This window comes from Nuphar pumila, chromosome 7, assembly GCF_984573655.1.
Source record: "Nuphar pumila chromosome 7, dmNupPumi1.hap1.1, whole genome shotgun sequence".
Taxonomy (NCBI): Eukaryota; Viridiplantae; Streptophyta; class Magnoliopsida; order Nymphaeales; family Nymphaeaceae; genus Nuphar; species Nuphar pumila.
The window spans coordinates 96263467-96384574 of NC_143255.1; the positions used below are offsets into that span (position 1 = coordinate 96263467).

General features: G+C 37.2%; 4 protein-coding genes across 4 annotated transcripts in view; 2 read left to right on the plus strand and 2 right to left on the minus strand.

Annotated features, from left to right (window-relative positions):
• Positions 1–8495: 8495 nt before the first annotated feature.
• LOC149832545 (bZIP transcription factor 29-like) lies at positions 8496–13921 on the minus strand. The gene is made up of 4 exons (XM_090014557.1): positions 11892–13921; positions 11431–11563; positions 11250–11334; positions 8496–8847 (listed from the first exon to the last, which is right to left on the minus strand). The coding sequence occupies exons 1-4, from the start codon at positions 13166–13168 to the stop codon at positions 8627–8629; spliced, it is 1716 nt and encodes a 571-aa protein (XP_089870683.1). The 5' UTR covers positions 13169–13921; the 3' UTR covers positions 8496–8626.
• Positions 13922–25756: 11835 nt separating this feature from the next.
• LOC149832546 (barley B recombinant-like protein D) lies at positions 25757–53191 on the minus strand. Its single transcript, XM_090014560.1, has 4 exons — positions 53054–53191; positions 27530–27582; positions 27269–27405; positions 25757–27180 (listed from the first exon to the last, which is right to left on the minus strand). Exons 3-4 carry the CDS (start codon positions 27335–27337, stop codon positions 26335–26337), a joined length of 915 nt encoding a protein of 304 aa, XP_089870686.1. The 5' UTR covers positions 27338–27405; positions 27530–27582; positions 53054–53191; the 3' UTR covers positions 25757–26334.
• An 11759-nt stretch (positions 53192–64950) lies between these two features.
• LOC149832547 (histone H1-like) lies at positions 64951–66401 on the plus strand. The gene is made up of 2 exons (XM_090012500.1): positions 64951–65223; positions 65832–66401. The coding sequence occupies exons 1-2, from the start codon at positions 65029–65031 to the stop codon at positions 66237–66239; spliced, it is 603 nt and encodes a 200-aa protein (XP_089868626.1). The 5' UTR covers positions 64951–65028; the 3' UTR covers positions 66240–66401.
• Positions 66402–114019: 47618 nt separating this feature from the next.
• Positions 114020–121108, plus strand: part of LOC149832548 (NAC domain-containing protein 37-like) — a 9167-nt gene continuing 2078 nt past the window's right edge. Inside the window, exon 1 of the mRNA XM_090012501.1 lies at positions 114020–114030. Within this exon, the coding sequence (XP_089868627.1) occupies positions 114020–114030 (11 nt within the window). The remainder of the gene's footprint in view (positions 114031–121108) is intronic.

A 121108-nucleotide genomic window follows, 5' to 3' on the forward strand; every position in this document is an offset into this window, starting at 1 on the left:
CAAGAACAAAAAACTTGAAATGAAATCTGATATCGAAATCCTAGAGGCAGCATACATTATTGGATGGTTGCTCCTCAAATTGGCACGCTCTGCTTGGTTCGTGTGTAGGGTGCCAATTTAGCCTCAGTGATCTGGTGAGAACAAACTATGGCCTTTGTATCAACAAGTTCCTGCCAAGAGACAGTCACTGTTGCATGCATAAGGAATATGTTGATGAGGTGAATATTAGAGCAATAAAATTTGGGGACACTCTTAGGTTTGTTAATCCACATTCACAAGGGAAATGGGAGCACAACTTTACAAACAGAATTGGGTTTGAAAAAGAAAGCACACTTGTTTATGAATGACAAAATTAGGGATGTAGATCCAGCCGACAGAATCCTTGACTTGGTGACGGGGAAATGCAGAGATTCCCAGACTGCAAAGATGTCAGAATATGATTTCAGTGGTTGGAGACAAGAAACTAAAGCACTGTTCAAAGCAGTGCAATTAGAGCCACATGACATAATGCTAGTTTTCTTGATACCTGTCGGTAGCCATTGGGTTGAAGAGTATTATCTGGCTTTCAAACTGTTTTTGTTTCCCGGCAACCATCGTCACCATCTTTGCGACCACATTGGTGGTAACATGTGCGCAAATGAGGATTGTGAAGCCAAGATATTCATGTGTTTTGGAGATTCTCGCCTTGGGACAAGGCACATTTGAAGGGGTCAGAATTGAGAGAGGAAGACATGCAGCTATGGGAATGAGTGGGATCCATATATGTAAAGAAAAGGGGTCCATAGTGGGTCTTTGGATCGATATTGGGTTTGGATATGGATAGCAATAGCTTGGGTCCATTGACTAGATTTTCTTGTAAGACTCTAAAGGCTATATAATATAAGTCATGAGTCTCTTATAATTCACTCATCCATCTAATAAGAAATTCTCTCTTGACCCCTTTTGGGAATTGGCCCTAGTGATAGGGATTTGGAGGCCCTCTCCTTCCTATGATTGGGAGAAAGTCGATAAGAGGATGGGAGTGGCACCCGGACTCGTATCAATTGCATTCAAATGTGATTTGGAATCTCATGCAAATGAGAGAATGAGTCGCATTTGCAGAGCCAACCAAACATGTAATTTGGAATCTCATGCAAATGAGAAACGGAATGTGATTTGCAATCACATTTAAAGTGAATCTCATGTGATTCCAAATCACATGGTGGAATATGTGATTTGTAATCATCTGACTTCAAGTCACGTTTGATTCCATCTCATGTGATTTACTACACATCCTCTGCCTATGCACTTGAAATCATTTTAATAGCTCAGGAAATTGAGATCTTTTTTCAGACTATATAAGATCTTATATCAGTTTTTTACGAAAATGGAGTTCTTTATACCAAAGCCACCCGTTGACGCTTTTAGTTTTGCAACCTAAGAGTTCCAAGGAAATCTTATTGAACTTTTACCAAAAAAATTATATGAAGCAAGTTCCAGGGACCCATGCACATATGGCTTAAAATATTGCATGTGAATCAGGATTTTACATATTGATGACATATATTAAAAGAAACCGAGTTTGGCAATTAGTGATAAGTGATAACAAAATGATAAAAAGATTTACTGTCCCATAGTTAACCACTTCCTGGAATATGCAGTTAAAATTCATAAAAGGATCAAGTTAAAGTATAACACTTTTACGAAATATCCCCAAATTTTTGGAGATATCTCCATGTGAAGGAAGCTTACAAATTAAGCAGACCTGGATCTGGTTTCACTTCACCACAAAATGCAACCATTTGGATATGAATCCCAAATTCCTATCCCACATTGAAAGAAGTTATTCTGTTGGGCCAGATTTATTTTGGTGACTAGAAACTGAAAAGGCTCAGCTTAGTAAATTGTTGGTCCATATTTATCAAGTTTAAAAATACAATACATCAAGGCCCACAGGCTACTCACTGAACTACAAGGCAGGGTAATCAGGTTTGGTTGGCAAAGACCCCCTTTTTTTTCCTTTTTTCTGTTGAGCCAGAACCGAAAACAATAATCTTTTAAAAATGAAAGCCAAGATGTGTTTTTTCTTGAACTTTTGGACCAAGTACCAGCCAGCCCATGAAGCTATCAAGTTGTCCCAAACATAGTAAACATTGGGTCATAGGCCAGGGTCAGGCCCAACACTTATCAGGTGTGAGCCAAAAGTCTTTGTTCAAAACCAGCCCAAGCACTAGTTTGGCCCAGGTGGTCCAACAGGCTACCTAGCATCCATCCCCAACTAGATCTGATTAACTAAAACAACTTTAAGCACATGACTTTACTAACTCAAAATATTATCATCATAAATTAGCTAAAAACTGGCAATGTCTAAATTAGGCTTCAATCAAACCATTTCCCTGATTTTAGGCATTGGTGTTTGCAGGTTTCTAGCAACCAAGTTCTTTGCACTCACCAAATTATGTGATGATGACACAAAAACAATAAATATGAATTACATATACATGTTATCTTGTGGCTTGAAGTTAGGGATGAGCATTGGGACAGGCAGACCATGATCATATAGGCCAGGCTTGGGCCACTGTTTAAGCTCTAGCTCTGTCTGAACCAGGCTTAGGCCCTGCTCATGCCTTGTCAATGGGCTAGTCAGACGTGCCTACAAAAAGCATCGACGTGGGTGAGAGGGCTCTTTTGCCGAGTCCCTGTGACATAGGTCACTAGGCTAAAATGTGTGATCCATGATACTACCCCGTTTTAAATGTGCCAACATGGAAGGCTGAAGAATACACAATGCACTGAGATGGCTAATGAGTCAGTCCACACACAATATCTACTAAAGAGTCAATGTTCATGCTTAAGGTAGACTTGAAGAGCTTTTGATCTATGGTATTCGGGCACTCCATTTTGCATACCCATGTCGACACCCAGACATGCCATTTATGTGATTTTTGTATTTATGTGATTATATATATATATATATATATATATATATATATATATATATATATATATATATATATATATATATATATATATATATATATATCCACATTTTTGGAATGGTAGTGTCGTACCCTCCCCACACCCGTACCCAGGTGACATAGCTTTTGATTCAATTAAATGGGTGTTCTTGTTTGATTGCCCATGGAATGTGTTTTAGTGCCAAATGGATGTTGTGGATCAAAGAGCTTGTTATTACAACTTCAACCTCAATCAGATTTAGGAATGCAAACATATGGACGAGGCATTCCATAAAATTCAAGAAGAATATGCAAAGTTTGTCACTTGTTGAAAGTAAGAGTGGTCTACAAATGGTATGAAATATCATATTTTAATCAACTTTAACACATGAAAAAGTAAATATAACATGATCTAAAGGTTAGATTTTGCATTTGGAGCTTAAATTTATGTAAATAAGTATATACCTCCATAAACCATAGTGATAAAAGTTTAAAACCGCAAAATATCAACAGTCAAAAACTCGGGAGATTTTGAAAATTTTTATAAATCTTGCATTTTTCGGCAAAATCTCAACAATAAAAAATAAATTTTAAAATATATAAAATTATTTTTTATAAGAAAATATAAATAAAATATATTTAAAAATAAAAATCTCAGGGGGTTTCACGATAAATATCTACTAAAAATGTAAATATTGTGATATTTGTCACGGTTTGAAAATCTTGCAAGAAATTACCATTTTAAACTTTCAGGCAATTTCTCACAAATATTATCACAAGATTTTTTATAAATATCACCATATTTGTCGCAGAGCCATAAACTATGGCGATATGGTACCAACATAGAAGCACACAAACACACACACTTATATATATATATATATATATATATATATATATATATATATATATATATATATATATATATATATATATATATATATATATATATATATATGAAAACCTACAAAATGGGCATAGTGCTAAATGAAACATGATATTGGATTTCCAAAGTTTTTATCAAAATTCTGACCTCGTAAATATAGTCAACATAATTGATTTACTCAAAATCGACACTTAAATCATGCATTTTGGATGAAATTTTGGTATTTAGTGCCTCAAAATTTATAAAAATTGTAAAACCTTATAAAAACCTAACAATGCATCAGAATCAAATGCTTCAAGAACTGATTCTTATAAAAACAAGCATATATATATATATATATATATATATATATATATATATATATATATATATATATATATATATATATATATATATATAATTTGTTCTGTCAGAATTTAAAAAAAAAACACCAAAAATCCAATAACATGTTTTCATTTAGCACTATGCCCATTTTTGTAGGTTTTCATTTCCATATTTATATATCATTGCCAATAGATTAGATACAAGCCTGGTCAATCCAAATTCAAACTTTCCCCAATGACTTTGACGTCTGAATATAGATGCAAATCTGGTGAAGTAGAGTTGAATCCGGATCCAAAACCTGTATGGTGAAACACTGATCCTGTATTCAGTTAAAATGGTTGAAAGTTGAGACCAATGTTGTCAGTATCGGTGCATATCGGCCGATACATATCAAATCGGCAGTCGATAGGCATCACCCCCAAATCTGCTATTTTTAATAAATATAAAAATTACTAAAAACAAAATTTTTAAAAAATTTTAATATTTTTGTAATGGTTTTAACATGTGTCACGTTCTGATTATCAGGTAATGTTTTTTTATTATTTTGTGGCCAATACCGATTCAATGGAGTATCTGTATCTGACCGATACAGCTGAATCGTTGGCCAAACTATTCAGGGCAGATACCGATATTGTCAACATTGGTTGGGACAAGTATTTTACATGTAAAAAATACAAATAGGCCTGGTTTAATTTGAAATTTTTGAATTAGTACATACAGATTGCCATTAAAGTTGTATTATATCAACCAATATGTAGTTGTTGAGCTCGAATGAAATAACTAGATGGTTAGGTGGCACTAACATTATTTACCGAGGGGTCTCTGATTCAAATCCAATGGGGTTATCCCCAGCTTGCCTATCAAAGAGTGAAAAATAAAAGTTGGAGCATGTAGGAGAGAGAGAGAGAGCACGTGCACACACCAATTTGGTTATCAACAAAAAGGGATTACCATTCAGCAGTAAAGAAAATGACCATACCTTGCAGCTAAACACGTTCAATCAACTTTATTTTGAATACCATAGCTGTTCTTCCAAAATCGCCGACAGGTAGCTTTTTAAAAAGCCCTCTTTTGCATGAGTTTTTTCATCTCAAAGCAAGTTTTTGTAAGTAACGTAACCACATAAATGCCCTATTAAAGACGCCTTTTTGAAAGCTTAAAATTTTTCAGGTACGTTTTTTTATTTGAAAAGCACATTGAAATGGTTTGGAAAAACATCTACACGAGTTTTTAATATACATTGATATCGTTTCTAAAAGAATCGGCACTAGTTTTTCAAAAGTTGATACAAAACATATATTTTTTGTAAACATACAGCTTATAAATTAAAATGGTCACACATTATATGTAAATCAATCAATATGTAGAATAGATTTTCACAAATTATAATATTTATTACTCTTACTAAAAACTGTTTTTTATGCAAAAAATTAAAGGCAAGCTGGGTTTAGGCAGACCCCTACAAAACCCTATATGGCAGAGGGATTCAAACCTGAGGCTTGAGCTTGGCACAGGACCCCGCTAACCACATGGGATACCACCTCAGTGGTTATGCAAAATTGTTAATAAAAATGAACTTGATACTCCTTTATAATGCAATAAAAAAGTGTTTCTATATAAGATGGTACGCGTTTCTCAAGTAATTGAGACAAGTTTCTTAAACATTTGGGACTTCAGTGTACGTCTTTCAGAGATGAGTTTTTGTACCCGTATCTGGTACTGGTACGCCTGATACACGATACGCTAGAGTGCATCTGAGTACCAATGTAACTATGCCTAAACCATTCATTTATGCCTTTCTGTGCACTGTTTCACCCTTTTGCAGAAACGAGCACCCCAGCAGAAAGGAAGGGTATGGGGTCCTTAACTTAAATGGGCACCTTCCTCCCTGGGAAACAACTTTAGCCCAAAAAGGGGCTCTCTCATGCGAAAGCCCCTTCCTGCCCCCAGCCGCGTAACATACGCCTCCAAAAACATATGTATTATCCAAACTCATTGATCTAAAGCATGTTACCTCATAAATGAACCAATAAACCCATATCAATGCCCCAAACTACTACAGAACAGTGAAATGACCATGTAAGATTTTACTCATTAGTACCAAATTTGTGGCATTAAGTCTTTCGAAAAAAAAATTGTGGCATGAAGCCTATTGAAAAAAAAATAATTTTGTGGCATGAAACTTCACAGCAAAGCCCTGTCCAAGATACAGACGGGGGACTCGGCTTGGTTGGTAGAAGCTGTCAGTGCACGTCTCATTGTGGTGGGACGTTGCAGGTTCAAAACCCAGTGGTACGTTGAATTATTGAATAATAACTGGTGGGGTCTGCCTAACCCCAGCTTGCCTTTGAAAAAAAACAACAACGTCCAAGATCTACTCATCAGTGTATGCCAGCAATTCAGGCAAACATTCAGCTTGGCATCAAAAGAAGTTACATGACTATCAAAATTCTTGAGCCTTGGCTGCTCATAGATATTCCATATTTCCTGGAATTTGGAAGAATAGTATGGGTCACTCCAGGTTCGTCTCTCACCCCCACAAACTGGTTTAGAGTTAATATCCAGAACCATTAGCCTGTGAATTTCCTCATCTCCTGGAGATATACAAAAAGAGTTCTTGAGTCACACGGCCTCATTGACCATCAAAACCATTTTTATTGTAGGCATACTCGGCGCCCAATATGTTTTTCAATGATTATATATATATATATATATATATATATATATATATATCAGCACCCCTTACAAATACTACTAAGACAGTCTACAGGCACTATACCATTAGGGTTTGAACCTGCAACTTCCCAACACAAGGTGACGTGCACTAGCTGCTCCTACCAGACAAGCTGAGCCCCGTTGGTGAAGATTATCCCTGGTTGTCAATACCAAACTGCTAATTTTCTCAACAATAAATCTAAATTCCTGTCAAAAGGCTGGCTGAAGAGCAGATGCATTGAGCCAAAAAACTGAGGAACTCATGTTATAGGAGCGACACGATCACTATGCAAGATTGCTAGAGAATGAGTTACTGTTCATATCAAGCTCGAAGAGAAGATTGAGGTTCAGAAAAGATCCAGATATGAAGCAGGTGAATCGGTTGGATTCGATGTGGTGATATTTTCATCCACTGTCTTGGTGCAGTCGATTCCAGTGTGATTACACAGAACTGCCAAGGGCCAACCCTGGTGGCCCTTGTATTTTTCAGATTCAGGAACAGAGCTGAAGTGGACCAAGAAACATGGAAGAAACAAGAACGCATGAGCCTAAGCATCATTTGGCCGCGAAGATCATGGAGTAAAGCTCACGTCCACATTGACAACAAAACAATACAATCTGAGGAAAACAAAAATCTAGAAATGATAAAAACAAGGAATGGCACAAAATAATTGATGCAGTACGATTATGCGTTGGGCACGTCTATAAAATTATGAATTTCCCATAGGGTAGGTAAGCCAAACCATGCTAAGACAGCGTACACCCTATGTCAATAGGTTTTACTATTATGGATAGTGAAATGTAATAGAAATTGTCTTGTATCAAGTGCACAAGATCATATAATGGAAGATATATGCTACCAGACAGTTTAAAACTTATCATAATTTATAGTACAAGCAGAAAGCATCTTGCACACAGGAAGATAATGGAATGAATACGTTACTGCCCGACTATATAATCAGATTGAAAAAAAGAATTGCCATAATTTTGTGTTAGCACAAGTATGCGTACATGCATCAAGTTGAATTCTTGCAAACAGGAACACATTAAAAATGTAATATTCCAGTTTCAGAGGCCTTTTATATAATGTTAAACAACAGTTCACAGACTAACAATAATTCAAAATTCATCCAAAGATGTATCATAAATTAGAGTCTGATCATTGAGGAGAGTACAAATCATAAATCCAGTAATTGATCAAAACTATGGAATTGTAATCAGTAGCAAGTCATCTCTTCTCCACAACCCACCAATTCCATTTGCACAGAACTCTCAAGTCTTTCACATATGCGTCATAAACATCACATTTAGACCATACACAAAAATTTATACATATCACTTAAGAAACCGCATACAACCATCTCAATTAAATAGACATACTTCAACGAATATCATTAAATGTCACCTTGGTTTAACAGCATAGCACAGAAGAAATAAAACAGGTGTTACATCATTAGTATACATTGAATCGTCTTCAGAAGAACGAAATTACAAAAAAAAATCTAAGAACAAATTAACACAAAAATAACAAAAGTATATAAATAATCATCTAGGGTCTTCTATAGCCATTGACCACAATGATCGCAAATGCAGACTCAACAAAAAATAGCAACAAGCAAACCATATACAAACCCTTTAAAAAAGGAGACCTTCATTGAAATCAAATGTTAGGAGAGTTCTAAATGACATACTGCTCGTTGCCACAGAATCATTTTTGATAACCTTGGAACAACAGCAGCAGACACACTGCTATATATAAATGAAACTATTGGTTTCCTTCCCTTGGACTTGCATTGTGTTTCTGACCAGCGGTACTTGTGGAATTCTGCTGCTGCTGTTGCATCTGATAAACAGGTACCTGGTTGGTTTGTTGTTGTAACTGGAATAACTGAGGATTAATCTGCAATTGTGCAGCCTGTGCATCCCCCAACTGCGCGGTAGCCAATTTCAGGCGCCGAACCTCCTCAGTTAGTGCTTCGTTCAAAGCTGCATGTTTTCTCGTAAGTAAGATGCACTGAAACCATAATGCAATAACATAGGTGGCTGTGGAAGAGTGAAGATACAAAGGTGTTTTGCAAAACAAGGCTTCATTAGAAACATCAACATGAAGCTGCTGCAGATATTGAAATCAGTGACAATGAAATAGTCAGTTAAAAGCAGTCAAGCAAATTAGCATTTGCATAATTATCGCAAGAAGGCCACTCAGAATTTTAGTGCAACAATTAGTGAAACTCAACTGTTCTATCATAGAAGAAGGATGGACTGACCTCCCTTTCAAGAATGACACAACACACACTGCAAATGATGTTCACAACCAAAAGTATGCCATGCATCCGTGGGATATTATGCCTCAAAGCCAAGGCCAGTTACCTCATCATCATGGTTGTAAGTTATAAAGACAACTTGAAACAAGTCAACCCACCCACAAGTGGCTCAGTCTGAGGTTGATATTTTTGTGAGGTCAACAATATAATCTCAAGCCGGTGTCAGGCTCATTTGAATAGATTTAGCCAGCTAAGCCTGCATGGATTAGATCACCTTGGCACAGTTGTCAAATCAAAAGCACATATATCATTTTTATGCATCATTGAGGACCCCAAAAGTAAAAAAGGAAAAAAGGAGCTGCACCACTGGTATGCCACTCAGTCCCCATTTCTGGAGGTCAAGGATTCAGTTCCCTTCACCTTTGCTAATTTTTCTTTACAAATAAACCTTAACTGAGTCGAGCTTGAACAACCAGGTTTACAAAAAGAGGTCAGAGCGTGCAAGAGGGTGTATCAAGAACAGCCTAGTCATGGTCATTTCATGCGCAGCTGTAGCTATACCAGATGCAGAGGAAAACCAGCAAACTGAAACTGTCTTTTGTAGAAGACAATATGTTACACGGATCCCTTTTGCAGTTAGAACATTACTTTCCCCCTAACATAGCCAACATTGCATAATAACAATAAAGATATTATATATATATATATATATAATTTATTTTTTTATTTGCTACAATCAGTTGTACTTATAATCGAGTTGGAATCTCATGATGCTAGTTGTTTTGACTCAATCTATTCTAACCTCATAGATATGTTCAGCATAATCGATTTAGTAGGAATAGACTCTTGGTTCATTTTTTCGACAAAACAACATGTTTTTGAGTTGGAAAAAAATCAATACATTCATAGCCATTGATTTTTGGATCGCCAGAAAAACCTGTGTACTGGTTGGATTCTGAGGATCCAAAAGCCGGTTCCCACTAAATAAAACATGTAGATCACGTCTATGGTGTTAGATGTGACAAAAATATAAAAAAAAAGTACAGTTTTACTAAGTCGACTGTAGCAAATATATATATTTGATTGGAAACACTGGCCAAAACTTGTCACTCTTAACAGTTTAGTCCTGAAAATTCATGTGAGACATCATAAACTAAGTCACATGTTTCGTTCTCAAGAATTTTCTGGCAAGGAAAATCCTGTAAAGTTTTAGTTTTTTTTTTGGAAAATATCAGAAAATCTTGGTAAATTTAAGGATAAAAAAGCAAAAAAATACAGAAAATATTTAAAAAGAAGAATAAAAACTACAATTCCAATTGCAATGTATTGGAAACAAAGCCCAAATTAAATTTATTGCAAATTTTCAAATGTTGTGAATTTAGTGCAATAAATTCAAATTATCATCAATATTTGTGACTATGTTATGAAGAACATGTAAAATAACATTAATCCCTTTTTTGGATAACAGGGTCTAGCAGCTTCAAAAGACCAAAAACAGTATTCGGTCAGAAAATTCCTGTACACATCAAACAGAGACTTTATGTCCCTTCTATCTCAAAGTCAAAAGTAATAATTACAACAAAAGCATATTTTAATGTGAATTTAGTGCATGTGTTTTTTTAAGTGTATGTGAGTGGAATGTTGGACCACTATCATATTGACATGAATGGTACCCACTGTTGAACATCAGTTATTTGCAAAGAATTCTCAATCGCACTCCCCACATTTCAGAAAATGCGAAAATTTCCAGAGAATCATTCGAAAAGCATTAAAAAATATTTCCAAAACAGGTAAAGCCATTTGTATTGAAACAAGCTTACTGTCTCAGCATTCCTTGATGACTGCTCAAGTGATTTTGCAGTATACTTCTAACTTGAGATGAAAAACTTTGTCTAAGATTAAGAAAATTCTTGTGCTAATAAAGAAACAGCATTAAAATGCCAACCGTCAACCAATGAATATAGCATATGCTTATAAACAGTGTAGTGCTCTTTCCAGTTTCCAAAAGTATACATTGAAAGATAGCTAGATCAAACATCAGCATCATTTCAGTTGCTACATCACATTCTCAGTTGGAAGCATATAAAATCAATGCATATAGAATGCAAAAATTCTCCAAGTTACCATCTCTTAGCTGTGCTTGCTGTTCCATAGCTTGAAGCCGAAACTTTAGCTCATTGTTTTGGCTTGAAAGTCCAGCAGAATCCCTCTGCAAGGAAAAGGAACATTTTGATAACAAACAATTAAGACACAGCTGGTACAAGAGTGACACAATGTTATGTCTGAGCAATATCGAAGCGCTCACCTGCAGCAATGTCAACTGTGCAGATAATGTGGTGGCTTCCGTCTGCAAAGTTTGTACCTTGTGCTCTAATTCTGAAATATAGCGCATTTTCCGTTCCTTTGACCGAGCAGCTGACTGGCGATTAGCCAATATCCTGAAGCACAATTTTACATCAACAAAACAAATATAACATATTACCATAATGTTATTCACAAATACAAGGAAGATATCTTGCAATTTAGAAACACTATCTAAAGTTATAGAAAAACCTAACATAAATCTTTATGCTCAACACTGCGTGGAACTTAAACAGGTCTGGGAACAGATACTGCAGGTTAATGATTCTTTGCCTTAACAGCAGAATCAAACACACTTTCTACAATCTAGCATCAAGTGCGGTGTGCTTAATGAGAAACATCAAAGGGAAAAAATTATCAATGCATAAACATGTATGTGAAACATAAAACACAACTATAAAGCACCTTTTAGCACGTTTGGGATCTGTCATTGCAATCTCTGCAAGTTTTTCACTGGCCATGATCTTCTTTAGTTCATCACCACTAAATTCGCCACTCCCAAACTCCAAGCTGAAAGGAGCTGTTCCATCCATGGAGTTGCTGCGAGAATGTCGAAGTCCACCATTCCCTGGTGATGGAGGCAATTTAGGACTGTCTTCACAGAAATTTGGCATCCTTCCCATGAAGCTATCCATTGAAATACTTCTGCAGTGACGAGAAGTGACGGTATGGGGAGTAGCGTCAGGGTTGCGTTTGTTTCCCTCTCTTTTCTCTTTCTCTAGCAACAGAGAAGGATTTGCACCTTGTAGGTCACTGCTGGTTTCATTAACACTGCTCTCAGCATCATTATCACTGCTGTCAATGATGTCATCTTTCATGTAATTTTCCTTGGTACCACTGGTTCCACTATCCAAATCATCATGATTTTCAGAACCCTGCTTGTCTGAAACTCCACTGCTGTTCAAAGCGTCCATTGTATCCAAGTTCATATAAGCTGAGAACAGATCATCTGCAACCTCTCCTTCAGATTTTCTCTCGCCCATCTCTTCAATATTCCGGTTGGTGGTTTTATCCCAATCAAGTTCTTGCTTGATTTTAGGCCCAAAATTCTCCTTCAAAGAAGCAGATCGGTCAAGGAAGTTTTGCTGAACAAATCTTGGCGAGGGCAGTGATCCTCCAGCGAAAGCAAAAGGAATTTCGCTATGGGACCGCCTGTGGGCTTTACGGGGAGGAAGGGAGTCAGGGGCACGAGCAGGACTGCCACGAGCAAAAGGATGGGGCGACGTGTTCTGCGGTTGACCACCAACATCTCTTTCCTCCATGGAGACATCGACGGAGATCGGGTCTGATAGAGAAGAAGATGAGTCCCGATAGGGTGATGGGCTCAATGGGGGCAACGAGTCCAGGGAGAAGAATGCTGGCTGGGACAACGAGCGTGAATGTGAGGGAGCCGGGCCTGAACCAGAAAAATGGATCTGAGAAAGCTGTGAACTGGGAGGACGGGAAGAGACCGGGACTGGAGATGCCGGGGGGAAATGCGGGTGGGATGGGGGCATGCCGACGCGCTTGTTCTCCGGACTAAGACTCTGGAAATGACGCCCTAGGGCTCGGATTTGGGAATTAGTCGACTGCAGGAGCTCGATTTTGCCTGCCTGCTGTTTCTGGATCGAAGAAGACGAAGTCCCGAATGGAGATTGGAGGCGTTGGATCAGATCCGCACGTGCCTCCCCCATTTCATCCATCAAAATCGACCCCTTCTCTCCCTCTTCTCCCCCAACAGACACCACAGCCAACTATCCTCTAACTCTAACCGAAAACACTCACTCCTCCTCACTCAGATGCTTCAGAAACCCCAAATTCATCTCGTCGAGAGAATGAAACAACAACTATCTACTCAACCCGCGACCCCTCGTTCACACCCATTCAGATTCATCAGAAATCCAATTTCCTCCGAATGCACCCGTCGACAGACAAGCATCATCATCAACAACAACAACAACAACAACAACGATACACTCCACGCAAAGAGGCTCAGATCCTTCAGGAAACCCTGATCTCTCCAGATGCGTCCAAATCACAGAAGAGAAACACGAGCAGACGAAAGAAACAAAACGAAATCCAAACCAAAAGCAGAAATGAGCAACTCAAAAGCAAGATTACAGCAGCAGCAGAAGAAGAAGAAGCAGAAGAAGAAGAAGAAGAAGAAGAAGAAGCTAGTTAGCAGAGAAACACGGCATCCCAGTACGTCCAGAAGCGAAAGCCTAGGCCTAAACCCTAAACCTCCAGAAAGGAGAAGAATGCACCAGAATCAGCGGAGGAATGCCGTAACAAGCGAAGAGAAGGGCCTTGCCTCCACTATTTCCGGCCACAGCCACCGCAATGCCACCGGAGAGTGGCGGAATTTGGCCGGAAAACCACCGACACGGGCGTCTTTCCGACGATCAAGGGTCGAAGCAGCGACTTAAGAGAGAGAGAGAGAGAGAGAGAGAGAGAGAGAATCGCGGAATTCCGATCTCATTTCGCCCTGATTTCATCCGCATTTCATTTGGACCGAATTTGGGTTTCATTCCGACACCTTACTCTTCGTCTTCTTAAATACCGACATTTTATTTTGCGCAATTTTTACTTCTTCCCAACTATTTTTCATAATTCGCTGTTTTGCCCCTCTACCTCCTTAAAAACCTTTTGAACTACCTCAAATTTTTAAAAAAATATTGGAATGGCCCCAACGATTTGTTTCATTATTGGTTTTGAATGTGATGGATAAGTTGTACCTAAGCCTAAGGGCACGTTTGTCACCCGTGGAAGAAAACATTGGACTTTGATTTATGCCATAGCTTAGTAACAAATATAGGTAATATTTTAATAAAATTCCTCAAAAAATATTCTAATGATTCTAAAATATTACAATGTATTTTGTGATATCAACACCTTCATTTTTCATATTTTAACTTTTTCATTTTTTATATATTTATAGTATGTTTTAACATTTATTCAAGATGATATTTCCTCAAGATTCTCAAAAAGCAATTGCATTAATTTATCACAAGGTGGTCCCTCAGTGAGCAATCTTAACACCAAGATGAGCAGCACTTTGTTGTAGCTATCAATAAAGGAGATAATTAATAGAAGAACCATGATATCTTTGTTCTAATCCCGCTAGGGATGTAAAAGGGTCGGACTCCAGTTGTATCTACGCATTACTGAGATCCAATCTAACCCTGATCCATATTTAGATTTGGAATCGAATGGAATGAGCTAAACCTTAATCTTGATCTGACTAGCATGAAATCCAACACTTGTACGTATTCACATTTGGATTTTAGTCAGATTCGGACTTAGATTCATAATAAAAAATGGGTACCAAATCTATATCTGAATCCAACTTTTGCTAACAAATTCGACTTAAAATATTAGGATTTGGGTAGAATATCAGATAACATCAAACCGGTTGACCAAAACAAAGACAAAAGTTTAAAATGATGGTAAAAGAGTTGTGGAGGCATTTGGAATAATGATGAATTCATGAAAAACTAGTAAAAGAGTTATTCAGCATTCTTTAAACCAAAAGGAGAGGGGGGGGTCCCGTAATTACAATGAAGAACAGGCCCATGGGATGTAAAACTTCCTCCCCGCCTTTGGTTTTTTCCTTTCCCTCTCCCCGTCGTGATCTCCGCTCCCTTGTCGGCTAACGCCGTCAGAAGGAAGGCGCCTCGCGACGGCGACGGCGACGCTGACGTTCACGTCCGTCAATCACGCCGTGAAGTCCACGTTTTACCTCCCGCGTTTTTTCCCACCACCTCCTCCTACTCCTCGACCGCCACGGCCCCCCCTTCTCGGGGATCGTGACAAACATCATATGATGAGGTCACCGTTTGACCTGAACGAATGGAGACTCTCCGTAACACGTGGATGCGGGCCCCGCGGTCTACGACGTGGCATGAAATGATTCACTGACTATGTGGGACCGGATTGGCTAATGGGATGTGGACACATGAGGAGGGTACGGCGGGGAGATTGGTGGGCCCCGCCGCTTGTCATGCCGCATAATTGCTCAAGAATGGTGACTTTTGGTTAGAAGGGGGGGTTTGCTTATTGATACATATCATGGTTGCCCACTTTTGAGTTAAAATTGACTCGTGATAGCTCGGACCACTCGTGAAGCTTTGCAACTAGGGAAAATGTGGGCTAGGATCCCATGGGTAGGAAAAAATCTTTGATCATATTTGTTTTTAACGTTAAAAATATGAATTTTTTAAGATTGAAAATTGGGTAGTTGTCGATTTTGAAAAATACTACATACACGCACGATTCAAGAAACAACTTCTAATCAAAACATGTAGATCATATTTGGAAGGTTGGAATTGAACCAAACTAAAAAAAATGAAAGAAAGTTTCACTTGTTGATAGGGATGGGCAGTGGATCTTTTGCCCTGTTTGGGTTGGGGATGGAGGTTAAAATAAAAAACCTTGTGAGGTTGAAGGCAGGGATAGACTTACTCTTGCACCTGCCCCGTCTCCTATCTCCGTTAAGCAAATTATTATTATACTCTTATATATATATATATATATATAACCCTAACTTAAAACTTTTTTTTGGAATCTCTTGTCTCTCCTTCTATTTCTTCTAACGAGACTTGCAAGCTCTCATTTCTCTCCTCTCCTTTCTCAAATGGTAGAAGTCGACAATGATGAAAGGACCGAAGAATTAGGGTTCCGCCCTGCCTCGCATTGTTTGAATCAAGGATGAAGGATATGAAACGAGGATGGAGGTTAACATCAAAACCCGCGTGGGGATAAAAGCAAGGATGGAGGGCAAAATTTTGATCCCCCGCCCAGGTCCAGTGCCTTCCCTACTTGTTTTTTTCTTTGATTGTCGTAATTCTCTTGTCCCCTTAAACCAACATCATCTGCCTCTTCAAAAGATCAATGACGCCAATGCTATTGAATGTATTGGTTCAAAATTAATATTAAAGTATACAGAGAGCGTGAACAAAACCAAATCAAACACAAGGTGGCTAGACTAGCCCATGTCAGGGGAATTGGGATTCATACACAACAATCTGATAAGTAAGATCATCATGTAAGGCGTCATGGGGCCCATGCACTGTTGACATGTGATTGGTTGTTATGATATTTCTTACGACATTGCCTATGATTGAATTGCATCCCTAGTCGATAGGGATGTGTCATTTGGATGAGAAAAGATAAATCTGGTTCTAATCCAAATTAGTGGGATTTGGAGTGAGATGGAAAAAAATGAAAAGTGAATATGGATCCGACTAACTTAAAACCCTATATTTACACTTAATAGGGTTCAGGTTTTAGTCGGATTTGGGTTGGGTTTTAATGAAAAACTCAATGCCGGATTTGGCTACTGACTAATTGGATTCGAATTCAGTCAAATGTCGGTAGGGATGGCAATGGATCGGGGTTGGGGTGGGGGACAAGGTCTCTACCCCTGCTCTGTCTCAAAATCTTGCCCTCCATCCTCACACTAGTTTTAATTTTAACCTCTATCTCTGCCTCTATCCCAGTTTCATGTCCTCCATTCTCGGTCCAAATGAGGTGAAGCGGGCCCGTTTCCCCCGGTCCACTGCCATCCCTAGATGTCTGACCCATTGACATCTCTACTGTTGAAAGACTTAATTAAGAACTTGTTATTTTGGGGGGAACTTAGGCTTGAAAGATGACTGCTTGGCTGCCGCTCACATTACCAATCAATGGAAGAAAAAAAAAAAACTTGGATTTTTTTGTTTTTAAGAAATGATCCTAGAAATTCAGTTATTTATGTTGCCCTCCTTACAGCAAACATTAATTATTAAAATGAGCTTGGCCCAAGCTCATGACAAGTAAGCTTAGGCTTGATCAAATTCGTATTGAGCAAAAAAAAATGTTTGAACTAGGCAAGCTCAGCTCATTTACCAGCATAAGGCATAATTAGCTAAATCGTGGTTTTGTTTTTGTTTTTTTTTAATGGTCCCAACTTGATTAAGGTAAGAGATTCTCAAAATGTATACGGACCTAACCTAAACTTGGCTCCAGCCTAACCAACCTAGCATATGGATCATGATGCATGTTTTAAACAGTACCTTAACAGTAAATGCCTGACTTAGAGGGGTCGAACGAGATAGCTGGATAGCAAGGTCACACTATCATGACGGAGGGGTCTCAAGTTAGAATCCCAAAAAGGTTATCCCCCGGCTTGCCAATAAAAAAAAAATTGTTTTACATAATTCAGCATATTACAATCATGTTGACCCATGGCTGACTGGCTTAGACTGAAGACCAAGGTGCAGTTTTTTCCCAGCGCATCGTTGACTAAATGAGTAGGGCATAGACCTGCAACCCTGTAGTCGGACTGGGCTTAGCAGGCTAGGTCCACATTGTAAGTCGGTTCATACTGTTTTGTAAGGGGCATATTAGTCAGAAATATCACTAAAGAATTTGGATTCATCATAACAAAATTTAAGAATTATAGATCTTGATACTTTCATAATATCACTTAGATCTTGATACTTTCATAATATCACTTATTTCCAATACATATATCAGCCTTATTTAACAATGCAAGTTTTCATGAAATATTATCAAGAGTATTTAAACTATTAAAAATCTGAAAACAAATCCGTACATGTCAGTCTCCATGTCCAGTCATGTCCACACGAACATGCAGCCAAAACGGCGTGCCCCTCCCCTCGACATTTTTTTTGATATTTACATGGAGAAACCGCCCCAAGGATCAAAGACCTAGTCGTGCTCGCTCTGGCTGCCGTACTTACGATCACTATCCTGACAGCGTAAAACTCTGTGGGCTTACTCCTTACCCCTAGAGCCCTTAAAGAGTCACCACACTTTGGCTTGTGCAAGGGGTGATGCCCATGGGATTTAATTCTAGACCGATATGTCAAACCCCTTTGGGCGCAGATCAGGTCATAGTGAACATGAGCGTTTTTGCTCATGCGGACATCGTGGCCGTCTGTTTGCATTTTGGATGAATACCACGTGGTTTTGTTGACTTTTGAGCTTTTTAAAATGCAAATCTGACGGCCATGATGTCAGCATGAGAAAAAATGCTCATGTTCAGCATGACCTGATCCGCTTCCAACCCCTTTGGGGGGCTTCGTGTCCTCTTGACATACATTGTAACTTTAACAAGCTCTTTATCTTTTGATAATTTTTAATAATTTTCTTTATTTTATGTGTTTTTCAATTTTAAATATATCAATATTTTGCTCAAAAAAATGTTTAATCTCTCTAAGAAAACAATCTTGATAACATGATTCTATGGATAATTCTAGAATTTTAGTTGTAGTGGCAAGCATGCACATAGTTGACAGACAATGGGCAATTGAGGGGCACCTCACTATGCAATCAACAATGTAGACGTGCAGACAAGCACCCTACAATTATGGGCACAATTGCCCCCAATGAGGGTGCACGTCTTTGCTTATTGATTCATAGATGACTTGAATGCTTGCCTAGAAACAGATGAATGCGTGTGGGAAGGAGAAAAGTGAAGAAAGTAGGGGAAGGAAAAAAAAAGTGAGAGCATAGGTAAAGAATTTCTATTAAGAGACAAGGAGAGTTTTTTTTTTTTTTTACAGTCTATTTCTTTAAGGCTTTGAGTGTCCAAAGTTCATGAAGAAGTGCAACACGTTTCCCACTGTGCATTTTATAAATGTTCACGGCACAAGAAAGGGAGACGGTTGGTCCTCTCCCAATGATTCCACCTTACTCTTGATTTGCTTTGTGTGATCTTCTGTGGGGTAAATGGTAAAAAAAAAAAGAGGGCAGTGATATATGTTCACCAATCACCATGGTAAATTATATGCAAATAAAGGTCAAGACTAAAAAAAAAAGAGGAGTGATTTGTTCACCATGGTGAATATATGTAAAGGCCAAGACCAAAAGTTGTAGTCAAGCTTGTGTCTGTTCCTCCAGAAATTAACAGAGAACAAGAATTGGGGCGATTTCTAGAAAAAGGTAGACTTGGAGCAACTATTTTCTAGTGTTATCTAAAGATCCCGAGCCCCAAAGGGAGTTGGGTAGTGAGGTGGGTCCTTGCTGCTAAACAATTCTCATGGGCGTCGCCTTTCTCCATTAAGCCAATGCCTAACTTAGGCCCCACGAGGCAGGAGTCGTAGCCTTGGAGTTTTACTCTACCGGCACGACAGCCGTAGGTATAACAGGCTGAGCCAATCAGGTCTTCATACCTAGGGATCGCAGTGGGGCGGGTCTGGGGACAAGGTCTCCACCCCCGCCCCGCCTCAAGATTTTATCCTCCACCCCCGCCTCCATCCCCAGCGGGGAATGGATTTTATCCTCCATCCCTGCCTTCATCCCCGTTTCATGTCCTCCATCCCCGGTTCAAACGGGGATGAGGCGGGGTGGGGTGGGGCGGGGAAAAGTGCACATCCATCCCCCACCTCCACCCCCGGACGGGGATGGATTTTAACCTTCGTCCCCGCCTCCATCCCCGTTTCATACCCTTCATCCCCGGTCCAAATGGGGCGAGGCGGGGCGGGGGCCCGCTTTCCCCCGGTCCACTGCCATCCCTATTCATACCCATGTAGTTTCTTTGGGTTATAAATAAATAAATAAATAAAATTCACACAAACACTCACACGAATGAAGGTTAATATTCATATATTCTAGTGTTTTCCATAATGCAATGACGTCAGCCACGGGAGGATACAGCATCCACCGTAAAGGCTAGACTTTAATATATTCCGCCATAAATAGGGCAGTCAATGGGTCAGGTTGGAGTTAGGTTCTAATCAAACCCATAACCATAATTAAAATTTGTTATCAACATATAAAACCCAAAAAAGGAGAAAAAAGAAAAAAGGGGTCAGCTATGTAAGACACTGCTAAAGCCCAGGTCGCATTTAAATTATCTGCATTAAACATCGGATAAAAGAGGGTCAGATCAGGCTTGACCCGGCACTATACACAAATCTGACTCAAATCTCATACTAATGTTTTGGGTCTGGTTACGATTTGGTTTAGAAAAGCCTCTTACATGTCACAAAGAACGTGATAAAAACCCCGTTCTCCATTAAGCCAACATGCAGAAGATACAAGTAGGGCCAGGTCTTTAAAAAAGATTAAAAAAAAAACTGTTATTTTATAATCAATAGTATGACACCTTCAATAGTACACAATATTTACCCCATATATAATATTTACGAAAAATGATAGTATTGTACGACAAATATGACATGTTTTCCCAAATACCTTGAAATTTTTGAAATTTACCCGCTGCCCAAAACCATAAATAAGAATTTTTTAGGACCTTTTTACACTTCGCACAAGTGAACCTCATGAAGTTCGCGTGATATATTGTTCCTTCTATTGGATAAGGCAAAACTTCACTTAAATTTTATATTCACATGTATTTTTTGTGGTTATCAAGACCTTCTTATGATCATAACTTCACAAATACCTTAGTAAAATCAGATATTTTATACTAAAGTCGTTGGATATTGTATGAACCTCCCTTCTCATTTCTATAACCCTCACTTAAATGTATATTCACAGCTTTTTTTTTGCGGTCCTCAATAAGTACGTAAATATAACTTATGTGAACATCTTTTGATCGTAACTTCACAAATGCCTCAGTAAAATCTCATATATTATAAGAAGATTGCATATCTAAATGTATAGAGAAACACAAATATGTTACTAACTGCGCAAATATTACAACAAAACCACATATCTAAATGTGTGATGTTCTTTCATGTTTGTAATTTTTTTACTAGAATAAATGTGACTCTTCAAGAGTATAAAAAAAGATTGTTTGCACCCAGGGCTATTTTTACATATTCTAGGGTTTCTTTGGGGGTCCCCAACTTTCTTCATCTTCTTCAACAAAATGAGGTAACTTATTCAACAAGTTTTTCATCAACTATTTTCAGTCAATTTTTTTGTGTTATTCATCGGTGACACTTCATTGTTTAGCTTTCCAGATTCATCAACGGTGAGTTTTTCATTTAGCACATTCTTAACAACAAGTTTTTTCGGTAAGTACAATATTTTTGACGAGTTTTTTTTTATAAACATATTCTTAACAACGAGTTTTTATTGTAAGCACAATATTTTTGATGAGTTTTTCGATAAATACATTCTTAACAATGAGTTTGACTGGTAAGCATAATATTTTTGATGAGTTTTTTTTCATTAACCCATTTTCTTAATGTTTATAAAATACCGAGAACACTAAGCCTACATATTTCAGCATATTTTTATATTGTTGCATCTTCTCTCTTGTACCTTTTTTTATCCTTCATACAAAAAATATACCTATAATCAGTATATTAAAAACTATAAGAAACTACTTTTGATGCTTTGGCGATGGCTATGATCACTTTTTTTTTTATGCCTAGAGGCATTGCAATTTTTTTTTCTTATTTGATACAATTAAACATTGTTTGATGTTTTTTAAGCATGTTTTTTGTTAGCTTTTCTGGAATGCTTAATTTACTTTAAGTTGTTTTGTATGCAATGGTATTAGTGCTCATAATGAATAAATTTTGTACTTCATAGTGTTGTATATACTTTAATGTCAAACATATTAATTTTATATATGTTGCAAAATATCTTTTTGCAGAGTTTGACACAATATGGAGACTAAGAAGTTTGTATTTAAGGAGCCCACACTCACATGGTCTACTAGTGATAGAGCATATTAAGAATTGCCAAAAAAAAAACTACGTACTTGTTACGACAATGAAGCCATACATGATACTTCAAGTACAAGGTTTTGATGATGAGCAAGTGGAATCAACTGCATTTCAGCTAAGGCTATGAAGAAATTGAAGAATTCAGTGAAGAATCTTTGAAGACTAGTGTGCATATGTTTAATTCATTAAAATTCTTAGATTCTTGTAAGAGCCTTACTTAGAGTGCATATTTAGGTTGCATTTCACCTTAAAAGTCTTTAGAAAAACTTTTCTAAAAGAAACTCTTTTGAAAATCTTTTTAGAAAACTCTTTTCTTAAATTTTCATGTTTATTAGTCGACCAATAGACTTATCAGTCGACTAATCCTTTCGCGCTATATTTTCTAAAAAGTCATTCTTGTCAAATTAGTCGACCGAAGGTTTTATCAGTCGACTGGACAGAATGTCTGTTTTCTGAAAAATTAGCAGCAGTCGACTAATGGTTTTATCAGTCGACTGAACAGAACATGTGTTTTCTGAAAAAATTTAGCAGCAGTCGACTAATGCTTTTTATCAGTCGACCGAACAGAATGTTTGTTTTTCAGAAGTTTTTAGCAGCAATCGACTAAAAGGTTTTTCAGTCTACTGATGATATTATCAGTCGACTAACTTTTCTCAAGTCGACTAAGTTTCAAAAGTTCAGATTTTCAAACGGCTCGATTAACAGATCAGTCGACCGACGATAACTGTCAGTCTACTAATAACTAACTATTAGTCGACTAACTGATGTTTCAGTCGACTAATTTTGCCGTTTTCCTGAAACTTCAAAAAAGGCGTGTCTTTTCATTTTTCAAACGTTTTGATGGTTCAAAATGGACAGTTTTGACACTCTTTCATACTCTCAACGTATGGAATATTTTAACTATAAATATGAGTGCATTCTACACTCAAAAACATATAAAATTCAATAGAATTATATTGAATTACTTCTTGCTTTTCACTCCTATTCATTCAAGTATTTGTTTTCTCACTCACGTGATATTTTCACTTCAGTTTTTCACTCAAATCACTTTGAGAGATAGTGAATTCGTGAGTAGAGTGTTTCAACAACCTCAAAAGCCAATTGCATCTCATTTGCATTCAAAAGGAAGGCTCATAGGTTGTATTGTAAGTTGTTATTTCTTTTCTGTAAAAAGAAGGACTCCTTGGTGTAAAGGAGTTGTTTGCTTTCAGTGGGATTGTTACTGAAAGTGGGACTGATTATGGTCTGTGTGATCTTGTAGTTTACAAGGTTGATAGTGGAAAATCTCAAGTGGGTTTTGCTTGGGGACTGGATGTAGGTCGGGTTTGACCGAACCAGGATAAAATCTTGTGTTCTTTGTGTGTTTGCTTTGAGATTTGCAAAATCATTCAATATTCCACAGAAATTTTTAAAAGCACTATTCACCCCCCCCCCCCCTCTAGTGCTTGTTGCCTCTATCCTAGTGCACTTTCAGTACTATGTCATTCTATGTATTTTTTGGCGACGATAATAAAGACATCAACTTGTCCTCTATGATATTTTTTGGTGATAACGAGGATGTAGTTTATCAATCCCAACATTTTACAAGAACTCTCACATGAAAGAAGGCCATTGAGGATGAGGAACGTGGGTTGATGAGTCAAAAGCACGAAAGGACTGCAAGTAGAGCATATGTAGAGTTAACTCTTGCACAAGACGAAATCCGCGTACTAAAGGATATGCTTGCTGCAAAGGAGTCCATTATACGTAATATCGATAACTATATTAGGGTCATCGAGGAGTTACGAGCACACATGAGACATTTACAAAATTGAACAATATTTTGTAATCGTAAATCATTATAATTAAATGACCAATGTTTTGTAAATGTCTGTACGTGCAATTGAATTTGTATTTCACAGTTTAACTTCAAATACCTATAACAGTTTAAATGTATGTTGAGAATGAATGTATGTAGTTTTGAATATTATAAATGAACAATATATAGTTTTGAAATATTATATAAATGTTTATTGAATTATAACAAAAAATATTTGCTAAATTGTAAAATGTGTGTTGAATTATAACATGTGAATTATAACAAAAATTATAGATTTGCAATTTTAGGAAACTTCGTTAATAATTGTTGTGTTTTTAGATAACACAAATAATTATTGCGATTTTAAGAAACTTCACAAATAATTGTTGTGATTTTGTAAGGTATTCATGCAATTACGATCAAAGGAGGTTCACATAAGTTATATGTGCATGCTTCGTGAGGACCACAAAAAATAAGGTGTGATTATACATTTAAGTGAGGGTTAGAAAAAAGAGAATGGAGGTTCGCACGGTATCCAATGACTTTGTATAAAATATGTGATTTTACTAAGGTATTTACAAAATTATGATTATAAGGTTCACAAAACTTGTTTTTGTGTGCTTTGTTAAGATTGTACAAAAATAGGTACGAACATACATTTAACTGACAGTTAAGAAAATAAGAAGAGCGGTTCATACGGTTTCTTTTGATTTTGATATAAAATATACAATTTTACTAAAAGTATTTATAATTTTACGATTAACATAAAATACAACATAAATAACATAGTTTTTTGTGTGCTTCTTGATGATCGAAAAAAATGTGCGAATATGAAATTTAAGTGAGGTTTTGCCTTAGTCAACAAGCGAAACGATATATCAGGCGAACTTTGTGAGGTTCGATTGTGCAAAGGGTAAAAGGGTAAAAAGGCCCTAAAAAAATTATTTGTAGTTTTTTGTTCACAAATATTCATTTTTGAACCTTTTTTTATAATTTAATTCATAACAATTTTCACATTGAACTCATAAATGTCCTTATTTTGGGCATGTGACAGATTTTGAAAATTTTAAGGCATTTGAGAAAACATGTTATATTTGTCATATAGTAAGATAATTTTTTGTAACTTTCATAGGTGGGCCACGTAAGGCAAGGTGGTTGTGGAGCCCCACCCGAGGTTTTCCTCGGTGAGGGTTTCTCCTCATCAAAAAAACAAACCCTTTATACTATTACCAACGACATTTTACTGTCAAGGATGACTAAAACACCACCAAAAGTGGTTGCATTCTTGAAAATATGCATTTACCTTTTTTCAGTAAAAAACGTTTTAACTTTTGGAATTAAAATTACTAACATACTTTATTACTTTCATAAGAATTGTGTTTGACTCGACTTTACCTCTTCGTGTGAAATAAAAATAACCTGACTTTAAAAGTAATTAGGCTCTGTATGTAAAATGGCAGCTGGGATGACAGTTATGAATTTGGTAGATACATGGTCAAACTACCTTGGTGGTGTATCTTAGAAAACTGGAAGCTGAGATGGAGGTTTATGCATTTGAGAGAGCAAGCGAGACTCTCATTTATATTTGCGCTAAAGAGTAGATTTGGTGGTAGCTACCAAATCCAGGATTAGGAAGTTACCTCTTTTCCAAACAGAGCTTTACATATTTTCAAAAGTGCCCTTGCCTTTAAGGGTGTTTCTTAATTGTGTTGTTAATGCCAATATAAAGAGCTTAAAGTTAGGTTAATGATCCGCTTTATGCGGGCATGGTGGACGAATCTAAATCATCATGCATGAGTAACACACGATCTGCGTTTTCACAATCTTAGAGTTTTGAGTACATTGGCTAGGTGAATGAGCAATTCAAATCCATCACCAATAAATCACATAAAAAACAGGCAACTGATGACAATTTCACTGGTGGAATAATTGCCAAAATCATGAAAAAGAGACACTGACCGACTCAAGCTTATCACTTCAGAGGGTGACCAACCTCTAGAGACAGTAACCAGTGATTCCATAAGTAGGCCAAGGCTGATTAGGCACAATGGACCCACTCCAATCATGCTTAGCCACAAGGTTACGCAACCACAAAGGCCTGTCTCATGCATCAAAGTACAGACAATAATGCACGAGGACAACAAAAATGTGGCTCATCTTCGAAAGGGAGACCATAGAGAAGTGATCATGCATTTACATACAGTGACTCCATTTCCGTTTCTTTCCTCCCACTTATCTTGATTAGAAGACTATTTGGAGGATGAGGCATACAGCAGCATCCTCCCAAACCTCCGTTCATCAAATACAGGTCCAAACTAAAATTACAAAGGATATGCAGAGTTCCCCGGTAGCCTCAACCCCATCGTGTACACAACGATGCATACAAGTACAAAATCAGCATGTGGGACATTGCATCGTGCAGAACCTACTTAATGGTGATGTAACGATTGGTTCCGTGTTTGGCCCAGTGATCCTTCAGATCCAATGGCATCGACAAGTCGTGGCCCTCGGCAGCCAGCTTGTTGAGCAGCTTGTTGAACACACTTCCGCTCATCTTTCGGCCGCCCATGCGAGCATGTTTCTTGTTAGGCAGGGCGGGGAGCGGGTACATTGATATTGTGGTTGTGCAGCACGCAGACTGCCATCCTCCATTTCCCCACTTATAGCACTGCTGAAACACGCCCGTGCAGGAACAAACAGGGACCGGCATGGTTGAGTCATCGAAAGCCACTTGATTCAATCCCAAGTCTTGATCCTTCCACTCATGCTTAGTTACTGAGAGCTGCTTGTTGAGATCCTCACCAGCTGCTTGCCTCCTTGATTTCCTTGGCTTTGGTGTTTTCGGGGACGCAATCGTCGTCTTCTCTTTCTGTGGTGGCTTCACCCGCCGCGGTTTTACATCAAGAATATGATCCGATGCCGATATAGGGTAGCCTTCAGTCATTGGTGTGTCTCTCGTGTGGTAAGAAACATCTGAGTGCATATGCTTACCACCCACACGTGAGTTGGCGCTGTGAGAATTCGGGGGGCAGGCCATCCCATTCTCCCTTGCATATTCCAAGGCTGCAAGTGCTGCATCACGTTCCAGCCAAGCAGCATTTCTCTCTGCATATGCAGCATCTCTATGAAGGATAGCCATATCCCTCTCGGCAAATGCAGCTTTTTTCTCATTGACCGCTGCATCTCTCTGCTGGATAGCAGCATCCCTCTCTGCCATGACAGCCATCAACTTTAAGGCTGCATGGTCCTTCATCTGTGGAGGTGCAATCCACTGCAACCATAAATTAGAACTATCAGCAAAAGGGTTTCATTACACCCTGTTTTTGTTTCGCATGCACGCACACATGCATGAGACGTACCTGATGAGTAAGCATGGGTTTGTACTGATCTGGTTTGTGTCCATTTTCTCGCTGCCCACCTTTGTCCATGCTCCATCCAATTTCAACCAATCAAAGAAGAGACGTATGACCCACTCTCATGATCCAATCCAACAGTTCTTGACAAAATGAGCATATTTTTATCCAAAACGTTATTACTCTTATGCAGACAAGTATATTAGGTAATATGAAAACAGAATTCTCTTGGCATTTATATTCCAGATATAGAACTAGTCAACTAACCTTTGCGGGAGATGAAGGCAAAAGGTTCCCTTTACTGATAACCAGATATAATCCTGAAGCAAAAGAGAAAATATCAGGAAGGCCTGTAAACACCATGCACTGATGAAAGCCCCAAGAGCATCAATAAGCAAGCAATCATTGACATAGATACAATTTTTTTCCAAAGAAGAAAACGATTGCTTTAAATCAGAAAATAGGGTGGGGATAAGGCATCACCATGCCTCTGAAGCTATATCACATAACAAACATTAACAATTGCCTGATCAGACATATCCAAATCCGGCCATTTGATTTTGATACAATAGGACATTTCAACTTGAAGATGTTGGTGGATTACAAATGGCGGGCTTGAATTGTCCTGAAAGATTCTGTCGTTCCTCTCATGCCAGATGAACCACCACCCAATGATGATCAACCACTTCCAAATCCAGCACCCTTTCTCGAACCTTCTTAATCACCACGGACAGAATAGCAGATCTCGAAGACATGAACTGGCCCTCACCTTAATGTGCAGCCCAGGCCAGGATGGCACAAAGAGCTCTTGAAAAACAAAATAAGTGAATGCTGTTAAATTATGTATATATATATATACATACGTGTATATATATAAGTATATTACATGGTTGCCAGTTGAGGAAGCGGGAGCGGGAAGCGATACGGGAAGCGGGAGCGGGAAGCGAGGCACTTTCAAAATTTTAGGAAGCGGGGAAGCGTGGGACCACTTAGGAGCGATTCGGGAAGCGTCTCGGAAGCGACCTAGGAAGCGTCTCGGAAGCGACCCAGGAAGCGTCTCGGAAGCGAGGGGGAAACGAAAAAAATAAAAATAAAAAATAAAAAATACAAAAAATTTGAAAAAACAGGGGAAGCGAGGGGGAAGCGTGGGGGAAGCGTGGGGGAAGCGTTGGGGAAGCGCGCTTCCCATTAAAGGGAAGCGCGTCCCCCATTAAAGGGAAACGCGTCCCCCATTAAAGGGAAGCGCGCTTCCCAAAAAAGGGGGACGCTTCCCCCCACGCTTCGGAAGCGCGACGTTTCGCGCTTCCGAAGCGCGCTTCGGGGAAGCGCGCTTCCCCTTTTAGCTAGGCGCTTCCGGTAACTCTGGTATATATATACATATATGTATATATATACAGTTTTTCTTTTTTGATTCTCAAAATACCTGATAGGGGTATTTTGGTAAATCCCCATGTAACCCCTTTTTCCTTTTTCTATTTTTCTTTTCTTCCCTTTTTCTTTTTTTCTTTTCTTTTTTTCTTTTTTATTTTTACCTTTTTGTAAGACCACAAGGGCCCCACTCATGTAGTCGTTGGGGCCCCAACGGTCATATTTATGGTCGTTGGGGCCCCAACGGTCATATTTATGACCGTTGGGGCCCCAACGACTACATGGGAGCCCCTTGTGGTCCCTTCTTCATTGCTCCCTCTATAAATAGAGGAGGTTTTCCTCTTGTATTGTAAGGGTTGTTCACCCTCTTTTTTTCCTTCTTCAATAATATCCAACTTATGACTTTTGGTCATTTTTCCCTTTTGTGGGTTTTTGTATACACTTTTAGTGTTTGTGTTCTTGGCTCTTGGAATCACTCTTAAAGAGTGATTTGCTTTATTGGTGCTTCCGCCGCTCCCCCTTTTCATTACATGGTATCAGAGCAAGGTTGGTGATCCGGCTTCTACCTTTTTGGTGCCTTTGGACGCGTGCCTATCAAGCTTTTGAAGAAGGAAAGAAGATCTTTTGGCTCCTATGGAACGTGATTCTAAAGTTGAGCTTTCTTTCAAGCTCAATGGATCCAATTATCTTATGTGGGTCTTCGCTATGGAAAATCATCTAAGAGGTAAGAAACTTTGGGGTTTTGTTACGGAAACTACTCCTGAACCCTCTCTTGTTCTCACTAAAATTGAAAATGATGTTGAAAAAGCTTTAGATGGTGATGAACGCATCAAAGCTATAAATGATCATCAATCCAAAATTGAGGATTGGGAAAGTAATCATGCCAAAATTTTGGCATGGTTTATGAACAATGTGAACCTCAAAAATTGTGCAAATATTGCAAAATTTAGAAGAGCCAATGAGGCATGGTTCTTCCTTAAGGGTATGTATACCCAAAAGGATCTTACTAGACAATTTTTTTGTCAAGAGAAAATTCGTTCCACTAGACAAGCGGATATGAGTGTCCGTGACTACTTTAGCTCTTTAACCCCTCTTTGGGATGAGCTTGTTCTTCTTGAGCCTAAATGGGTGGCTCCGGAAGATATTGAGTTAAGAAGAGAACAAATTGAAAAGGATCACTTTTTCCAATTTCTTCATGGTCTACGACCGGAATATGAACAAGTTAGGGCATCCCTTCTCCATAGAAGTAAAGCTACCCATTGAAGACGCCCTTGCCGAAGTATGCCAAGAAGAAACTCGACTTGACCTAAGTATCAAGAGTGGTGAAGTTTTGGCCGTTTCTAGGCCCGGATCAAATGTAAGGCATATAGACCTCCCCACTTTAACAAAAATAATGGATATAGAAAGGGAGTGATTTGCCACTATTGTAATGAACCGGGTCACATTAAACCGGTTTGCCCAAAGCTTAAAGGAAAAGTGGTCGCGGTTGGAGAAAACTCTCCAAAGAAGGAAGAATAAAGTGTCAAAGAGGGAGATATCAAAGAAACTCTTAATCATATCTCTGAAGTTCTCCAACATCTTCTCAAGACTTCTTCATCTTCAACATCCGGAGCCGCCATCGCCTACTCTTCATCACCTCCAGGTACGTGGATACTAGACTATGGTACTTCTTTTCACATGACATCTCATAAAAACTCACTTTCTAATGTTTTTTCCGAACCCATATCTTATGTTTCAACGGCCGATGGGACATCTTTAAAAATTGAAAGTATTGGAACACTTGATTTTAAAACTTCTCAAACCTTCTTTGTTTCTAAAGTAAGAGTCGTTCCAAAAATTAATCTAAATCTTTTTTCCGTTTCCCAAATCACCAAAAATGGATGCCAAGTCTCTTTCTCACATAAAGATTGCACCGTGCAGGAACTCCAGTCAGGGAAGCTGATTGGGCAAGGCCATAGAAGGGGTGATCTCTATTTTATGAATTTTTTTACTCTTCCATCTAAATCATCTTGCAATCTTCTAAAGGACAAAAGTATTGGAATTTGGCATGAGAGACTTGGTCATCCAAATTTTGTAAAAATGTCCCTTTTTCCTTTTTTGAACAATACTTGTAAAGACAATCACATGACTTGTAAAGATTGCATTTTTGGGAAATCTAAAGCTACTCCATTTCCTCAAACAAAATATTTCACCACTCGGCCTTTTGAACTTGTTCATTCCGATGTATGGGGACCTTCACCTATTTTGTCCAAAGGAGGATTTTCGTACTGTGTGGTCTTTATTGATGACTTCACTCGATTTACATGGATTTACTTCTTAAGTCGCAAATATGAAGTTTTCTCCTTCTTTAAAGAATTTCAAGCGATGGTTAAAAATCAATTTTGGGGAAATCTATCAATTCTTAGGTCCGACTCGGGAGGTGAATACATGTCCAATGAATTTCAAAACTATTTAAAAGAAAACAGAATTTGCCATCAACGTTCTTGTCCAAACACTCCGCAACAAAATGAGCTTGCGGAAAGAAAGCATAGACACATAATAGAAACCACAAGAACCTTATTAATCTAAAAAAAAAATCCAAAATCTTTTTGGGCCGAAGCGGTTCTAACCTCAACGTATCTTATCAATAGAACTCCTTCATCTTCTTTAAAAAATCTTTTTTCATTTGAGAAACTTTACAATATGTCTCCCAATTATAAAAGACTAAGAATTTTCGGATGTAAATGCTTTGTTTTAACTCACAAAAATGATAAACTTTTTTCTAGAGCTATTGAATGCATTTTCTTAAGATATGGCGAAAAAAAAAAAGGTTATCGATGCTTTGACATATCAAATAATAAACTTTATATCTCAATAGATGTCACATTCTTAGAAGAAGAAAATGGTTTTTCGCATAAACCAAATGAAGATATTGATTATTCCTTTTTATTTGACTTATTGCCTCAAGAAAAGGTCATTGATGATAATGTTGAATCTAGTGAATCGCTCATAGACGATTATTTTGAACCTCCAAATGATGACCAAAATTTACAAGAAAATGTACAAAGGCAAATACAAGTCTACTCTAGAAGAAATGAAAGTAATCCGCCTTGTGCCCTTGAAAAATTCTCTCAAAATGAGTCAACTGAAGAAACCTCTCAAAGAAGATCAAATCGAATTTCAAAAATACCAAATAGATTTGTATCTTATGATTCTTTTTCTCCAAATTTTCAGGCATGTTTGTTTGCTCTTCACTCAATTCATGAACCAACTCATTATAATGATGCTAGACAATATGCTCATTGGAATGAAGCAATGGAACTGGAACTTAATGCACTTAAGAGGGCTCAAACTTGAGAAATCGTTGATCCACCCAATGGCAAGAAACCCATTGGATGCCGATGGGTTTTTAAAGTTAAAATTAAGTGTGATGGATCTTTAGAAAGATATAAGGCCAGGTTAGTGGCCAAGGGATATGCCCAAGAGTATGGGATAGATTATGATGAAACCTTTGCCCCTGTTGCTCGAATGACTAGAGTTCGAGCTCTTATTGCAATAGCCTCTGCTAAAAAATGGCCAATTTTTTAACTAATTGTCAAAAATGCATTTTTAAATGGACATTTAAATGAAGAAGTTTACATGGAACCACCTTCGAGTATGAATTTAAATGGTAAAATTTTGAAATTAAAAAATGCCTTATATGGACTTAAGGCTCTTAAAGCTTGGTATGATAAGTTTAGTAATGTATTAATCAATTTAGGATTTACTTCTTGCTACACTGACACTGCTCTTTTTGTTAAGAAAATAGGTAATTTCATTGTTATTCTTCTGTTATATGTTGATGATATGATCATCACTGGGGATGACAAAAAGCGGGTAAATGATGTGAAGTCTATGTTAAAAGAAACTTTTGATATGTCTGACCTTGGATTCTTGAGATATTTTTTAGGAATTGAAGTGACTTACTCCCAGCGAGGATACATTTTATCTCAGATGAAATTGGCAGCAGACATTTGTACCAAATCTGGAATATCTAATGAAAAGAAAGTTGAGACTCCCGAAGTTATCAATGCAAAACTGAGACTTGAGGATGGTGTTCTTCTTGAGGATCCAACTCCCTATCGTCAATTAATTGGATCTCTCACCTACTTATCCATCACCCGTCCAGACATAGCTCATGTGGTTCATGTTGCAAGCCAGTTTCAGCATGCACCTACTACAATTCATATGGCGGCTGTAATGAGAATTCTGCGATACATCAAAAATACCATCTCCAAGGGACTCTTCTTATCCTCTTCCTCATCTCTTGAATTAACTGCTTTTACTGATGCTGACTGGGGAGGAAATCCCAATGATCGTATCTCAACTACTGGTCTTTGCATTTTTTTAGGTGAATCTCTCATATCGTGGAGATGCAAGAAGCAGCAAAAGGTCTCACTATCATCCATTGAAGCTGAATATCGGGCTATGGCAATGACAACAATGGAAATCGTGTGGCTCAGAGGGCTCCTTGGTGACATGGGTGTCCTCATTTCCTCACCCACCAAGCTCTGCTGTGATAACAAAAGTGTGATCTACATTGCAAGCAACCATACGTTTCACGAACGGACCAAGCATATCGAGATGGATTGCCACTACGTTCGAGATGAATACCTCAGAGGAACTATCACATTACCATACGTCACTTTAGAATATCAACTAGCTGACTTCTTCACCAAAGCGCTCCCAACTCCATGATTTATGTTTCTTCTTGGCAAACTTTCGATCTTCTCCTCGTAAAGTTTGAGGGGGCGTGTTAAATTATGTATATATATATATATATATATATATATATATATACATATACTTATATATATACATACGTATATATAAGTATATATATACATATATGTATATATACAGTTTTTCTTTTTTTATTCTCAAAATACCTGATAGGGGTATTTTGGTAAATCCCCATGTAACCCCTTTTTCCTTTTTCTATTTTTCTTTTTTTCTTTTCTTTTTTTCTTTTTTATTTTTACCTTTTTGTAAGACCACAAAGGCCCCACTCATGTAGTCGTTGGGGCCCCAACGGTCATATTTATGACCGTTGGGGCTCCCAACGACTACATGGGAGCCCCTTGTGGTCCCTTCTTCATTGCTCCCTCCTCTATAAATAGAGGAGGTTTTCCTCTTGTATTGTAAGGGTTGTTCCCCCTCTTTTTTTCCTTCTTCAATAATATCCAACTTATGACTTTTGGTCATTTTTCCCTTTTGTGGGTTTTTGTATACACTTTTAGTGTTTGTGTTCTTGGCTCTTGGAATCACTCTTAAAGAGTGATTTGCTTTATTGGTACTTCCACCGCTCCCCCTTTTCATTAGAAATGCTCGACTCTTCCGCCATCAAGCATTAGACAGATTTACTCGCCATATGAAATCCTTTGCCTAAAGCGTTATCTGGGTATTGACTTTATCAAAGGACAATAACCAGGAGAAAAAACTAGCCCTAGGTGAAGGTCCCCAATCCCAAAGGATGTATTTAGGTAAAACAGCCATACCAAGTTCTAAGAGGGCCCTATAAAACAAGTCAACCATGAAGTCCCATCTTTGAACAGCTCCGAGTGGAGGAGTTCGGTGAATCAACAGGTCGAAAGGGGAAAACTAGGTACAAAAGCATCAACCAGCCAGCAAATTCGTCATTTGACAGGTTGCTTCTGAAAGCCACTGACCAACCAGTACCCTCATCCCAGTAATGACTGACAAAGGCATTGGGATCATTGCCAATCTGAAATAAGGAAAAGCTGTCTGACAGGGAGGGTATAGCAGAACAGGAATCCAATTAAAAAGATACAGAATCACCCCTCAAAAGCTTAACATGTAGATGCTGCTTGAAGTCACGAAAAGACTCCAACTGACCCTTGTATATGTCTGACCTCTCATTCACCTAGTAGAAGGTTTCGATTGCCATGGAGAGACCACTAATTTACATTTCAGTTTAATTAGTTGGGACCAATGTTCCTCCTCCACGCGAAGAAACAACCACCATCTACAAGTAGGGGTGCACATCAGGCAAGACTGCTTGGACATGGGGGTGACAAGCTTGGCTTTTTCATAATGCAAAATATTCAAGCTCTGCTTGAGATTGAGCTGCGCTTGAACAGGCCTGTCGAGTACAGCTTGAGCAAGCTGAGCTCGGCTCAGCCCAGGCAAAGCTTTCATCAGATTAAAATTTACTTAAAACTTTTTTTTTTTGGGGGGGGGGGGGGCAGGATTCGAACCCACCACCTCCCACATTAATGCTCAAGGCCTACCCATTAGGGTAAGGTTATCCTTTTTTTTATCTTTATGCACCTTATATTAAATAGTATTTATGCTAAGATTACAAGCTTAATTCGGCCAACCAGGCATAATCAAGGCTGCTTCTCTGTTGAAGCTCAGCTCATTTTCAACGCTGAGCTTGGGCTTGATGCCCTGGCTTGCTCACTTGTTCTATTAAGCAAGCCTGGCACAGGCTTAATTAAGCCGATCCTGGGCTTACCCAGCCCAATGTGCACCCTACCAAGAAGAGCTCTGTTATATTGATCCAGCTGTCTAATTCCCAACCCTCCGGACTGGTTAAGACCGATTATATAAAACTGATCATTTAAACATAGCCTACAAAATGTAAGACTGGTTAAGACCTAAGATTAAAAAATTATGCATCATATTCAACATCAAGAGAATAAATCTCCACCTATGAAGGCTCCATGAAGCACATGCAATAAGTATTATCAATCATCATCAAGCCTTATCCGAACAGCATAGCATCAGCTAGAATATTCACACCTTACCATCAGAGTAAACTCGTACAAGATTTCAAATATGCCCCAGCTTCCCCCTAAATCACATCAAGAATGGTATATAGTTCAATCTTGCAAAGTCCACAGTTGAATGCTTATGAGTCTGATGATCCTCAAGGCTCACTGATCTGGTATTCTTCTTGCTCTCTCACTACTATATGCACTTAGCCAATCGCTTAGTTTGGAAACTGAATCAACGCATGAACATGTCAATACTATGGCTATGATGTAATGTTTAAAACTCCCAGTCCCACAAGATAACAAAATTCTCTCCACTCGGGAAGTCTGAAATACCCTTGCACCATATTGTATTCTTTTTGGTCTCATCAACATTTGTTCATAATATCGATCCTGGTCATGTCCAGAACCTCAAACGCTGAATCAGATTTTTTTTCAACTCAACAATTACCCAAATGTTGCGACTCCATTTAAATCACAACCATTAAATCTAAAAGTTTAAAGAGAATGATCACATTCCTGGAGCTTACCACAAAATTAGATTATTGAATCAATAAAAATGAAAAACAAAAATTGCACCCAAATTTCTGAGAGAAGGGACAAGTCAAATGCAAGCACGGTCCCAAGTAGATATAGCTTTTTTTTTGCAATAATCATGGAAGTCGCATGAAAGAAAAGAAGGCATCCAAGATCTGAATCTACTCTCCCTACATAATACCCTGGCCCTTGCTTGTGAACTTAGCACACCACCTTGCAAGTCCTATGGAGTTTCAAGTATTACAAGGTGCATGTAGGAAAGATGCAGACGGATTACTATAGAAAAATGTGAGCCAGGTATACACGTGAAAATCTCTCAAGGATAGATTATGCATAATGTGGTTCAACCAAACTATTAACAAAACCACAACTAAGTATAGTCATACAATCCAACAAGGAACTCTTGGCAACCCTAACGCAAAAATATCTCCCATCAAATCCATAGTCAGACAAAAACTAATGAAGTTGTCAAGAAAAGATAAACATGAGACATATCACTTCTGTGGTCCCATGAACACCTTTATGAGTTCATCCTTGTCTCAAAATATTTTCATCTATAGCAACAGCTATCGAGAGCACCATAGACCTTTCTCAACGGTCACAAAAGCATGGAAAAGACAGATTGGCAGTGAAATTAAATAACATTCTGCCATGATACAAAATTTGTATTTGAGTAACATTGCATAGTCCTACTATCACCAAATGTGTCAAACTTTACGTACTAAAACCACAAAACAACAAACTAAATGAAAATGCCACAGTAAATTCATTGTGTGATTTTTTGTGAAAATCACAATGAAACATCACACATTCAGCCTAAAAGCCTACACAGAAAACTGTCAAGAAGCATTATTATCTTTTAACCCCAAATTCAAACTCTTTATGCTAAAATTAAAAAGGTATATTTTAAAATAGGAACATTGAAATGTAATCAAGAGTTGTACACTCAACGTATGGTGTATAGATATATACAAAAAATAAAGAAATGATATTTAATAAACTTCCTTTGGTTTTCTTAGGTATTGAACAATAAATACCTCTAGTCTTTTGAATTCCACTTTCCAAAAGAGCCTAGCAATTTTCCATCTAAATTTCAAGGATTTTCCATTACGCATTGATTTCCTTGAGTTTTGGTATAGCTTCTTCCTCTTTCTCTGTCTCTCTCTCTCATGTCATGACAAAATAGTTGCTTAATCTTCTAGAATTGGTGACTTCTCTGTTGTCTTATATCTTTCCTCCATCTCTTCCCCCACATATTTTTTCTCTCCCTTTTCTCCCCATTGGTCCATAAAATGACAGTCAATTTTTTACATTATATACATCATAGTCACAAATATTGGTATCGGCTATATCTCAGTGAGGTATAATATCGGGATATTATCGGTTTTCTAATAAATCTTGGAAAAATCCTATGTCACATGCGTGCGGGTGCGGCACAATTTTAAAAATTTTGGACATGGGGACTCGGCAAAATATATATATATATATATATATATATATATATATATATATATATATATATATATATAATTTTATTTTATTTTTAAAATGCCACAGCACAGTCCACAGCACTGTGACTGTGCACAGTCAATGTCTGTGACTGTGCACACTGCACAGACTGTGCACAGTCTGTGACTGCAGCAGAGTCACAGTTTGTGACTGTCACAGCACTGTGCCTCTTTTTATATATATATTTTTAAATAAAAAATATAAAAAAAATGGTTTTTTAGGGACATTTTTGGACTCGGTCAAAGTTGACCGAGTCCAAAATGTGGACGGACTCGGCCTGGACTCGTTGACCGAGTCCGACTCAGCGTTGACCGAGTCTGGGCCGAGTCCGAAGCCGCACCCGAGTCCGCACCCGTGTCGGGGCATGTCGACTCGGGTGCGGCACCTCCTTAGCCGAGTCCGTGTGACATAGGAAAAATATCATGAAAATCTTGGAATTTAAAAAATAAAATAAGAAAAATAAATGTAAAGTCCCCTTCCCTCTTCCTTCCTCTTTTTTTTTCTTCCCTTCCTTTTCTTTCTTCCTTCCCTTCATCTTTCTTTCCTTCCTTCTTTCCTTTCTTTCCTTCATCTTTCTTTCTTTCCTTTTTTCTTTCTTTCTTCATTTTCTCTTTCTTTCCTTCCTTTTCTTCTTCCTTCCCTCCTCATCTTTCTTTCCTTCCTTCCTTCCCTTTTCTTTATTTTTCTTTTCTTTCTTCCTTCCCTCCCTCTTTTTTTCTTCCTTCCCTCCTTTTTCTTTCCCTGTTACGCTTCTGGGTGGGTTGCAGCAGCATTAATATCATGATATATTTAAGTTGCCGATATTTTGAAAATATCAGAATATTTGGTCTCTAATATCATTTGTTCAATTTCTAGTGTTAATATAGCGATATTTTCAAAACATCGGCGATATTTGTGACTATGATATATATATAAGGGGTACCGTCCAACCAAATGAAGGTCCCAAATCTACAACTGATGATAATCGATGGTGTTTCTTCTCTAACGATCGAGTTTTTTATCAATCAGATTTCACATATTGGATTTTTATCATTTATTTAGTGAGACATGTTTTGGATTATGAATTTTCAATTTTTAAATGTGTTTTTTGAAAACACTAAAAATCAATGGCCCAAAATACTTTGTATTGTAAAGTTTTAAATGCATTGTGAGCGGCTGATTTTTCACGTTTCAAAAAACATGCCTATATGTCGTAAAGTCTGCGTGTTATTTCTTAATCAATTATAAAGAAGAAATATATTAGGTCTGATTGATGACATGCTCAAGCATTGGAGAAGGGGAGTCATCTGATTATTGTTGGTAGTAGATTTTGCACCTTCCTTTGGTTGGACGGTCCCCCTAGTGAAAAAATATAATATTTTCAATTATTTCAGTTTTTTTGCACATTTGACCCTCCAAATGTAATCTACATATCAAGTTTAGTAGAAACCGGCCTTTGGATCATGTTTTTCTTATGCATGTCAGATTTTATAAGGGATGAAAAATCAACAACCTACAATGTACCAAAATTTAAAACCTCAAAAAAAACATGTTTTTATGTCCAAAAAGTATGACCCAAGAGTTGATTCCTACTATTTTGACCATGTTGAACACATCCATGAGGTCAGATTTTGTTAAAACAACCTCTCCTTATGAGTTCTAACAAAGGGGTTCCTTACCCACAAGGGTAGCAAATGCTATCCCATAAATATAAATATATAGGGAAGGGGGACAGTCCAACACAAGGTCCGTCCGATTGTGCCCAATTGGATGGTGCCCCTTTTGTGTTTCTATTAACACCCACTGCCTTCTGCCCCCTTTGTGTTTTTGTCAACACCCACACCCATTGTATGCCCTCGATTGAGTCCTCTCCATTGCCGCCTTCCACCACCTACCCCTCCTTTCCACAACCTACCTTTGCTCAGCAATAGATAGTCCTGACAAGCCAACCGCCGAAGGTGGCCGACTCAGAGAGAGAGAGAGAGAGAGAGAGAGAGAGAGAGTTGGCCACTACCAGCCACCGTCAACACTCGGCTGCCTAGCCACTGGCCAGCAAGTCAATTGCTGACAATGAACGACTGCACGAGAGAGAGAGAGAGAGCTTTCCGATGACTATTTGGTAGCTACTCACCCAAGAATTGACGATGAGGGGCAGCCATCCGACGGGTTTCTGGTGTCTGCTCACCCACAAAATCGACGATGGCTGTCAGACGGACGATGGGGTACAACAGGGGAGAGGGGAAGGTCACGAAGTGGTGGGTATCACCGGGGGGGCATCACTTGAGTGTCCATATATATATAGAGAGAGAGAGAGAAGAAGGGAAGGAGCACCACATCTCAACCATCCAATTGATGAAATCGAATGGTGGGGATTAGCGTGGACAATTTGGACAATCCAAGCACCGGATGTTCTCCCTTCCCTATATATGTGTATATATGTATGTGTTCACATATCTAATGTTTTAAAGTCCAATGTGCCTGACACTAACATTGTATCAATGTCCAGGTATGAACTTAACCAAGGCCTTCCATCCTCCTCACAGATATGGGGTTATTCCCATAGTCATTCCTTCTGCATACGGGAGACATTTATTTTCTTTTATTTCAGAGATTTTCTGTGATATTTTTTCAAGAAAAGCAATTTAAAAATATAAAATCCATGTATCCCCTTGCACAAAATATCCAAAGAACTATATTTGCTACCATGTTACATAGTCTTGGCATGAAAATTTCAAGCAAGAGAAACATAAAACATATTTAAAGCCACCTCCTAGAAATACCCACCATGTATAAAAAGTAGTCCAAGTTAGGTAACTATTTACATCTCATAAAAGCAATCAACATTAATAGAAGCTCCACCAACTGATTGCATTCAAATGCTTTAAGAGAAATCTTTAGAAGAAAACCTACTCTTAACAACTTACAATGGAAAAAGAGTTGAGCCAAGGACTTAATTTTTCCATATTCAACCAAGTAAAAATAATGGTGGTCTTAAATTGGCAAGCAAGGGCACTTTTCATAATGCTCTCTCTGGCAAGAAGCTAACTAACACAAGCTGCACCTACGATATTGGGGTTGTATGACACCTTACTAAAGTTGTATTAATCATAAAAGATTTATAAGGTGCAAGGACAAAAGAAAGTTTTTTGGATTAAACAATACTGTGATAGTAAGATTTATGAATTCAAAGCCTTAAACAGGAGCAGCTTTAAAATCACAAATAATTTGGTGGAATCCAAGCAAGAAATTTATGTGACAACAAAGACCGATTTGTATTCCAAGTTCAAACCAAAGGCATGGTAAAAAATGATTTTGTTCATGAGTAAATTTGTTTGAAGTTGCCACGAATCATGCTCAAATTTCATGGTCAGTATAATCCTTCAGGTAACAAAAAAGAAAATATGTCAATGTAAGTAATATATGTGTTAGTTTTGGATCTTGGATCCGACCCGCACCACATTCCAAGATCCATCTTGAGATGCGTGGGCGGTGGCATGTTTGTAATTTGTTTTTACTTCTTGTGTAAAGTCATACTATGTACAACACTTATAAATATTAAGTGAAAGAGGGAAAATCCGATTGCCGCCGACCTCTCTCTTCTCTCTCTTCTCTCTTTACCTCATCTCTAACCCCTGCAGGTGAATATTTCTGACATGGTATCAAAGCACAGGCACGGAAATCAATCATCTAGAAGGCCTCTAAAGACCAACACGTGCTGCTAAAAAATGTGGGTTCATTTCTGTCCCTTCTCCCTTAATCCTTTTTTTCACGTCATTCCAGTTTTCTTTTTCACGTCATTCCAGTTTTCTTTTTCGTTCTTCTCATTTTAATTTTTTCTGTACGCACGTCTTAACATTCTGTTTTTTAGTCTGCCGAGTTTTTGTTTTCTCCCCAAAATATTTCTGATTCTCTCCTTTTCTCTGGTTCGCACGTTACTATTCTCTGTGTAACGTGTGTGCTGATATTTTTTTCAGCACATAGCGTAACGTGTGTTCTGATATCCTTTTTCAGCACACAGCAGCATTGCTGCTTCCTTTTTCTGTGTGCAACGTGTGTGCTGGTATCATTTTCAGCACACAGCAGCATTGCTGCTTTCCTCTTTCTCTAAATAACGTGTGTGCTGATATTATTTTCAGCACACAGCATTGTTGTCTCCTCTTCAATACACTGTTAGAACAGTTTTGGCTTTTTATTCTTCATATAATCCATGGATTCCAAGTTGAACCCTAGTTTTCTTACTCACCTCATGACCCACAAGTTATCTCATGATAACTACTTACTTTGGAAGTGTCAGATTGTGCCTTTTATTCGCAGTCATGGTCTTTATGGTCATCTAGATGGGCGATCACCCGCCCCACCCACACATATCATGAAAGAAATAACAGGTGAAGATGAGAAGGTGAGTCAACTTCGAATCACCAATCCTGCTTATGACATATGGGTACAACGGGATCAGACATTAGTTGCTTACATAACTTCCACACTTTCTGATCGTGTTTTACAAACCATTTCTGATGATCAATCTGCTGCCGAGTTGTGGAATGGACTAGCTCATTCTTTTTCTCAGGTCTCTGAATCTCGGGCTTTGCAACTCAAGTGGCAATTCCAATCCATGCGAAAAGGAAACAAATTCATTACAGAGTTCATGGGGGATGTCAGGCTTATTACAGATCAGTTAGCTGCCATTGAAAGTCCTGTATCAGATAAAGACATGGTACAACAGGTATTAGGTAGCCTTGGACCTGAATATCGCATGTTTTGCACAGCACTCCAGGTTGTCTCAGTTCTTCCATGTTTTGATGATCTTCAATCTAAGCTTCTGCAATATGAGGTCAGTTTAAATCAGGAACACGCGTCAGATGATACTCACCCTGTGATGATGGCATATACGCCTATTCAAACAGGAGCTTTATTTACTCCTCCTCGTCCAAATGGAACAACTATAAACAAAGGAGGATTACTACCTACACCAACTGGAGGAGGCCTTGGCTCAGGCAGTGTACCACGAGGGGGACGTGTTCCTACTTGTTTTCTATGCAACAAGCGGGGACATGTTAAAGCGAGTCTCTCTCTCTCTCTCTCTCTCTCTCTCTCTCTCTCTCTCTCCAACGACTTTTTTGAGAGAGGAGAGGTTCTTATTTATAAAATTTATGGAGTTACAATAGGGAATAGGGTTCTTGACGTTTCAGTATTTCGATAGGTTGGACTCTAAAGAATGCATACGTTTAGAACACTTTCTCGATTAGTATTCTCGATAATTTTTTGTTGTGAGTCCTTGAAATCATCAAGATCTTTATTAATATGTGAGGACTCCTTGAAGTCCACTAGCTTGGAGTCATTTGGATCTCGATGAATCTTGGAATTCTTGGAGTCTTTCTTGAAATCATGTGGGTGGACGTTCATCTTGTTTATCATGATCTTCAACAAGAGGCTCTACTAACTACTTTTTATATTCTAAACTGACTTTCCAACAGTAAATCTAATAAATCACCTTATGAACTATGGTTTGGTAAGAAGCCTAACACATGTTAAAATTTTAGAAAACAAAAGAAAGAAGGTTGAACCTAAAGCATTCAAATATGCATTTATTGGTTATGTTGAACATAGCAAAGTATATAGATTTTTGAATATCAAAAATTATAATACTCTTGAATCTAGAAATGCATCTTTCATGTTACTTCCTTTTCATCTTCTACCTTGGTAAGTATAAGTTTAGGTTCTCTTTCGGTGTCATCAACCAAACCCCATAAACCTTTTTTTCATATTTTATGTTTTACTATAGATGCCCACATCACACTGTCAGTATCATTGAGTTTCCCAGGAATAGAGACAATCACTTCTCTTTCATCCTTCATTTATACAATAATGAGAGAGACAGAAGAGAAGAAAAAATAAGGTAGCACGAATTTTGTTTAAGAGAACTTTAATGGTGCGCTTCCCAATGCAATGATCTCACGAACCGATGCTCCACCAATCTCACAATCTTCCTCTTGGCCTTTCCGAATAAATCACAACCCAAGAGTACCAATGCTTTGATACCATGTAATGAAACAACAACAAAAGCAAATAAGAGCCTCTAATGGGCTTACAAGAACAAATACAAAAACACAACCAACCCACAAGAACCACTTATGAATCAATCCACACCACCCACACAGAGTCAAGAGAGTAAAAATAAATTCTTTGTATTACAAAGTGCTTGAGAAAGCCTTAAGAATATAAAGGGGAGAACCCATATTTATAACAAGAGAAAAGGGGATTGAGGGGAGCCCAACTAATTGTTGGGCCAGCCCCCAACGATCACATTTGTGACTGTTGGGGAATCTGATTTCTCTTTTTCTTCTTCTTCCTTTTTCTTTTTTTTCTCCTTTTCTTTTTTCCTTTTTATTTTTTCTTCTTCTTCTTCCTAATCTCACCCTTCCACTTTCTTCTTTTTTTCTTCCTTTTCCTCCCTTTTTTATCTTCTTTCTTTCTTTTTTATTTTTGTTCTTTACATGTATGCATGTGTTTTCGACACACACATGAACACTCAGATAATCTAACATTAAACTACTTTGTGTTTAACATTAAATGGATTCAACCCTATTAAAATGACTAAAATACCCTTAAAATGTATTTTAAAAAATACATGATTACTTTTTGAGGTCAAAAAGGTAACTTTGATAGATACATAAAGTTACTTTTTTGGAAAAGATGTTTGACTTTTCAATTCTCTCCAAGTTCAAAAGACCTATAATGCCCATAAAAGTAAGCATGCATTTTCAAAAATACCATTATTTTAATGGTTTATAATGTTAAACACAACTAGTTTAATGTTAGATTAACCCATATATATATATATATATATATATATATATGAGAATGAGGTTCATCCTATCTTCTTTTTCTTTACGTCAATGTTAAGACCCTCCAAGTATCAAAGTTTTAGGTGTTTTATGCCCGATTTGAACCATTAGATGTGTTTATCAATAATTATTTATTGAGAAACAAGTTTTTTTAAAATTGATTTGATGTAAAAATGTGCACATCTTATCATGAAATTTTAGGACGATATCAACCGATGATTTTTTTTACCTCCTTAAAATACACATATGAGCATAAATATGGTTAATCAATTACATGTTCTTCATTCAGCAACAATCATAAACACATTTAATGGTTAAGATAGAGTATAAAACAACTAAAAACTATGATTTTTGGAGGGTCCTAACAGTGACCTAACGAAACAGAGAGAGGTATGTACGTATATAGAGAGAGTAATCGGATGGTGCACCCCAAGTTTTGGTGTATGTTCAATATTATGGAATTTCATGAATTTTGTGAATCCATAGTTACAATCATATGTTTGTTACCGAATTTAACTAGTTATTGTAAAAAAAAATTCTTTATGTTTCATTTTTTTGGCCCAACCTAAGCCTCCACTAGTCCTTTTAAGGGTCTTCCAACTAGTCTCCAACTAGCACTTTTACCAACTAAGGGTACGTATGTAGATATATACAGTAATCAGATGGTGTACCCCAAGTTTTGGTGTACGTTCAATATTATGCAATTTCATGAATTTTGTGACATGTTATCAAGGTTATATGTATTGTATCATAACTCGTATCGTTCGGGCCCAAAATAAGACACGTATTGTAAAAAAACATAAATTTTGAAAAAAAATAAAAATTCTAAAAAAACTTAAAAATCAGAAAAAATTAGCAAAAATTCTAAAAAATCATCACGCACAAAACAATGATGAAATGCACAAAATGCAACCATAAAATCACATGTGAAGCATTTATGTCTCTATAAGCTATATAACACATAATCAATCATCAAATCTCACAAGATGTCAAGAACAATAGTAATATCTTCAATTAAGAACATGCAACAAGATTAATAAAAAAAAAAACAAGTTTATGAATACTTAACAGTTACAAATTACAATACATAACCAAGTTTTTAAGAAGCACACCATCAATCATCATCATCATTATCTTCTTCTTGTTCTTCATCATCTTCTTCTTCTTCGACATTCAAATCATTTCCAATATACGTGGGGTCTTCGTCATCTAGGTCCCGAACTCCCTCCATGTTTATCCATTAAATGTCCTCTGCATTCAGGAGATCTGCTTCTTCTTGAACCAATTCATCCAATATATCGAAGTTCTCTAAATTGATGAGATCAAATTGTTCTTTGTGCTTCCTTGATGATAGCTTTTGTATTTGCCTAAAAAGATAACATGAAATACCAGTATGGCAATAATTGCACTCGATTTTCAACCAGTTTTCACACATTATTTTAGTGTCTCATTGCCATACCGGATCATTTGATGTCATCTTCCCCTCAAAAAGCTCAATAAGAAGCAAAGAATAGGGTTTTTCTACCTTAACTCACTTCCTTAGTGGAAAAATGGTGAAAATGCACTCTTACTTGATGAAACCATAAACGCTCCCTTCCTTGAGCACGAATCGGCCCCCAAATCGCTCTCAAGAGTCCTAGGGTGTTAGATACCTCTCTAATGGCCTCTACACAAATGAGGGAGTCGGCCCTAAAGAGGTCTTTAAAATCAAAAATGAAAAAAATATGATTCGGCACTTTTCAAAGTGCATTGATGTTGTATCGTACGATACACATTATATTGTACGATACAAATATGATACCCACTCGTACCACGATACGAGTGTGTGTCGTATCGATTTTCTTCATAGTAACGATATGTAATGTACCGTATCGTACGATACAAACAACCTTGGTTACAATCATATGTTTGTTACTAAATTTAACTAGTTATTGTAAAAAAATCTTTTCTTTAGCCCCTAAAAATCCCCTATATATATATATATATACCCCACTCCCACTCACTTAACAGATATGCACCCCCTTCACCCCTCACGCTCTCAACTCCCTCTCTCTTTCCTGTGTCCCTCTCTCACCTCACCCACGCTACCTCTCCACCAAACGCCACCACCTTCACTCGGTCTCACCCCCTGCCCCTATCGACCTCCTTCTCCCCTTCTTAACTGTGTGAACACGGTGGCCAGACGCCACACTTGTCGTTACCACCCTCCCTCACACCGAAACACCACCATCTTCATCCTCTTCGTTTTTTTGTTCACCGACAACAGTAGCAATGCCACAGCCGATTGTGCTTTCTTCTTCTTCTGTCGTGACTTTCGCTGAACAAGAGGTCAACCTACCGGTGCCACCTCCTACCCCGACCCCTTCTCCTTCTGAGTGTCGTCGGGAACCGCCACCACCCGAACAACCCCACTTGTGTTTTGTTGAACCGTCTAGGTGTCGCTCGCACCATCGTCGTCATCGGACTCGCGCATTTTCGTACTCACAACACAAAACCCGAGGTGAACACACACGTCCTCACTTTTATTCAGATTGTTGGCAATGCACGGTCCACGTCGCGCCTATCGAGGAAAATCCCCAAGGACATTTTTGGGATTTTTCTATTTCTCGTAAGACCGCATGCATTATGAGGTAGGTTTATGATGACTTAACGTATTTGTGTAGATTTGGGTTACTTGAACAATAGTATTTACATGCTAGGAATTTTCATATTTACGTAGGTAAAAATATATATATATATTAAAAATTTGTTTATGTATATGATAGCAAAGAAGGAAGCTAAAAAAGTTGTTCGAAACGCGAGGGCTAAGGTATATAAGGAGGTTTATGACAAGTTGGATACCAAAGAAGGCGAGAAGGATATTTATAGGCTTGCAAAGATGAGAGATAGGAAATCGAAGGATTTGGGTATGGTTAGATGTATCAAAGATGAAACGCAAAGGGTTTTAGTCAAAGATGAGGAGATTAAGGAGAGATGGAAAGATTATTTTGATAAGCTATTTAATGATAGTCATGCTCAAGATCTTGGAGACTTCTCCATTCCTTTTCATGAGATAAATCGTGACTTCATGCGCAAGATTCAAAAGAAAGAAATTGCAGAGGCTTTGAAGAAAATGAAATCAAGAAGGGCAGTTGGCCCAGATGGTATACCTATCGAGGCTTGGAAATGCTTGGGAGAGAAAGGTTTAGAATGGTTGACAAATCTTTTTAACTTGATTTGGCGAACAAATAAGATGCCTAATGAGTGGAGGAAGAGTACTTTGGTGCCTTTATATAAGAATAAGGGTGATATACAAGATTGCACAAACTATCGTGGTATAAAACTCATGAGTCATACTATGAAACTTTGGGAGAGGGTGATTGAGTCTAGGTTGAGGAAGGTTGTCATGATATCGGAGAATCAATTTGGTTTTATGCCTGGAAGATCAACTATGGAAGCTATACATCTTCTTAGACAACTTATTGAAAGATATAGAGAGAGGAACAAAGATTTGCATATGGTTTTTATTGTTTTAGAGAAGGCATACGATAGAGTACCTAGGGACGTTCTCTGGTGGACAATGATGAAGAAAGGTGTTTCTCTCAAGTACATTAGTATAATTAAAGATATGTATGAAGGAGTAGTAACCAATGTCCGCACTTGTGGAGGGGTGACAACCAATTTTCCGATAACGGTTGGGTTACATCAAGGATCTGCTTTAAGCCCTTTCCTATTTGCGATAGTGATGGATGAGCTTACGAGATCAATTCAAGAAAATGTACCGTGGTGTATGTTGTTTGCTGATGATATTGTTTTGATTGATGAGTCTAGAGCTGGGGTTAATGCTAAGTTAGAATTATGGAGACAGACATTGGAAGCTAGAGGTTTTAAGTTGAGTAAGAGTAAGACTGAATATATGGAATGTCGGTTTAGTAAGCAACGAAGTAGTGATGGGAGTGTAGTGAAACTTGGTGAGCAAGATATACCGGTGAATGATTATTTCAAATATTTGGGATCCATCATTCAAAAGTATGGAGAAATTGATGGAGATGTAAATCATAGGATAAAGGTTGGGTGGATGAAATGGAAAAGTGCTACTGGAGTGCTGTGCGATCGTAGAATGCCATTGCGGTTGAAGGGAAAGTTTTATAGGACGACTATTAGACCCGCTTTACTATATGGTACGGAATGTTGGGCTGCCAAGAGACATCATATTCAAAAAATGAGTGTAGCTGAGATGCGGATGCTTAGATGGATGTGTGGAAATACAATAAAAGATAAGATTCGGAACGAAGAGATACGTAAGAAGGTAGGTGTTGCACCCATTGAAAATAAGATGCGAGAGAATCGTTTACGGTGGTTTGGACATATTCGGCGAAGGCCTAATGATGCTCCAGTTAGAAGGTTGGAGAAATGAGAAAATATATTAGTTAAAAGAGGTCGGGGTAGGCCTAGGAAGACTTGGATGGAGATGATAGGAAAGGATATGAATGCTTTGAACCTCACCGAGGACATGGCGTTGGATAGAAATGATTGGAGGAAAAGGATTCATGTGGAAGACCCAAAATGAATTTCTTTTTTGGTTCATATCGCTGACCCCAATTGTTTTGGGATGAAGGCGTAGTTGTTGTTGTTGTTTGTTGTTGTAAAAATTTGTTTATGTTGCACGCTTTACGAGAAAATGTATGTTTACGCATGCATTGGATTTTTACAAGTAAAAATATGCGTACGTTTAGGAAGTTTCAAAAATATCCACACGTTATTTTCTTACATATAACAAAGGCCCAACTCGGGCTGCAACACAAGCTCGAGCTTGACCTGATAAGATATCGGGTCAGGCTCTTCTATCAGGCAGGGTCCTCAAATTGCCATTTTATCATGATAACTGAACACATGAGAATCGTTACATTGCATCTTCAACACATGTAGACACCCCAACCTTGATCCATTGAATCTTCAATAAACTGAATCTTGGATCATACTCAAACAAGGTGTTTCGAGTCTAAAATAGGTCAGTTTTGACTTAAAACATGATTCTTGACTCCCATGGCATCATTTTTTAGGTTTCCACTTAAAAGGTCAAATGTGTAATAAGGTTCAAGCTTCATTTAAAGCAAAAAACAAGCAAATTAGACACTCAAGAAAGATTTAAGACTTAAACAGGTTGGTTTGTCTAAGAAAGACCTGATTTTCAGGTGGTGCCCATTTTGAATGTGAGTTTTATCATGAAAATGATGTTTTTAGGTTTTGAGCATAAAAGAAAAATTGAAGTTAAATTTCCTATTTTTCATATGCAATAAAAAACACATATTTGTACTTGTCTTATCCGGCCAGGAATCATGCAAGGGGAATGCCATCCAACTTGCCTTTCAAGCCTACCTAATAGAAATCTTAAACCCTAAGAAATCCTATCAAACAATCAAAGCTTTCCACATGAATTTTTGAACAATCTGATTCAAAATACCACACAGCACCTGGATCTCGATAGTCAGATCCAAAAGAATCCCAAATCCATTGTTTCTAAGTCCAAGCCAAGACCCATTTAGAAAACTATAAATAGCAGTCTCACCTTATTCTAGTCACTCAATATAGGTATCCTCACCCTGCTAAACAAACTTACCATATATAATTCTAGGTCAGGCCTAAGGGTCTACTTTGTTGGACACCAAAGCCCTACTCCTGCCCAATTAATCTATTTCCAACAGCCCCACTTAAGCCGCTTCCTAGCCTATGGCTTTTTTTTTCTCCAAAAGAACAAACACCAATCAATGTATAATTATTTACATGGATGACAAGGAGTCAACTGCAATATGCATGCAAATTCAGTGTATTGCTTCACTTGCAAGTATGTGTATTGCTTCACTTGCAAGTATGTCAAATTCATGTATCTTGGATACTTTCTAAGAGTGTGTTGATTGCATGACATTGTCTCTAGCAATAGTATCTTTAAGCTTTGGATATTGCGATAAATTGTTCAATACCCACCTCCCCCTCCACTTTGGGAATGAGTATTAATAAAGATTTGCTTATTTCCTTTAGCCCCCTCACCTCAAATTCCAATAAAATTCTTCCAACAACTTTAAAAAATGTCTCTCTATATAATTTGCAGTACTTTCCAAATAATCCACAAGAAAGTCATTCAATCTTATGCCCTTGTTTCGTGCAAGGTTCCAAACTACATGCTTAATTCCATATTTGGAACATGGTGCAACCAGATTAAACGCCCTATGGAGACATAAACACCATGCTCTTCAATGATAAACTTGGTCATAAATTCATGAAAATTTTCTATAGAAATATCCCAATATGTCATTCGGGATTTGATCCCCAACTATACGGTTTTCCCTGAGATGTACAGAATGAATAATTTAACCTTTTCTTGAGACAAACCTATTGGCCTAGAGGTCCTTCCAAACAGCAATCTATCATGTCAAATCGTTTTTGCAATCCCTCAACAAACTCTAATGACCTGTGAGATGTACAGAATGAATAATTTAACCTTTTCTTGAGACAAACCTATTGGCCAAGAGGTCCTTCCAAACAGCAATCTATCATGTCAAATTGTTTTTGCAATCCCTCCACAAACTCTAATGATCTGTGAGATGTACAGAATGAATTATTTAACCTTTTCTTGAGACAAACCTATTGGCCTAGAGGTCCTTCCAAACAGCAATCTATCACGTCAAATCGTTTTTGCAATCCCTCCACAAACTCTAATGATCTGTGAACAATTTCAATATATTCTCCATGAGAAGCAATTTCCCCCTTTTAAGAGACCCATCCTTTTTTTCATCACCAGTAAAAAAATCCCTAAGGTCTTACCTACTACATCTGAAAGCATGACTATTTCTTCTTCCTTAGCTCATAACAACAGACTTTTAATGACATGCAACACCCCCACCCTCCCAAAAAAATTAAAATTAAAATTAAAATAAAAACAAGATTTATGTGATGATGCCCTTGGTTCTATTCTCCCCAAGATTCTAACTTTCTAGGCCCCGTGTTGCACTAATTAGGAAAAATTGTGGCCCATCCTCTATATGGATTTATAGGGATATGGAGAACTGACCTTTATGCATATGATGGCCATTGAATCAATTAGTCCACATTATGAGGATATCTTTTAAGAGGCCCACTAAAGCATCAAACACAAACTTAAAATGTTCCCATACCAGGTTGCAGTTGAACAGTTGAATTTTTTTGGCCAGTTTTTCTTTCAATTTGCTACTAATCAATCATCCAAAAAAAATCATCTTTTCAATAAATATGCTAACAATATCCAATGATACTAACAAATACGGTTGGCTAGTGGGTTTGGCAGGTCATGTAGCCTTGGATATATCATGTCCCTACTTTAATTTTGGCATGTTTCTAGAAGCACTAGCCTAACCAGTCATCCTTAGATCATCCCTTAACCTTCATTTCCTCTATTTGCCCCAAAAATTCCTCACAAAAAACATATGTATATATTACTCCAAAAACAACTAGGGTGCTTGCAAATTCTAAACAAAGCAATCTCTAACTACAGGTTGCAACTGCTTCGTCATTAATGGATCGCAAAACTGAAAAACCAAATGATCTATTTTCTTTACAAAAATTGCCCTCCGTGCCCGATCTGACTCCACCTTTAGCAAGACTCCACAATGATAGGATATAACCATGCATCCTTGCTATTAAAAGGCTTAGCCGTGACATGACCCTTGCAACATTGGGAGTATCAATTTCTTTAAGGTCTATGATGACTTGCTTGAACTCACCAATGGTATCGGATGTTCTAGTGCCTCAACATTCATGGACTCTACCTCGATTACTCAAACTTGCTGGCCTGCCCGTGGGCTGCTCTACTGATCGGTCTCATCTCTAGGGCTGGACACCGGGACAGGTGCCCTGCTGGATGTTGGGCACCAGACCCGATTTGAGTCGGGCTTAGGCCGGACCCTGCCAGATAAAATTCAAGGAAAGCAACCATGAAATGAATCAGCCTATGAACCCAGAAGCATAGCTCTGCTATGGCAAGGAGCAGATAATGTGATGCAGACATTGCGGAAAGGGAACAAGTGGTATCAGTATTTAATACAGGCTAAACGTAGATTACTTAAGGCTTTCCATCTTCCTCTACATACAATCCACAAATCGATCGTATGCATCACCTTTGGTGGATAACAGTGACAGTGAAAAGATATAGCAAAGATGCTTCCAAAAAAATGGATAGGCACGTATGGAACGAAATTGATCACACCGCACACCAGAAATACATTAAGTTTCGCACTATTCACTTTTATACATCAAGCAAGCCTATTATTCCATAGTCTGACACCAAAATTCCATTTTTTTCTAGCGTCACAACCAAAATTTAAGCATCGAGTACCAAAAAGACACCTAGGTCTAAACTCTGCATAAATATCCAGCTATATATAGCGGAGTCCAAACAATTCATGCAAAATAAAACACATAAATCACAACTAAGGGAAGAAATAACAAAGAATCCCTATAACAAGAGTCTAAAAACAACTTCTCAGCAACAACTCCCAGGGAAACACGCCCTTAATCGAAACTTTCATCAAGAATAATCGAAGTGACGAAAGCAAAAAATTGACTAAGATTGCCAGATCTACGGCGGGCAAATCCGATAAAACCCTAGCCCTAATTTTTTCCCCGTTACTTCGAACAGACGAAGACAACACAAATCCCTAACGATCACTCACGAAAGGTGTAGCAGATTATAAATATAAGATAATCGCGGAAAAACGCCATTTATAAAGCAACATACCTCCAAAAATTTTGCATCCATAGAGGAAAAGAGGATAAAAATCCCTCACCTTGAGAGAACGCCACGCGAATTCCTCCAACCCTTCCTCCTCGGAATCCTACCCCCGCTCTTGTTCTTCTGTGCTCTCTCTCTCTCGATTTCCTCCTCTTCACCTCTCTATTTTATATTCGTCCGTAAGGGAGGTGTTCTGATAAAAGAAATGCTGAAAAAATGGTTTAACCTATGTCATAAAGATTCGTCGACACGAGAACACGTGACGCGATGACAAAATTTTCAAAATGTTTAATCAATAAAACCTATTTTTTGATAATTTAATAGTAAAAATTGCATGTTTTATTGTAAAATATCAAAAAGTATTCAAATATTATTAAAAAATATTAAAATAATGTTGTACGTGTCCATGTCTGTGTCGTCGTGTATGTTTGTGTCATGAAATGGTGTTCTTGTAACGTAGGGTTTCCATGAATAAAAAAATGCAAACGAATTATATTTGAGCATAAATCTTGTAGAAAGTGTTGTTCCAAAATTGAATTCAAGTATTAATAAATAGGTCAAGTGAAAGGGGGTGGTTGGCTTTCACGAATTTTATCCCTGCCTGGTGTGCACATCCATTTTTCACACTTTTGTAATTATTTTATTGCACGTTTGGAAGCAAGATAAGTTCTCACGTGAAAAAAAAAAATCTATGAAAAGTTTTGATACTATAAGTTTTTTATATCTATATATAAAAAAAAATCACATATTTGTATAGCACGAGAAAAATGGAATGTAAAATGCAAGTAAAATGAATGGGAGAAAGAGAGACGATCAATTAGAGATGAAGATGAAGGAAGCAGGGATGAGATGTATTATAAGTGAATGGTTGCCCTAATCAAATAAGAAATTTGATGAGAAAAAATCCTCCTCGGAGGAAAACCTTTTACAAAAAGTTTTAAAACAAAAAATTCTCATTGAAATGGTTGAAAAAGTTATCATTTTTTATTTTCTACCTGCATTTTATGACCATTTTCTCGCTTCTAAATGTGGCCTTAATCTGACCATGCAAATGTGTTTTATATGGTCAATTTAGTGGAAACCACTTTTGGATAGTCGGATAAGATCAACATTTAAGTTGTGGCTTTCTCAATTGATCAATGTGTAAACAATCTAATTGTTAGTTACTTTTTAGATTTTACTAATAAGAGAAATACTAGTAATATTTATTTTTTAAGTATATATGTGTTCACAAGAAAATGCTTTTTAATATTAAAAAACATTAAGGACCCACAATGCCTCAAAAGTACTCCAAAAAAAAAATTGAATAATAATTTTGTGGCATTAGATAGCTGGAACAAAACTCCGCCTGTGTAGTTATACACTGCCGGTCCCAAGCCCGGATAAAGGAGGAGGGTTGCGGTAGGCCTGTGACAGCCAGCATAAAAACTTTGTCATATCCTATGAAAATGAACCAATATGAGAATTTCGTTGGGGCGTTCCCTACTGAGCGACGCGCTGTACTCTCTAGGCCCGGAGGCAGTGATAAATGTGCAAGGGTTGCTAGGTCGTCGCCCAGAAGCGACGCGTCACACCGGCGCCCGGGTGTGGTGTCAAATAGGCAAGGGTTCCCTCACTTTGTTGGATGGGTGGGGGTAAAGAAGTTAGTCCAAGACCATAAAATTAGGTTAGCCACTTGGAACATAGGGTCTTTAACTGGTAAGTTGGTAGAGTTAGTAGATGTTATGTGTAGGAGAAAGATTGATATTTTATGTCTTCAAGAGACCAAATGGGTAGGTGAGAAAGCTAAAGTGATAGAACCTTGGGGATATAAGATTTGGTATACAGGAATAAATAGGAATAGGAATGGAGTAGGGATTGCTATGAGTCGTCAGTTTATAGATAATGTAGTTGAGGTCCGTAGGAAGGGTGATAGAATTTTACTTATTAAATTAGTATTAGGTACGGATATTATTAATATTATTAGTGTTTATGCACCTCAAGTAGGTTTAGATGATTCCATTAAACATCAATTTTTGGAAGATTTAGATGGAGTAGTATAAGAGACATCTTATGGAGAAAAGCTTTTCATCGGCGGTGACCTTAATGGACATGTAGGAATTAGTAGGGATGGATTTGAGAATATCCATGGAGGCTATGGTATAGGAGAAAGAAATGAAAGTGGAGAAAGGATTTTAGATTTTTGTTTGTCCTATGATATGATCTTAGCAAACACTTGGTTTAGGAAGAGGGAGTCTCACCTAGTAACATTTAAAAGTGGGGTTAATACGAGTCAGATAGATTTTTTCCTACTTAGAAAGAGAGATAGGGGTTGTTGCATCGATTGTAAGGTTATACCAGGAGAAAGTGTAGCTACACAACATAGAGTCTTAATTTTAGATCTTAGAATTAGACAATGCCGCAAAAGGGATAGACATAGGATAGATCCTAGAATTAAGTGGTGGGCACTGAAAGGAGCTAAACAAGGAATGTTTGTAGAGCAGGTAGTTAAGGAAGTTGATTGGTGTCTCGAGGAGGATTCAGAATCAATGTGGAATAAGATAGCGGGTGGTATGAGAAAAGTAGCTAAGGAGGTATTGGGTGAGTCTAAAGGCGGTGCACCACTAGGTAAGGATACATCATGGTGGAACGAGGATGTCAAATTAGCTATTAAGGTTAAAGGAGAGTGTTATAGAAATCTAAGTAAGAGTCGTGATAATGAGAATTTGGAGAAGTATATGATAGCAAAGAAGGAAGCTAAAAAAGTTGTTCGAAACGCGAGGGCTAAGGTATATAAGGAGGTTTATGACAAGTTGGATACCAAAGAAGGCGAGAAGGATATTTATAGGCTTGCAAAGATGAGAGATAGGAAATCGAAGGATTTGGGTATGGTTAGATGTATCAAAGATGAAACGCAAAGGGTTTTAGTCAAAGATGAGGAGATTAAGGAGAGATGAAAAGATTATTTTGATAAGCTATTTAATGATAGTCATGCTCAAGATCTTGGAGACTTCTCCATTCCTTTTCATGAGATAAATCGTGACTTCATGCGCAAGATTCAAAAGAAAGAAATTGCAGAGGCTTTGAAGAAAATGAAATCAAGAAGGGCAGTTGGCCCAGATGGTATACCTATCGAGGCTTGGAAATGCTTGGGAGAGAAAGGTTTAGAATGGTTGACAAATCTTTTTAACTTGATTTGGCGAACAAATAAGATGCCTAATGAGTGGAGGAAGAGTACTTTGGTGCCTTTATATAAGAATAAGGGTGATATACAAGATTGCACAAACTATCGTGGTATAAAACTCATGAGTCATACTATGAAACTTTGGGAGAGGGTGATTGAGTCTAGGTTGAGGAAGGTTGTCATGATATCGGAGAATCAATTTGGTTTTATGCCTGGAAGATCAACTATGGAAGCTATACATCTTCTTAGACAACTTATTGAAAGATATAGAGAGAGGAACAAAGATTTGCATATGGTTTTTATTGTTTTAGAGAAGGCATACGATAGAGTACCTAGGGACGTTCTCTGGTGGACAATGATGAAGAAAGGTGTTTCTCTCAAGTACATTAGTATAATTAAAGATATGTATGAAGGAGTAGTAACCAATGTCCGCACTTGTGGAGGGGTGACAACCAATTTTCCGATAAGGTTGGGTTACATCAAGGATCTGCTTTAAGCCCTTTCCTATTTGCGATAGTGATGGATGAGCTTACGAGATCAATTCAAGAAAATGTACCGTGGTGTATGTTGTTTGCTGATGATATTGTTTTGATTGATGAGTCTAGAGATGGGGTTAATGCTAAGTTAGAATTATGGAGACAGACATTGGAAGCTAGAGGTTTTAAGTTGAGTAAGAGTAAGACTGAATATATGGAATGTCGGTTTAGTAAGCAACGAAGTAGTGATGGGAGTGTAGTGAAACTTGGTGAGCAAGATATACCGGTGAATGATTATTTCAAATATTTGGGATCCATCATTCAAAAGTATGGAGAAATTGATGGAGATGTAAATCATAGGATAAAGGTTGGGTGGATGAAATGGAAAAGTGCTACTGGAGTGCTGTGCGATCGTAGAATGCCATTGCGGTTGAAGGGAAAGTTTTATAGGACGACTATTAGACCCGCTTTACTATATGGTACGGAATGTTGGGCTGCCAAGAGACATCATATTCAAAAAATGAGTGTAGCTGAGATGCGAATGCTTAGATGGATGTGTGGAAATACAATAAAAGATAAGATTCAGAACGAAGAGATACGTAAGAAGGTAGGTGTTGCACCCATTGAAAATAAGATGCGAGAGAATCGTTTACGGTGGTTTGGACATATTCGGCGAAGGCCTAATGATGCTCCAGTTAGAAGGTTGGAGAAATGGGAAAATATATTAGTTAAAAGAGGTCGGGGTAGGCCTAGGAAGACTTGGATGGAGATGATAGGAAAGGATATGAATGCTTTGAACCTCACCGAGGACATGGCGTTGGATAGAAATGATTGGAGGAAAAGGATTCATGTGGAAGACCCAAAATGAATTTCTTTTTTGGTTCATATCGCTGACCCCAATTGTTTTGGGATGAAGGCGTAGTTGTTGTTGTTGTTGTTGTAGATAGCTGGAACAAGAATACTACGATAGTGGAGCATGGTAATAACATCTTCATAGCCTCAATAGTCTATGGACGAAATGATGAGCCTAGTCGAAGCGAGCTATGGAACTTACTACAACAACATGGTCCGTGGATCATCTCAGGGGATTGGAACATGACTCGGTCCATCACGGAGCGAGTGGGTTCACAACATGGTCATCCAGATAACAATCAATTCAACTAGATGATTGAGGAGTGTGGACTTTCTGAAATTCATCCTCCAAATGGCTCCCTCACGTGGCACAACTCTCAACAAGGAGCAAACTTTCGTGTTGGGCGCCTGGACAAGTGTCTTGTCAATAATGCATGTGTCCAAGGACAACTCATCCCTAAGCTTGTTTCAGATCATAATGGGATTCTAATCTCATCGGCTCCCTATCACAAAGCATCCACCTCATTCAAATTCTACGACCACTGGACCCTTAGAGAAGAATGTGAGCAGATTAATAGAGCAAGTTGGGCGTTAGAAGTAAGAGGGTGCCCTATGTTTGTGTTGATCTCTCGGCTTGAAGTTACCAAACACAACCTAGGTCAATGGGCTAAATCTTATCTTGGTCCTGTCACTAAAAAGACAAATGGGTATTTATTGTAGATCGAACTTGCTCCAATTACAATCTCAATTGGGGAAATCAAGGGCTTGAGCAGAAGAGCTTCAACTCAAGGATGAATTGAAAACATTACAGGAGATGGAAGAAACAATGTGCAATCAGAAGGCTAGATGTAGATGGCTTGATGAGGGGGACAAGAATACAGCCCATGACTCGGTCGGGTCAACTCAATGACTTATTTGGGTTTTATTTAAAATGAGTTTCTACTCGGTTTTTACCGAGTGATTGGGCAATCTGGACAGAGTCACTGGGTTGACCCGATGAGTTTTTAAACTATGGTAAAAAAGTCCTAAAAAGTTTTCTATTTGCGATTTTGGACAACGGGCAGATTTCAAAAAATTTAGGGTATTTTGGGAAACACATCATATTTATTGTACAATAGGATTATTTTTCGTATATTGTGTTTACAAACATTTTAACATAGTGTTTGGAGATTTGGTTAAGTACGTATCAACTCGGATAAGATATCTCACGTGTAAAGTTTGTTTCTCATAGAGGTGCATGTGGGTTATGCCTAATTCCCTCATAGATCACATTAAGTGTTTTCAACCACATATGGTGATACTGAACTAGGCGAATAAAAGTCTAAGCTTGGCTGCAATGCTTGGTCAAAAATAACATTCGTTGAGATACTTGCAAGGTATTCTGAGTGACGCTTTTAGGAGAATGTGTTATGGTCGTGAGGGGGTCAATTGTTGTTGAATTTGGGTTGGTGCACTATAAGGATGAAGGTCAATAGCGTTGACCTTTTTTTAGTGAGAAAAGATCTTGTTGTTATTGATCAAGCAATAATGACGAGATTTTTGTTCTCGTTATTATCTTCATCAATAACGGCAATCCATGAATCGCTATTACTCTACTACGATCATAAATCTCATCACTATTAGCTTCATAAATAACGATGAGGTGGATATCCCCTAGAATGCCTTGCCTCTGCACACATTTCTTGTGAGATTCTTTGGCCTAAATATTATTGTTAAAACACTTTAATGACCCAAAGATCTTGACGTTATAGTTCAATAACAGTGAGAAGATTCTCTCGTTGTTATAGGGTTTTACTCTATAACAACGATAGTTATGTCATCGTTATAGAGTGACGTTAGTGTTGTTAAAATCACGCCTCGTCTTGATCAATAACGAACAGAGAATATCATTGTTAAAATAACAATGAGATTTGGCTCTCATCGTTATAGAATTTTACTCTATAACAACGATAATTATATTATCGTTATAGAGTGATATCAATAAAAAGGGCTCGACAAACCCTTCTTATATTTCTCTCTCTCTCCCTCTTTCTCTCTCTTTGTGATCTCTCTCACGAGCATCGATCATAATGTTCACTCCGAAAACCCTTGCCCTTTCTGCCTATTTTCATTTTTTTTCAAATGTATAACAGGTTTAAGGTTGTTTCAAACTGGTTTAAAGTATTTTTAAACTGATTCCAGCTTGAGGACCTTGGGTTTTACCTATAAAAGTATGTTTTTATTATTTTTCATGCTTTATAAGTGTTTGTTGATAAGGAAGCATGACTTATGCATGTTTAATACATATGTTTTATGTTGTTTAAGTTATGCATCATATTTTTAAGCATGAATTGTGACTTAATTCATGACATTTTTAATGTGTTATCATCAAAATTAGTTTATGCATATAAGTTGAAGCATGAACTTGTATTTTGATGATGTAATGCATATTTTGTCATGCATATATATGCATTAACATGTGTGCATGAGCATGTTCCATAATACGAATATGATTTCGATAGAAGATCTTTCTTGACTCAATTTTGCAATCACCAAAGTGATTTGAGTTGCGTTAATTAAGGATTTTTTGAACTGTATTAAGATTCAATATTATGATTGTGTGTGGTTTTATTAAACGATGATTCTACCCAAAGATAGGTCATTGTGTTTTAAATTCACACAGAGTGTAATAGTAAATATATATTTCAGCCCATGAAGCATGTCCATACCCAAAAATACATTGTTGAATTGTATCTAGTTACATCATATGCTAGTTTCACCAATTGAAGCCAATTTCTTGTGAATTGAGAAGATGAAGCAACTATGAGTATTATTGTTTTCACCAAAATGGAACGATAATGACTTAATCATACTTGTCTCAGAAAAGGTGAATAATAAAGGGTCTTGCATTTACCTTTTCAATATAAATCTTGTATAAAGCGATTAATCTTCCACTCATATGGAGAATAGAACAACTGCTCTAAAGGTTGTCTATAAGAAGTGAAAGCGCTTAAAAGGGTGTCTATAAGAAGTGTAAGTATTCGAATATTCTTAGCTTATTGCTTTTACAATTGTGAATGACTTAGAATATTTGAGTTGTTATCTCTCACTGCAGGACAATGAAGAAATTTTAAAATTCATTAGAAAAAAAATTATTGATTTTATACGAGATTTTATCTCAAGCCATATGAATAAGAAACTTCATTATGGGTTTTGGGATTGTGGACTCTATTGAAAAAATACTAAAGATCTTTTGTGATAATGAAGCAGATGTGTCTTTCTCAAATAACAACAAGAACTCAATCTCATGTCAATATATAGAGTTAAAGTACTTTATTCTTAAAGAAATGACTGAGAATTATCCGGTTTGTATTAATACAATTTATACGAAGAAAATGGCTACGTATCTTCTTACTAAAGGGTTAGCACCGAGATTGTATTCCTAATATGTAAAGGAGATCGGTCTGTTTAATTCTTTCTGATGTATGACAATACATTATATGATCATATTTGTAAAAATAAATTGATTATCTATGACTTTGTGTATTATTGATTTTGCATAAAGGATCTCTCATTTGGTTAGAGAGAATAGCAGAATAACAATATTAAAAGGACCAATAGAATGGGTTAAAGACCAACCTATTCATAAATGTAATCTTAACATGCTAAAGCACTGAAAATGAATTATATTGTAGTACATAAAAATATGATATTTCATAAAAAGATGATCATCTTCATGACTCATATGATTCATTCTTGTGATACATGATAACATGTGGACCCACATGAAGAATTAAGTCAAGATAACGTTATAAACCTCAATTTTATACATTTTTAGTGTTAATGGGTCAAGTGAGAGAATGTTGGACATTTGGGTTTAGGTCCAACCCATAGTGTGACTTAGTTTGACACTAATGACGGGTTAGTGGGGCCATTAGTGGGGAATTAATAGGATTTAGCAGGGTAGGGTTTACAAGAATATGAAGGGGTTCACATTCTAAAACCCCACCTTATCCTTCACTATAAATATGGGGCTTGGCTGCATGGTGAGAGCAATTGAAGCCTATTACCTGTGTCCTCATAATTTATATTTGGGTTTAAGATCTTACTCATCATCAACTTGAAGACCTAGGCTCATCGTGGGCATCGATAGGCTGAGGAGAATGTCGAGTACCCACATGTCACATCGATCATGGCATTTCTCGATATGCGTTGAATTAGCATTCTGGTTCTAATTTTAAAGCACACGCCAATATTATGGTGTTAGAGCTGCCGCCCTTCGAATGTAGAGGATGGCTTCGGTGAAGGCCAACAATGACGACATTTGACTTTCGGTTTCCCCTTCCAACCTCGATGAATGTCAATTTCTGTGAAGGGGCAAGGTTGAATCTCCTCTGCAATTCAGAACATATATTGTAGCGGGGGGGGGGGGGGAACAGAACACAAATCGTCGATGACCCACATCCAGCAAGGCCGCCAGTCACCAGTAGCAGACGAGCTTACAAGCATGATGACCCTGATCCTGCTACTCGTTGTCTCCAGCACCAGTGACCGTTATCGGTCCACTACGATTAGTGGCACGAGAATGCGACAACAGGTCCGAGTATGCATTAGCAGCGATAAATAAATATACCGACATCGGCGAGCGTAGACTGAACGCTCCCGATGCACCTACATGCACAGCAAAATGCACAATAGTGTGGGCTCATAACCCAATGTTGGCGTATGCTTCAAAATTAGAATCAGAATGCTAATTCAACACATACCAGTAGACACCATGGTTGATGTGACATGTGGGTGCTTGAAGTTCTCCTCAGCCTATCGACACCCACGATGAGCCCAGGCTTTCAAGTCAATGGTGAGCAGGACTCTAAACCCAAATGAGAATTATGAGGACACAAGAAATAGGCTTCAACTGCTCTCATCATGCAGTCAAGCCCCATATTTATATTGGAGGATTAAGGGGGTGTTTCAGAATGTGAACCCCTTCACATTCTTGTAACTCCTACCCTACTGAATCCCACTAATTACCCACTAATGGCCCACTACACCCTCATTAGTGTTAAACCGGGTCACACTATGGGTTGAACCCAAACCCAAATGTCCAACAATTTATACTTTTCTTTTATAATTTTGTTGTTGTTTTCCTGTTTTGTATATACTCTTTTATATAATAGTCATTTGTTAAGTATTTACCGAGAATAGTTTTGAACAGTTTTGAACTTGTTACACTTTGAGACAGCTTATGTTGTGAAACTGCACAGTGTGTCCAGGCTTGCTCCTTCACAACCTCCATGTCTGAAGATTCATTTGCAGTTTGCATTTGATAATCTGTATGGGCCTAGTTCTTACCATAATTTTAGCTTTGGATGGTTGCCAACTTGGATATTCTTCTGTGTACGTGAAGTCCCTTGAACTATATCTGGGACACTTGGCATGCTTCGCGGTCGTACCTAGATTTTTATTTTCATCTAGTTTATGCATCACCATTTTGAATCGTTTTGAGAGGTTTGTTTAACTCTTTGATACATTGTTGTGGCTATTTTCAGCTTTTCACATTTCATCATCCACATTTTGCATCTAAGAATGACCAGTGAGGCTTTGGTCTTGATTTATGTCATCATTCCACTGTATTAGGATTTTAGTTGCCTTTCACTTCATAATTGGCTTGAACTTTTATCCTTTTTAGCATGACATGCCAAAGTTTAGTGTTTGTGATATACCAGGTTCAATAAATACTAATAAGTATTCCCAAATAATAAATTAATTATTTTTTATTTAAGTAGATAACATACGGTTCATGAGCATTATAGTGAAAGACATGTATTAATTTTTATTTAACTAGATAACTGGGCGTGTATCGTCCTGTATTAATTTTTGTTTATTTATTATCAGATTATTTTAACATGGGGGTCCACACCAATGTTGATATTATTTCTTTCATAAACACTTTATGTAGAGGATGTGAGAGAGGCATTTTAAGGTGTTCACAGGTTATATTCACAGGCTTGCAAAATTTGCATTGATGAATTTATAGCAGTGACTGATGTTCCCTATACATAGAGCATGATTGCAATGTGTTATGATTTTTGGATTTTCTAATTAGAGAAGATGTCAGATGCTTTAATTTCAATTCAGGATTTTCCTTTTTATCTTATGTGAATATGATTGGATGATTTATGCCCTTGGTTTTTGATATTCTTGCAAATATAATAGCAATTCTGTTTTTTGGCCATCTTTAGTTGCACTCTTTTTATGCACAATGCACATTCTTAGTGGCTTAAGCCTATTGAAGGTCGACTATTGTGTAGATTAAGCCTTAAGAGAAGCAGTCACTCACTTAATCTGCCAAGATGCATGGTTCTGGCTAAAATTGAAGTTGTCTTATCATACTACAATTATCGATTATTTTCTTTTATTTGGTGCTATTATTCTGATTGGGTATTTTCATAGTGCAATACTGGTCTTCCACCTTAACTATGTATTTTGATTGGGAAGTTATTAGTCTTGTGATAATGGAGAACCGTGAATTGTCAAGATTTTTATTATATTATGATTGTTATAGTGGCAGGTCTTGCTAGGGTTGAATCACTCATCTTGCAAATTCTAATATGTATAATTTATTTTTAAAAACTAATTTTTTGTTTTTTTGTTTTTTGTTTGTATGTTTATTCATAGAATCAAATCATTTAGAATCGGTCTACTTAAAAATTCCCATTTTGAAAAAATCCAATAAACATAACAAAACAAAATTAAAAAAAGACACAATATTATCTAAAAAAAGAAAATACATAAATGAAGGCGATGGTTTCTTAGAAGTTCAATCAAATTCTAAAAAGCACCTTTAAGCTTAAAAGATATAATAGCAAACAAATATCACAACTATAACGACATATTAAACTGGAAAAAAGAAAATTGATTCATGTCAAATTTTAATTAAATTAACGAGGTCAATTTAATTAAAATCTACCGATTCATGCCTATTCGAATGGATTTGGATAAGAATGATTTTGAATCAAACACATATGGGAAAACTAGTCACACACCACACATCCAAAAACACATATTGAAGTCATACCAACAAAATGGCCTAGAAGTGCCCCAAAACGCCAACTAATTGGCCCAAAAATTGAACCACAAAAACCCTTACTTTCTCCTCTTCATCACAAAGCAAACCCCACGAGAAAAGATCCACAGGGCTGACCAGTAGAGGGTGGCAAACTCTACACAGAAGCACAAAGAAAAGAGTCCATAACGAGAAGCAAAGGTGAGGCCAACTAAAAAGAAGGGAACAAGAAAATGGAATCGATTTTTTTTTTTAAGAACGGCGTTTAGACGGCTTTGATGGAGCCACATGGACGGCCAAGATCGGGAGAAATGACGTCTTCGATCCGTGTGTGGGGCGGGACAACCAATCAGAGGCCGTCTCTATCCTCTTTTCGCCTGGCACCTCTGGTTCTTAAACCTCCCTCGTTCAAATCCCTCTCTGCAAATCGGAAACTCGTCGGAGTCGTCGTCTTCCTCTCTCTCTTTCTCTGTTGCTCTCGTTTTTGCTTGCGAATGGCTGAAACCGAAGCTCAAATCGTGGCGGCCGAAGTTCCACCGGCCGAAGCTCCAATCGTGGCGGCCGAAGTTCCACCGGCCGAAGCTCCGGCGGTGGCGGAGAATCCGGCCAAGGAGAAGAAGCCAAAGGTACCCAAGGAAAAGAAGCCCAAGGAGGCCAAGTCGGCCCCTTCTCACCCTCCTTACCTCCAGGTTTGTGTCTGATCGTTGAGGATGTATTTTCGTTTCTAGGGTTTGCTTTTCGAGTCCTTTTTTTTGTGATCCTTGCTCGTTTTGCTTCAGAAAAGATTAGAATTCTGTTGATTGTGTGATATTCTTTGATCTTCCGTGGCCCTATGGTTTGTTTTCCCTTTTCCTTTCGTCTCTTCTTGTAGACCAGTTGTAAAAATCATAGTTTAATCGATATTTTTTATGAAAACATAGTTTTGTTTCCGGTGATTTCACTTGATTTTGACTCGGTGACCTTGAATTTCGGTTTGTTTTGCTAGAGATCGTGACCCCTTTTAAATTACCGATCCTTTTCCGTGGTTTTGTACAGTTTATCATTTTTTTTTACTTCCTTTAAAGGGAGAATTCAACCTATAATTATATTCACAGAGTTTGTTTCCGTCATTGAAGATATACAAAGAATGGATTTCTTTTGGAAGTGGTCCCTTTCGATGCTTTAGGTTCTCATTTTCCATCAAAAAGTTATTTTCACTCGTTTCCCGTAATGAATTTCGTTTAGTTTCTTTAGATTACTTAGATCTGAGTATTCGTTGTTCTGATCATGCATTTTCTTTTTCTCTGACGGTGGCCAGATGATCAAGGAAGCCATTGTCGCTCTGCACGAGAAGGACGGGTCGAGCGCTTACGCGATCGCCAAGCACATGGAGTCGAAGCACAAAGACGTTCTCCCGGCCAACTACAAGAAGAAGCTCTCCCTGCAGCTGAAAAACGCTGCTGCCAGGGGGAACCTCGTCAAGGTCAAGGCCTCCTTCAAGCTCGCTGACCTTCCCAAGAAGAAGGTCCCCTCCGTCCCGGCCAAAAAGCCCTCGAACCAGGCCAAGCCAAGGGCGGCGCCGAAGAAGGCTCCGGCCAAGCCGACGAAGAAGCCCGCCGTGAAGAAGACCCCCAAGAGGAAGTCTGCCCCTCCGAAGCCTAAGATGCCCAAGTCGATCAAGTCGGCTAAGTCTCCCGTCGCTAAGAAGGCCAAGAGGTCGGCTTGATTTCCCGAGCAACTTGGGTGTGGTGGGGAAGAAACGAGGAAAAAACCCATATAAAGATGTCTAGAGATCGTAGTTTTTTTATTTTGACCTTTACCCCATCATCCTCTGTAAATTCTAGTTTTTCTTCTCTGTGAATTCGAATGCAACTCTCTTCTTCTTCTACTACTTCTCCTCAGTCATCGTGGCATTTGTCCTGGATTTGCACGTCGCACTCCCAAGAGGTGTAACTGGCACGACTTGCCCAACACTCTGATCACGCTTGAAAGAAAGAGAGATTCAGGATAAGTGATTTGAAATGAAAATTCTACAGAGACTTTTTCATTTTTTTTAGGCTGAGAGTATTTTTTCTAAAAAATATATTTTTTTATAGGAAGCTCCTTGAGGGTGGCTCACCACGTCCCATGGTCACCATCCATTTCACCATCACTACTGTCGATGATTTGAATTGTTTTTCTCCATGCTCTGCAAACAAGAGAACTTTTCATTTAGAAAAGTTATCAGAGTTTTTCTTCCTTCCAAACGAGCTTTTCATAAAGTACTGGCACACGATTTAGTTTGTCATGTTCTGAACATCACACGTCCTGCATGTCACTCGTGAGACAGTGCCCGAGTATGGGCATATTGCGTCCCCACACACAGGTGTGCCCCTCCCATCAAACACTCCCTTAGGATGAAAAGTAGTCCTGGATCTAGCTTGGCCGATAGTAGATCTGATTTTTAATTATTTGGTCTAGTTTCACCCCAAAATTCACTTGAATCTAGAGTCTTGGAATTTTCTCATGATATGAGTTTCCCTTTGGATGATTCTTGGACAGTGGGTAGAGTCTGTTCATTTTCATGTGGAAAAGCTAAAACTAGTTGGGTTAGGCACGATCTTGACCTGACCCTAATCTTATAGTTAAACCTAACCATGTTTGTTCCTTTTCTGGTTTGGATTTGACGTATACTATATGGATTGCTAATAGAGGCTGTATCCAGTTCGAACGTGACAAAACTCCGAAGGGCGTGTTTTGGATTAGCAATCTCACCCAGCGTGTTCCATGGTTACGTACCTTGGTATCTGATTTGGGTCACGCTGGGTGAGGCAAAACTGTATCAGGATTACACCCCGAAAAGGTATCAGCGTGATCCATGGTTACGTACCTTAAGATGTCTGTTTTGGATCATGTTAAGACGACCTTTAGCAAAAGCTTCGCATGTGGTGTTTGGGTTATGATTTTTTTGTTCGACATCCAACTCGACCTGGCTTGATCCCCGTATTTTACAAGTTTTTGAGTGAAAATAAGCTTCTTAAGTTGTGTGGACCTAGGTTTAGGATTTCATTTTCTTGCCCCTACAAAATCCAAACCTGAAACCCAATCCGACAGCCAGTTATTTGGGAGGTGTTTGGATACCCGATCCTTTGACAGAACTGCTGCAGCCGTTCCGGTTCCATCTCACATTTCGGACCCATGCTGTAGATCCGAACCATAAGACACAACCGGCTACAACTGAGAGTAGGGTTTCGGGCCTCCGTCACCGGTTCTCCGAGTCTCATCGTCTCTCCCGAGTCTTTTCAGAAGGCTTAGATGAAGATGGCCTGGTGTCCACTGTCCAGTAGCCTGGTAAGCGTATCCTATTCGATTCACCTTACGTTTCGATTCGAATTCTCCTCACGTTTCAAACGATAACCCATTGAGCGGCACTCCACCTCCGGCAGGTCATCCTCTGAAATAATAAAGATGCAGTAACAGACGGCGAAATGCTTCACGATTGGATCATGCAGTGTCTTAAGGTGCTCTGATTAGTTCGGGAAAACATTACGCAGTGTTGAAATAATAAAAAGATGTGATTCTCTGATTAGTATTAATGACTGCATGTAGCATTGAAATAACAAAGACATGGTCCTGTTTTTCTATTTCAAATTCAAATATATGAAGTTTATGATGCACACGCTTGATCTAGAGGAGATGTTCCCTGTGTAACAAAGGCTCTTCGAAGGACGAACAAAAGTATCCTCGTTTCCCTTGGAGATTTGTGGCTAGAATTAAGAAGCTGGGAAATATGAAACATCTAAAATGAGGAGAATAAAAAGATAACCAGCAGAACAGCTTATTTTGATCTCTATTTGGGAGATGGTAAGTGCAAAAGATTTGAGGGAAATAAGTTGAACTGTAATGGAGAGAGATGGATTTGTAAATAATTGGAGTAATTTATCTTGTTTGACAACTCTTTCAATTCTTTTATGGATTCAGGCTATCCAATTCTCTTTGATTTTCTGTCTTCTTTGGAGACAACCCTTTATTAATATGGAATGAGAGGAAGAATAGAGATAAATTTAACAAATAAGGTAAGATAAAGCAGGTAAATAGCAATATTTACCGTTCTTATTTACTGGCTGGAAGTTTCTCATTTCAATTGAAATCCTTCAAGGAGAAGGACTTGACAAATACTTTCTCTTTGTGAAAGAAACCTTTTAGAGAAAAAAGAAAAAATGACAGAGGTGGACTGCCTCCCTCTTATTAGATTCTGTTGGTTTCTCCTTCCCAAACAGGTTAGATGACAGTCCATGTCCCACTGCTCTCCAGTTGTCATCATTTCTCTCCGATCGCCACATTCCAAACAGGCCCTAAATGGAAAGGCAGAAACTTCTTATCCCACGCCCGTCCTTCCCTTTCTCTTCAAACTTAAAAGAGGTTGGTCATGGTTACTAGATTCTCCTGCATATTTTTGTATTCTTGGTGTATAGGAAGCTGCTTTTGGAGAGAGGGAAGCTAGGTGCTTATAAAGCTTGCATTCACATGCTTCCAAGGTTTAAAACAGGTTTCCAAAATGAAGGCCTAATGTTGTTCAGCCTATCTGCATCTGCATCTTTAATTTTTGTAAAGTAAAATAACGTTTCAACTGTAATGCTGTTTGATAATTGTGATTTTGTCACATGCTAATCACTTTCAACTAGTTTTTGGAAGTACTCCTAATATTCACTTCTAAGGTGTGCACCTGTGGAAACTTTTCACATCCAATACATGTTTCATCAATATGAGCATCATTGCTGCACGTAATAAATACAATTACCAAAGTAGCAAGAAGCTGTTTCCCTGGCAGCAAACAAGGGTCGGAATCATCAAGCAACAAATCGAAATCCTATATCAATCCCAAGTTTCATTTTAATTCAAAGAAGGCCAAATTGTTAGGATGAAAGCTTGAAATAACTTGTCATCAATCACAGTCATGGCGAATGACCATTAAGTGCATGACATAATCATTTCTTTGAATTAGAGAAACAGGAAGCAGCCATGAGATCTGAAATGTTCCATATCAATTGACCATTAAGTGCATGACTTAATAATTTCTTTTAGGTAGAGAAACAGGAAGAAGCCATGAGATCTGAAAATTTCTATATCAACCACATCAATCTGTGCACTAGTGCTCCGTTTAACTCAGCCATACAGGAAGTTCGGGTAGAAATGCCTAGAGATGGATATGGATTTACAGAATTCATGAGATTGAGTGCTTGTTCTGTTGGAGGTTTATTGGTTCGATTCTTCAGCTTCAGCACTAGTTTTTGTTGTCTAAATTACGACTAGCTGTAGAGTATTTCGTGGAGATAGAGATGAAGTGAAGAAACAATTTTTTGCTTGAAGGTGTGGCTCTGCAATACCTTTCATCACCCACTACATAGAAAATCCTATGGCATTCTTCATCAATTATCAAGTGTTTTTGTCCTTTGTGCAAAGAAGATTATAGCTTTTTACTTAGCAGATTGATGTTCTCATGTGATATATTTCATCTTTGAAATGCAGTGATGATGATATTCTGAAACAATTCTGTATCTTATGCATTGGTTCTGTTTCACAAGCTGTAGTTGTTGGCACATTTCAATCATAATAGAACTTGAAAACCAGTTACCTGAAGTCCTCTCTGTGATGTTTTTGGAGACCAAATATAGAAGCTAAATGAAGAACATCTGACAGTCTGGAGAAGGGTGAATTTTGTACTAATTCATATGATGTATGGTTTTCCCCATGCAATACTTGGGCTTCCATCTGGTGTTAATTGATGATTCTTAATTTTTTAGTTTTGTATGATAATCATTCTGATGGATGATTTTGAACTATTCCTTGTTTTCCAAGGATTCTAATCATAAGTTATTTCCTGCTTGTTAAAGCAACGGGTGAGGCATTGTTCTCGCACCACAAAAAGTGGTTTAATGGAATAAAACATTTCCTTCTAAGGGAGACTGCACTGCCAAAAGCATGCACTAGCTGGAATTCCAATATTATTATACATTGAAGCCTTTGTGGCATCAATGAAAGGTAGACAATTGAAAGGTGCAGATCAGACATTGTTGGCTTTGTTGGTGTGTTTGCTTACAACCAAAACAGGATCAGTCTCTGTCACATTGAGAGAGATGCTCAAGAGAATGAATTTCTCATGTGATTGCAAACGTGAGAAAATAGTTCCCTATGGTTGTAAGAGGGATTTTCTGTCACGGGGTGGCAGAAGTGACTCGTACTCTAGAGGTATAGATTCACGAAAGGTATTTAAAATCACTCTTGCTAAGTGCTTGCAAACGTGCCACGATTGTGCATAAGATCTCATGCGACCTAACCCAATGAACTTCTATTAAAGGACACAGTCCAGTTCGATCCACAAGGACCAAAATCGTCACATCAAATAGGCCTTGCATGAGATAATTTCTCTAAAAGATAATACTTCAAAAGTGTAATTCAATCGGCCTTCAAGTTTTTTGAGTTCTTTTTTTTATAGAAATGCTGGGGTTAGGCAGATTCCTATCTGTTGATTAAGGGTATCTTTGATGGCTTGTCGAAGATTGGACAGAACGAATAATAAACCAACAAAATATAGGTTGTCTGTTTTGTAGCAACTGTACTCCATCCAATATTTGTTTAGCACGGAAACTGTGTTTCAAAGTCCAATGTTTGTTTTACGTTGTGCGGACATGAACATACAATGGATAAGTCAGATAACTTCGTTTTGGATCGTAAGACTCTATCCGTCCAATCATATGAATGTTTTAACATGTTTATTATGGATTTTAGTTTCAAATATAGATCTCACATTAGATCTAAAAACTAAAAAAATGTTTAAAATTTAAGTAATTTAAAAAAATAATAAGAATTATAGGATGACAATTAGACCCGCTTTACTATATGGTACGAAATGTTGGGCTGCCAAGAGACATCATTTGCAAAAAATGAGTGTAACTGAGATGCGTATGCTTCGATGAATGTGTGGAAATACACTAAAAGATAAGATTCAAAACGAGGAAATACGCAAGAAGGTAGGCGTTGCATCCATTGAAAATAAGATGAGTGAGAATCGTTTACGATGGTTTGGGCATATTCGGCGAAGGCCTAATGATGCTCCGGTTAGAAGGATGGAGAAATGGGAAAATCTATTAGCTAAAAGAGGTCGGGGTAGGCCTAAGAAGACTTGGATGAAGATGATAAGAAAGGATATGAAAGCTTTGAACCTCACCGAGGACATGACATTGGATATAAATGATTGGAGGAGAAGGATTCATGTGGAGGACCCAAAATGATATTCTTTTTGGTTCATATCGCCGACCCCAATTGTTTGGGATGAAGGCGTTGTTGTTGTTGTTGTAAAAAAATAATATGAATTAGTATTTTATATATAAATACTTTAAACTCGATCAAGTACAAAAAAAATGTTTCAATTTTGGGTAATTTGAGAAAAAATAAGAAATCATAAATTTTTATATACAAATGCAAAACCCATAAATAAACTTTAGATAAATTATAAAACCTTAAAATACAAGAAAATAAATCATAAATAAATCAAAGACCATAACCTACAAGAAAAATAAATTATAAATAACCCATAAAATCAAAGAAACCATAAAAACTAAAATCCGAATAAAAGAAAATCAAAGAAAAACAACCCTAATCAAATACAAGAAATGCCTTAATCAAATTAAACCATAAAAAGATCTACAACAACAACAACAACAACGCCTTCATCCCAAAACAATTGAGGTCGGCGATATGAACCAAAAAAGAAAAGCATTCTAGGTCTTCCACATGAATCCTTCTCCTCCAATCATTTCTATCCAATGCCATGTCCTCGGTGAGGTTCAAAGCATTCATATCCTTTCCTATCATCTCCATCCAAGTTTTCTTAGGCCTACCCCGACCTCTTTTAACTAATATATTTTCCCATTTCTCCATCCTTGTAACTGGAGCATCATTAGGCCTTCACCGAATATGTCCAAACCACCGTAAATGATTCTCTCTCATCTTATTTTCAATGGATGCAATGCCTACTTTCTTATGTATCTCCTCGTTTCGAATCTTATCTTTTATTGTATTTTCACACATCCATCTAAGCATACACATCTCAGCTACACTCATTTTTTGAATATGATGTCTCTTGGCAGCCCAACATTCCGTACCATATAGTAAAGCCGACCTAATTGTCGTCCTATAAAACTTTTTCTTCAATTGCAATGGCATTCTACGATCGCACAACACTCCAGTTGCACTTTTTCATTTCATCCACCCAACCTTTATCCTATGATTTACATCTCCATCAATTTTTTCATACTTTTGAATGATAGATCCCAAATATTTGAAACAGTCATCCACCGATATTTCTTGTTCACCAAGCTTCACTACACTCCCATCACTGCTTCGTTGCTTACTAAACCGACATTCCATATATTCTGTCTTACTCTTACTCAACTTAAAACCTCTTGCTTCCAATGTCTGTCTCCATAATTCTAACTTAGCATTAACCACAACTCTAGACTCATCAATCAAAACAATATTATCAACAAACAACATACACTAAGGCACATTTTCTTGAATTGATATCGTAAGCTCATCCATCACTATAGCAAATAGGAAACCCAACCGTTATAGGAAAATTGGTTGTCACCCCTCCACAAGTGCGGACATTGGTTACTACTCCTTCGTACATATCTTTAATTATACTAATGTACTTGAGGGAAACACCTTTCTTTATCATTGTCCACCAGAGAACATCTCTAGGTATTCTATCGTATGCCTTCTCCAAATCAATAAAAACCATATGCAAATCTTTGTTCCTCTCTCTATATCTCTAAATAAGTTGTCTAAGAAGATGTATAGCTTCCATAGATGATCTTTAAGGCATAAAACCAAATTGATTCTCCGATATCATGACAACCTTCCTCAACTTATACTCAATCACCCTCTCCCAAAGTTTCATAGTATGACTCTTGAGTTTTATACCATGATAGTTTGTGCAATCTTGTATATCACCCTTATTCTTATATAGAGGCACCAAAGTACTCTTCCTCCACTCATTAGGCATCTTATTTGTCCGCCAAATCTTGTGAAAAAGATTTGTCAACCTATCTAAATCTTTCTCACCCAAGCATTTCCAAGCCTCGATAGGTATACCATCTAGGCCAACTGCACTTCTTGATTTCATTTTCTTCAAAGCCTCTGCAATTTCTTTCTTTTGAATCTTGCGCATGAAGTCACGATTCATCTCATGAAAAGGAATGGAGAAGTCTTCAAGATGCTGAGCATGACTTCCATTAAATAGCTTATCAAAATAATCTTTTCATCTCTCCTTAATCTCCTCATCTTTAACTAAAACCCTTTGCGTTTCATCTTTGATACATCTAACCATACCCAGATCCATCGATTTCCTATCTCTCATCTTTGCAAGCCTATAAATATCCTTCTCGCCCTCTTTGGTATCCAACTTGTCATAAACCTCCTTATATACCTTATCCCTCACGTTTCGAACTACTTTTTTAGCTTCCTTCTTTGCTATCATATACTTCTCCAAATTCTCATTATCATGACTCTTACTTAGATTTTCATAACACTCTCTTTTAACCTTAATAGCTAATTTGACATCGTCGTTCCACCATGATGTATCCTTACCTAGCGGTGCACCGCCTTTAGACTCACCCAATACCTCCTTAGCCACCTTTCTCATGTCACCCGCTATCTTATTCCACATTGAGTCTGAATCCTCCTAGAGACACCAATCAACTTCCTTAACTAGTTGCTCTACAAACATTCTTTGTTTAGCTCCTTTCAGTGCCCACCACTTAATTCTAGGATCTATCCTATGTCTATCCCTTTTGCGGCATTTTCTAATTCTAAGATCTAAAATTAAGACTCTATGTTGTGTAGCTACACTTTCTCCGGGTATAACCTTACAATCGATGCAACAACCCTTATCTCTCTTTCTAAGTAGGAAAAAATCTATCTGACTTGTATTAACCCCACTTTTAAATGTTACTAGGTGAGACTCCCTCTTCCTAAACCAAGTGTTTGCTAAGATCATATCATAGGACAAACCAAAATCTAAAATCCTTTCTCTACTTTCGTTTCTTTCTCCTATACCATAGCCTCCATGGATATTCTCAAATCCATCCCTACTAATGCCTACATGTCCATTAAGGTCACCGCCGATGAAAAGCTTTTCTCCATAAGATGTCTCTTGTACTACTCCATCTAAATCTTCCCAAAATTGATGCTTAATGGAATCATCTAAACCTACTTGAGATGCATAAACACTAATAATATTAATAATATCCGTACCTAATACTAATTTAATAAGTAAAATCCTATCACCCTTCCTATGGACCTCAACTACATTATCTATAAACTCACGACTAATAACAATCCCTACTCCATTCCTATTCCTATTTATTCCTGTATACCAAATCTTATATCCCCAAGGTTCTATCACTTTTGCTTTCTCACCTACCCATTTGGTCTCTTGTAAACATAAAATATCAATTTTTCTCCTACACATAACATCTACTAACTCTACCAACTTACCAGTTAAAGACCCTATGTTCCAAGTGGCTAACCTAATTTTATGGTCTTGGACTAACTTCTTTACCCCCACCCGTCCAACAAAGTGAGGGAACCCTTGCCTATTTGACACCACACCCGGGCGTCGGTGTGACGCGTCGCTTTTGAGCGACGACCTAGCAACCCTTGCCCATTTATCACTGCCTCCGGGCCTATAGAGTACAGCGCGTTGCTCAGTAAGGAACGCCCCAACGAAATTCTCATATTGGTTCATATTCATATGGTGTGACTAAGTTTTTATGTTGGCTGTCACTGGCCTACCGCAACCCTCCTCCTTTATCCGGGCTTGGGACCGGCAATGTATAACTAAATAGTTATACATAGGCGGAGTTAAACTATAAAAAGATCTATTTAAAGAAAATTGATTCAAAGCTCTAATAAAAACATCAAAGAAAAAACCTTAATCAAATTAACTATAAAAAAACTAATTTAAGATTTTTGATTCAAAGCCTTAATAAAAAACCTTAATCAAATAAAAGAAAAGCACTAATCAAATTATATCTAAAAAGCCCTAATTAAAGATATTTGATTCAAAAACCTGATAAAAAAAATCAAACTAAATATAAAATGCCTTAATTAAAAGAATTTGATTCAAAGCCCTAACCAAATAAAATTTTTATTCAGATCCCTAATCAAATTTCTAATAAGTAAGAGAAGAAGAATAAGAGAGAGAGGGTCGGGGTTAGACCCCTTTCACCCGAATTTTTTTAAGTCGTTATTCGGTCCTGTTCTTAGTGTATCGTGAGAGGTGGTGGAATGGTTGGATCAACTAAATAAGGATGCGACGGACGGCGTTTCACGTGTCCGCTGTATCTATCGTTTATTAGGTCCCGATACCCAGTAGTCGCATTGTCCAAAATCGGGGGTGAGACGGGAGATCAAGCAAGCTCTAATAAACCCAAAGATTACATGACCTCAAAACAGGGAGACCAATTCTCCAGTAGTGGTGATTACTAAGAGAACATCCACCCGAGTTAGAAGTCTAGGAATATCATTACATGTTTTAGGAACACAAGATTTTGAAGGATTTAATTGGTACAAGGACCAAAGAACTGTTTCATCAATCATATCTAGACGTCCTCGACTTTCAACATGGCTACTGAGCAGGTGAAGCAAGTATCTTCTAGAACTTTCAATTATGATCATCCAGTTTATTTAAAGTCTTTGGCTAAAGGTTGGGACGGTGGTGTATGTTCGCCCCCGATGATTCACTGAATCCCACGTCTGTGTTCGGGGGTCCCAAAAAGCACCACGTATATAAGCACATGGGGCTCGTATTCCCGTGTATGTTGACATCACTCAGCATTGGAGTCTGGTGCAGTTGTAAAGACTTAAGTACCCTTTCTTGCTATTCTTGCCATAAAACGATGATTTGAGAAAATGACAAAAATGTCCTTTATTCAAAAAAGGAAAACAAACGGTTCAAAAAAAGGACAAACATGTCCTTCATCCAGAAAGTCGAGGATGATGTTGACTCTTCAAAGTCTACACAGTGAAATGAACCTTAGCCGACGATCCGATGGTGATCCGGCGAAACGATGGTGAGCCAGCGATCCGATTGTCATCCGGCGAAACGAACCTGAGCCATCAAAAATGTCTGTTTGAACTTTTCATTGTCATCTTCTTCTTCTTCCTTCTACGTAAAACATTGTAAAACCCTCTCTCTCTCTAGAGAAGAAATCAAGGGAGACAAAGAGTTCCCCTTGGAGAAGGTCATGAACATCAACCCCCTCACTCTCTCCCCCTTCTCTTTCTACTTCTGTGTGCACATCCAGCAGACGATCCTACATTGCTCCATCAAACACCGACTGACCTGCACACTGACTGTAGCATCGTTCAACTTGATGAGTTGTGGAGCCTGATTCATAGTTTTTGCCCTTACAGGAGGAGGTTTGGGGGCTCCTCCCAACGTGGGTAGCATCATTCAACTTGATGAGTTGTGAAGCTTGATTTAGAGTTTTTGCCCTTACAGGAGGGGGGTCCGGGGGCACTCCCCCGGTGCGGGTCCAGGGAGCTCTCCCCAATTTTTTTAGTGTTGTTGGGTCTCCAACAAGCCCCACAGTGATTTATAGTGTTGTCTGGTCTTCCAACAACGATTTGTAGTATTGTCGGGCCTTCCTACAACGATTTATAGTGTCTTTCGCAAATCACTATAGCGATTTGTAGTGTTTTTGGGTCTCTAACGAGTCCCACATCGATTTATAGTGTTGTCCGGTCTTTTAACAACGATTTGTAGTATTATCGGGCCTTCCTACAACGATTTGTAGTGTTTTCGGATCTTCAATGAGCCTCACAGCGATTTCTAGTATTATTCAGTCTTCCAACAGTGATTTGTAGTGTCTTCCGCAAATTACTATAGCGATTTATATTATTTTTGGGTCTCTATCGAGCCCCACAGTGATTTATAGTGTTGTTGGATTTCACTATAGCGATTTATAGTGTCTTCCGCAAATCACTATAGCGATTTATAGTGTTATTGAGTAAGCAAATCGCTGTAAATCACTACCCGAATTAGAACTAACTTGTGTGGACCATATCTCGCTAACCGGAGGTCATATTCTAAATCCGTAAAAAGTGGTGTCTTCGTTATTGAGACTAGTTTATTCTTGTCAAATTTTAGTGATTTCTATGGTCATTTTATTCTCCATTTTAACTAAAAACCAGACCCCTATTATTCTGTGTTGTGCAACTCAAATAACAAGGCCCTAAAAAAATTATACAAGGCCCCCAAAAAAATTGGTGGAGCCCCCAAACCCCCTCCTGTAAGGGCAAAAACTCTAAATCATGCTCCACAACTCATCAAGTTGAATGATGCTACCACGTTGGGAGGAGCCCCCAAACCCCCTCCTGTAAGGGCAAAAACTATAAATCAAGCTCCACAACTCATCAAGTTGAACGATGCTACCCACGCTGGGAGGAGCCCCCAAACCCCCCTTCTGTAAGGGCAAAAACTCTGAATCAGGCTCCACAACTCATCAAGTTGAATAATGCTATCCACGCTGGGAGGAGCCCCCAAACCCTCCTCTTGTAAGGGCAAAAACTCTGAATCAAGCTTCACAACTCATCAAGTTGAATGATGCTACCTACGCTGGGAGGAGCCTTCAGACCCTCCTTCTGTAAGGGTAAAAACTCTGAATCATGCTCCACAACTCTTCAAGTTGAATGATGCTACCGACGTTGGGAGGAGACCCCAAACCCTCCTCCTGTAAGGGTAAAAACTCTGAATCAGGCTCCAGTAAAAACTCTGAATCAGGCTCCACAACAGTCAATGTGCAGGTCAGTCGGTGTTTGATGGAGCAATGTAGGATCTTCTGTTGGATGTGCACAGAAGCAGAAAGAGAAGGGAGAGAGAAAGTCAGAGGGTTGATGTTCATGGCCTCCTCCAGGGGAGATTTCTTTCTTGGATAATCCTGTAGTTCAGAGACTAGATCTTAAATAATCATCTTCGGGGCACTTAAGTCTTTACAACCACTCATTTTCTAGAATCGTCATTTTTTTTGGCACCAATGGAGGAGAGGGTACTCAAATCGTTGCAATCTCATCAAACTCCAATGCTAATTAATGCTGACAAACATGGGAATACGAGACGCACATGCTTAAATACGTGGTGCTCATTGGGACCCCCCGAACACAAGATGTAGCTAACTGCCCTCTTCGAGGGGAGAACATATAACCTGCTTCGCTAAAGGTTCTACTATCTGTTGTTGTCTAAGGAGGAAGAGCCATGCATCCATCAAAATGTCCATGTGATCTCTGACGGTGTAGCCCATATACCAACGACGAATAAAAAAAAAACTAAAAATCGATCTTCATCCAACCTTCTGCTGGGAAAAGCCAACGTGCCACTCTTAGGTCTGGCTATGAATTTCTCCTCCTGAATTCCTCTTCTGACTGATCTCCGTTTCCAAAGCCATGTTGTTCTTGCGCTCTAGGAAGCTTCTGAGGCCCATCTGGTAGGTCTCTTTGATGACACCAACCTTTGAAAGAAAAAAAATTAGAGGGTCTCTAAGCCACTCAAAGAAAGTCCCAAGAGATAAGCATTTAAAAACATCAATTTATTGAATAATATTCTTCATTCATATTGAAAATACATAGCTGTATATACAGAGGTGGTGGGGACTTTTTATACGCAACTTTTGGCCTCCCTTCAATGAGTCGCGTTTCTTATTACAAATTTCTATCATAATGTCTCACTAAAGACTATTAATGACATGCGCCACTATGATGATTACATGCCTTAACACATTACTCATGACTCATATAACCTTCCTCTAGACTCTTCACACTTCACATGCATCACTGCAACTCGTTCATGTTTGGTACATGTTGCTGTTGAGCCGAGCTACGGGCAGCTCGTTAACCAAAAATAAGCCAAGCACGAACAAAGGGTGCTCAGATTGCTTCAGCTCATGTAAGCTAGTAATATTATAATATATAAAACTTTTAAAAAGCTTTGTGTCCTTGGTAAGGAAGTATGGCATGTAAACAAGGGGTTTGCAGTTCAAATCTCATTATTGTCATTGTAATATATATTAGTCACATCATGGCTCAACTCAGCGGACTCATGCTCTGCTCGTGATTGAACTCGATTGTCTAGCTATGAACATGACCTGAGCTCAAGCTGACTTAAATGGCAAACGAGCCGATCCTAAACAAGTTAGTCTCAACTCGTTCCCTCTTGAGTCCAAAATCACTTAAGAGACCCTAATGCAACTTTTTCAATAAAGTATTTTAAAAATATATTTTCGATAAAAATGTTTATGCAAATCGTGCATCAAATCATAAAAATTGCTTCGCACGAGTGGTAAAGTTCAGGTTGAACTCAGAGAACGGAAAAATACTTTGTATTTCACAAACAACTAAGCTACTCTTTATTGCCTTGAAAATAAAAATTAATTAACTAAATAAACAAGAGAGTACTGCCCCTGCAGATGGCTTAAACAAATAAAAATAAAGTGCCTTATTATAGACCCAAATTGAATTGAATTAAATAAATTAAAAGCCTAATCTAGAAATAAAGAAAAAAGTCTTCAGTGCTTGAGTCTTTTGTCCTCACTTTTGCATGGTTTGATTAAGGGCTCTATGAGGGCTTTTCTGAAGGCTTGAGAGCCTGAAGGGACCTTTTAAGGACCTCAGAGGGCTCTTCCGAGGTACAAAAATAGGCCTCTCGCACGTTCGATCACTTTTCTACAAAAATCAAATACGAAAACGCAACAACAACAAAACAAAATAAAACAGAATTTAAATTTGAAATAATCAAAAGCTAAGATTTAGACTAACTAACGACAACACTAAAAGACAAAATATTAAAACTAAACTATGTAACAAATTCAAAACAAACTACACTAACTTGAAAAAAACTATTATGAAACTAATGAATTAAGGCTAAACAAAAGTAACATGAAATAATTTATTCAACTTATAAAAGAAGCGTGAATTACACTACACTAAAATTAGTTCAAGTAGGGAAAGAAATTAACTAATAAAAATCAGAAAACTAAGATTAACTTAATAAATTTAACTAAAGTTAATTCAGCCAAAAACGTAAACCAGAACTAATGAATCGCCCGATGACATAAACTAATTAACGTCTACTTCTAAAACTCTAAAAACGTGAATTAATATTAACTACAATCTAGCTAAACATGATATAAATTAAAGAAAACTAAGTATGCTAAATCAAGACAAAATGTGAATCTAGACTTAATTCATAACCTAACTAATGTATTCCACATTAACGACATTACCCTCTACTTAAGTCAAGAAAGCAAAAAAATGTAATAAGCTACCTACAAAAGTTCACAATTAAACATAAGCTATACATATTAACAAATTAATGGGTAAAATAAAATGAAAATGAACTATCTAACCTAACGGATTATGACTTTAAAACTTAAAAATGCTAATGAAATATTTAGCTTGGAATCAACAAACCTAGTATGAGTAATAAAAAAATCTTATTAACTGAATGACCAAACTAAAGCTATTGTTAAAACCTTTTCTTTTTAATAAGCAATGAATGCTGGAAAGACCTAAAAAAAAACATTGCAGATGAAACTTAGTATACTCTAAGGTACAATGACTAAAACAAAAACAAAAAGAGACGCTAATACGCTGCAGCCTACTCTAATCGACCGATTTAAAGAAAAGATTTTTTATTTTATTTTAACTCTAACTAATCTAATATTCAGCTAACTTAAGATACGTCCAAACTAGAGAATTACAAAAACATGAAACAAAATTTCTGAAACATTAACCTACAACTAACTATTTAATAAACCCAAAACAACTACCTATAAAATCTTTTGAAACATGCAATATAGGAAAACTGTAGGTAGAGTTGATCACCCTGAAACGTGATTGAAGCTGCTTAAAAAAAATAGATAAACTAAATCAACGCATCAAATCGTGTCTTCTGTTCCAACCGTGCACCGACTGCTGAATTTGTCAAACAGATTGGGTAAAAACCGTTACCACAATATATAAAATATTCACCAGTGCACGATCTGCACGATTCAGCATGTTCCATGACTCATGTTTTGCATTGAATTCCAAATACACGCAAATTGTGTATTATTTCTCACAGTTTTTATTTCTCTTAATATTCCACGTGATTCAATTACAACCCAAATAAAATATGCAACAACCTTAAATGAAAGAAGGTAATAATCTATGAACGACTACTACTACAAAAATTTACGACTCTATTCTATGTTAATAAATGACAACCAGATCTATGCTAAAAAGAAATATTCAAATCTTACTACGCAATATGCAATACAGAAAATAAATATGCGATGCTATGATTCTAAACTACGGAGATGGGGGAGAAGAAGTAAACCGTCGGATTTGCTTTCGATGGAGACGTTGAGAAAAAAAATGGTTTTTACCTTCGATCAACGCGTGCCTCTATCGAGTAAGGCAAGAAGAACCGGCGATAGAGATACGTTAGAAGCAAGACAAAACTGAGAGAGAAAAGAAAAGAACGGGAGAAAACCAGTTGGAATTTAGGAGGAGAAAGAGAAGAGAGACGGGAGAAGAGGCTGCATTTTTCTCGAGAGGCCAAAACAATCTCCATGGTTGGAACAAAGCTATTTATAAACAAAAATTAGGTTAAAACACCTTTTCTATAGAAGTCTGAAATATTTTCAAAATTTTCAAACCAGGTCTTCCTCAAAAACGTGTTTTCAAAAGGGTTTTTTTCCTAAACTAATTAAAACATAGTAAAACACTCATAATCTAATTAAACTACGAATTAGAAAAATTCTAAACTAATAAAAACACCAAAAAATGTAGGGCATGCTCTGAAAATGTGTTTTTTCTTGAATTTTTTATTAAAAATAAAACCTTGAAAACAACAATAAAGATGAGTTTTTAATACGATTTTACCATGAATCATGCATAAATAAAATTGAATAAACAGTACAAGAAAAACTCTAATTAGCGACGAAAATTTGCGACAGATTTTTTCCATCACAAATTTACGACAGATTAGCTAGAGAAAACTATCTGTCGCTAACATTCAAATTATTTGTGAACTTAGCGACGAAAAAAATGCCGTCGAGAATCCATCGCGAATTTGCGATGGATTCTCGACGGAATAATTTTGTCACAATTTCACGATGGCTCAACATTAGAAATTTTTTGTCGCTACTCCGTCGCACGTTTGTGACGGCGTTTGCGATAAAATTTTGTCATCGCCAATCCGTCGCTAAATGTCCCATAAATCCCTAATGTGAGCCCCTTTTCCCTTTCTGTTTCGTCAATCGCTCGTCCGCCGCCCGTCTGCCTCCCATCGCCCGCCCACCGCCAGACGACCTCCCGTTGCCCGCCTGACTGGCGACCTCCCATCGCCCGCCCGACCGGCGCCTGTCGACCTTCGTTGGCCCACCCGATGCCCATCGACCTCCTCTCTCTTTCCCTGCCTGTTCTCTCTCTTATTGTCCCCCCTCTGGGATTTTCGGTGAGCCCCGTCTAGCGAGCCCCATTTGCAGGTAACCATTCTCTTTTTCCCTATGGTGTAGCCACCCCCTTCCCCCTATGGTTGTCGGAGGGCCAGCAGAGGCCCGACCACCTCTGTCGGGCCCTCCCCACCCCTGTGTAGTCGGCGTGGGCTGACAGAGGCCCCGATCGCCTTTACGAGGCCCTCCCCTTGCCCTTGATCTCTTTGGAAGGACAGGGGGCTTCGCCCCTATCCTCTTTTTCTTCGTCATGACAGAGGGCTTCACCCCTATCCTTTCGAATGCCGACCCCCCCCCCCTGTCCTCTTGACTTTGCCGACAGGGCCCCCCTGTCTGCTGTCGGAGAATGATCGGCAGGGGGAGAAGCCCCTTCCCTTTTGTTTTCCCTGGCTGGGGGTGGCTTCGCCCCCCTCTCCTCGATAATTTTGATAGGGGGCGAAGCCCCCCTGCCGCTTATCTTTTTTGCCCGGCAGGGGGCGAATCCTCCTGCCAGAAAATTTTGCCCGGCAGGGGATGGATCCCCATGGCAGAAAATTTTGCCTCAGCAGGGGGCGAGACCCCCTGCCTCGTGATTGATACGGGAGGGGTCGAGACCTCCCTGCCTTGACCTTATTGTCGGTAGGGGCAACGCCTCTGTCTGTCTCGCTTTCACCAGAGGGTTGTGTCTCTCTGTCCGGGCTCATTTTTGACAGGGGGCGTCACCCTCCTTGTTATCGTATAATAAACTTCATTTTAACATAGTGTCTCTTACAGATTTCTCAACGAATCCCGCTTGTGCCCCGCCATCCATGGAAAGTAAGTGACAAAAGCAATGAAAATCGGGTAAATACCCGTGGTGAGTAAGTGATGCATGTGCATCACAGGTTATTTAATTTCTTGGATGCAACACTTTTCTATTCACACACTCACTTAGTTGTAGATATCTAGGACTACTTTGATGGAGTTCAAAGATCATGCTCAACATGATTTTAACGTATAAAAATAGAAGTGTTCTTATTTTTGGAGTTTGGATTCCATGCTAGTCATGGTAGTAGTTAGCTGAATATTGGAGTGTGTTTGCTGCAGGTACATGTTTGACATTGTTTTGATATGAATGATTTGAATGTATTGCAATGTTTTATGTGATTGTATCCATGCTTGCATGAAGTTACTTTCAATTTGATTATGACTTTCATGTGAAATTGTATCATGAAAACATGCTTCAAATGAATGTATCGTGTTATGAATAAGTTTGCACATAAAAATACTAAGTTATCAATGCAAGCATCATAGTTCTTATGATTGCATGACATTATATATATATATATATATATATATATATATATATATATATGTGTGTGTGTGTGTGTGTGTGTGTGTGATATCAAATCATTACATCTACCAAGAATGCATGATAAATTTGATATTTTCTTCATCATAACATTCTAATGATTCTCTTTTAACTGATTAAGATAATATTCGTAACATCATACGACAAAATGACTGCAAACCGTGAATGGATGTAGCGTAGGATAGTTGACAATGAGGTATCACTTGAATATGTGGATGGTGTTGACAGTTTTATTGAATTTGCAACGGCAAGTGTCAGTACAGTGGATCCCACAGGTCAGATTAGGTGTCCTTACAAGATTTGTAAGAATAATCGATTTGTAGAACCCCATGGTGTTAAACATTACCTATACAAGAAGGGTTTTGTGAGTGATTATCTGAATTGGGCGTTTCATGATGAAGAATTCAGGAACAATTTTGATGCACGGGTGAATGTGGTGCATGATAATCCATATATGGATTTGATATTTGATGTCGTAGGACCAAAACTGGGTTCTAATAATCGACCGTAAGTATTTCATTTTCACTTATCCTATACTTATCTTATAAATATTATATATTGATAGTTAATGTGTATCAATTCATGTGCAGCGCGAGGTTCAAACCACAAGAAGTAATACGAGAGATTAGGAATTTACTAGTTCAACATCTATCAAGACCGATCGCTCAATGAAAAGAGTACCCGAAGGAGGTGTTGGAAAGATTTTGGTCCTCATTCATGGTATATAATTGTTTCTCATAGTTAATGTGTTTCATATTTAATTTTTTGTTATAGTCATGTCTACTAACTTTCTGAAAATATTTTTAGGCTTTGAATCGCTTTGCGACTACGATGGAGGAACAAGACGCAAGGAAGACATGACTGCCAGTCGATTTGCAGACATGCTGCACAATATGAAGACTGTAGCAAGAAAAGCATTTGGCGGGATAGATGATCCACTATAATGGAAGGGCCATGGACCTCCTACTATCAGGTCAGATGTTTGGGATGCAATGTGAGGCAAGTGGGTGGGGTATGAATTTCGAAACCGCTCACTGAAGGCTGCACAAAATTGAGCAAAAATGCCTGATGCCCATCTACACACAGGTGGATCTAGCTCTTTTGAGAGCTATTTGAAGAAAATGCTAACTCATCAATATATATATTGTCAATTTTATAAGTATTGTTGCATACATGTTAAATAATTTTTTTATCATTTAATTCGCAGGAAGCAGAAAAAAGAGGCGTTGTGCCATATAAGAATGTATTTGTTGAAACACATAAACGTAAGACCACGAGAGAGTTCATATCAGAGAAGGCGAGAATGACAACAATATATATTTATTGTATTAATAAACATTGTAATATATAAGTTATCATAAACATTATAATTCTTAATTATTAATTCATACTGTAATCATTACTTTGTAGGAGTCATATGATCAACAAATGGTAGAGCGATATGACAATGACTCCACTCAGCATCCACCTTTTGATCCTGTAACATGGTTGACTGCAACAAGTGAACCAAAAAATGGTTGTGTGTTCAAGTTTGGGAGTAATATGAATACATCATCAGTTGTTGCCTCCTCCAGTCACGGCATACAGAGTTCTCCCGCCAGCATCAGCTCCAAGCATCCAACTGACCTGCCTAATTTTTGGGATGGTGTACACCAGCTTGTTAAGGACACAATGCGTGACTATTTACATAAAGAAATTTTGACGTTGTTCGTAATGAGTTGTGCAGCTTTTTTCAGGACAGGAGAACTTCGTCTGCAGATGCCTCTCAGGTATTAAAGTTTCATGTGATGTATTGCATGTCGTTAGATTTCAAGCTAGTATATGCATGATTAGAACACATATTTGCATGATTGAATCATTATGAATTTTTTATGTCAGCCTTAGAACACATCTGAATTCTGTTAATATCATTCACTTTATTGCTAGCTAGATTATGTGTAATTCACTATGTTACTTTGATGGCCTTAACTTTGGTGCATTGCATATAATTTATTTATTATATTTTGTTTATCAATACTAACATTTCTTTTCTCTTGTAGGATGCTGGAGATAATCAACGTAGAGGAGCTGAAGGGGCAGATCGAGATAATGAAGAAGATAACACACAGAATCTTGGCGATGATTAGATTCATGTGTTGAATTTGTTGTACCTTCTTATTGTTTCAAAAAACACTCTTTGTAAATGTTCACTTGTAAATAATTAGAACTTGGCAAGGATTATAGTAGATCGATAAATTGTTTTAGTTGCTTTTTATATGTATTTTTTATGTGTACTTTATTTTTTATACATAGGAAATATAAATTGTACAGGAAATATAAATTGTATCACGAGAATTTTTCTTGATATTTATGTTTTAAACAAAAAATTTTAATTTTTTTATTGTTTGTGATGGATTAGCGACAGATATTATCTGTCGCTATTTACTAGTGGAGTCCAATTTAGCGATGAATTAGGGACGAATATTAATTCATCCCAAAAGTGAATCGGCCAATGTTTTTGTGACAATTTTTAATTTGTCGTTAAGTTTGTTGCTACAATAGCGACGAAATTAGCGACGGATTTTAATCCGTCTCCAAACCAAAATCTATGTATATTAACGACGGCCTTGCGACGAATCATGGAATTCGCTAATTCAACATAAATTAGCGATAGAACTTGCAAGAGATAGTTTCTGTCGCTAATTAGCGACTAAAATTTTACAATAGAAGTTATTCGTCGCTAAGCCAACACTAATCCGTCGCTAAACTGTTTAGCGATGGATTGAAGTCATTGCTAATCCACAGATTTTTTGTAGTGAAAATACAAATATTATGCATGATCAAATTATCTTATGCTTATCATTTGTTAGTCCTTGAGCAAACTGAAGCATAAAACAAAAATAATAAACTAATCAAAACAAAAACCTAACTCACTTTCGTAGGAATCATGGTTGCATTTAGCATATTTAACAAGCCCTTTCAACCCCTGGGTTATCACAGTGGACGAGTAAGGTCTCGTGAGAGTTTGCAGTGATGCTAGCCAGAAACATCTCTATCATGTATGCATAAAATTTCAAGTCAGAAAGTATTAGGCAGCTAAGAGTTTGTTTTCACGAATATTTCATGACATTGCATTATCAAAATATGATTAGAGTCTTTTGCCTGCCACCACAGAGTAAAATGTTTTCTTTTACTTTTCTAGATATTATAATCATTTATGCTTTATTCTCAGAAAATCAAATATATATATGTTATTATTTACTTATCCTCACTCATATTTTTTGCACAGATTTACTCAATATTTTCTTCCAAGCAGTTAATTTGTTCTTTTACGCTCTTTTCTTTTTCTTTATTTTTAAATTTTTTATACTTTAATTTTCTTTTTGTTCAGCATTATATCAAATTTCTAGTTTTCGTGACTCGTGTAACGAGCTTTGGGTCAATGACTCCCTGACCAGACGACCTTAGGGCACCCGATACTAAGTATTCCTCAGACTTAATTGCTCGAGTCACTAGATCTTCCATTTTCATAGTTTACGTATAGCTCGCTTCTTGTCATGTGCAATGTCAACATCTATTAGGCTCTCTATAAAGTATATGTAACGGGCTTTCGGGCCAGTGGCTCCCAAACTAGATAGCTTTAGGGCACCAGGTGTAAACACCTCTCAGGCTCTACTTGCTTGAAAAAAATAGGCTACATATATCAACTTAGACAAAGAAGTGATTTCCTTCGTTATCCTTTTCGACATGAAACTCAAACACTTCAACTTTTGTCTGAGCTCAGCTACTAAGGAATACAAAGAGATCAAACAACTAAATGTATGCTCTTTTTCACTTTTGAGCTCTTCTTTTCAATGTTGTTCATTCGCTTAGTTTTCAAAAATAAAATTGTGCATATTCATACTTGTGATTAAAAATAAACTCTAATGTGCATCTATCGTCATTTCTTTGAAATCCACATAAATAACTATATTTTTCTAGATCACTGTCAGAAAAAAAAATTGTGGGGCTTAAAAATTGTCTAAAAGCATTAGACTATGTAAAGCATTCATATAAGATTAAACTTATTCCGTGCCTCCATTGAGAAGAAGCAAACCTTCGATTTTGCTTTCGATGGAGGGGTTGAGAAAAAAAAGTGGTTTTTACCTTCGATTAGCTGCCTCCATCGAGTAAGGCAAAAAGAACCGGCGACAGAGATATGTTATAAGCAAGACAAATTCGAGAGAGAAAAGAAGAGAATGAGGGAGAATCAATTGGGATTGAGAAAAAGGAGAATAAGAAGAGAGAGAAGAGAAGAGGCTGCATTTTTCTCAAGAGGCAAAAACAGTCTCAATGGCTAGAACAAAGCTATTTATAAAAAAAAATTAGGTTCAAACGCTTTTTCTATGGAAGTCTGAAATATTTTCAAAAATTCTAAAACAGGTCTTCCTCAAAAATATGTTTTTCAAAAGGTTTTTTTTCCTAAACTAATTAAAACTTAGTAAAACACTCATAATCTAATTAAACTGCGAATTAGAAAATTTTTAAACTAATAAAAACACCAAAAAATGCAAGGCAAGATCTGAAAATGTATTTTTTTTTTGAATTTTTTTATTTAAAATAAAACCTCAAAAACAACGATAAAGATGAGTTTTTAATGCAATTTTATCATGGATAATGCATAAATAAAGATAAATAAAATACAAATACTATGCATGATCAGACCCTGATCAAGGTACATTTGATTTGACTTCATTATAAGATGATAGATTCAATTTTCATGCAAACCAAGTTGCAGATTTACAACCAAATCGAGACGAGAGTACTCTTTAGAGGTCTGTGCAAAGTATGAGGGGATGACAATGGCTCACCTACAGCCCGTCGCCCTAGCCAAATTTTCTTGGGGCCAAGATGGCGGTCAAATTATTCGGATGGGAGCAACAGGTTAACATGGAGATCCATGCCAGATCTAGATCGGGTTTCATCTATAAATAATTGATTTTTAGGTAGAAGACAATTTTTTATGGAACATAGTTCTTATTTTCTTTCCTACTTATTTGCGTTGCCACTTTAATTGAATTCCAAGTGTTAGTTTCAATTCTTTTAATTGCAAGTAGATTAATTGTTAGTACTAGTAGGTCTCCAATAAACCTATAGGGGATTTACATCAAGCCTTAATGAAAAATCATAAAATTTTCATATTGGATCCAGCCTGTTTGCATCCATACTTATAGATGTGGCTGCGGATACAGGGATAGTCATTTTTATTAAGTTTTCAATACGATAAGGGGATACAAGGCCAAAATGGAGTATCCATGTGAAAGTGATCTTGACACGTATGTACTTTGTGATTTATAGTTACATAGATGATATCCCAACTTTTCTTAATACGTGAGTAAATTATTCCAATATCATTCTTTTATCAATTGAACTTGAAATCTACATTCAGCCTCTCAATCCTTGACATGAAGAATATGCTTAAAAGTGTATGTAGTGATGATAGCATAGTTTAAAAACTTGCCCGGTTGACTTGGCCCGGATCGCCCAGTCATCGAGTCAAAAAACGTGTTGAATTTGTTCTTTATAAAACATGATCGAGTCATGGTTTGACTCGGTTAGTCGAGTCATAGGTGAGTCATGCATATATATATATGAAATATAATATAAAGAATATATATATATATATAAATATGATTATACACGTATAAATAAAATTATACATTAAATCTATTATAAAAAATATCATATAATGTATATTATATATAATATATTGGTAAAATACTATAAAATATAGATAGCATATACATATATTTATATATTTTTATATATAATATAAAGTTAACATGACCCAGTCGAGTCATCGGGTTGATCCGGCCGAGTAACGAGTCACTCAAAGACGACATGAGTGACGAGTCACCAGGTTTTAAAACACTGGATGATAATATGAGTGGCTATGGAAGGGCATGCTTTAATTGGAACACCATCACTAATGGGAACATTAATTTGCCACCATAGGGCCATCTTCAATGGGATGCAAAACAGAACGGCCTCTGCTCTTGGATTTGAATCGTAGCCTCCTCACTGATATGCCCTTGAATGAAAGAATAGTAAAACATGAAGCATGTTCCACATTTAGAGCAACACTCTAGGTTATTGAAGAACATGAAAAGCATTTGTCAGTTAAAACATGCTTGGTGTTGAAGGGTGTGTTTGAGTTCCTCGGATTTCAAATCCATGGTTGATTTAAAACATGACCCTTTTGTGATACCCAAGCTGTTTTTTACTTGAACCCGTTGTAACCTACATGAATCCACAATTTTATTCTTACCCATTTCAGAACCCGAGCCTATATGCTTGGTTGCACATCATGTGATTTAGAATCATGTGAGATGGAATCAAATGTGATTTGAAGCCATATGATTTGAAATCACATATTCCACCATGTGATTTGGAATCACATGAGATTGACTTTCAAATGTGATTTCAAATCACATTTCTTTTCTTATTTGCATGCGATTCTAAATCTCATATTTGGTTATCTCTGCAAAAGAGATTTTTTCTTTCATTTGCATGAGATTTCAAAATATGTTTGCTTAGTTGTACAAATGAGATTCATTCTTTTATTTGCATAAGATTTTAAATCACATTTGAATCCAACCAAACATAGGAGTTTTTCGGCTCTAATTTTCAGACATGTTTGTTTACAAATTTATACTTGAACCAATTAACCTGTGTAGGTGTATAATTTCAATCATACTCATACGTAAGCTTGAACATGAATTGAATTGAATCAAGTCTTGGTCCAATTTTTGGACCCGTTCTAGAAACAGGCTTGAGAAAACACGACCCAAATCAAATTTGAACTGACTAGATATTGGATAGTAGTGACATTTGAGTGCTTTCAATATACAAAAAATTATCATATTGTATGACTAATTTGGCATGATTTCCAAAATACCTTATAATGTTTTCTATTTTCTTCATGTTCAAAATCACAAATATATGGTTTTAAAAAGTTATTTTTATCTTTTACACTTAATATATAAGAATTTTCTCTCAAACATGTGACTATTTTCTATAAACTTGTCTCTATTCTCATATCTGTATCTCTCTAATTCAATATCAAAAACTTGCATTTTTATAATCGTTGAAATGCTGAGACACAGGAATATCACTTTCCTGTTTTGAGTCATAATTGAAAACCCCTCTATGACTTCCATTTATGAGTTCCAAAACAAAAATAAAAGCATGCTCTGCAGATTGGAACATGCACGACTGCATATTTTTTGTCTGATGTATATTATTTTTTGTTTACCTGCGCTAAAAAACGAGAAAAATAGTAAAAAAAAAGATTAGATCGAGACGTTAGCTTTACAATGCCACTAAGATCACCTTGATCTAATGAGCGATTGTAGAGAAACTTTTTTTGAAAGATAGACTATTCAACTATTCTAGTCTACAGGTCATGCTTCTATTTTGATTTTGGAAATAAAAAATGAGAATCTTATAGGGTTTTTGGCTCTGACTAAAAAAAAGTTAATAGCCATGTGTTTCAGCTTTTCAATGACTATAAAAATGCTTATTTTTGACATTAGATGAGAGATATAAATTTGAGAACAAACACTATTTTGCATAAAATATATATGTGAATTTCCTGTTATATATGAGATTTTCCTCCTATATATGTGATTTTATTCCTATATATGCATATTTCATCCTAAATATGTGATTTTCTCTTAAATATATGCGGAGTTCCTACTATATATGTGATTTTCTCTTAAATATATTTAAAAAAAATTATATATGCAATTTTTCTCCTAAACATGCAATTTTCTAAGTTTAATATAATGTTTGCACCTATTTTTGTGCGATCTTCAAAGGTATATGCAAACTTAGTCAGATATTTGCTAAGTTTCAAGGTTTGAATTTAACAAGATATTTACACTTATTGTTATGCAAACTTTCTCATTTTATGTGTATATTTTATACAGACTTTCTTATTTTATGAAGACTTCCTCATCCTCGCATATATTTTATGCGAATTTTCTCATTTTATGTGGACACCTTTATCATTGCCTATGTTGAACAATCTATATTTTAGAGTGTTTCTTCCCAATCGCTTATCGGATTAAGGTGACCTTGGTGCCATTGGAAAGCTAACGTACCTATCTATCTTTTTTTATTTTTGATATTATTTTAGAATTTGAGCACAAGTGACCAAAAAATATCAAAAAACACACCAAAAAGGTGAAAATGCGCTAGTTCATCTCTTATTTTAAGAATATTGTTGGGGCTATATCTCAACACCCATTTATTATTTTTTAGCAAATCAGGTGTCGTTGAAAAGATATTTTTGTCTAGACTTTTTTTTTGTATTTTTAAGAATCCTTCATTTTATTGGTCAAAATATCCTCTCAAGATAGATTATTGAGTTATTCCAGCCTGTAAGATATGTTTCTATTTTAGTTTTGGACTCAAAACTGAAATCCTAGATGGGTTTTTAATTCTGACTCAAAACACGAAAGTTATAGTCATGTATCTCAACTTTTCAATGACTATAAAAATACAAGTTTTTGACACCACATCCGACAGACACAACATAAGAAAAAATATTATTCTATAAAAAAGTAGTATATTTGGTAAGTTCTCGTGCAAAGGGTAAAAAGTCTTTTCAAATTTAGATATTTGTGATTTTTGTACTTGAAAAAACATAAAAAATTGTAAAGCATTTTCAGAAACATGTCAAATTAGTCGTACAGTGTGATCATTTTTCATGCTCTCTTTTATAATTAAGTGTATGCAGCCCCAAGGGGGGTGAAAGTTGGTTGGGGCCTGCTAGACTGGTGGTCAAGGTTTGATTCCCATGAGCATCAGCTTTTTACACAAGCCATTGCCCAGCATAGGCCCGTCCTAGGCTTAGAGTTTTATGCCACCTGCATGGCAACTGTATTGTGTTGGTCGGTTTCTTTGGGTTATAAATAGAAAAAAATTAAGTGTGCATATGTATGTGTTAAAGAGTCGGAGATGTGAACAGCCCAGTCCAAATCAGTTTAGTTTTACTTGGTAAAGCTTATAACACTCATAAATTATCGGATTCAGATTTGCAGTATTGTATCTGGATGTGAACTGAATCCAAACCCAATACATAATATGAATCCAAATAAATGTACACAAAACATATATCTGATTTGCTAGTCGGATCTGGATATGGTATCACCTCTTTATATTGGACTCCAAATCATAATATGATTAATGACTGCATCCAAACCAAATCTGATCCATTTTTTTGAGAGAGAAAGCTGGGGTTAGGTATACCCTTACCAGTTGTACAACCATACCATTGGGATTAGAATTTGCAACGTCCCAACACAAGGTGATGTGCACTAACAAGCGAAGCCACCCCCCCCCCCCGTTGGTGAATCTGATCCATTTATGCCCCTAGCTAGTTTCAGTACACACATGCGTTTGTACGAGTAATGTTGCTAATTTTTAAAAAAATCTGAAAAATAATAAAAATATTTTTTAATGTTTTTTAATATTATTTTATTTTTTATGTGTGTCTTTCCCTAATTAAAAGTTGGTATCGATTTACCTCTGAATCGGTATCGCCTGATTAACCTGAATTTTTTGGAAAGCTATTCTGGGTCCAAGATGATATACTGACAACATTAAGAGAGAGAGAGAAGACTTATTCTCAGAATATTTATAAATCATTCTAAATATGGACAAATTCTTCTTACAAGGGCTTCATTGATCTGGTATGGGTGACTTGTGAGTGTCATCAAGTTGACAGTATGTCACAGTTTCAAACCCACGGGTGGCATCTCTTATCACAAGGGCAAAGCTAGGTGTACTCCTCGATGGGCAGAGAACAACAACAGGTGGCCAGTCAATGTGCAGTTAGTGATTAAGGGATTTTTCTTGGATTATCAAACAAAAAACAAGTAAATTGTAAGGCAATCAAATAAAGGATTAACTTCCACTAATGTGATTGCAAACCTTTTAGTGTGCAGGTGCAGCAGCACACTCAAAGGTTGCAATCACATTGCACCTGATCTCAGTTCCATCTTGAGTGTGGACTCCAGGATGGTATACCATGTTTTATGGTGTAGCTTTAGATGATTAGGAATCTGCTTAGGGACGGGAGTCGTTTAATGATCCCCCTCTTAAATATATAACTCTCAGTGTGTGTCTTATTCTGCAAAGGATTCCCACTCGGTAATCCACCGGTCTGATGGTCACGGGGAGAATAGAACCCGCGTAAGATGGGATTGCATCGTCTTCTCAACTATGATCCTGACCATTTGGGGGCAACCCACCTTGAGAGGAGTATTAACTTGTATCCAATGCATTCATGAGCCCACGTGGGAATGAATTAATGACAATATGCCAAAGGTGTTAAATGAGTTGGGACCAATATTATCAATTTATCTCCACTAAAGGTGCAATGATAACGCTAGCTTATTTTAGCCATCTAGTTCAACTATGTAATGATTCCAAAGGAAAAGATGGTATCAAACTTGTTGGAGGTATTTCAGTGGGTGGTGATGCTCGTCAAAAGCGCCAACCATGGCCGGCATGGTACGGATGTATGCAGGGTATGTTTCCTAATTCTTGTTACCTAGCAACTGGTATCCTGTTTTTGCAGTTATTTTTTTGTGGAATTTTTAAAAGCAAATGGCTGCATGCTTGAGGAATCAATAATGTACATCATTGTTCCTCAGGTTGAACTCTGCAGACACTACTTTTACCAGAAACATGCTCCACATTTTCTACAACATTGTGAAGAATATAGGTGTCTGCATGGTGTCTTGCATACAGTAATGCAGTGTGACTCCAGTTTCAGAACTGGAAATCCACATTGAAGCCATTGTCTGGAGTGCAGTTTCAGTGCTGCTTTCTAGAATCAATAGCAGATGAATTGACCAGACAGCAGAGATACACACCTACAGTTTTTTACTTCATTTTAGCTTCCATATGAAACAATTGTTGAACATTTTGAATCGGGTCCAACTTGACACAAGGCACACGAAAGGATAAGGAGAAGCAGGGAGGGATGTTCCGTCCATGTGAAGAGTTTATATTTATTATGGAATGCCAAGGGTTCACATGCAAGAATGTCATGCATATAACCTCCAATCTCCTCTCACTATAAATAAAGAGGCATGGTTGCTTGATGGTTGCAACCAAGGGTCTTGCTTACCTTTTGGCTTGGGTTCATCGTGGGCGTCGATAGGTTGAGGAGAACGCTGACCACCTACGTCAATGCAAGCTTTGTCAGGACTGAAGATGGCCGTTTGTGGTACATGTTTTCATTCTCCATGTTGTTTTTGACAACATTGGGTTGTGGACCCACACTCCTCGCATCCACTGTGTGTGAGGGTGCATCAATATTCATGCAACGCTCGTCAAAATCCCGATTTTCTGCCATATTTTTTTAGCCCCCGCAAGCAGCCCCCTTCACCATACACAATGCTCCGTCAGCCACTCTACTGGTTGTCACAACCAACAGATGGTCGGCAACAAGCTACTGGAAACCAGCCCTTGCCATCAACGGTGGAAGCCAGCCGCCACTGACAACTAGAGAGGGAGGGGGGGGGGGGGAGCAGGACTGGGCTGTAGCCCAGTCCTGCCTCCCGAAACAGTTAAATTTTTTTTTTAAAGCCCAGTCCTGATTCCATATGAAATAGATTTTTATCCATTTTTTTAGCCCAGTCCTGCCTCCCGAAACAGTTAAATTTTTTTTTAAAGCTCAGTCCTGATTCCATATGAAATAGATTTTTATCCATTTTTTTAGCCCAGCCCAGCCCTGACTGCAGCAAATAGTTTGATTTGTCCATATGAAATAGATTTTTATTAATAATTGTAGCCATTTTTTATTTTATCTCAAAAAAAAAATTTGGAGGCGCTGCCCCCGAACCCTCGACTATCACACCATTTTTTTTTTGCTACACCCCTGTTTGCCCCCCCCCCCCCCCTTACATGAATCCTAGCTACACCACTGTCGACAACCATTGTAATTTGGTTGTAGGTGGGAGGGGGTCAATCCCAACATGTTCAGAAGGTTTTCTCCTTTGCAGTCACCACCAAAACCCTGTGTTTCACGACGTGAAAGGTCAAGTTTTCACTCTAGCTTTTAAGCTATAATGAAAGATCGGACCTAGGACATATCCAATTCAAATCCGGACCCATTAAAACAATGGGTGGGTTCGACTGGTTCCAACATAGCGACCTCTAGTATTACATATAAAAGCAAGTTTTTATCATTTTCTCATGCTTTATGTGTATTTATTATTATGGATATATGACTTTTGCATGACTCATGCATGCATTTTATGGTTATTTTTAGTTATCCATGATATTTAAGCATAAATTATGACTAAAATTCATTACATATGTGATATGTTTCATCAAAATTTTATTTATGCACATGAGATGAAACATGAATTTATATTTTTGATATTATAATACATAGTTTGTCATAACTATACATGCATTATCATATGTGCATAAGCATGCTCTATAATATAAATATATTTAGGTAAATGATCTTGATTAACTGAATCATGCAATTACCAAAGTGATCTGAGTTGTATTGATTAATGATTCTTTAGACCGTATTGAGATGCAGTATTGTGATTGTATGTGACTTTATAAAACAATGACTCTACCCAATGAAAAATCAGTGTGTTTCAAATTCACATAGGGTGTAATAGCAGGTGTGTATACCAATCCTTAAAGCATGTTTTTATCCAAAGGTACAATGCTAAATTGCCTTTGGTTACATGATCCTCTAGTTTTACCAATTGAAATCAACTCTTTGAGAATTGAGGAAACAAAAGAATTTTGATTATTCTCATTTTCACCAAAGTAGAACAATAATGACCCTATTATACTTGTCTTAAAAAAGGTGAATAATAAATAATCTTAATTTTCACCTTTTCAACATGAGTCTCGTTTGATCATTTATATGTTTTTTCTTTTCGTTCTTGCAGTATCAAGTTCATTAATCATTGGCGGTTCTAATAATATCTCCATCTTAGATGGATCCTATTTTTTAGATTGAAAATAAATAGTGTTATTCACTCTGAGTTACATGGACATAGATTTGACTCTTAGAATTAATGAACCTCTCACTCTTACAGAGTAGAATACAATAGAACAAAAGGTTACCTCTCAGAAGTGAGAGCACTCAAATAAACTTAGCATGTTGCTTTTGCAATCAAGAGTGACTAAGAACATTCAGGGCATCATCCCTCATTGCAAGACAGAGAAAGAATTTCTTGAGGCTTAATTTGTCAGTTCTAATAATGTTAGGTCCAGTAGCCTTATATCCAAGTTGATGTCTATAAAATATTCTGGTGAAAGTTATATTCGACAACACATCTTGGACATAAGAAATGTTGCATCTCAATTGAATGACAAGAAGTTTGTCATTTTAGACTATTTTTTATTCCATCCAATTTGGACCTTATTGCCTATTACATACAGACCTTTCAAGATCTCTTACAATACACATAATGAAGAGTGGTTCTTTAATGACCTCTTGACCAAGTGTATTGAAGAGAAAAAAAGATTAAGGGGTGAGAAGGTGTCGAGTGCACATATAGCTTTTCATAAAAAAAAGTATAGGCCGAGAGCAAAAAAGGTCCCTTTAAGAAGAAGAACTCTAAGAAGAGGTCCAACTCTCAGGTGAAAGTCAAATCTCAAGCATGAGGTTCTTCTATAAAGTATTTCTTCTGCAAGAAAAATAGACATAAGAAGGTAAATTACCTAAAGCATAATAAGTGACTCAAGAATAGAGGTAATGAGTCATTTGTTTATCATGAGTACAATTTAATCTATGTTTCATTGCATAGTTGGTGGATTGATTTTGGTATCACGGTGTATATTGTTAATTTTTTGCAGGCATTTTTTAATAAAAGAAAAACCAACGGAGTATGAAAGAAATATCTTTTCAGAAAACAAGATGCATTCATATGTCAGAAATGTTGGGACCTGTAGAGTTGTATTAGAGTCTGAATTTATTTTGGATTTGGTTGATACTTTTTATATTTCATCCTATAGTCAAAACCTCATTTTTATTTCAAAACTTGATAAGTTTAGTTTTTCTTTTAAGTTTGAAAACTCCATGCTTATTATTGTTAAAAAATTTATTCCTTTAGGTCATGCATATATGTGTGATGGTTTATATCATTTAAAAACCAAATTCCAAATCCAGAAATCTCACTTCGTTGAGAATACAATGATTGAAAATAAATATGTATAAATGATTATCAATCCTTTTTTTCTATCGAAGGTTAGGATACATCTCGAAAGAGTGAGTCTAAAGACTTATGAAATAAGGGATTCTTGGATCTCTTGATTTCACGCATACTAAACTATGTGTTGACTGCATAAAAGTTAAGCAGTCCAACACATATAAGAAATATGTTAAACACAATAATAAGAAATTAAAGATTATGTGTATGAATGTTTGCAGGCTTTTTTCCTTGTGTTACATGGGTGAAAAATATTTTGTCACATTTATAGACGATTACTCATGGTATATGTATCTCTACTTATTATTTGAAAAATCAGAAGTACTTTGAGTTTTCAATAACTTCAAGAATGAAGTAGAGAAATAAACTGTTGAAGTTATTAAAGTTGTTAGGTCTGATAGAGGTAGTAAATATTATAGTTGTTTCACTAAGATAAGACAAAAGGAAGGGTCATTAACGCGATTTCTAAAAGCGAAAGGTATCATACCTTAATAGATCATGCCTGATAGTGCTTAAGAAAATGATTTGAGCGATATTGAATTACTTAAATATTTTCTTGACCTTATGGGGTGAAGCGTTTAGGACAATAATGCATATATTGAACATGGTTCCCACGAAGGTTGTACAAAAGACTTTCTACGAGCTATGGACTGGTAGAAAACATTCTTTATCATATATGCATATATGAGGATGTCAAGCTGAAGCTAAGTTGTATAACCCACATATAAAGGTCTTTGATCCTAGGAAGACTAATGAATTTTTTATTAGTTATCTAGAAATATCAAAGGGCTTTAGGTTTTATCGTCTATCTCATACACCACAGATAGTGAAAACAGATAAAGCAAGATTTTTTAAAAATAGTTCTATTGAGATAGATGTTTCTTGAAGTTTTGAATTTGAGGAATTGCAAGATTTAATCTTCATACCTGCAAAGGATAAATGCCCACTTTTTTTATCATTATCCCTTTGGATAATGCTAGAAAAAATATGGTCAATGAACTTCATTCCCAAGTAGATGAAGTTGTTGGTGAAGATATATACAACAACAACATGATGCAGAAGTTTATTTTGAATTACCTATAACACCTGTATGAAAGTCTACAATGACCAGAAAATTTGCTATCCATCGAGACTATGTGGTGTATTATAAGAGCTCAATGATTTCATAGACATTGATGTTGATCCATTAACCTTTGCAAAAGTCATTGAATGTGAAAGATCGACACATTAGATTAATATCATGAAAGAAGATCTTGACTCTATGACAAAAAACTAAATATGAAATCTTGTACTTCGACCTGATGGAATAAGACTCGTTGGTTGTAAGTGGTCTTTAAGATCAAAACCAGTGTTGTGAGAGGTGTATGCCTCAGTACTTGAAGCGTACGCCTCGAGGCGAGGCGCACGCTCAAGGTACTGAGGCACACACTCAATACCTGAAGCGTTCTGGAATTTCTTTGAATACATAATTATCTAAAATAATTTCAAATATAACACTGTTTGGATTGCCCTCACTATGATTTCAGCTAAATGTTTGATGCAAGTTTCAATAGCATTAATAGCTCTCGATTAATTGCGTGGTGGTAAACCACTAAAAATCTTGCATTAGTATAACTAACTTAAATTTACATATACCTGTATATAAGTACGAGATGTGCGCAAAAGTGCATTACTGAAAAACTATAGTTTCATGATAGTTCTATTGCATGTATGCATCTGATATGTTCAAGAAAAAAAAAATTATATGCATCACTAAGATTTTTTTTTTGTTTAGGGCGTTTTTGATGAAAACAAATTCAAGGTTATAATTTAAAAAATTGGGAGCTATTTATTTTTCAAGTCCTTCAAAAACCTTATATTTACTAAACCAACCATCAAACAAACTCATATATGTATATAACAAACTCATATATGTATATTTATATTAAAAAACTATTTACCAGTGCTATTTTATTAATATTATATATTTTATTATTTTGATCATGAAGCTTACGCTTCAACACCTTGAGGCTTACGCTTCGCTTCATAACATGCTCAACGCCTCACTTCGCCTCATCGCATTTAACAACCTTGATCAAAACAGACTCTAAAGGGTGAGTAGAAAGGTACAAACCTAAGTTCATTGAAAAGAGATTCACACAGATGAAGGACATTAATTATAATAAAAATTTTTTCTTATCTCAACTAAGAAATCATTGAGAATCATCATAACCCTCATAGCTTATTTTTATTTAGAACTATATCAAACGGATATGAAAATGACTTTTCTGAATGAGAATCGAGAACAGGAGGTATATATGCAACAACTTCTTGGTTCCAGTGTAGATGACTTAAATAATTTAGTTTGCAAATTGAAGAAATCAATCTATGGACTTAAACAAGCCTCTCGTCAGTTATATAAAAAGTTTAATAAAGTGATTTTGAACTTTGGATTCACTAAAAACATTGTTGATCAATGCATATACCTTAAGGCTAGTGGGGCTAGGTTCATAACTCTGATTTTATATGTTGATGATATTTTTCTTGTAATTAATTATTTGAGTATGCTACATGAGACAAAAGATTTTCTTTCTTTTTATTTTGACATTTAGGACATGAGTGAAGTCGTATATGCCCTTGAAATTGAGATTTGCTGTGATAGAACTAAGGGTTTCCTTAGCTTTTCTCAGAAATCCTATATCCTTAAGCTTCTTAAAATATATAGGATAAAGAATTATTCTCTTGTATCAGTACCTATAGTGAAAGGAGATAAATTAAGCTTAAAAGACTAACTTAAAGATGATAATGAAAAGACTCATATGACAAATGTTCTGTATGCTTCAACGATTGAGAGTTTTCAATATTCATAGATCTGCACACAACAAGATATCACATTTGATATGAGAATGTTTGATAGATATCAATCTAATTCAAGTATTGCACATTGGATGACAACGAAGAAAGTAATGCTCTATTTGCAAGGAACGAATGACTATATGTTGACCACATAGAGGTCATTGGATACTCTGATGCGAACTTAGAAGGATGTCTCAACAATAGAAAGTCTATTATTGCATACATCTTCCTATTGGCAGGTGGTGTCATCTCATGGAGAAGCGAAAAGCAGTATACAACTCTAGCTCATACCATGAAAGCAAAATTTATTGTTGTATACGAGACTCAGGCTATTTGGATAAGAAACTTCATTATGGGTCTTAGAATTATAGACTCTATTGAGATACCACTGAAAATCTTTGGTAATAATGAAGTTGACTTATCCTTCTCAAATAACAACAAGAACTCAACCTCGTGTTGACACATGAAGTTAAAGAAAGGACTGAGAAACATTTAGTGTATATTGATACAATCACTACGAAAAAAATGACTGCAAATCTCCTTACTAAAAGGCTAACACCTAGATTATATTCACAACAAGTATTTGGGATGAATCTGTTTGATTTCTTCTAATGTATGACAATACATTATGGTTATATGTGATCATATTTATGAATCTAAATCAATTATCTATGGTTTTGTGTGTTGTAGATTCTATATAAAGTATCTCTCATTTGGGTAGAGAGAATATTATAATAACAATATTAAAGGACTAATGGAATGTGTTAGAAACCAACCTATTTATAAAGATAATCTTAATAGACTAAAACACTGAAAATGAATAATATTGTAATGCATAAAAATATGGCATCTTAAATATAGGTGTTCATCTCCATGACTCATATGATTCATTCTTGTGCTAAAGGATAACATAAAAATTGAATCGGGATAATGGTAAAAAATCTCGATTATGTGTCTTTTCATGTCAATGGGTCAAGTGGGAGAATGTTGAACATTTCAGATCAGGTCTAACTGGAGGTGAACCAGCTTAACACAAGACACACTAAAGGATAAAGAGAAGTGCGAAGGGATATTATGTGAATGTAAAGACACTACAACAAAGCAGTAGATTAGCGACGACCACATTCCGTCGCTAACATATTTATCTGTCCCTTCAGCTCCACTACCCTGATTATCGCTAGCAGCCTACACAAGAAAAGAACAGTCAGTATTGATAAACAAAATATAATGAAATAAATTACACACTATATGTGATTCTATCATGTGCTCATGTGTGCTCTAAGGCAGACAAAAAGTTTTATATATATATATATATATATATATATATATATATATATATATATATATATATATATATGATTCTATCATGCTCATATGTGTGCTAAGGCAGTCAAAAAATTGAATATGTAATTATAGCATGTTCATATGTGTTCTAAGGCATCTAAAAAAACTCTATATGTGATTCTACCATGCTCAGGTGTGCTTTAAGGCAGGCAAAAAACTATATATGTGATTCGATCATACTCGTATGTGTGCTAAGGCAGTAAAAAAATTGAATATGTGAATATAGCATGCTCATATGTGCTCAAAGGCAGGCAAAGCCAAAAATTTTATATGTGATTCTATCATAAATGATATATAACATGTTCATATGTGTTCTAAGGCAGTAAAAAAACTCTATATGTTATTATAGCATGCTCATATGTGTGCTAAGGCAGTCAAAAAACTAAATATGTGATTATAATATGCTCATATGTGTTCTTAGGCAGTCAAAAAACTGAATATGTGATTATAGCATGCTCATATGTGTTCTAATGCAGTCAAAAAAACTTTATATGTGATTCTATCATGCTCATATGTGTTCTTAGGCAGGCAAAAAAACTTTATATGTGATTATAGCATGCTCATATGTGCTCTAATACAATAAAAAACTCTATATGTTATTATAGCATGCTCATATGTGCTCTAAGGCAGCCAAAAAACTGAATATGTGATTATAACATGCTCATATGTGTTCTTAGGCAGGCAAAAAACTGAATATGTGATTATAGCATGCTCATATGTGTTCTAATGCAGTCAAAAAAACTTTATATGTGATTCTATCATGCTCATATGTGCTCTAAGGCAGAAAAAAAGTTATATATATATATATATATATATATGTGATTCTATCATGCTCATATGTGTGCTAAGGCAGTCAAAAAATTGAATATGTGATTATAGCATGTTCATATGTGTTTTAAGGCAGTAAAAAAACTCTATATGTTATTATAGCATGCTCATATGTGTGCTAAGGCAGTCAAAAAACTGAATATGTGATTATAATATGCTCATATGTGTTCTTAGGCAGTCAAAAAACTGAATATGTGATTATAGCATGCTCATATGTGTTCTAATGCAGTCAAAAAAACTTTATATGTGATTCTATTATGCTCATATGTGTTCTTAGGTAGGAAAAAAAACTTTATATGTGATTATAGCATGCTTATATGTGCTCTAATGCAATAAAAAAACTCTATATGTTATTATAGCATGCTCATATGTGCTCTAAGGCAGTCAAAAAACTGAATATGTGATTATAACATGCTCATATGTGTTCTTAGGTAAGCAAAAAACTAAATATGTGATTATAGCATGCTCATGTGTTCTAATGCAGTCAAAAAAACTTTATATGTGATTCTATCATGCTCATATGTGCTCTAAGGCAGACAAAAAAACTTTATATGTGATTATAGCATGCTCATATGTGCTCTAATGCAATAAAAAAACTCTATATGTTATTATAGCATGCTCATATGTGCTCTAAGGCAGTCAAAAAACTGAATATGTGATTATACCTGAGAGGGACCTGGAATCAAAGATCCCCTATCCTGAACAACGGCCTTGATCTCATTTCGGAGAAAGGGGACGACGGTGTATTGAAAGTAGTTATTCAGTGATTCATTAATGATCTGGCGTACATCATCACCGGAAAGAATAGTCGGCTGCTTGGAGCTTATGTCGGCGCAAGAAGTCGGTGAGCCGTAACTGGAAGAACCAATAACTGGTGAAGTGTTCATATTACTCCCAAACCCGAACACATGACCTTTTTTGGGTTCACCTGCTGCAGTCACCCATGCTGTAGGATCAAATGATGGATGCTGAGTAGCGTCATCGCCATATCGCTCTACCATCTGTTGCTCATATGCCTCCTACAAAATAATGTTTAAAGTATTCATTAATAATTAATGATAACATTATGATAACTTACATATATATTGCAATGATTATTAATAGAATTAATACATACCGTTGTCGTTCTCGCCTTCTCTGATACGAAGACTCCCGTGGTCTTCCGTTTATGTGTTTCTACAAACACATCCTTATATGGTACACTGCCTCCTTTTTCTGATTCCTGCGAAGTTAAATGACAAAAGATTTAGTACACAAGTTTGCAACAATACTTATAAAATTAATATTATATATTGATGAGTTACCATTTTCTTTAGGTGGCTCCCAAATGTCTTAGATCCACCTGTGTGTAGATGGGTTTCGGGCATCTTCGATCGATTTTGTGCAGCCTTCGCAGAGCGATTTCTAAATGCATCTCCCGCCCACTTATCGCACATTTCATCCCAGTAATCTCTCCTGATAGTAATAGGACCATGGCCCTTCCACAGTAATGGATCATCTACTACGCCAGATGCTTTTTTTCCTGCAATCTTCATAGTGTGCAGCATGTCTGCAAATCGATTGACAGCCACATTCTGCCACACCTTCCTTGCATCATTTTCTTCCATCGTAGTTGCGAAGCGATTCGAAGCCTATAAATATTTTCAGAAAGTTAGTAGACATTGCTTAAATAAATTAAATATGAAACACATTAACTATGAGGAACAACTGTATACCATGAATGAGGACCACAATCTATCTAACACCTCCTTTGGGTATTCTTTCCATTGAGCAACTGGTCCTGGTAGATGTTGAAGAAGTGAATTTCTAATCTCCCGTACTACTTCTTGTGGCTCAAACCTCGTGCTGCACATGAATTGTTACACAGTAAATATCAATATAAAATATTTAAAAGATATGCAATAATTGAAAACAAAATACTTACGGTCGATTATCGATATACACTATTCGAATGAGTCTTCTTGTGCCAGCCTGAGAAGACCCGGTTTCCTGTGTTGGCTGTTGACTTGTGTGATCAACTGGTGTAGGTGGGTCGTGTACAGGCGCAACATCATCTGTAAAAAAATACATTAGAAATTCTCAGAATGTGCATTTGAACTAATCAAGCATCTAATTAGTTATATGATATACCTATCACAGGAGCCCGTGAAGATGAAGGCTGAGCCTGGCTACTACTGGATGAGCGACCACTATAACCTCTACGAACCATATTCTAACAAATAACATATGTCATACAATATATTCAAATAATTCACATCAAGTATTACAATGCATTCAAGTCATTCACATCAAGCATTGCAATGCATTCAAATAATTCAAATCATTGACATCAAGTATTGCACTAATTCAAATCATTCATTAATTGCATAAATTATAATACATTCAGATAATTAAAATCATTCACATCAAGTATTACAATGCATTTGAATCATTCGTATCAAGTATTAATATACATTCAAATAAAATTTTTAATCATTCACACCAAGTATTGCAATACAACTCACATCAAGTATTACAATGCATTTAAATAGAGGTTTGTAGTATAAGATTTTGCTCACTAGCTTGAGAATTCTTCCTCGTCACTAGTTTGACTTTCTTCTTCTTCTTCTTCTTCTTCTTCTTCTTCTTCATTGTTTGCCCATCCACTTGGTACATCATTTGGATCACATTCCTCTATGAATGTTTCATCGGCCAATGGAGATATGACATGCATATCATGCGCAACATCGTGACCATAAGTGAAGTCATAGACATCATCTGATTGATAGGAATCACTGTCTTCAGCTAACTCATCTTCCTGTAACTGATCATACTCGGGGTATAGGTTGGATTTCACCTTGCAAACTGCCCACCATTCATTTCTATCTGACTTTTTTATACTCGGATATGAAGTATAATAAACTTGTTGAGCTTGCGAGAACAACGGCCTTCATAGAACATCGGCCTTCATAGAACTTTTTTATAGTCACTGATTGTCCATAGAACAGCGGCCTTCATGTTGAAATTTTGTTTTTTGTGGGCATCATACGTGGTAACACCGTCATCCCACAGTACTTTTAATTCATCAATCAATGGCCTTAGATATACATCAAGATTTTGGCCAGGTGAGGTCGGACCAGGGATCAACAGAGACAAGAAAAGATTTGGACGTTTCATACACAAGCTTGGTGGAAGGTTGTATGGAGTTACAAATACTGGCCAGCATGAGTATGGAGTTGATCTACCCCCAAATGGATTAAATCCATCTGTACATAGACCGAGTCTAATGTTTCGCACTTCCATTGCGAAGTTCTGATGAGTACGATCAAATTGCTTCCAAGCTTCAGCGTCAACAGGATGCGTGATCTTGTTTTCATCGTGTCGAACTTTATTTGCATGCCATCTCATGTGTTTAGTTGTCCTTGAAGACATATACAATCGCTGCAATCTAGGAGTGATAGGAAAGTAGCAGAGCGACTTATATGAAACTTTCTTTGATCTCGTGCTACCATTGCCTCTTGTCTTTGGCTTGAACCGAGGATGCCCACATGACGGGCATGATATATCGTTTTCTTGCTCCTTGAAATACAACATGCAGTGATTTGGACAAACATCAATCTTTTTGTAACCCATACCTAGAGCGTTGACCATAACTTTCGCACGATAGAAATTTTGTGGCAATTTCTCATCTTTAGGCAACATACTCTTCACAATCATGCACAAACGGTCAAAACATGATTGACTCAAATTATACTCGGACTTCAAATTCATTAGTTGAAGAACTGCAGACAAGATAGTGTGACTCTCACAACCGTTCTAAAGTGGCTCATCAGCATCTCTAAGTAAATCATAAAATCTACTAGCTGCATCGTTTGGTGATTCTTCATCTACGGCAGTTCTTACATCACTAGAACTCATAGCAGAACCCAGTTCTGTTCCTGCGGCATCAAATATCAAATTTGTATATGGATTATCGTGCACCACATTCACCCGTGCATCAAAATCGTTTCTAAATTCTTCTCCATGAAACGTCCAGTTCTGATAATCACTCACAAAACCCTTCCTGTATAGGTGATGTCTAACGCCATGAGGTTCGACAAATCAATTATTCTTACAAATCTTGCAGGGACACCTAATCCGACCTGTGGGATCTACCGTACTGACACTTGCCGTTGCAAATTCAATAAAACTGTCAACACCATCCATATATTCATACGATAACTCATTGTCCACTATCCTACGGTACATCCATTCACGGTTTGCAGTCATTCTGTCGTATGATGTTACGAATAGTATCCTAACCAGTTAAAAGAGAACCATCAGAATGCTATGATGAAGAAAATATCAAATTTATCATGCAATATATGATGTCATACAATCACAAGAATTATGATCCATGCATTGATAACTTAATATTTTTACGTGCAAACTATTCATGACACGATACATTCATTTGAAGCATGCTTTCAGTATACAATTTTACATGGAAGACATAATCAAATTGAAAGTAACTATATGTAAGCATGAATACAATCACATCAAACATTGCAATACATCGAAATAATTCATATCAAACAAATGTCAAACATGTACCTGCAGCAAACACACTTCAATATCCCACTAACTACTACCATGCATAGCATGGACTCCGTACTCCAAAAATAAGAACACTTCCATATTCATACATTAAAATCATGCTCAACATGATCTCCGACCTCCAACAAAGCAGTCCTAGATATCAACAACTAAGTGAGTGTGTGAACAATAAAGTGTTACATTCAATAAATTAAATAACATGTGATGCGCTTGCATCACTTACTCACCACGGGTATTTACCCGATTTGCATTGTTTTTTTCACTTACTTACCACGGGTGGCGGGGCACAAGCGAGTTCTGTTGAGAAATCTGCAAAAAACACTGTGTTAAAATGAATATTGAAGCTAATTAGGGAAACACAAACACTTATGCAATGCAAAAAACAACTAAACTGTTGATGATATATCTAATGATGAAATGCGATGAAATAAAGTGTGCAAGTAATGTACTGCAATGAATATTGAAGCTAATTAGGGAAACACAAACACTTATGCAAAGGAAGCAAAAAGACTAAACAAAGAAAAATAGAACAAATAAAAAATAGGAAAAAGAACTAGTTATCGGAACCAAAGAACAAAGAATTTTACAGTATGCAGACCCTGTTCACAATGACCGCTTTGACTGGGCCAAGGTATCGGAACCAAAGGTTTTATATCAATAATTCCAAAGAGTTAGAGATCAATACAATGAATGCAGAATTTCACGACAGAGGAGATCCTTCAATAGCTATACAGGCCACAAACGGGAAAAAGGACATCACATTAGCATTCCCCTGGATGCCACAACACTCAGGAGGACACCATCTCAAGTAGAGAAAAAAAAAGCCGTGACAATAAGTCTTAAAAGCCATCCAACCTCGTATACTTGTAACCACTAGATAACAAAAATTACCCAGAAAAGAAGGAGCAAGCAATGTAATACATTTCACGCTCTCAAGCAAAACTCCCAATTTTCGGCAGGAAAATCTCTTGTTGAGAAACCCTAGATCCAGATCCCTTCCAGATAAACTAAATCCTAACTATTCACGAAGATCATCACAACATCAATATCAACAAGAAAAGCATTAAGAAACCAAAAACATTAAAAACCCAAAAAATCTCAATCTCGCATTCCCATCAGTAGAAACCTCAAATCCATTTGCAGGCAACTCATAAACAAGAAATCTACAGAATGCATAACAAACGAAACGCATCCATGAACGAGACAGTAGATCTAACCCCAAAACCTTGCTTTTGATCAAAATATTGGGGCTAAAAACCTTATAAAGAAAAACACTACCAAATCTTAGGGTAACTTCCATCAATCTTTAGCGGGAAAAAGTTTATAGATTCAGACAACGAAAAAGGAGATCGATAATAGCGACGACGTGCAACGGATCAGAGAGAGAGGGAGAGAGATATACCTCTGGTTTGCTGTAGGTCAGAGTAAAGAGGAGAGAGGGAAGAAAGAGATCCTCCTCTCGCAGACGAGGAAGAAGAAGAAGAAGAGGGAGTGAGTGGGGGTAATTACAGGGGTGAAAATGATATTTATATCATAACTGGTGTGGGAGAAAGGCGATAAAAAAAGATGTCGGAAACTGAAAAAGTGGCACCGAGCGGTGGACGGGGAGCGGCGGTTGGAGAGCGGCGGTGGCCGGGCGGTGGCGAGAGCCGACGGGCGGCGGCGGCCGGGCGGTGGCGAGAGCCGACAGGCGGCGGGAGGGAGAGGGCAGCGGGCGGGAGCAAGACAGCAAAACAGGAAAAAAAGAAAGAGGGATGGGATTAGGGATTTACGCGACATTTAGCGACGGAATAATTCCGTCGCTAAGCCGTCGTAAATCAAAATACCAAAAAAGCGACGGAATATATTCTGTCGTTACGTCGTCGCTAATTAGCGACGGATTAGCGACGACAGAGTTCCCTCTCTAAATCCATCGCTAAAATGGTGTTCTTATAATAAGAATTAGCGACAAAAAATTGTTGTCGCTAATCCGTCGCTAAGTAGCGACAGATTAGCGATAAAAGTTGTTTCCTCGCTAATCCGTCGCGAATTAGCGACAGATTGTATCTCTAGCTAATTTGTCGCTAATTAGCGACGGAAAAAATCTGTCGCAAATTTCCATCGCTAATTAACAATTTTCTTGTAGTGAGAGTTCACATTCATTATAGAATATGAAGGATTCAAATGCATGAATACCATGCATGTAACCCCACTCTCCTCCCACTATAAATAGAGAGACATGGTTGCTTGACGGGTGCAACCAAGGCACTCTCTCTCACTTTGGGTTCAAAGGTCTTGCTCAGTTTTCGACCTGACTGCCTGGGCTCATCATGGGCGTCGATAGGCTGAGGAGAATGTTGACTACCCACGTCAATGCAAACTTCATCCGGATTGAAGATGGCCGCTTCCGGTATGTTTTTGTTTTCCATGTTGTTTTCGATATCAACAATGAGAAAAGATTTCATTAATGGCCAAGTGATTTCACACCTCTCTCTCTCTCTCTCTCTCTCTCTATATATATATATATATATATATATATATATATATATATATATATATATATATATATATATATATATATATGTGTGTGTGTGTGTGTGTGTGTGTGTGTGTGTGTGTGTGTGTTTATTAGAGTATGAACCTAAATTTTTATGTTTTTTTTTTTGTTAAATCTCACCATATGGATGTGATCTATATGCTCGATTTTATGGGGATAAAATCTCGAACCTGCTGATTATGATTTATGAGCAAGATTTTTTTAAGGCTTCAAAATCAACCTCTCAAAATTTTCATAAATATTCAAGCATTCAAAAATTATATTTTTTATCAAATATATATATATATATATATATATATATATATATATATATATATATATATATATATATATATATTAAGAATTGATTCCTATCAAATAGACAGTGTCAAATGCATCTGTCAGATTCACGGAAAAATGGCATAAAAAATACCTTGTTCACACTCGGGTAAACACATTTTTAGTAAACATATTCTAGTGATTCTCTCTCTATATATATAGGTTAATATTGGCTACTAATGAAGGTACAAAACTAATGAGCTAAAAATCATAGGTGCAAGTTGTAATGAGTCAGTCTAACCACATATATGTGTTCAGCATGGTTTGTTTGCTAAGGATCAAGTCCTGGATCATGTTTTTCTATGTAAAAGTGTTATCTTTTGAGTTATCAAATTTGGACACATTTTGAGCCATTGATTTTTGGACCCCTTTGAAAATCTAATTACTTATAATAATCACATGATTCAAAATAAGTTTCTTACTAAACAAACCATGTAATAAGTAACATTTGATCTACAAAAGATTGAAATTTGTTGAGAAAAAAGTGATTTCTGCTCATTAGTTCCTTACCTTCATTAGTAACCAATATATATATATATATATATATATATATATATATATATATATATATATATATATATATATATACAACAACAACAACTACGCCTTCATGAGAGAGAGCCATGGATGATTTCCCTTGTCACTTTTCACATGAAAGGCTCTTGGGTTGTTGCCAACCTTTTAGATCCAATAGACATGGGATTTTCTGCTGTTAATGCTATTCTATAGTCATAGAATACGCAGACAACCACGGATGCTCCCCTTTGTTTACCTTTTATTTTTTAAAGAATCCTTTGTTTACCTTTCAATTGCCCAGCTGTGCAAAGTTCATTATTATTCTCCTGAATTTATCATTCCTTCATACACAAGGATATGTGAATCAAATATAAATGTTTGTTTTCATGAAAGAAATTCAATTGACACCACCTCTCCGACTACATGTCTTCCAGAAAGAACCGACCTTCATATCTTAGCCTAGAGTTCCCATGGACCAACGCGGCAGCCACCATATGTCAGGCCCATTTTGAACTAGACAGACCATCTGGACCTACTTCCCTTTGAAGAAACTTGAGAGCTTCAAGGTGGTCTAATCAGTAACATGATGACTTCCATTTATTTCCAAAAAGTCAGATATTTTATGCACAGTGCACACAACAGAGATAATGTTGTACATAACCAGCTCACTCGAGTTGTAAAAGCTGATGCATTCATCTCAATTTGAGTTGTGTTTCATGAGAGTTTTGGTCCCGTCCTTGTTTCTCAGGAAAAAAAAACTAAGTCACTATCGTGTAAGAAAAACCAGCAGAGTACTCATCTTTTTCTTTCTGGGAGTGAATGTTTCGCTCCTGCCTTGAAGCAATTGTGATCGATCGATGTTTTAAGAATCTTCTCGGATCCTGGATCAATTCAGGGAATCGGGAGATTCTGATTCAGGGCTGAATAATTTTGAATCGATCAATTTTTAACCACAGAATGACATGTGCCAAATATTAAAAAATTTAAAAATAGTAAAAATATTAAAAAGCTATCTTTGATCATTTATATGATTTATTTGAAAATTATCTGGTTCAGGTCAGTTTCGTATCTATTTTCTGCAGATACGATACGATACGAGTCTGCGACAACATTGATTGTGATTATGTCTACGAGTGGCACCATCACCTGAACCGGGTTTTCCCTTGATGAATATCAAAAGAAATATGCAGCATTCAATGAGACTTGGAACTAAAGGACTTAAATGAGTTCCGGTAGTAATGCTTGGTTGTGAAACTGTTGGAATTGACTATTGGATGGAACATGGTACTGCACCATGTATTGTTCTTAGTTCCTGACCTCAATCTAGGCCTCTTCAACTAAAATGGATTACTTTAGCAAACAAAGAAAAAGACCAATAATATGAACTACAATATCCAAACAGGGTACTGGAATTTTCCATTCATGTCGTTATAACTAACAGAAATGATCAAACAATTAGTGCTGAATCAAATGGAATTCAAGAACTTAGCAAAGTTTTTGTTACATGCATGGTTGTACAAGCTTTTTGATGGTTTGGAAGATGTGTTTCAACACCTCCACATATAATTGTACTTCCACAATTATGAAAGGTAATACTAATCTTGATTTGGACAGTTTTGCTTGTTCATGACATCCACAGTATGATATTCATCTCTGGCATGATGTCTAAAGCATCATACAGTTAAAGACTTGGGGCCTCCTTGAGAAAATATATCAGCGACCAATTTCACGATAGGCCAGGCATCATTTCTCTGACCCAACAAAGTGAACATGAACAGTTACCCCAAGAATATAAAGGTTGCTAAATCACAGCCTAGCCGTACTAGAGACCCAATAGGAGGGTGGAAAGATCAACAATGCCAACTATTCCATAAAATCTCATCCATGAGAAGCTGACCATTTGGACCCTTGCTCTCTACTATCCATCATATCTCCCTTGTTCAATTCTTCTCTCATCAAGACCCATGGTCCAAAGGCTTCTTACTGAAACTGATCATCTGTTCATGAAGGGTACCATTCAAATCCCACCTTTGTTTAGCTTTTGCACCTTCCCTTTTATTCTCCTCCATTTATGCCCTAGATTGTCAAAAGTTGACAACCTTTTCTAGAAATCTCCATCTTTATTGCCCTCCAATCATATTCTATACTTAAACCCTTAACAACAGTTATATGTAACAATATTTTTTAATTAATTAATAGCTTTCAAGTAACATGTCATTTTGAGACCCTAAAGAGTCACCCATATAGTTTCGGGCTCATGGGTAGGGAGGTCTCCACTCTACCTCTAGTTCGAGTCCTCGTTTGAGCACCCCCTTCCACAAGGCAGAGCAAGAGGCTTCATGGAACTGAACCTCCAGCATGTTAGAGAATTCAAACAGATCATCAATTTGCCCACGGAGTTCTACTCTGTCAAGCCGATAGTCATTGGTATAGCAGGTTAAGACCTGCACGGGGTTTTCTGTATAATAAATGAAAAAAATGTAGAATGCCATATTGATTGGCTATACAGTTCATGAAATGTTTTCCTTTTTACAACAAAATTATTAAATTATTAAAAGCAAGGAAATCTTCTTCTACAAACATGGTCCATGGACAAAGAAATGCCAACAAAAAGATATTGGGTTTAGGTCAATGCTTGCCTTAGAAATAAGTTTACATTCTGCAAATTTTTTTTCATATGTATTGATGTATTTTTATGCTTTTTTCCTACCAACTACTACTAGTATTTTCTCCAAGTGGCCATAATGGCAGGGATATTTGGCCCCTCCCATTAGTTCCTTTCGTGCCTTCCCCCATTGTTGTGAATATGATTCAAACCCTAGTGCTAGAGAGAAACAATAATTCCCCTACTCACCAGGAGAGAGAAGTTTGTGATTCACACACGTAGAGAAGAGTGAGAGTGAAGAGTAAAGTATAGGATAATTCTTTGCCTCTGGTTCTCACCAACTGCCGGATGTTAATTGGACTGGATTTCACTAACGTTCATAAGAGGATGCAAACAGATCGGATTCAGTCTGATGTAGGCATTACCGAGTCCCACACTCATATGTCAGTGTAGCATAATCAGACATAGGATCTGATTCAGATATAGATGGGAAGAGCTAGCCTTTACCGAACCTAGATCCGATTAGACATTTGTTCCTACCATGCTTTAGTCCTTTTTAAATGACAATCGGATCAGGATTTTGCAGAGTTGGATATGAAAAACTAAACCAAATTCAACTCATTTAGCTAAAGGGATCAAGGAAGGCTTACGGAATCAGGCTAAACAATAATCATGTCCATACCAGGATTTGGATCAGTCGGGTCAGGATCTTGTGCAGATCATAGTCATAAATATCAGTAATATTTTGAGAATATCAAGATTTTACCATGATATATTAAGAAGATAATAATATTCCAACAAAAATACAGTATTTAAAAATACAATAATATTATGCTGGATAGTAATGAGGAAAATAAAAGGAAAGGGTGTTGGAGGGCGGTCAATGTCAAGGGTTAGATTCTTAGAGGACCCCTCAACGATCTTCCTCTTTTCTTGCTTACGCCAAGCTTGAGAGAGAGAGAGAGAGAGAGAGAGATTTACTTACGGTTCATTCTCTCTCTATGGAGATGGATAGAAAGAAAAAGTGAAAAGGCTTTTGGGTTGGGAGTCGTTTTCTTCTTTTCTTTTGGCTCCCTCGACTCACCGCCCCGCTCAGACGCGTTCTGGTGGGGCCCGCGGGGCCCTCATGAGCGCAATGATGCGGTCCGCCTCATGATTGGCCGACCAAAACCCCAGCGCCACGTCAACCAAGCGTTTAGTTCACACATGGCTCGGCGCGTCTCGGCTCGGTTCAAGCTTAGGGCACACCCCTTACCCTCCACTGATTTTCAAGTTCACCAAGCCCGGACTTTCACTTGGTTTAAACCGTTATGGATCTTATCCGATCCATATATTCGATTGCCATCTGAACTTTCACAATGAAGTGTCCTAGTAGGCTTGCAACTAGGGATGTCAACGGGTCCGTTTTACCCGGACCAAAACCCTATAGGGTCGGGGTATGGTGACAAATAAGAAGACCTGGGTCCGGACCTGAAGGTCCAATTAATACATGAACCCGGGTATAGTTTGTGAAATTTTATACCAGACCCGGGCTCAACCCGAATTTCGATTAACCCAAATTTTTCAATGTAAAAATGATAAAAAAATATTATTTTACCGGGTATGGTTCGGGTCTGGTTCATGTAGTTCTTATTGGGTCCGGGTATGGTTTCTCTTATAGTAGATAACTGGGTCCAGACCCAATACCATACCCGGAAATCTGGTCCAAGTCTGATTCCACCTGGGTCCGAACCAAACCTGACCCGTTGGCACCCCTACTTGCAACAGACTTTTTGGTCACAACAAGAATAGACTTTGACTTGGTTGAGTCTTGACATAGTCACAAGACTCACAACTACTTGACTAGGAAAGGAACAGTAGGAGAATAGATGTAACTTCTCCTAGTAAAAGATCCAATAGGGTCATACTTGATTGGAAAACACAGCTCATTCGAATCATGGCAACCAACTTGAAGTTGTCTAAAGTATTCTAATCTAAGCAATCTTATGGAAAACTCAAATTTGCATTTTATGATCGATGATTAATTTAAAATCATGTCACTATCTATAAGAAAAAATATCATGACTCAAACAGTCAACCGTGTTTGGTTTTGAGTTTACAGAATCATATTTGGTCCGTGGCCATGAGTTGGAAAAAATGTAAAACCGATCATCTAAGCCTACCAACCTAGCAAATTAGAGTCATTAGACCCCTCTTAGATGGTGACATCTCATAAAAATAAATAAATAAAGTGGTTTAAATTTGGTTATTTGAACGTTAATTAATTTGGTTTTTTCATCTGTTTCACATCAAGGGATTTAGATGTTTCATTTGAAAGTTATTTCTCAATGTAATCTCAAGCATGAATCTATATCTCGTTAAAAAGCTGTCATCCAAAACCATTGATTAAAATAGGTTCAGCACTAAGTAAACTATGATGATCAAATCTTTTTTTTAATTTTTACTCGGAGAAACCACCCGAGGCGTAGAGACCTAGCCACTGTGGCTCAGCCTGCCATACTAACGGTCTCTGTCCATGTCAACCATAAAACTCCGAGGGCTTACCCCTCGACCCTAGGGAGTGGCCTGGCTTCAGCTCCCGCAGGGGGTGACACCCAAAGGATTTGAACCTAGACTGCCCATTAAACGGTCTAGGCCGCATCCCACTATGCCAAACCCCCTGGGTCATGATGATGATCAAATCCTATAACCATTTCATTGCAAGATTTCTTCCCATCATAGATTCAAGCATAAATTTCCTTTAGTTTCTAGAAGGTTATTTTTGCATCAAAACCATTGATTAGGAGCTTAACCAACACTAAAAAGATTACAATGATTATGCCCTACAGACCTGCTGTGCTTTTTAATGGAAATTAATATTATTTCCTATATATATATATATATATATATATATATATATATATATATATATATATGAACAAATACATTAAAATAATTTTATAAGTAATACCAAATAATTCCAATAGAAGAGAAAATTAAGGGCCCGGGCAAGTCCGATTGGATGCACAACATTGCCAAATTGAAGTGACTTGAGTCATATTGAAAGAAACAGGAAATGAGTCGACAATAAAGACTTTAGCTACAGCTCAGAAAATTTGCTTGACATTTGGATGGGATCCAGTAATCTCGATAGCAAGTCAGACCCAGATTGATCTGCTGATGGAGCTGATTGAAATCTAACTTGATCACTCAGTTCTGATGGCCCGATCCAGTAATTCAGATTTACAGATCTATCTTGGATCTTTAATTTTTGAAGGAGAGAATCCAGATTCAACCTGATCAGTTAAGATTCATGTCTTGCATTACATCCAAATCTGACTTGATTTCTCACTTTTGATGAGCCAAATCCTAATATGAACAGTTGATAGACCAGACCCAGATTGACCTGACTCCTCAGCTCTGATAAATCCGATCAAGGTTGGGCCCCAATACCATGGTCATTATGTAAATACCAAGACTTATGGGTTCTCGTGAAATTTTACTTGGAAAAATCATATAAAAAAAGTAATTATATTTTTTGCGTATACTGGAGTTACCTTTGATTAAAATCTATGCATACATTTTATTTAATTAGAAGCTGCACTCAAAACAAGAAAAAACATACAAGTGTTAGGATCATTAAACTTTGATCTAGAGGCCATGATATCCAATTTTTTACCTTTTTTTAATAGGAAAAGAAGATAAAATGATTGGAAGAGAAAGAACACACACACACACACACACACACACACACACATATATATATACTACTTGCACATATCTGGCTGGTCTTATCTTAATTAGATACCTTATCACCCAGATGTTATTAGACTTGGTCATTTTAATTAATTAGACTTGATAAATTTAATAGTCAACAAAACCTTATCTCCCATATGAAGTATTGTGGGTGGCACGAGTTTTAATTGTAAATGAATTGGAAAATAAAACTAACAAATGCCGTACCCATGAAAAACAATATGGCTTCGTAAATTTAGTTGGAAAAGATCATAGGAAAAGAAAATATGTAAAGCTGACTGACTCCACTTAGAAATGACAAAGTCTAGTTATGATGGCAAGGATAATAGAATAATCATATGAACTCCAATCCGCTGAAATGAGTTGGGGATAACCATCAATCTAGCCTTGGCTATCTTTTAAAAAGGTAGCCATGTAACACTTCTGATAGAGGGTGAGCTTGAAAAAAATATATATATATATATATATATATATATATTGATTCTTTCTTCAAGTTTTCACATGAACTATCCTCACATTCACTCCAAATCCATTATTATGAAGCTTCTAAAAAAATTTCCCCAAAAAAAAAGGAACACATTTTTCACTAAAGTAAAGTAAAGGAACTACAGGGTATTGGCTAACCATGTAGCTTCCTCATTTTCTGAAAGCCTGCTGATGTTGTGCATCAAAACAAGATTTTAATAAGGCATAATCAGTTTTGGTTAAAAAGATGATATGCCTTTGATTTATAAGCCAAGCTACCGATCCGGCAGAACAACTCAAAAGATAAAGAAATATGTTTAATTAATTTATTCATGCTCATTCCAAGTTAGAAGTACCATTTGGACAAATAAGAATCACCTAATTAATTCCTTACATGATTCCTTCTTCATATATATATATATATATATATATATATATATATATAGGATCTATGGAGTTATGCAATTCAAACCATCTCATTCCAAAAATTGCACTTTCAAAATTAACTTTTAGGAAGCATTAGATTTTTTAGCCCATTTAGTTAATGAATCAGATTAGGTCTGCCCCAGCCCAGCCCCAAGCACTCCCGGGCTGCATTAGGGATGCGCTAGTAATGCATTGAATTGGAACAGTAAATAAGGCAAATTTTCCTAGCTGAAATAAACAACATCGGTTCAAATTTGGGTGGTAGATCCGATTGAGTTGGATGTGCGTTTAGTTTAGTGTTTTACATTTGGATCCGAATCTTCATCTGAATTTGACTGACATCCCGAATCCAATTACTTATAAAAAGGCGTATCTCCATCAGAATCCGAACCTGATTACTCGTATCCGATTTTATAGGATTCAGTAATGCCCACATCCGAACCTAATTAATCCAACCCATTTGATTCACTAGAAATGTGCTACTGAACCAGCCAAACCGAGCCAAGCCAGCCGGTGCATGAGCCAAGCTGGTTAATGGTAGTCCCCAGTTGTGGTGGGAGCCTCACTACCGTCCAAGTCATACGTGGCAGATCCGGTGGTGAGAAAAATCCGACGTGTCGTATCGCGCATCTCTGCCCTAAAAAGGCTGCAGCAGAAAGAGAGAGAGAGAGAGAGAGAGAGAGAGAGTGACGTCATGGGGACAAAGGCCCTTCCATTCCATGCCCCAACACCCACGCGCAATCGAGAACTACACCACCCCCACCCCCACCCCTTTCCTTCTCTCTCTCTCTCTCTCTCTCTCTCTCTCTCTCTCTCTCTCTCTAGAAACGGGAGGATCCCTCTCTCTTGCTTTTTGCACTCCCTTTATATCTGATGTTTGTGTTTCCCGTTAACGCCATTAACTTTCCGTTCATACAAAGGAAGAGTTTTCTTCTCCTCCTCCTTATTCTCTGATTCTGCGCTCTCACCACCATTATTCTCTTTGCTTTTTCAAGGTAAAATAGGTAAGTAAGAAGCCGCTCTACTTATTCTTCGTCTTCTCTTTGTGAGAGAGAGTTTGCAGGCAGATCGGGTCACCAATTCATATGAAGGGTAAAACCCATATGCTTTTGTAATGGTTATAGGCTCTCTCTCTCTCTCTCTCAATTTTTTTCTTTTTGAAATTTATTGTGGTTTTAAAATTTTCTTCATCTTTTGTTCTCATGTTTTACTTCTTTTTCTTTTTGAGCTTGTTTTGGTTGTTCTGTGTGATTATGCATGAGTTGTGTTGGATGTTTTGATTTTTCCCACAATTCTATGCAGAAGGAATGCATATATACACCTGACATGGATTCTCAGAATTTCTACCAAAATTCATCAGAAACCATGGTTTAAAGGCTTGCTGTGTCTGTATTTTTCTCCCTTTTTTTCCCTTTAAAATTCTTCATTATTTCTTTGTTGCCAGGCAAATTAAAGCCACCTTGCACTTTTCAACATTTCACAAATAACTAGCTGATTCTTTGTCCCATCAAAATGCACCAATCTCAATCTATTGCACCCCCCCCCCTCTCTCTCTCTCTCGGCAAGGTGTGGTGAACATGACAGTTACCGTTTCATTAATTTCAAGAAATATTTAATCTGCTTCTCACAAATCCAAGGGTTCTCTCAGGTTTTGATCCAATCAAGAGGTTCATTCTTCTAGCCATATTCTTCTATATGCACCAAAAGACAAATCATTTGGGATTGTATGAAAGGGGTTGAGGGTAATCTTTTACCATCAAACCTTATTAACTATTATCAAAATGTGGATTGTCAAACAAAGCAAAAAAAAGGCAATGTAATAAGTATGTGTCACCAAAACCCTAGACCAAAAGACACGAGAGTCAGTGCATGCTTCTTCTTCTCCTTGTTTTTTTGCTGACATGAAATATTGGTCATAAAGATAACGAACCAAAACTTCTAGTGCAGGTCTGCAGCATGCTGGTATACTGAGAAAGAAAAGAATAAAGAAATACACTGAGAGAAACAACCTACATTCCTTTTGTGTGGTTTCAGCATCTTTTTTCTCATTCTTGGTTGCGCATGCTGTTTGTTGTGGACGTCACTCACCTTTCTGCACTATTTGAAAGCCGGCCTCCATGGCCAAAGTCAATTTTAATCAATAGCAATAGACTATACCACCTTCCTTGAATGATCTACCATTTCACTCTTCTAGACAAAATGATTAGAGCAAGTCAGCACCATTTCATTGTTATTCTTATTAATACTTGGCTTGTCTCTAGTTAGCAAGTATACTAAGCATCAACTATCTGACTCGTCTTTTTTTAGCATTCTCTATGATTTCTTTT

Excerpts from the sequence above, each read along its gene's own strand:
- LOC149832545 (XM_090014557.1), bottom strand. The coding sequence starts at position 13,168 with ATGGATGAAATGGGGGAGGCACGTGCGGATCTGATCCAACGCCTCCAA. Across the intron at positions 11,564-11,891 it reads GATCCCAAACGTGCTAAAAG|GATATTGGCTAATCGCCAGT; the intron begins GTGCTTTATAGT and ends ATTGTGCTTCAG. Across the intron at positions 11,335-11,430 it reads CACAGTTGACATTGCTGCAG|AGGGATTCTGCTGGACTTTC; the intron begins GTGAGCGCTTCG and ends TTTTCCTTGCAG.
- LOC149832547 (XM_090012500.1), top strand. The coding sequence starts at position 65,029 with ATGGCTGAAACCGAAGCTCAAATCGTGGCGGCCGAAGTTCCACCGGCC. Across the intron at positions 65,224-65,831 it reads CTCACCCTCCTTACCTCCAG|ATGATCAAGGAAGCCATTGT; the intron begins GTTTGTGTCTGA and ends GACGGTGGCCAG.
- LOC149832546 (XM_090014560.1), bottom strand. The coding sequence starts at position 27,337 with ATGGACAAAGGTGGGCAGCGAGAAAATGGACACAAACCAGATCAGTAC. Across the intron at positions 27,181-27,268 it reads AACCCATGCTTACTCATCAG|TGGATTGCACCTCCACAGAT; the intron begins GTACGTCTCATG and ends TTATGGTTGCAG.